The sequence below is a fragment of the Leucoraja erinacea genome, chromosome 6, assembly GCF_028641065.1.
Source record: "Leucoraja erinacea ecotype New England chromosome 6, Leri_hhj_1, whole genome shotgun sequence".
Taxonomy (NCBI): Eukaryota; Metazoa; Chordata; class Chondrichthyes; order Rajiformes; family Rajidae; genus Leucoraja; species Leucoraja erinaceus.
In genome coordinates, this window is record NC_073382.1 from 57,819,566 (window position 1) to 57,963,744 (window position 144,179).

General features: G+C 42.3%; 3 protein-coding genes across 3 annotated transcripts in view; 1 reads left to right on the forward strand and 2 right to left on the reverse strand.

The window, feature by feature from the left end:
• mfsd9 (major facilitator superfamily domain containing 9) overlaps positions 1-15,639 on the forward strand; it is a 23,753-nt gene extending 8,114 nt beyond the window's left edge. The window contains exons 4-6 of the mRNA XM_055637140.1: positions 8,058-8,187; positions 11,363-11,572; positions 13,184-15,639. Of these exons, the coding sequence (XP_055493115.1) occupies positions 8,058-8,187; positions 11,363-11,572; positions 13,184-13,983 (1,140 nt within the window). The 3' untranslated portion in view covers positions 13,984-15,639. The remainder of the gene's footprint in view (positions 1-8,057; positions 8,188-11,362; positions 11,573-13,183) is intronic.
• Positions 15,640-21,100: 5,461 nt separating this feature from the next.
• Positions 21,101-91,173, reverse strand: slc9a2 (solute carrier family 9 member 2). The gene is made up of 12 exons (XM_055637139.1): positions 90,603-91,173; positions 75,266-75,729; positions 65,306-65,556; positions 50,420-50,637; positions 46,989-47,191; positions 39,459-39,548; positions 37,181-37,251; positions 29,945-30,106; positions 28,950-29,046; positions 27,424-27,546; positions 24,318-24,405; positions 21,101-21,564 (listed from the first exon to the last, which is right to left on the reverse strand). Exons 1-12 carry the CDS (start codon positions 90,916-90,918, stop codon positions 21,230-21,232), a joined length of 2,418 nt encoding a protein of 805 aa, XP_055493114.1. The 5' UTR covers positions 90,919-91,173; the 3' UTR covers positions 21,101-21,229.
• A 10,135-nt stretch (positions 91,174-101,308) lies between these two features.
• On the reverse strand, positions 101,309-132,343 carry LOC129698187 (interleukin-18 receptor accessory protein-like). The gene is made up of 6 exons (XM_055637141.1): positions 130,592-132,343; positions 123,463-123,586; positions 116,952-117,097; positions 114,197-114,346; positions 111,471-111,653; positions 101,309-103,828 (listed from the first exon to the last, which is right to left on the reverse strand). Exons 2-6 carry the CDS (start codon positions 123,567-123,569, stop codon positions 103,443-103,445), a joined length of 972 nt encoding a protein of 323 aa, XP_055493116.1. The 5' UTR covers positions 123,570-123,586; positions 130,592-132,343; the 3' UTR covers positions 101,309-103,442.
• Positions 132,344-144,179: the final 11,836 nt, after the last annotated feature.

Genomic DNA, 144,179 nt, shown 5'->3' on the forward strand with positions numbered 1-144,179 from the left:
TATTCCTTTGGCATCTAAAAAGTTTCAGAAGTGATAAATCTGGCTGTATTTTTATTTTATTTTTTAATTTTTATTAAATCGCCCATGGTTCTCAAGTAGGTTTTTACGTACAAAATGAAAACGCATCTGAAGAAAAATTTACAGCCAGATTTATCACTTCTGAGAATTTTTAGATACCAAAGGAATCAAGAAAAAACACGAATAATGCCTTACTGTTGATGAAATGCAGTGAGCAAACACGATAATTCCAATATTTTCAATTACGATATCTGCACAGCCAATGTTTACCAAGCACTTTAGCTGCTGTTGTCCCTTCAATTCTCGCTTCTCTTTACCTACATTTCATTTCACGTTTGGAATTCTAATGTTGGGTACATGTCTCTCACACTTACCCCAACTTCCACAATTTCTTTCAGAGCACAAATTCAACATTTTGGCGGTTTTTAACAGATAGGAAAGTACGCGTTTCTTGCATTAATAACATATACTGGAAGTGACGGATGTCTTCCAGATGGATTGAGCGGCTCCGTGCGTCAAGTCCTATGACCTTGTGACCTTACGTGCAACCCCCTATTCGCACACATACATATATATATATATTCACACACATTCATATATATTCACACATATATATTCACACACACACATATATATTCACACATACACATATATATTCACACATATATATCCACACATACACACACACACATATTCACACACACATATATATTCACACATACACACACACATATTCACACACACACACACACACACACAAACACACACATTCACACACACACACACACATTCACACACACACTAAAATACACTGTGCAAAACGAATATTCAAATCCTGCTGTAGAGTCTTTTGCTGAAACAAAATGCTGCTTTTAAATAACGTCCAACAAACACAGACTTACCATAGAGAAAGCAGCCGAATATTTGAACGAATCTTCAAATCCTGTTGTAGTCTGTGGATGAAAGGCAATGCAGCTTTGGCTGCAACACAATTGCAGCTTTTGCTGAAACACAATTGCTGCTGTGGCTGCAACAAACAAACACTTACCAGTTCTGTAGAATTATTCAACACCTCCTGCACTCTGTGGGCAGCCGCCATCTTGCCTCCGACCGGAAATGACGTCATCGCCGCCGGCTTGCCGATCGCCGGAAATGACGTCATTGCCGCCATCTTGCAACCACGAAAATCACAAAATGAGCGCCAATTTTAAATTTAAACACAGTAGAAACAAATTTGCAAATGCTTTATAACAATAACAAATGTTTTTTATTTTCAATTCACATTTCAAATACAATGTAGATAGACAAATATACAAATGATTTTTATTTTCAATTCACATTTCAAATACAATGTAGATAGACAAATTTGCAAATGGTTTTTATTTTCAATTCACATTTCAAATACAATGTAGATAGACAAATTTGCAAATGGTTTTTATTTTCAATTCACATTTCAAAAGACAATATAGATAGACAAATTTGCAAATGCTTTTTATTTTCAATGCACAGATCAAACACAATATAGATAGATAAATTTGCAAATGGTTTTTATTTTCAATTCACAGTTCAAACACGATATAGATAGACAAATTTGCAAATGGTTTTTATTTTCGATACACATTTCAAAAGACAATATAGATAGACAAATTTGCAAATGCATTTCATGTTCGATACACATTTCAAAAGACAATATAGGTAGACAAATATACAAACTCTTTCCAACAAAATGCCAAGAAACTTCAGACCATGGTGAATGGTGAACAACATACATATCAATTGGCTGAAAAAGCACATGCAGGGGACTCACCTCGGAGCAGAGCTGCAGCTCAGAGAGCCGTGACCCTTCACTTCGTGGTCCGGAAGAAAGTGATTGAAGCGGGACGCTTCCGGGTTTTATAGTCCCTCCCTCCCCTGCCGCCAGCGGGGGCAGCAGAGAGAATGGGGAATGATGTAAAAACATTAATATCTCGGTCATATTTCATCGACGGGACAAATACTCGGCACACATGCGGCAGACGGGGGCTCTGAGGGAGGTGGCCAAAAATGACGGCCGTAGGTGTTGGCGTTCTCTCGGAAATCGCAGCACAGATCGGGAAAAGCGGTCAAGAACAGAGTTTTAGTAATATAGATATCCAATTTAAAACCAATGTTTTCTTTTAATATCTAAAAGTGATTGAAAGTTGCTTTCAGGTCCAGCATTCACATAGCTTCAAATCATACTATGACCTCATACCTTTCAGAAGTCTATGATGCTTTTGACATTAATTTTGAGTATTGTGGGATTGTGTATGAGGGATTGTGGAAGCAGAGATTGGTTTAACGGCATCATGTTCAGCATGGATATTGTCGGCCAAAGGGCCTGTTCCTGTGCTGAACTGTTCTATGTAAAATAATAATAACGTAGAAGGGTAGTGAAGTAATTTTCACTTGTCAATATTGAAGCACGACGGTTCTTACTGTTCTGGTAATTAGGAAACATTTCCAGCGTAATTAAACTATAAGCACGACCCAAACTCGTAGAGAGTTGGATTGACTGAAATAATTTGGCAGTTCACAATTCCATCCCCCCCCCCCCCCGTCCCCCCCCCCCCCCCCCCCCCGTTTCTTTGCTGGTCCCCTCTCCTTTCACCAACACTCCTCCAAGCAGGGCAGACGACTAAGGAACATTCATCTCACACATGGCAACAATAGCTGTTAAATCATCTGAAAAAACTTGGTATCTACGCTATAACAGACCTTTTCTTTGCTCTTCCACCACTTCACCTCTCTACAACTTAGAATGTTTCCTTTCTTATTTTACCAGTTCTAAAAAAAGATCAGTGACCTCAAAATGTTGATTCAGTGTTTTTTTTCCCATGGATGCTGCCCGACCTGCTAAGTATCTCCAGTATTTTCTGGTTTTATTTCTAATTTCCAGCATCTGTAATTTTCTGTCTTTCAAAAGAGAAAGAGCGATCCTGTTTTGGTTACAACACAAATATTATCAATCATCATATTTTAATCCAATTCCCAACACAGGTACATTCTTCACTAGGGCTCTCAAAACCTCCATTATCGTTACTAAAGCAAAGATATTCTTTGAATTATTTCCAAAGAAAATGTTTATAATGAGCATAATAATTAAGTTGGAACTTATTGCACCTCATGTTATCTTTCTCTGCTGTGTTAGGGAACAACTGTTTAAAACAATGGTTGAAATTTGTCACGTTGAAATGAATCATTTGACAATCTTTAAATAGAACAGAATAGGTTTGCAGTCTAAAATGGGCATTAAACTGATGCTGTGCATACAACTAAAGTATGTCCAAATAGGTTTGAACCTTTAAAGCATTTTATTTTAAAAAACGGTAGGCACCTAATGAAACTTTCTGTTGCTCCATAAAGCAAGGCACAGTAGACATTCCTGGAGTGGGAGAGTTAAAGACTAGAGGGCACAGCTTCAGAATAAAAGGGCAGATGGAATGGAGATGAGGAGGAATTTCAGTTAAACGGTGGTGAATCTGTGGAATTCCTTGTCACAGATGTGGTGGAGGCTAAGTCATTGGGTGGTTTTGAAACATAGGTTGATAGATTCTTGATTAGTGAGGGCCTCAAAGGTTATGGGGAAAAGGCAGGAGAATAGGGTTGAGAGGGACAAAATATATCAACCATTATTGTGTTTTAGAAGGAACTGCAGATGCTGGAAAATCGAAGGTAGACAGAAATGCTGGAGAAACTCAGCGGGTGCGGCAGCATCTATGGAGCGAAGGAAATAGGCAACGTTTCGGTCTGAAGAAGGGTTTTGGAACGAAACGTTGCCTATTTCCTTCGCTCCATAGATGCTGCCGCACCCGCTGAGTTTCTCCAGCATTTTTGTCTACCTTCAACCATGATTGAATGGCTGAGCAGACTTGATGGACTGAATAGACTAATTCTGCTTCTGAGGCTTATGGTCTTGTAGCATTTGGCCAGTATTTTTAACCTGATTGCTATACTGATTGAGATCTACCAATGAGTAAGTCGATTTGGCTGCAAGAGGTGGTACAGCATCCCATGTCTTAGATCCTGGTGATGAGCTTGGAGGGGATGATTGTATTGAACGCCAAGCTATAGTTGATGAACAGCAGCCTGACTTGTGTGCTCCTTTTATCCAGATGGTCCAGAGCAAAGTGGAGAGTCAGTGAGACGGCATCTGCTTTTGACCTATTGTGCCAACAGGCAAATTAAAGTGGATCCATGCCATTTCTGATGCTGTAGTTGATTTGTGCCACAAGGTACCTGTTGAGGAGGTTCATTGTGATTGATGTGCTATCAGACAGCAGTCATTGAGGCAGGTCACCAATGCTCTCCTTGGGCACCAGTGTGTGATGTCCATTTGAAGCATTTGGGAACCTCAGACTGTAGAAGCACGAGGTCAAAGATGTCCTTGGATACTCCAGCCATGTGTCTTTAGTACTCAGTTTGGTATGCTGCTTGGGGTGGATGCTTTGTGTGGACTCAACTTCTTGGAGAATGACATTGACCGTAAGAGACTAAGATCACAAGGTCATCAGTGGCTGTGAGGGCTTGTATATGTGTGCCATTGCTCTTCCTTTCAAAATGTGGCTGGGAGTGATGTGTCATTGCCACATGTGCAACTCGGTTTCGCCTTGATGGCATGCAAGCCCTGCCATAACTGTTGAGCATCTGTCTGTCACTTCAGCTTAGCTCAGATTTGTCTCTTGGAAGCCATCAGGGTGTCATGCTTAGACTTCTTGTATAATACTGGATCGCCAGCCTTAAATAAATGCCACAGAGGATAGACACAAAATGCTGGAATAACTCAGCGGGACAGGCAGCATCTCTGGAGAGAAGGAATGGGTCGAGACTCTTCTTCAGACTGTGTCTGAAGCTCAGTCTGAAGAAAGGTCTCCAACAGTTCCTACACACTTAAACACCCCAGATATAGCCCTCAGCACTTGACAAGCACTTGATGGCTTATTCATGGCCTCGGGTTGGGGAAGACTGGGAATATTTTGTAAGTACACACACTGGTCCACACATTTCTCTATGAGATGGCCACGGTGGCGCAGCGGTAGAGTTGTTGACTTACGGCGCTTGAAGCAGCGACTATGCCGTTTGTACGCTCCCCCCGTGACCTGCGTGGGTTTTCTCCGAAATCTTCGGTTTTCTCCCACACTCCAAAGACGTACAGGTTTGTAGATTAATAGGCTGGTATAAATGTAAATAGTCGATAGCATGTTCCCGATGGTGGTACAGTGATTGTCGAGTGTGTTGGGTCCTCTGGTGTTGATGGAAGATCAGCAGATACTTCTTCAAGATAGCATGATTGAAGTGGGCAGCAATCTTGTGGAAAGCATTGGGATACCTCATTTTGTGCCTGTTAATCACGATGCTCAATTCCTCAAGGGCTTTTTTGAAGTCTGCCTGAGGAGGGATGTTGACTGCAGTCAGGATGAGAAAAGAGGTAGAATGGTTGGCATTTGACTGCTGGATGTTCCAGCTCGGGGGACCATAAATGCAACGAACATCATGCCCGAGCATCATAAAGTTTTATAATGAAGCAGACGCCACCACCACTTCATTTCTCTCTTCTTCTTGTGTATGGCGTGCACAGCCTAAAGTTGTAGGACAACCTGTTCTATTTGATCTTATTCGATTGTGCATGCCAGGTTGATTGCATTCGTTGAAACAGGGCGGACCACGTGAAGGTGGCAATCTCCCACCCCACTTCATTTCCCTGATGCCACCATCACCATGGGGTGGATGGAAAAATAACCCTTGGGTTGAAACTCTGTGTCTGAAGAATTGGGGGTGAGCTATGTCTTTGTGAAGTCCACAGCAGTCCCTCATGTTCCTCTCATACAACAGTCTTGCTCCTAAATTTTCTATCTTGTTGATCCCATCTGCAGCAATTGACGGCATGATGGCACAGCTGGTAGAGTTGCTGCCACGGAGCGCCAGAGACCCGGGTTCGATCCTGACCTTGGGCGCTGCTGTCTCTGTGGAGTTTGCAGGTTCTACCTGCGACTGCGAGTGCTCTGGTTTCCTCCCACATCTCAAGATGTGTGCGTTTGAAGGTCAATTGGGCTCTTAAGTTGCCCCTACTGTGCAGGGAGTGGATGCGAAAGTGGCATAACTTAGTCCTCATGTGAATGGGTGATCGACGGTCGGCATGGACTCAGTGGGCTGAAGGGCCTGGTTCCATGCTTGTATCTCTAAACTACATTGGCCAGAAGGATTTCAGGGAGGATGGAGGTTACATGCACCAATATGTCAATCTTACTGAGAGACCTCGTTGACATCCATTGTTTCTAGCACCATAGCGGCCTCTACTTTGTTTCCGAATGCTGTACCTGTGTGCTGTACTGTGTCTGCTGTGTCCATGGGTGAACTTGAGATTATTAATGCATTTAAATGTTAAAAGGCTTATTGCTGTAGTTGTGGCTGCAGATTTCAGTTTTTAAAGATGTCTATCCTTCCAGGTTTGAACTTGTGTTGTGGAGAATGGGTCCACTGAGTCCATTGTTAGTGCATTCGAATGACTTAAATCGTCCTAGTTACTGCTCCTAATCAATCCGGTTTCCCCGTTCTTTTCCTTGGGAAAGAATAATCTTGCACGTTATTCAGAAGTGCCTTTCTAGCTTGTGTCGGAAGGAACTGCTGAAGCTGGTTTTCACCGAAGGTAAGACACAAAATGCTGGAGTAACTCAGTGGGTCCAGCAGCATCTCTGGCAGCATCTCCTTCTCTCCAGCGATGCTGCCAGATCCGCTGAGTTATGCCAGCATTTTGTGTCGGCCTTTCTAAGTTATTGTTCCCACCATCCCAACAGGCAGTGAATCACAAAATGCTAATTTTCTGAAGTAAAAGGAAACTTTTTCCTCACATACCCTTTGTTTCTATTGCCTAAAACATTTATTCTATGTGTTTATCTGTTTGCTCAATTTAACCAGTACATAAACTCTGTAAAATGTCCTCTTCCCATATTTCCAATAACAACCGCCCCACTTTTCCAGTGTAACTTTATTGCTAAAATCCTTCATTTATGGGAACATTCCATTAAATCTTTTCTGAACAAGATTTTTGCTTGCTCCCTAAAGTGTGTTAATCAAAATTGGACTTAGTTCGGACACAACAAAAGTACTGATATTTGTACAGTTTAAATCTAACTTCCAGACATTTGTAATCTATACCTTTGTTTGTGAATCTAATATTTTTTATTATTACCTGCAGTTCTGACCTCTTTCTCAGAGGTGTTATGTTTTAATGTGCTACACTTGGAGATTGCAAGATTGCAGCTGGCCAGCAGAGGGACATTATCAGATTTTGTGAGCCACTGTCTACTTTTATCAGGAAACCAAGTTTGTGCGTATAGTGAGTAAATGAAACCAGATCAGTAAAAACATTATTCAAGCACAGTAGGCGGAGGGGTGATCTGATAGAGCTGTAGAAAATCGTGAGGGGAATAGATAGGATAAATGTACAACATATTTTACCCATGGTAGAGGAATCAAGAACCAGAGTTTAAGGTGAGTAGGGCAAGATTTAATAGGAACCTGAGGGGCAATCTTTTCCCTCAGAAGAGCTGGGTATATGGAACAACCTGCCAGAGAAGACAGATGAGGCAGGTACTAGAACAGCATTGAAAATACTCTTGGACAGGTACATGGATAGGAAAGGTTTAGAGGAATGTGTGCCAAACTCAAGCAAATGGGACTAGTCTTGTCCGGCATGGAGAAGTTTGGCCAAAAGATTTGTGCCTGTGCTCTGTAACTCGATGTTTAATGATAAACATTAGCAGCAGGAAATATTTTATTTAAAGTGATTTTTTTTCTCCTTAATTCTCCAAATGTGGAGCTGCAGTGGTAAAATACTGGGCAGTAAACGAATATTGCCACCATCAGTTCATACATTGCTTTTTGATAGCAGTCACCAATCAGTAGTAACAAACCTCACAGGAGTTTGTATTTCTGAGAACGAATTGTCGTGTTCTTGATGAATATATTATCACCAATTTCAAATTATAAGCAGTTATATTTCCATTTTTCCTTTTGATTAGGGTTCCTGGAGTGATGTGGTAGGAAGACAAAGCATATTATTGGTCACCCTGATACTCAGTGGATGTAGTTATGGGCTGCTGGGCATCTCAACAAGCATCTTTTTGGTTATACTGGCCAGGATTCCCACAGGTGAGCTTGTAATTTAAACATAAAACATCTTTGCAAACTCTTTCACTATGTGGATTAAAAGGATTTGATGACTTGCCAGATGGATATTTTATTTTTATACTGTGTGTTTCTTTAATAAGCATAGTTGTTTGAAGTTAAATATGCTGCATACCCTGGCTAGACTAGGAGGTCAATGGAATTTTGTTTCACTAGGGTGAAATCTTAATTTTGTACATCAGACAAAACCTCACGTGTCTTGTGTATTTTCATGTGACATTAATTTCATGGACAATGTGCCAATTACAATGAGGTATTCTGTTTTTTGATCTCAAAGTGATAGCTTCTACAAACTGTATTGTACTTTGAATCTGGATCTTCTATTCATGTGTTCGAAATGGTATTTAAATTCATATCCTGACCCAGATACAAGTTTTGACCTCTTTGGAAGAGAAAAGGAAGTTTGACAATGTACCTATTGCAATTTTTCCAGTTTGCACGATTTTCTGATTAGATTGTTTATAACATCAATATTCAGAAGATTAATGAATAAAGTTTTTGTTTAAAGATAATGTTTTTATTGGAAAATTATAGGAATAAAGATGATCGAATATCAATATTTTTATAATTTTGGCAACATTTTCTCTATGCAAAGATTGCAATTTCATTTAAAGTGTTTAGCATGGGTTTTTGATTAAACATGGGAAACAACTTTTAAGTTCCGAAAGAAAAATACATATAGACAGGCATTATACTCTGCCTGCATAATTGATTCTGGCACATTTAGGAATTAACTCAAGTGGGTGATTATAAGACAATTAGCCTGGAATTCACTGCCAGGGGTGTTGGTGCAGGTAGATACAATGCTGGAGGAACTCAGTGGGACAGGCAGCATCTCTGGATAGAAGGAATGGGTGACGTTTCGGGTCGAGACCCTTCTTCTGGCAATAGTAACGTTTAAGTGGCATTTAGATGGATGTGCAGGGGATGGAGGGATATAGACCATGTTCAAGTAGATGAGATTAGTTTAGCACAGACATAATGGGAATGCAATACCATTCTAAGTTTGTTTTTAGTTTTGATATTCTCATATGAACAATCAGGAATGTAGAAACAGTTGTAAAAGCATTTAACCTCTTAAGTCTGTACGATCGGTAAGCGAGACCATGACTAGATTGTATGTTAACTCCAAGCATTCTCTAGCTGTCATGAAGAAATGTCACAACCCAATCACCTATCCATGTTCTCCAGAGATGCTGCCTGACCCGCTGAGTTACTCCAGCACGTTGTGTCCTCTCCTGTCATGTGTTTGCCAGCTGTCTGAAAGGCAACGAATGCTGACTTTGCTATCGATGCCCATAATCCACACACAATTCATTTTTTATTTTCCCTGACTACTGCATTCCGCTGAGCTGTATAGGCAGACACGAGCATAATTCTGCCTTTCCAAATAAATATAAATATCCATGCTTTTGTACAAAATTAATAATTTCATTTACAGTTGTAAACATTGTATCACATGTTGTTGAATTTTGATTCTTATTGTGTTCTGTAATTTGTTAATAATTATGCTGACAGTTAAAGCTCCAATACCTTGTGGGATAACATTAATTACTTCAATTTCTAGTTCCCACTCATTATTCCAGTTTTCGGTTTCAGTTGCCTGACGGGGATCTTTAAGTTGACTTTAATTTCCTGTGCTTAATCACTGCTCTGTTGTTATATTCTACCTTTTTGAGGCATTGTTAATATAAACTACATTAGTAGACATTCCTCTGTCCACTACTTTAGATAGTCTCAAAAATAACTCATTGTTAGTATTATCTACATTTTAGACAGTTTACAGCCAATAAATTCATTTTTTCTCACTTACCCTTTCCTTAAATTGTTTTTTTTTTAAAAACAGTTATTGAACAAACAATTTATTTCTTAAGTAGGACTTTGCTATATGGTGCCTTAATATGAATAATTCTCAAAACAAAGTATTCAGACAACGCAATTTCCTCCTTCGGGTCCCTCAAGAGAAGTCCTTCATGGCATAAAGATTTTAAACATAAAGAAGAGATAAAAATTGCCTCAAATTACTCTGCCATTCGATCATGGCTAATCTATCTCTCCCTCCTACCCCCATTTTCCTGCCTGTTCCCCATAACCCGATACCCGTGGCTCCACGGCCTTCTGTGGCGAAGAATTCCACAGATTCACCACCAAAGGTGAAAAGTACTGAGCTGTTTTGAAAGATAAAGTACACAATCTGTTTCCTTCTCATTTGTCTTGGTTCTTTGGGATTTGTTTTCAAAATCCTTGAAAGGTAGGCCTGATGAAGCCGATTAGTCAGTATCTTGTCTTCTGCACATTATCTTTATGCTGTTTTGAGTTTTCCCTGTTACTATGTCAGTCACAATCCAGTTGCGATTGATTAGAGTGAGTGGCCTGTTTCCAGGCACTTGGCAATTGTGCTCTGAGTTAAGGAAAATGCCTCACCTGCCTAATGGGTGACCCAAAATATGTGCCTTCCCAGCAGCAGGAATCTTAATATTGTTGACATGTCCAGTTCTTTTCATCTTAATGCCAAGGAATGGTTGCCAAGGACACAGTGCTGCCAATAAAGAAACTGCATCTTTGGCAGGAAACATAATTTGAAGACAGGCAAATGCAGCAGCTATGGTGAAGGGTACCTCCAAATAACACTTACTGTTTGGCTGACTAGTCTAGACTCCACTCGGTGCTCATCTTTGATAAACATCCTACTGTGGCAGTACCAAGGGCGGCACAGTAACGTAGAGGTAGAGCTGCTGCCTTACAGCACCAAATACCCAGGTTCAATCCTGACTACGGGTGCCGTCTGTACGGAGTTTGTACATTCTCCGTGTGATAACTTAGAGAATGACATCTAAATCATTCAGGGGTTCAGACGTGTGATAATATGGGTTATGGTTTCCTCCCAAATTCCAAAAAATGTGCAGGTTTGTAGGTTAATTGGCTTCTGAATTGTCCCCAGTGTGAAGGATAGAACTGGTGATCGTTGGTCGGTATGGACTCAGTGGGCTGACAGGCCTGTTTCCTTGCTGCATCAACAAACTAAAACTACTGAACCTGTAGATTTATTCCATCCTACATGTAGTCATATATGAAGTTTTCAAACACAATAGCCTTCTTGGATTGTAAACTACCTTGCTGTGTATTCTGTGCTTCCCAGGTATCTTCAAGCATACACAGACCATCTTAAAAGCTCTTCTATCAGACCTGGTTCCTGACCATGAGCGCCCCCATGTGATGGGAAGGTTCTGTGCAGCTTCCAGTGTCGGATTCATCCTGGGCCCAGTTATCAGCGGGTACCTTGTCGAGTTGGATGGAGGTTTCTACTCAACATGCTTCATTTGCTGTTTAATTTTCTTTGTTAATGCAGGTAGGTATCCCCTGTGTGCAACATGGGTACATTAATTATGTATATTCACAAATACCATCACTTTTATTTACCCTTTATCCTACAGTTGTTGGTTCCAGTAATTCCACTGAGCCATGTTCTCAAAATATCTACATTCATTTATATGAACCTCCATAAGAAGGGTAATGACTAAGAATAGTGGTATTTATATTGGATCTGCCAAACGCTTTTGATAGGGTTGAGGGCATTCCTTAGCTTGTGCTGATTCAACGGCAGATCCTTGTAACATTGTCCTCTCTCGTCAGATGAACTTCGTCTGAACCCCTTGAATGATTTGGATGTCATCCTCTAATAATGATTAAACTAAACATAGTGGGATTTGTTCCTTATTGGTCTCCATTCACAGCGCAAAGCAAATTCAGATAATATAATTAACTTTATAATCTTATTTAGCAACATTCACATTCTGTAATAATTATTTACATATAAATAGTTAAACTGACGTCAGTTTGATAGTCGTCATTTGGTGACTACGTACCACGTACAGGTTTAAACTGGCAGTCTGTGGCCCGGCACCAACTTCTTCTGAATTTGTGGTACAGATCCATACTAATTAACTAATTAGAACTAAGATATAAAATATCTGTACTGGTCTGCAACTAATTAACCTAACAGTGAAATTTCTGCAATCTCAGCTGAGAGTGCTTCTAAATTGCAGAATCTTCAGATTACAGACAGATCACAGAACTCTTGTGATCTATGGAGAATCTAGACTTAAAAAGAACAGGTCTGCTCCTCAGAGAAAAATGATCGGCGACAATTTATTTTCTCTGGATAAACTATAGCAGTCAGGTCCCATGGTATGCTGAAAAGCTTTGTTTTACATGCGTTCCAAACACATCAGATAATACCATGCACAGGTACAATTGTTTCAAACGGGTACAATAGATAGAGCAAAGGGGAAGATAGAGCTCAAAATATATTTCTCAACATTGTAGTGCATCCGTTCCATAGACAAAGCCCCTAATTATGTCCCACAATGGGGTAGAGGTGAATTGAATAGCACCCTAGCTTATGGAAGAACCATTCAGAAGCCTGATGGAGGGCAAGAAGCTGTTCATGAGTCTGGTGGAAGGAGCTTTCAAGCTTCTATAGCTTCTGCCAGAGGGGAGCAGGAGGGAGGAATGACCAGGATGGGACAAGCTTTGATTACGATGGCTGCTTTTCTAAAACAGCATGGAGTGTCGATGGAATCAATGTTGAAGAATTTTGTGTTTGGAGGGAACTAGCACAGAAGAGTTGAGGACAAAATGGAACATACATGAACATATTGAATGGCAGTGCAGTAAGAGTGGAGCAGAAGGACCTAGGAATCTAAAATTGTGATGATGCACGAAACTGCAGATGCTGAAATCTTGAAACAAAACACAAGGTGCTGGAGGGTTTATGAAACAATCTCAATTTGTGAGTCTGCTGTTCTACCAATTGCAGCACTGCCTTCACTTGCTCAAGGTCCAGCATCTTACAACGTGACATCTCCCTGCATTTGAGAGCTACTGTAAATATATTAAATGTTTTATTTAGATGTCGGTGGTGTAGATTTTCTTTCTAATTATGTTTTACTATTTATAGGTGTGGTCTGGCAGTTGCCTTACAAAGAATGGCTCTATATTCCAACAAAGGAATTACACTCAATGACAGAAAACAATTGTGAAAACATGTACACTACTTTGTGTAACGAAAACAGGAAATCTTTTGACACAGCAAGTAATGGAGAGATGAGACTCCAAACATCAGATCCTCTCTGGAATCAGTGCATGTCTGTGTGTCAAAAGATAAAAGGACTAGTTTGTTCTAATCTGTGGGACATCTTTCTGGTAAGGTTTCTGATGGCTCTGGCTAACCTCTTATACTTCAGCAATTTTGGTCTGGCCATTGAAGAAAGATTCAATGTGCCACCAAGACTAATAGGATATCTCATCAGTTATGGCGGAATAATTGGATCTCTGTCGGGTTACATAGCAGGCTCGGTGGCCAGACTGTACAACAATAAAACCTTCTTGCTGCTGTTACATTCCAGCATCCTCACATGCTGCACCATGGTGGTGTACTCCTTTGCAACATCTATCAAGGTCATTGTGCTGTGCACAACTGTTTTCGGGTTTTCAACCACTATCGGCCGCATGTGCATCACTGATGTGGAGCTGGGCAGGATTGGGAAGCAGGCCAGGGGCACGTTGATGGGAGCGGGACAGTCCGTGACTGCTGTTGCTCGGATACTCGCCCCAGTGCTTTCAGGACTTGTCCAGGAAGTGAGTGTATGTGGACCCCCAAGGCTTGGAGCAGGCCTGGCTTTACTGGCCATCTTACACATGATTTCTATTCATTCAAAACAATCCAAAACCACAGAGGCCAAAGTCAAGTTGCAGTAAAGAATCGTCAGATAAACTAACGTTAATTTGAAAGAATACATGGGACAAAGTATTGTGACTATTTTACATGTAACTAATTTTCTGGTCTGTGTTTGCCTTCATTACTAATTTTTGGCTTATTTGTGAGTGACTGCACAAGTGAAGAATAAAGGCATCAAAGTTTGTAAACAGCAAATCTGCTTTTAGGCCCATTTAAATTTGGATGATATTTATTTATTTATGACCCAATGCTGTTTTGAACTTTGACATAGGTGAACTCTGCCTGTGTAAGTAAAAAGGTCAAATGCCACTATTGTCATCATAACCAAATTAATTATATGCTTATCATGGGATATATACTTACGGTACTGCCTCTCCAAACTAAACAATCCTGTATTTTTGTGCAGTCCCAAAGCACATTTTAAACCACTGGTACGTATTTGTGAAGTGTATTCACTGTTATTTTGATAAACAACCTGCCCCTTTGATACTGTTCTCTGCAGCATCACTTACTTTACTCCATACCATTCCCCATGCCTATTATTGCAACATTTAATCTTCACACCTCACCCCATCTATCTGTGTCATAGTCTAGACATCCAAGAACCCACCCAGTCCCTATTCTGGCTCCAATATTGCATCCTCCCAAGCACAAATATTTATCTTGGGCCAATATCACTGTCCCTTGGTTTCATCTCCCAACCCTAAGATAACAACATTCCACCCCAACCTACTTTACTTAACAACTTCAAATTGTACCATTTGTCAGCCTTGTTCAACTTTTTTTTTTAAATACTTCCATGCCATTTCATCCACCTATCTTTCCACTGGTACCAAACCATCCTGTATTCCTTGATAATCCATTAATCTCACATAGCCAAATCCTACTCAGTGGCCCCAAACGATCTAATTCCCAGCTCTTTATCAATGACTCCCTCTCTGCCGACCTCTGCCTATTTGCAACATGTATCCCAAAGACCAATTTAAAAGTTTATTGATTAACCTTATTATTTTTAACCTTTGGCCACCTAACTTTCAGAAATTATTTTAATTTATTTTCTCTTTTAACATTTCCCTTTTAAACTTTTATTTAATTAAGGATTTGATCGTCGTTTCCAATCCCTCGCTTGTTGCACTCTCTCTCCTGTTGCCTGTGGAGTACTTGAGGATATTTTCCTGCATTAACTTGTGGGATGTTTCATTCCTTTAGAGCTGTTATATACCAGTAAATGTAATTTATTAAAACTATTTTTGTTATAATGAATAGAGAAGACAGCTTTTGCTTCCATGCAAGTAAAAGTGACCCTCATGTAGGTTTTGCATTTATTTTCTTTTAGTTTAAGCAAGTTATTTAACGCATCTAAAAATGTTTTAATTTGCACTGTGGTAAATGTGAAACTGATGTATGAAGTTTAAAAATAGCTGGCTAACATTACATTAACAAGTTGCAAATGACTACATTGTTTAAACATCTCCATGGAGTAATCATAAATCAGTGATGGAATGTGCACAAACAGTGGTTAAGGCCAATCATTTTATAATTCTTGTTTTGAATGCTGAACCTGCTGACAGGAACCAACCAAGACTTACTGCTGTGATCATGCCTATTCCAAAAATTAAAAGTTGGCAAATAAAACACTTAAAGATGCAACAACACCTTTAGAAGTAACAGCAAACAAGAAGCAACTTTCTGACTTTCTGATCAGTCAGAATCTTGGCAATTGTGAGGCTCATCCTATTGGAAGACCAGTCAAACAGCATAGCAGACGAATCAGCCAAGATGGAATCAGGCAGATAAAGATCAGCTGGTCTGACTTGTTTAAGAAGGAACTGCAGATGCTGGAAAAATCAAAAGTAGATAAAAATGCAGGAGAAACTCAGCGGGTAAGGCAGAATCTATGGAGCGAAGGAATAGGTGATGTTTTAGGTCGAGACCCTTCTTCAGACCCGAAGCGTCACCTATTCCTTCACTCCATAGATGCTGCCTCACCAACTGAGTTTCTCCAGCATTTTTATCTAGCTGGTCTGACATGGTATGTGGTGGTGAATGACTCACTTTCTAATGCCCAATGAGTACAATGGAAATCTTTGTGTGGCTCTCTAGGTTTAACCACAGAGTGAAGCGTTTCAATATTTTCCAGGACAAACTCCACCGTTGGAAGGAGACAAGCAGAAATTACATGGTAATAGGTCACTTCCGCATTCTCTTTTGCATCCAGACCATACTAACTTGCCATACTTGGCCTTCAGTCAAAATGCTGCAACCACCATGCTATGCTAAGTGAAGTTAAAAAAGGGTTGGTCCAAGCAGTCTACACTGCTGTTAATTATCCTCAAAAATTGTCTCATGATAAATATCCCCTTTCCTCTAATTCCTTCTGGCATATACTTGGTCAATTCTCGATCAGATTCATGCTTTATCGATAATTGTGAATGATTGCCATGCCTTCATACTCCTTTGAGTAAATAACAATGCCTCACTACCCTCAATCTTTTTGTATCCAACTGCTAGACATCATTACCTCAAAGTTACCTGAACGAACATGCACACAGTTCAGTGTCATACAATACAATACAATACAAATTTATTGTCATTTGAGCCCCAGTGAGACTCAAACGAAATGTTGTTTCCACAGCCATACAAACAAAGACAATGTCCTACAGACATACACACAATTAAATTCACACAAACATCCATCACAGTGAACCCAGTGTGATGGAAGGCAAAGTCTTTTCTCTCCCCTGCTCTCAATTTCTCTCCCGATGTCCAAGCCCCCAGGCGGGTGATGATAAGTCCCACGGCCATTTTAGGCCGCGCGGGGCGATTTATGGCCCCGCTCCCGGTCTGAAAGTACAAGGTTGGAACCCCCACGGGCGATGGTGAGTCCCACGGCCATGAAGCCGCGCCAGGTGATGTACGGTCCCGGTCCGGGTCGTTCCAACCCCGCGACACGGGCTGGAGAAGTCGCGTTGCGGGAGCTCCGGGAAGCGGTCTCTCCCCCCGGACCCGCGAGCTCCCGATGTCCCAGTTCACCGGACCTGCGGCTGCGTTGCTGGAGCCTCCGAGCCCCAGGAGTCGAGTCGCAGCAGCGAGTCACTACCGCTCCCCATGCTCCGAGGCCGGCCAGCCCCACGATGGTGAGTAGTCCGCAGCTCCGCAGTCTCCCGAGCCCCCGGGTCGTTCAGGTTGGAGGCCGCTCCACGGTGCTAGGCCCCAACGACAACCGAGACCCGACAGGGAAAAGGTCGGGTCTCCCGGACAGGGAAGAGATTTAAACAGTTTCCCCCTCCCCCCCCCGCCCCCCACATGTACACATTTAAAAACACTATTAAAAAACACCAAACACTACATTTAACTAGACAAAAAATAAAAAAAAAAGACAGACAGGCTGTAGGGGCCGCTGCAACGGGTGAGTCGCGCCGCCAAAAGCAGCTCAGCATGCTCTTTTGGTGAAACCATTATGATGTGTGTACTTCTGCTGCAGGGTGTCAATGCACGGAACATGTTTTGTTGTAGATTGCACTGCTTACTGTGCTACTAATGATTGGTTCTCGGTCCTAGTCTTTCAGTACCACCATTCTGCAACAAAATTTGTGCATTGCACAACTAGTGATTATTTTCCCAGACAGTGATGGCAACACTCAGACATACCATTACTGTCACATCAACCATGAATGGAAAGCTGGAACTCAAGACATGTTTTGTAATTTAATTCTGTAAAGACAATCCATGTAATTCCAGGTTGCTATTCTTAGTTGATCAACCATTATAGTTTACGACACCCTCCTCCCTCTTTCCCCAACATCCTTGGAACATGTGGACACAAGAAATTGCTGATGCTTGTTTGTAAAAAAAGACAAACTGCTGGAGTAACTCAGTGGGTCAGGAGAATACAGATAGGTGACATTTCAGGTTGGGACCCTTCAGATTGATAGTGGTGGGGGTGAAAGGGCAAAGCTGGAAGTGGGAGGGTGGGGGTGGAGAAGAAAGCAGGGGCAGGACAAAGCTTGGCAAGCAATAGGTAGATACAGGCGAGGGTTTTTTGTGATATGTAGATGTATCATTTGCATCTATTTACTATACACAAATACAATAATGCTAAACTCAACTACAATGGGCAGAATACTGTTCTCAGCGTTATAGTGTATCAGTTCTAGAGACAAAGTCCCTATGGCACAATGAGGTGGAGGCAAGTAGGCTGTATTCTAAGCCTGAAAGAGGAAGAAGCTGTTCCAGTCTGGTAGTGTGCACTTTAAAGCTTCTGGATCTTCTGCCTGATGGACATGACTGAGGTGGGACAAATCTTACATTGGCTGCTTTTCCGAGTCAGCGTGAAGTGTAGATGGTGTCAATGGTAGGAAGTCTGGTCTGTGTGATGGACTGGGTTACATCAACACTGCAATTTCTTGTTTTGGGCAGAGCAATTCCCAAACCAAGCAGTGATGCAAACCAACAGTATGCTTTCCATGGTGCACCTGTAGAAGATTGTAAGAGCCATGGGAAACATGCAAAATTTCCTCAGTCTCCTAAGGAAGTAGAAGCATTAGGTGTGCCATCTTGGCTGTTGCTTCAAGGTGTCGGGGATAATCTCAGAAAGCATCCTCTTCACATTGCTCAAGGAACAGGACTTGTTTGGTACACAAGGAACGGGACTTGTTTTGCAAGACCTGTCTGACGAAGGATCTTGTTTCGAAACGACATTCATTACTTCTCTCCAGAGATGCTGCCTGTCCCACTGAGTTATTCCAGCTTTGTGTCTATCTTGTTTTGTAAGAATTTTCATTCTTCAAGATGACATGTCACTATAGGACTCTTTAATCATTTCATCATTGCAAGGAATTCAGGTTATCATTTTTCTAATTATTTCTACTTAAACCTGCTGTCATGCAAACTCAGTTGGAATATTATATCACTGATGATTTAAAAACTAAACATGCAGCTGAAGTCTAAATGTTCCAAAATATGAGGTGTTGCATTTTGGGCACTCTAACAAAGGCATGACCAAAGATCATAGAGCGGAGCAAGATGCGCCACTCAGCGAAAAAAAGCGTAGTATGACATGTGTGATTGTCAACGCCATTTCACCGGGCTGCCCCCACACTGTTTGGCGCCACATCTACAGCTCACTGTTCAGTATAAATTGCTCTAATCACCGATGTACACGACTCAACCTGGTTTTCTTCAGGTTCCCCAACAACAAATAAAGGTGAGGAAATATTATTGTTTTCTGTCGATATTATTCCGTCCTGAAAATGTTATTTTCTGTTCCCATATCAACACTCATTGGGAAACTAGGTTTGTCGGTACTAGATTTTTAAAAAATAGATCTATACTTACCACAATAATAAAGTCATCAATTTTTGTTCTTCTGTACATTTTTGTTTTTGTTCTTGTAAGGCAAGAGTCTCCAAAATATGCTCTGCTCTATGATCTTTGGGCAGGACTATCACAGCAAATGGCAGAGCCCTGGGGAGGGTAGTAAGGCAGAGGGATCTAGAAATGCAGGTACGTAGTTCGTCACACGTAGACAAGGTGGTCAAGGTGGCTTTCAGCCTTCATCAGTCACGGTTGAGTATAGAAGTTGGGATGTTATGCTACAGCTGTACAAAACACTGGTGCAGTCACAGTTGGAGTATTGTGTTCACTTTTGGTCCCCCTGTTACAGGAAAGATGTTGTTACGCTGTAATGATTGCAGTGAAGATTTAGGAGGATGGGTTTTTTTCCCCACACAGAGGATGATGGGTACATGGAAAGACCTGCCAGAGGATGCAGAAACTAATAACATTTTAAAATTTGGACAGGTACATGAATAGGAAAGGTTTAGAGGGAAATGGGAAATGCAGGCAGGTGGGACTAGTGTAGATGGGGCACCTTGGTTGGCATGGGCAAGCTGGGTAGAAGGACTCCTTGCCATGCTGTACAACTATGACTCCAATTGGGACCAAGCAATTGGAGAGATGCAGTAATTGGAGTGTGGAGTGTGGCCTTAGCTATACTAATATTCAAAGATGATACCATATTAACTGTACACTGAACTGAGTAATTATTTCAATACAAGGCAGTTTAATTAAGGTTTAAAATCTAATTGCATATATTCCAATTAGAACCAATACAGCTGATAAAGTAGATATTCCTATAAATAGCAGTGACATTTTCTGTGAACATATTTGCACCAGCAATTTCACAGCAGTTTCAACATGAAGCAGATAAGGATCTTTTTAATTTCTGCCATTACACATTTCCTCACGGATGTTGCAATTATAGAATTTAAAAAATGTCATCCATTAGGAAATCTTGTGTTCTTCACTTGGACATTCATGCTAGGCAAGGCCACAGGTAATAACTGCATTAATCTGTTGGACCCAGCAACAGAAAGAACGAGGGAGAGGCGAGGATGAAAGGAGGAAAAGCAGGTGGGACGGGATGGCCAGAGGAATCATGGAAGAGAGGAGAGAATGGAGAGGGAAGAGAACTATGGAATGGCACAATTTTCCAAAACATAAGTATGTGGAGGGAGGTGGAAAGCACTGGGTCACGTGCAAAGTTAGCCAAAAGTAAAAATTAACCTCAACAATCAGAACAAATTAAAAACCAGCAATCAGCTTTTGAATTTACGAGATAAATAGCAAAGAATAGGCATTATGGAGTGTGCCTGATCTCCTCCCATCAGTTTTGATTGCCGTTTGAGAACTTCTTAAGATGTCAGGTAGACACAAAATGCAGGAGTTACTCAGCGGGACAGGCAGCATCTCTGGAGAAGGAATGGGTGCCGTTTCGGGTGGAGACCCTTCTTCCAACTGATGCCAGACAAGAACCAAGTCGTAGCTTGGCTCCATTGATTGAACATGAACAACAAAACTAGTTGGTTGAATAGAAACCATGGGAATTTTTTTTTCCCCCTCAGCGAAGCCTTAAAATAAAAATGACTTTTGTAATACTAATAGCCATGATACTGCCTGGGGAAATGCCAACGGAAGAGTAATCAATATCGGTAATTTATATGACATGTTACAAACTAGATATGCTCAGTTAAAAACAACATTTCAATTAAAAAAAACATTTCAATTAAAATCAACAGATCAGGCTGACATGGCAATCGTTAGGATTGTTAAGATCCATGAGCAGGGGAAAATGAATTTCTTATCAGAATTGGATTTGTTTTACTAATACAAAATTTTTGAAACATAACTTGTTCCTGCAAGTACTGTAATATCATGAATCAATCAAGCAGTAACTCAGCGGTGCGATCCAACTATTGGTTGGTATCACTTTGGTTTTCTTAGCAAGGGATCGTCGATTTCATGGTCTTCCTCGTGAGTATCTTCTTCTATCCAACTAGCTGGTGCGATTTCAACAAACCCTTGCCGGTTTCTTCCAGTTTCACAGTCTTGGGATTCGGGTTGACTAAATCGTACCCTTGGCATCAGTGCTTGACGTCTTCCACCTTCATCTCGACCAGAGTTAGACCCACTGTCCTCTGCTTTTACTTCATTTGTCCACTCCATTCGGTTTGGGCTCTGACGAGAACCCGAGCCAATTATGGACTGCGATAAGTTCCTTAGCTGCAGAGAATCTGTTTCCGAGCTAATGTCTTCACCCACTGCAAATTAAGAGCACAGTGTATACATTGTACAACATCAATTAAGCAACTTTATTCTTGCATAGATGAAGGAAAGTTGGAAGATCATTAACAAGCTAATTCTATTTTAACACTGCACATAATAAAGCAAAAGCATTAGGAAAAAAGGATGCTGCTGATCTCAGTCAAATACATCTTTCACAATACTCCCTGTGGGAAGTTACAGAAAGTGTGAGGGGATCCATGGCAAAGTGGAGCCACAAATAGCCCTAACCAAAAAGAGGGGTGGGCGAGGCAGGTAGAGGGGTATATAAACAAAAATTTACAGCAGAATCATGCCTTCCCCTTTAGCTGGAAATAAATTGTTCAAACATACCGAGTTGGTCAGGACATTCAAAAAAATGTCCAAGAACAATCCAAGAAGCAAATCAGAAATCCTTACTTAAACCTTGAGGTTTTAAACAATTAAAAAAAATTGTAAAGACTTAGGCTGTTTGTGACCAAAATCACATAGTTAATATCAAACACTAAAGAGTATAGCTTTAAAGTGAAAAGGATAAAGTTTAAAAGAGGAGCAACTTTTTTTTTAATATATAGAGGGTGATGGGTGCTGGGAATGGGCTACCAGGGGTGGTGGTGGAGGCAGATACAATAGAGGTTTTTAAAGAGCGTTTGGATAGGCACATGGATACACAGGGAATGGAGGGACATGGAACCTGTGCAGGCAGATAAGAGTTTGTCTTGGCAACATGTTCGGCACAGACATTGTGGGCCAAAGGGACTGTTGTACTATGATATTCTATGTTCTAGTTGAGATTAGGTTTCACCAAAACCCAGATCATTTCTAGCGATTTCCTTGCACTGTATTCGAGGCCTTTTACAATAGATATCAATATATCGCTAGTCTTCATGGTAACATGCTTATAGCTACCTACAACATTTATGTTACATCGACAAGAGATTCAGGTCCTTCTGAATCAGAGCATTTGCACAATTTCTCAATCAATATTCTTAGAAGGCTTAATTCTGATGTGTGGTGTAACTGCAGCGTAGTCAGTATAAATAAATTTCAGAACAAGAACTCAATGCCTGCAAATTGCTACATCACCCATTTAGCATTTTCCTCGTAACTAATTCTCTGCACAAGTTAATGTTATCCTTAACCCCTTGAGGATTTTTGTAGCGCATTAACAATAGCTTGGAAATTTCAGTTATACCACATTCACTTCTTATATCCTAAAAATGCCTTTAGATTTGTTAACTCGACTTCCCTTTCATAACATCAGTGTCTCCACTTTTTCACACAACTTTCAATTGGCAGTTCCATAGTAACGATTTTCCAAACAACTAGATTGTGGTTCTTGATTTTTTTTAAATCCTCTCTGGATTAGTGTTACATTCATCTGCTTCCAATCCACTGGGGATATTTGCAAGATCATTTCAAATGTAAACAATATCTTGAAAGCCACCTCTTAAAGATCAGGAATGCAGGTCATCGTTTCCATGTGACCTTTTTGGCGTTTAACCGTCTTTACTTTGAGATCCTTGCTCTCACCAGCATGTACTTGTGATGTATTGTTTGCAGGTATAATTTTAATTTCCATCCTCGAGTTGATCCTTGATTTTCTTCAACATAAAGTTGAAGCTCTTTCTTCAACATAAAAAGTAAAAAACTCCTTTGATGGTATAATGACTTGCTAATGTTATCTAGTCTAGCCTATCTATAAATCAGCATAATTTCTAAATGATCACATTTCTGCACCTATTTTATCATCCCACCTCTGTTTCTAGACAAACTTGTTACTCCCAGAATGATCGGTTCTCAACAGAGGTCTGACTTTTGTAATGCTACGCTTACACCTCAATCAGTTCTGGACCCGCCACGGTGTAGAGTGCATCTTCTGTCCCCTCCACCTTTGGACCTTTTTCTATGGGGAAAGAGTCCTCACCTCCCAGTGACGACCCCTTCTCCCATCTACAACATTCCCCCCTCCTCTTGGACACCCCTGCCTCTTCTACCCTCTCTGGAGCTTTTAATTGTCAACTGCTGACACATCAACCACCTTGACTTTTCTATTCCCTTTACCCACACCAATCTCACCCCTTCTGAAGAATGAAGAAAGGTCCAGATCTGAAATATCGCCTATCCGTGTTCTGCAGAGATGATGCCTGACCCGGTGAGTTACTCCAGCACTTTGTGTCCTTGTATTCTCTCTCTCTCTCTCTTTCTGTTCTGATGTAGGATCTCAGACCTGAACCTTTAACTGAATTTCCTTTCACAGAGGCTGCTTGAACTACTGAGTGTTTTCTGTTGTTTATTTAAGAGCTCCAACTTCTACAGGGTTCACCCCCCCCAATTAATTTCTCTACCACCGCATTATATTCCTCCACTGCCTCAGTGGTATTAAAGATTTCTCTATTTGATCGTTTTCTGACGAGATTGTTATAGTACAGCTCGATGGCAGCACAGTGGCACAGCAGTAGAGTTGCTGCGTTACAGCACCAGAGATCAGTTTGATCCTGATTATAGGTGCAGTTTATACGTTTTCCCCGTGATGGCATGGGTTTTTTCCCAGTGCTCAGATTTTCTCCCACACTCCAGAGGCGGACAGGTTTGTAGGTTAGGTAGCTTTGGTGAAAATTGTAAATTGGCCCTAGTGTGTAGGATGGTGCAAATGTACAGGGGTGATTGCTGGTCGGCATGGACTAGGAGGGCCAAAGGGCCCGTTTCCATGCTGTATCTCTAAAGACTAAAGAAAAGTCTAAAGTCTTACCTGTGAAAGCTGTGTTCCTCTTTGGGGCTCTGGAAGAAATTCTGGTACTTTGAGGCTGCGAAAATGGACGGCTCTTTACTGCACCAGACTGAAAAAAAAGGCAAAAACCAGCAAGGGTATGTAACTACAATCCGACAGCTTGGTGGAATCCTTTGACATTTGCAGCAGCAATTAGTTTGAAAACATCCATGGTGTGGAAATTATCCATCATACCTTTTCAATAGGGAAGGAGGGGAGATCAGTACATTGTGGAGAACAATTGTTTGAGGGAAGCAAATGGCAATTACCATGTGATGTGCGCATATGGAAAATCAACATATTTTTTCATTTATGGACTCTAACCACAGCTTAAGTCATGTAAAAGTAAAATATCTGTTCCAATGATGGAGGATTGTGCTTTTCATCAATTACATATAATCATGGCACAAATTATCCTACAAGTAACAAACTTAGTGTAGAATGCACCAACTAAATTCACCGCAATTGGCAAACATCACCACCCTTATATGCATGATGTATTGAGAATAAATGTATTAAAGCTAGTACTACCATCAATTTTAGCAAATGTCCTTTTTAAAAAAAATTAAAGCGCTACACTATAGGTCAAGGATCAAACAAGAGATATTGCAATTCAAATTTGATGTACTGCGGGAAAAGAGGGAGAGAGCATTAGGACATATACCTTCACCGTTTACTCATTTTTAACATGTTGGCAAAGGTTAGATGGACTATTTTATATTCTACTAGACCAAGTGCAGACCCGTTGGGTCTGTTTCCCCAACGGCGTTTGCGGGGGGGGGGGGGGGGGGGGGGCTGCGGCATCACTCACACTAACCACCCCTCAAACACACAGGCGGGGGAGGGGGGGGTGAAAAGAGGGAGACGGGTGTGGGAGAGGGGAGGGTGAGAAGAGGGGAGGGAAGGGAGAGGTGGAGGAGGAGGATACGGGAGAGATTTGGGAGGGAAAGGAGAGAGGGGTAGGGGGGGAGAGAGAGGGGGATGGGGAGAGGGTGTGGGTGAGGGGGGGGGGATGGGGAGGAGGGAGGGAGGGGGAGAGGGGGAAAGTGGGGAGGGAGAGTGGAGGGGGAGGGACGGAGAAGTGGAGAGGGAGGGGTAGGGGTGGGGTAAGGGGAGGGATTGAAGAGGGACAGAGGTGTAGGAGGAAGGTGGCGGAGGAGGAAAAAGAGGGAAGGGGCGGGGAAGAGGGAAGGGGGTGGGGGGAGAAGGGTGAGGAGGGAGATGGGGAGGGGGAGAGAAGTATGGGGGTAGGGGAGAAGAGAAAGAGTGTGGAGGGAGGGGGGAGAGTGGGGAGGAGGGAGAGGAGAGAGGGGTGGGGGAGGGGGAGGGGGGGGAGGGAAGGGGAGTGGGAGAGAGAGGGATGGGGAGGGGGGAGGAGAGGGAGAGGGGTGAAGAGATGGAGAGGGGGAGAAGAGAGGGATGGGGAGGGGAGAGAGGTGTGGGGGAGGGGGGGATGGGGTAGGGGAGGGAGGGGGAAGAATGTGGAGGGAGGGGGATGGGGGTGGGGAGAGAGGGGAATGAGTGGGGAGGGAGATGGGGGGGGGGGGGAGAGAAGTGGAAGAGGGAGGGGGAGGGAGGGAGGGAGAGAGAGGTAGGGGGAGTGGTGGAAGAGGGATAGGGGAAGGAGTGGGTGGAGAGAGAGGGGGGAAGGGAGGGGGAGAAGTGGAAGAGCGGGGAGGGAGGGGTAGGGGGAGTGGTGGAAGAGGGACAGAGGGGGAACGGGGGGGGGGGAGGGAGGGGGAAGAGGGGGGGGGGGGGGGGGGGGGAGGGAAGGGAAACATAGAAATTAGGTGCAGGAGTAGGACAGACATTCGGCCCTGAGCCTGCACCGCCATTCAATATGATCATGGCTGATCATCCAACTCAGTATCCTGTACCTGCCTTCTCTCCATACCCCCCCCCCCCCCCCCCCCCCCAAAAAGAGGGATGGGGGATGGGGGGAGGGGGGGGGAGGAGAGGGGGGGAGGAGAGGGATGGGGTAGGGGGTAGAGGGGAATAGTGCGGATGGAGCACTCCCGGGTTAGATTCCAATCTCGGGTGCTGCCTGTGTCAAGATATACAACTCACTTGCGCACTCCCCCATCCCTCTCTCCCCTCCCCATCCCTCTCTCCCCCCCCCTCCCCCCCCCCCCCTTCTACTGCTCCATCTCCCTCTCTCCCCTCTACCTCTCCTCCCCCTCCCCACTCTTCCACCTCCATCCCCATGAAATATAAGATTAAGGGTTTGGACACGCTAGAGGCAGGAAACATGTTCCCAATGTTGGGGGATTCCAGAACCAGGGGCCACAGTTTAAGAATATGGGATAAGCCATTTAGCATGGAGACGAGGAAACACTTTTTCTCACAGATAGTGGTGAGTCGGTGGAATTCTCTGCTTCAGAGGGCAGTGGAGGCCAGTTCTCTGGATACTTTCAAGAGAGAGCTAGATAGGGCCTTTAAAGGTAGTGGAGTCAAGGGATATGGGGAGAAGGCAGGAACGGGGTACTGATTGGGGATGATCAGCCATGATCACATTGAATGGCGGTGCTGGCTCGAAGGGCCGAATGGCCTACTACTGCACCTATTGTCTATACCTGAAGTACAAAATATACCCAAATTCATACAATTAACCTTTTTTAAAACTTGATATTCAGATTTCCAGTTACTTGGATTCATAATCATACCAACACTAAACAGGAAAATAATTTTACCGTACCAAATAATTTCCAAAATAGTTTTAAAGTAGTTTCAAAATAATTTACAACTTTTGGACATTAGAAAGGGGCCTTTGGCCTACCGAGTCCGTGCTGACCACCGATCACCCCGTGTATTAACACTATCCTACACACTTGGGACAATTTACAAGTTTACGAAAGCCAATTAACCTACAGACCTCCACGTCTTCGTAGTGTCAGGAAACCGGAGCACCCAGGAAAAGCCCACATGGTCACAGGGAGAACGTATAAACTCTGCACAGACAGCTCCCACACGCAGGATCAAACCTGGGTCTCTGGTGCTGTAAGGCAGCAACTCTACTGCTGCGCCACCGTGCTGCCCTGAGTTTCACCACTTTTCAGGGTTCAGATGAATAGCATTTTCAAGGATTCACCTTCCTGGCTCTGGTAGTACTGCGCATACTATCCCGAAGACTCCCGTGTCGCCGGATTAGGATTTCTTTGACCTGATTCTCAGCGGTCTCTCTTGGCAGACTGTGCCTGTTGTATGATGGTGCCTGTAATTTAAAAAAATATATAATGGTCAGAGCAGAAATCTTGGATTTTTTATTGTTATAAATATTGGAGCGCAAGTTGAATGCCAAGTAATTTGCTCAGTACAGACTTCATGTTCTTAGTAGTACTCCTTCCAGATATATATTCAGAAAATGTTAGCATGCCCATGTTTGAAATGAATGGCGGAATGGTGCAGTTGGTAGAGCTGCTACCTCACAGCGCCAGGGTCCCGGGTTAGATTCCAATCTCGGGTGCTGCCTGTGTCAAGATATACAACTCACTTGCGCATTTAATTGGAATGGTGAAAGGGTGTTACTCTTCCTTGATTATGCTGCTGGCCAGCATCAGGAGGAAAAGAAAGGGGAAAATAATATGGGGAGGATTGTCATTGATTAGGAAAGTGGGATCAAAGAGCTGAATGGCCTATTCCTATTTTCTATGCATAGGCGCAGGTTTGAAATACATAGACAATAAAGGCACCAATACCAGCATTGCCTTCAACTGGTGAGCATCAGCAAGTGGTGCAGTGGATGGCATGGAGTGAATTTATAAACTAATGAACATATGGGCCAAACGCAGGCAAATGGGACAAGCCCAGGATGCCAACTTGGTTGACATAGACAAGGTGGCCAAAGAGCCCGTTTCCATGCTGTATAACTATGACTCCACGGCTATGAAACCACATGGAGGCAGGGCTCAGAAACTGCCCAAGGAGCACGATTCACTCATGAGAAGCACTTTTAGACAAGTGAAATGAATAACAGTTATAACACTAATTTTAACTCAAAGTCCATAAGAGATAGGAGCAGAATTAGGGCCATTTAGTCCATCAAGTCTGCTCTGCCATTCAATCATGGCTGATCCATTTCCCCACTCAACCCCATTCTCTGCCTTCTCCCCATTACTCGGCTGTTATCAGGCAACTAAACAGTCCTCTCATCACCTAGAGTTTGGTCCTAACCTGCCATCTACCTCATTGTAGACCTTTGAACTTTATTTAATGAACTTTATTGGACTTCAATGTTATATCATTGTGCTGAATGTTGTATCTTTTATCCATTATCTTTGCACTGTGGACTGCTAGATGGTGCTTGTGTATGGTATTTTTGTTTTGATTGAATAGCTTGGTACACATGACAATAATAAACTAAACTAACATTTGACACTATGAACTCTCACATTTGAAAGGAAAATGTTACAAGGAAATGTTACAAGGAAATATGTAGCAAGTTCAGCAAGACTGACCCAAAACCTTGACCATTCTTTTCACCTACAGATGCTGCTCGACTCCCTGAGCTCCTCCAGCAGATTATTTATTGCAAAGACTGGAATTGGAGCAGTCCCTCGTGTCTGACATACCAGTTTGACCCTGTGTTCAGCAGCCATTGTAGATGGTTAAACTTACTCTCTGTCTGATCCGGTACAGACTCTTAGCCAAGATTTCTTTCATATTCTTCAATTCTTCTGAGGAAAGACTTTGAACCTCTTTGGGTATTTTACCCCTGGAAATTCAGATAAAAATAGAACAAAATTAACTAGAGTTGTACAACATGGAAGGCCTTTCGGCCCAACTTTTGTCCATGCTGGTCAAGATGTCCCATCGATACTAGTCCCACCCGCCCATGTTTGATCCATATCCATCTAAACCTTTCTTATCCATGTACCTGCCCAAATGTCTTTGTGTTAATGTACCCACTTCAACTACCTCCTCTGACAGACAGTTACATATACCCACTGTGTGAACTGGGTTGTGATTCAATTAAAATTAAGTGCAAAAATAATACAGCTGTCAAAGCAAAATACAAACAAATTGGAGACAAAAGAAACTACAGATAGTCAAATTGTTCTGCAAGATACAAAGTACTTGAGGAACTCAGCAGGTCCAGCAGCATCTGGAGAGCTAATGATGTTTCAAGTCGGGCCCATCTCCAATCTTTGAGTATGAAGGAGGGTCTGGACCTGAAATTCTATCCGTCCATTCCATTCCTTCCCTAGATGCTACCTGACCCGTAGAGTTCCTCCAGTACTTTGTATCCAGCAGAGTTTGAAGACACCAAATGTTGGTAATGGAAAAAAGGAGGATCTGGACAGTCAAGAAGTGACATTAGTCTGGACTTCTTTGCTCAGAGCTGCTCAGTTTGAACGCAGAGAGAGGAATTATTCCCTTTTCATTTATTTTCCTTCCAAATAAAAGCATGCTCCAAACAAAAGGGTGTTCATGAAAGCTAAATGAAGCTTAACAGAATAGCAATTTATTCACAAAATATGAAAGAAACCCCAGCTTTATAAGATTGGGAACACTCGGGACCAATTTGCCAAAACATATTTGATTTGGATTCTTAATTGTTTAATTACAACATCTGACATTTTAAAATAATGTAAATGAAGTATTTTACTTACAGCAGAGATGCAGATGATGACACTTTGCTGAGTTCACCCGATTCAGCCATTTGAATGGCATGTTTTAATTCCAGCTTCTTATAAAGAGCAACAATACTATTCTTCGGTTCATTACCCCGAATCAAGAGCTTGGCCAAATAACTGCGATCAAACTTCCTGGCTCTAAAGGTAAAGCCCAAAATCAAATGTGTTACTGGCTGCATGAAATACAACAAGTTACATCATTTACAATCATAAAAGGAGCCGATGTATTTTATAGCAGATGGTGTACAGGGCATCTCATATTCCTTTTAGTGATATTGTGTCCTCTGCCATCTTATCTAAAGGGACCCTTTGGCAGAGAGAGTAATAGTATCGTTTTCTGAGCAGAATGATTCATAGACAAAAGTATTCCAACTACTATAACCCTTTCAAAATAATCCATATAACACTGATGTTTAAGAAAGAAATGCAGATGGAAAAATCTAGACAAAAATGCTGGAGAAACTCAGCGGGTGAGGCAGCATCTATGAAGCGAAGGAATAAGTGAGAGCGGAGCTACGGGATATAGAGGAGACCCTGGTGAGAGCCTCATCTATAGTTGAAGAGGAGAACCCCCGTTCCCTAACAAATTAGGACATCTCCGATGCCCTGGTTTGGAACACCTCATCCTGGGTGCAGATGCGGCGTAGACGGAGGAATTGGGAGTAGGGGATAAGAGTCCTTACAGGAAGCAGGGTGGGAAGAAGTTGTCCAGATACCCATGGGAGTCAGTGGGTTTGTGCAGATGTCAGTCAGTAGTCTGTTACCTGCGATGGAGATAGTGAGGTCTAGAAACGGTAGGGAGATGTCGGAAATGATCCAGGTGTATTTGAGTGCCGGATGGAAGTTAGTGGTGAAATGGATGAAGTCAGTAAGTTCTGCATGGGTGAAGGAGGTAGCACCAAGGCAGTCGTCGATGTAGCAGAGGTAGAGTTTTGTTTGATGTACCTTACAAAGAGGCAGGCATAGCTGGGGCCCATGCGCTTGCACATAGCTATGCCTTGGATTTGGAGGAAATGGGAGGAGTCAAAGGAAAAGTTGTTGAGGGTAAAGACAAGCTCCACTAGGTGGAGGGGAGTACCAGTAGACAGGGATTGGTTGGTTCTGCGGTCGAGGAAGAAACGCAAGGCTTCAACACCCTCCTGGTGTGGGATGGAATGACTGGACATCCATGGTGAAGATGAGGGAATGGTGGCCTGGAAAACAGAAGTCATGGAGGAGACGAAGAGCGTGTGAGGTGTCTTGGACATAAGTCAGGAGGGATTTGACGAGGGAGAATAGGATGGAGTTGAGGTATGTGGAAATAAGTTCGGTGGGACATGAACAAGCAGAAACAATGGGTCTGCCAGGACAGTCAGGTTTGTGTATATTGGGGAGAAGGTAAAATCGGGCCGTGCGGGGCTGGGGAATGATGAGGTGGGAGGCATGGGAGGGCAGGGAGCCAGAAGTGATGAAGCCAGTGATAGCCTTAGAGATAATGGCTTGGTGCTCGTCTGTGGGATCATGGTCAAAGGATAAGTAGGAGGAGGTGTCTGAGAGTTGGCACCTGGCCTCAGACTGGTAGAGATCTGCGCACCAGACTACCACGGCACCTCCCTTGTCGGCAGGTTTGATCACCCAGTCTGGATTGTCGCAGTGAATGGAGGGCTGTATGTACCGGGGGGGGGGGGGGGGGGGGAGAGAAGGGAGAAAGAGTTAGAGTGAGAAATGGGGTGGAGTAAGTTGAGGCGGTTGATGTCCCGCTGGCAGTTTAAAATATACACTGATAGTCACACAGTATAGTCACACGCAGAGTGATCCACACAAACCAACTGAAGAGATGCAAAATCTGTTTGGTTCCTTTTAGGTTTTCAGACTACACACATATGTAGAACAGCACACACATGAACTGCAGCATACCATCATGTCATTCTGAATTGTGTATACAACACAGCTTCTCCTTTAAGGTCAAAGAATGAAAGTTACAATCTTTTTTTTTCTTTTTTTTTTTAATTTCAAAACCGTTTAGCCAATTATCTGGACCATGTATACGAGCTTTATTCAAGCTGAAATGACGTGGTCCCATGAACTTTATTGAGTTTGTCATTCATTCTTCAGAAATGTAATCTTAGAACCAGACGTCACAGTAGTTGTCCTCATGTCCAGCTCTTCACCAGTCTTAAGAAGGGTCACAACCTGAAACGTCACCCACCCATTCATGCCTGACCTGCTGAATTACTCCAACACTTTGTGTTTATCTTTGGTATAAAATAGCATCTGCAGTTCTGTGCTTCTACATTTCATCTGCAGTTCTGTGTTTCTAAACTAGATTTTGATGAATGTTCGGCGGCTACGGACTCACCCGTCTCTACAAAGACTTTATCAGTAACAAGGCATAATTAGAAATTGTTGTGGCATAATCTCCATTTGTGTGAATGAGTGCAACTCCACCAACTTTCACAAGGGTTGACATTGTGAGGAAAAGCAGGTTACTTCTATTTGCATCCCATCCACCATCTTGTTGTTGACCTCTCCGCGGTGAGCCCTGTCAACTGACCTCAGTCAGGTGAACGACAACAAAGAGGCAGCGGCAGCGCCACGGCTTGGCGCCAACCCGGAGAATGCACCCTTTTTAGTGCGGGCACCTACGGATGTCAAACCGGATGGCATCACCCTGCTGTAGACTTCTGCTGCCATCACCAGCACACCACGCATACATCGTCCACAAGATCCATTAGAGCAACTTGCCAAAGCTTCTTCATCAGTACCTCCCAAACCCATGCCACTGACCACCTAGAAAGACAAGGGCAGCAGGTGCATGGGAAAAACCATCATTTCTAAGTTACACCATTCAAACTTGGCAAACCCGACTGTAGAAACACAGAATGCAGATGCTGGTTTACCAAAGAAAGACACAAAATGCCGGAGTAACCGAGTGGGTCAGGTGACATTCCTGGAGAATGTGGATAAGTGACGTTTCAGGACTGAAGAAGGGTCCCGACCAGAAATGTCACCTATCCATGTTCTCCAGAGAAGCTGACAAACCTGACTGGGTAGATTACTTGAAATAGTAAATATTATTAATTAAGAATATTTTTGCTTCATCCCAAGAGCCAAAGTCCTCCTTCAAAGTTCACCTTCATGTGATAATTTCTTGAAACAAAAATTGCAATGCATAATCATTAGCAATTATTTTTCTTTTAGTGTCCCACATTAAACAAAGAACAAAATGTAACACAGTAGCAATAAAAATAGAATCATTAGTTCTACAGATAGTGTTGGTTTATAGTTCTTGCCCTTCAACTTCAGGAAACCCATTCTTCACAATATCACCAGTTATTATAAGGGCTTGCTGGAACTAATATTCAATGATAAAATGGCAAGTCAAAAGAGATGAAAATAAAAAACTGTAGAAGCGGCAATGTAAAATAAAAAATAGAAAATGGTAGAAATTCTCAGGAGAACATGCCACACCTGTGGGAAGAGAAACGAGCAAGTTAACATTTCAGGTTCAAAACCATTTGAGCAGAAATGTTAACTGTTTCACATCGTTTTTTGGTGCTGGGACCGTAACTATTTACAATACACATTGATGATTTAGATAAAGGGATCAAAAGTAACATTAGCAAATTTGTAGAGGACACAAAGCTGGATGGCAGTGTGAACTGTGAGGAGGATGCTATGAGGATGCAGGATCACTTGGACAGGTTGGATGAGTGGGCAGTTGCAGTTTAATGTGTATAACTGTGAGGTTATCCACTTTGGTGGCAAAAAAAAGAAGGCAGAATATTATCTGAATGGTGTCAAGTTGGGAAAAGGCGAAGTACAACGAGATCTGGGGTCCTTGTTCACCAGTCACTGAAAGTAAGCATGCAGGTACAGCGGGCAGTGAAGAAAGCAAATGGCATGCTGGCCTTCATAACAAGAGGATTTGACTATAGGAGCAAAGAGGTCCTTCTGCAGTTGTACAGGGCCCTAGTGAGACCACACCTGGAGTATTGTGTGGAGTTTTGGGTCTCCAAATTTGAGGAAGAACATTTTTGCTATTGAGGGAGTGCAGCGTAGATTCACAAGGTTAATTCCCAGGATGGCTGGACTGTCATATGTTGAAAGAATGGAGCAACTGGGCTTGGATACACTGGAATTTAGAAAGATGAGAGGGGATTTTATTGAAACATAAAGATTATTAAGAGATTGGACACGCTAGAGGCAGGAAACGTGTTCCCGATGTTGGGGGAGGCCAGAACCAGGGGCCAGAGTTCAGGAATAAGGGGTAGGTCATTTAAAAGGAAGACGAGGAAAAATTTTCACCTAGAGTTGTGAATCTGTGAAATTCTCTGCCTCAGAAGGCAGTGGAGGCCGATTCTCTGGATGCTTTCAAGAGAGAATTAGTTAGAGCTCTGAAAGATAGCAGAGTCAAGGGATATGGGGAGAAGGCAGGAACGGGGTACTGATTGTGGATGATCAGCCATGATCAGAGTGAATGGCGATGCTGGCTCAAAGGGTTGAATGGTCTACACCTGCACCCATTGTCTATTATTTTAGCTTCAAGGTAATTATCCTTAACAAGACATGATATTTTACATCAGCTAGAACAGAAGGAAATATTGGTGTCACACCTGTCATTTTGCTAAATGCTCTAAAGGTCTACAAACATTTAGTGCACTTTAGAACTATGATAGCTGTGACTGAGTATATACCTGTAATATTGTCAAAACACACGTTTTATTCCATTCAATATTGGTTTCTTAATTCAAAAGGCAACTTCATTCTTTATAAAGTAAACATTTTCAATGCCTTTGAATATTGACAGAAAACTCTGTGTTCAATTGCCCATCAATACCAATGTGATGATTTCATCAGTCATTTATATTGCTCTTCACTCCATTTGCTTTATTCCAGTAGAGGGAAGCATTACAATACCTTAAAGCACCAGATGCACTGTACTTCTAAACTGTTATTCATTGACTAATATAGTTGAGTAAAAGTAATATGAAAGGAACAAAGCTCTTTAAAAAACAAAAATGCATTTTCATATTGCATGACCTTAAGGACTAGAATACAAGTGGTTAAATAAATTAAACACTTTAAAATAAAAACAATTACGTTGACTCAATCCTAGCGAAATATACTGTATAAAGGGCATTGCAATACTGGCAATTGGTGTATTTTGTTTTAAAAATTAACAGTTCTTTTAATATATACATTACTAGAGCTCCTAAAACAAACATCCAAGGTAGCAGGCATGCTGTGTGTGCATCTGAATGCATGGACATACAATGCTTGAAAAAACGTTGAATGGTATCAGTATTCATTCTAGAGCAGAAGCTTGGAGCTTCAAACATAGATTAAGTGTTCCACCATGCATATAAATCATGACCTCATTGAGATCTAGATCTAGATCTAGATCGAGAGCTAGATAGATATATAGTGACTTATTTGTAACATTAAAAATAGTAATTGAAATGGCATATCAGCTAGTTTCTCACCAGGATGGTCAAAAGATATTGATGACAGTATTTAACAGATTTTAAATCTGGTCATAACAAAATATATATTTTAAAACAGGAATCAAGAGTGTTCTAGTGTCATACATCCCAAAACAGAATGGTGCTTTCTTTCTCTTATCCCTCTCCAATATGATGAGTTCGCCCAAATGGGGCATAGGAACTAACAGAAGCCAAAAGATGCTGGAATCATGAACAAAACAAGAAGTGCTGGAAGATCTCAACATGTCAGACAACATCTGCGGAGGGAATGGACAAACATGTTTTTTTCTAAAAATTTAGCCCTTGTGCTTTCTGTCAGAGTGACTCTGTTAACTGGACAGAGTCATCAGATGGATGTCAATATCTTTGATGACTCTCAGTCTATCCTTGATCGGACTTTGCTGGCTTTACCTTGCACTAAACATTATTCCCTTATTACATATCTATACACTGTAAATGGATCGATTGTAATCATGTATTTTCTTTCTATTGACTGTTTAGCAAGCAACAAAAACTTTTCACTGTACCTTGGTACACGTGACAATAAACTAAACTGAAAATAACTGAACTGAAACATCTTTCATTCAACTCTGGGAGCAAATTTCTCAGCGGGGCCCAAGTTATAAGATCATAAGGAATAGAATTAGGCCATTCCGTCCATCAAGTCTACGCTGCCATTCAATCATGGCTGATCTATCTCTCCCTCCTAACCCCATTCTCCTAGCCTTCTCCCCATAACCTCTGACACCTGTATTAATCCAGAATCTAACTATCTGTCTTAAAAATATCCATCGACTTGGCCTCTACAGCCTTCTGTGGCAAATAATTTCACAAATTCACCACCCTCTGATGAAAGAAATGTCTCCACATTTCCTTCCTAAAAGACCGTCCTTTAATTCTGAGGTTATGATCTCTAGTTCTAGACTCTCCCACTAATGGAAACATCCTCCCCACATCCACTCTATCCAAGCATTTCACTACTGAATGTTTCAATGAGGTCCACCCTCATTCTTCTGAACTCCAGCGAGTACAGGCCTAGTGCTAACAAAAGCTCATTATAGTGTAACCTACTCATTCCTGGGATCATTCTTGTAAACCTCCTCTGGACACCGTCTAGAGCCAGCACACGGTTCCTCAAATATGGTGCCCAAAATTGCTCACAATTTTCCAAATACATATTCCAACTTCTGATTTATGACAGCAACTAGAAGCATAAATGTGTCATACAAATGCAAATGGTTCCAAGGTTAGCATTCAGTTAATGATTCATTTTACAAAAACGTTGTATATATTAAATAAAATAGCTGAATTTATTTGGTATTTATAAAAAATAACAAATGCTGAGTAACAACGAGAGAGGCAGCATCTCTGGAGAACATGGATAGATGAAGCTTCAGATCAGGATCTTTCTTCAGACCGATTGTGGTGGGGAGGAAGAAAACAAAGAGAGGAGAGGAAGGACAAAGCCTGGCACCTGGCAGGTATTAGGTTGATCCAGGTAAGTGGGGGATGATGGTCAAAAGCCAGAGATGAAATAACAGAAGGGGCAAGACTAAAAGATTGAAAAATTCCAAATTGTAAAGCTGGAAGAAGGAATGTAGGTGGAAGTGGAGGGGGTGAAGATTTGGCATTTAGTTTCCTTGAAAGATAATTGGACAAAAACAATCCGTGCAAAACAAGAATGTTTTAAACATGAATTAGAGGCATTTACTTTATCACAACATGGATATGAAGCAATCATTCATACTTGTCTCTTAGGTTGTGGTGACTCCATTGTCCACAGACGTCCACAACTCCAGCCAACACATGGTCAAATAACTAGACATGGAAATGAAATTTTGGATTAAACACTTAATATTTTTCCTGCAAGTTTTTTTCTAAACAACCAGATGAGTTCTCATGCTGGAATAAGCAGGAGTGCTTCAGTTTGTGTCTGGACTGTGATGATCATACTTCAAGGGATGGGGAACCCTAAACATCATTTGACATTCCCTTCCATGCACATCCATTACTTCCAGTGGCAGAAGCAGAGATGTCCAAAGGCTGACTTAACATTGTGTTTTCAGCTTGCACTTTAAGACACAGAAAATTAAATAGACTTCCCTTTTGGTTTGGCTAGTCTTTGACTAGAGAGCGGTACCGAGCTACTACTTATCTCATTGGAAACCCTCATACTACCTTTAATCAGACTTTACAAGTTCACAAGTTATGGGAGTAGAATTAGGCCATTCGCCCATCGAGTCTACTCCGCCATTCAATCATGGATGATCTCTGCCTCCTAATCCCATTTTCCTGCCTTCTCCCCATAACACTTGACACCCATTCTAATCAAGAAGTTGTCTATCTCTGCTTTAAAAATATCCACTAACTCAGCCTTCACCCCTCTGTTGCAATGAGTTCCACAGATTAACTACCCCCTGACTAAAGAAGTTCCTCCTCACCTCCTTTCTGAAAGAGCGCTCTTTAATTCTTAGGCCATAACCTCTGGTTTTAGACACTCCCACCAGTGGAAGTATCCTTTCCACATCCACTCTATCTGTGCCTTTCATTATGCTGTAAGTTTCAATGAGGTCCTCTCTCAACCTTCTAAACTCCAGTGAGAAGAGGCCTAGGGCTCTCAAGTGCTCATCATATGCTAACCCACTCATTCCTGGAATTATTCATAAACCTTCTCTGGACCCTTTCCCAAACATCCTCAGATCTGGTGCAAGGTAGTCTTGCTCAAATTTTCTCTATTTGGGCAAGACTACCTTGCACTAAACATTATTCCCTTTATCTTGCATCTGTATACTTTGGAAGGCTCAATTGTAATAATGTATTGTCTTTCCACTGACCGGTTAGCGGCAATAAAAGCTTTTCAATGCTCCTCGGTACATGTGGTAAACAAAATGCAACACCTCACACTTATCTGTATTAAATTTCAAGAACCATTTCTCAGCTCACCTGCCCAACTTAAAGATCCTGCGAGAAATGAAGTTAGAGGAGACTTCAGTGATATGAAAATTTGAGGCCATAGTGGTTTTGAAACATAGGTAATGTAGAACTTGCAGCACTGCACATTTGGAAGATAATGCGAATCTCAAATGAACCACCCAGGAATAAACAAGTAGGCAGATAAGAGTTGTACAAAGGTATTTGGTATGCTTGCCTTCATGGGCCAAGGAGCAGAGAATAACAGTTGGAATGTCATGCTATAGCAACAGAAATCATTAGGTTAGGGCACATTTGTAATGTTGCATACAGTTTTGCTCACCATAACCTGGGGAAGAAATGGTAGCATTAGAAAGAGTGTAGAAGACATTCGTCAGGATGTTATCTGGATTGGAGGGCAGTGGATAAAAAGAGTTTGGATTGTAGAAAAAGTGAACTACAGATGATAATTTATACCAAAAAAAGGCAGTGCTGGAGTAACTCAGCAGCTCAGGCAGCATCTCTGGAGAAATAGGATAGGTAATATTTTTGGGGTCTCTGGATTGAGTTCAGCGAGGGGGTACAAGGACAGGTGTTGCATCTCCTGCAGTTGCGGAGAAAGTACATCGGGTGGTGGTGGTTTGGGTGGGAATGGACAGGTGAAATAAAAAATTGGAGTGGGCAGTCCCTGTGGAAGGCGGAAATGGGTGGAGATGAAAAGATGCGAGCCCTTAGGTGGTGACGGAAATGTCGGAAGTGTCAGATGTGGAGGCTGGTAGGGTTAAAGGTGAGAACTAGGTGAACTCCAGCTATGATGCAATTGGGGGAGGGGGGAGGTGGAGGGAAGGAGTGCGAGAGCAAAACCACGGGTCAGAGGAGACACATCTGAGGGACTTGTCGTGATTTATTCTCATTGGAACATTGGAGGCCAAGGGGTGAACTTAGAGGCTTATACAATTATGAGGGGCATAGATAGGGCAGAGAGTTAAAAACCTTTTCTATGGATGGAGAGTCGAAAACCAGAGGGCATACATTTAAAGTGAGGGGGGGATTTAATGGAGATTTGAGGGGCGTCTTTCACATGGACACCAATAACCGATACGCAGACTACTTACTCGAATGTGAATCTCTTCACCCACTGTTGGCGGCTGCTTATTTGATTTTTTAACTTCCAAAAATGCAACCAATGGGCGGATAGTCATTCCCTAAGGGGGGAGAGAAAAAGTAATCAACATTCAGAGACATACTTCCAACAAATACAGACACATGTTGATTTGAGAAGCACAAATCATTAAATTTTAAGCAGCAGAAATTCATCCTTCATCTTAATGGCACACAGACTAATCAAAATCCACGGAACTGAATTTCAGAAATGAAGATCAATGCATGTCAGTACATCAAGTGTTAAACATATACAAGAGGGACAGTTCTATCCCAAACGTTCTTATGGCAGAAGTTAAACATTATTTTAAAATCTACTGATGCATCCAATCCTTCAATCTTATGGGTATGGCAGCAACTTACTGGCCTGGTATCCAAAGGACTGGACCGTTGATCCATGAACACAAGCTCAAATTGCAACACTGTTGTGAAATTTAATTTTGAAATAATTTAAAATCAGGAATCGCACAAGTAAGTGCACTGTTGCATCTTTCCCTATTCTGGCTTTTAGGTGGTTCGGGACCCACCAAAGAAATTGCCCTATAACTGCCTTGGGAACAATGAAGAATGAACAAAAATATGTGGCCTTGCCACTGCCGCAGCTGATGAATAAACAAATTAAAAACACAGACTTATGCAACAGAATAGCAGTTGAGTGACAGTAAAACATTACATTGATAATCCTTACATTTTTCTGTGACCTACCACTAAATAGTCATGATTAACATTGATATAATTTCATACTATTTGCATCACTTTGTTGAAAGACACACATTACATAAGAACTGCAAGAATTTAACCAAACCAAATTCAATTAGACCAACAAATTACTTTGCACCTTAACTCCATTTCCACCTTGGTCAGATGACACCTTAAACCTCGTGACCTGGTGTCCAGACAACAACCTTTTTCTCAAAGACAAGACAAATAAGATAGTGATCAACTTCAGGATGCAAACCTGTACACATACAGCTGGTTTGTATTGATGGCATCAAAGTACAGAGGGTCGAAAGCTATAAATTCCTAAAAGTAAATATCACCAGCAACTTGTTCTGGACCTCCCATATCAAAGCAATGGCCAAGAAGCCACACCTGTGCCTCTATTTCCTTAGAAGGCTTAGGAAGTTCAGCATGTCTCCAACAACTCCCAGATGCACCATAGAAAGCATTTTATCAAGATGCATCACAGCATGGTTTGGGAACAGCTCCATCCAAAAGTTGTGAATGCAGCCCAGACTATCACACAAACTAACCTCCCTTCATTTACACATCATGCTGCCTTGGCAAGACTACCAGCGTAATCGAGGGCGAGTCGCACCCTCTTCTCACTCCCTCTTCTCCTCTCCCATCAGGCAAGAGGTACAGAACTGTGAAAACGCATACCACCAGATTCAGGGACAGTTTCTGCCCAGCTGTTATCAGGTTACTGAACCATCCTATCAACTAGAAAGTAGCCCTTAGATACTATCCAACTCATTGGAGACCCTTGGACTATCTTTAATTGGACTTTGCCTTGCACCAAGTGTTATTACCTTTATGATGTATCTGCATGCTATGGATGGTTCAATTGTAATCATGTACAGTCTTTCCACTGACTGGTTAGCACACAACAAAAGTTCATTGTACTTCAGTACATGTCACAATAAACTAAACAATTCATTAGTTGTTCAGACTTGCATAGAACATACACAGGCCCTTTGGCCCACATCAACATACCCAACATGATTCCAAGTGAATCCAATTTCCTTTGCTTGCATGTGATCTGTATCCCTCCATTCCCTGTAAATCCTTGTGCTGATCCAAAAGCCTCTTAACTGTCACTATTGTATCTGCCTCTGTCACTTTCCCAGGCAAATGCATTCCAGCCATCCCCTCTACCCTCAGTGTAAAATAATTTGGAGCTCCAGATTACTGCTACCATTTGAAGGAAATGCTCTTTCCAGCATCACCCTGAAGTTCAAAGTTGCATCATTCCATCCTCTTCTCTTCACTTTTGTCCAAGACCAATAAAACGTCTAGGATGCAGTTTCCAAAGTGAATGAGGTTCTCCACATGGGAATCAAACGGATCTCTGTACAGGATTTACACTACAAGCTCACCTTTATATTCCAACCCTCTTTGTGACAAATGCCAACATGCCATTCACTTTTCTAATTACTTCTGTATTGCTTGTATTTAATGAGACACCAGAAGCTGGAATCTTCCACAAAACACAAAGTGCTGGAGGAACTCAACGCGTCAGACAGTATCTGTGTAAGGAATGGACAGATTATGCAATCATATTCTTGATCTAGCTCGAAGATGGGGGAAATCATTTGGGTATTCAGAGTTATTCACTCCAGGGTACCCAGTCACGAGCAACAAACACTATGCTGTGCAAACTCAGCAGGTTGAGCATCACCTGACGTCTCAAGTCCAAACCTTACACCAGGACTATTTCTATCACAGATGTAACGACCCATTAAGTTCCAGCATCTACACACCTGTTCTCCATGTTCAGCGTCTAGCCAGTTCTTGCAACCAGTACATACATTTTACTTCATCTTTCATGTTTTTGCTATTAGCTAGCTAAGAAATGCTCTTAAGCAAAACCAAAAGTGCTGGAGTAACTTAGTGGGTCTGGCAGCATCTGTGGAGGGAATGAATAGATGTTTTGGATCGGGAACCTTCTCTAAGAAATGCCCGCTACTCCTTCACCCTTTCATTTGTAAATACAGTTGGCCACAGCCCGACACAGATCACTCACATTCCACCCATTACGAGTACATACCTTCTCTGTTTTGTATCTCCTAATCAATTCCCTTCCCAAGTGAGCAGATAATTATTTCAAGAGGACTAGAATACAAAAACAGGGATGTAATGCTGAGGCTCTACGAGTCACTGGTCGGTCCACATTTGGAGTATTGCGAGCAATTCTGGGCCCCATATCCAAGAAAGGATGTGCTGGCACTGGAGAGGGTCCAGAGGTGGTTTATGAGAATGATCTCAGGAATGAGTGGGATAACATATGATGAGCATTTGATGGCACTGGGCCTCTACTCACTGGAGCTTAGAAGGATGAAGGGGATCTCATTGAAACTTACCAAATAGTGAAAGGCCTGGATAGATTGGACGTGGAGAGGATGTTTCCAATAGTGGGAGAGTCTAGGGCCAGAGGTCATAGCCGCAGAAGGGCGTTCTTTTAGGAAGACGAGGAGGAACTTATTTAGTCAGAGTGGTGAATCTGTGGAATTCATTGCCACAGAAGCCTGTGGAAGCAAATTCAATGGATATTTTTAAGGTAGAGATAGATAGATTCTTGCCTGGTCCAGATGTCAGGAGTTATGGGGAGAAAGCAGGAGAATGGGGTTTGGAGGGAGTGTTAGATCAGCCATGGTGGAATGGTGGAGTAGACTTGATGGGCTGAATGGCCAAATTCTGCTCATATCACTTATGAACTTATGATCTCCAAGCACATGAACTGTTGTTTGGTAAAACATTTTACATATCAGGAGTGGAGGTGAAAACTGAACCATGGTGGCATTTAAGAGGCTCTTAGATGGACTCATGTATTCAGGGGATGTTGGGATATGGATCACACGGAGGCAGAAGATATCATCCAAGTTGGCACCATGTTTAGCACATACATTCTGGATGAAAGTTTAATGTTTAATCAATAATGTTTAATTGTTAAAGATTAATGTTTTATGTGTCATTCCTAACTGTCACGGTATGTCATGTTGTCACTTGTGGGCGGAGCACCAAGGCAAATTCCTCGTAATGTGAATGCTTGGCCAATAAACTTATTCATTCATTCATGAAAGGGACTGCTCCTGTGCTGTACAGTTCTAAGTTCTATGGTCAGATTTAAACCATTTCAAATTTACTAATTATCTAGACAACTCTTGCATTATATTCCCCCAAAAGGGGAGAAATATTTAACGGCTGCATAATGCATAAATTCTCCCTCCTCAGAACAGAGACATTGATTAAAGATCGACTTGTATAGTTTTATTGATTATTACCTTGTGCAATATTAACTTGCATTAAAAGAATTAAAGGATAGCTAAAAAAGCCGCTGTCCTTTTGACAGTATCAATTACTGATAATGGCACATATGCCTGCTTCAATAATGTATGCAAATCCCTTCTTCAACCATTTTTGAGTCAAAATAAACACTAAGCAGGACAGAGGCAAGTAAGGAGTAACAGCGAGAGTGGGGAAAATGAATCGTTTCACTTTATCCCTTAGTTTAAGTGATGAATTGTCAACCAGTTCCTAGAGCTTTGCAGTTGAGCTTCACATTGAAACATAGAAAATGGGTGCAGGAATAGCACATTCGGCACTTCGAGCCAGCACTGCCATTCAATTTGATCATGGCTGATCACCCAGAATTAGTTGCCTGGGTTTCAACAACTAAGTTACAGAGATAGGTTGAATAAGTTAGGTCTTTATTCTCTGGAGCGCAGAAGGTTAAGGGGGGACCTGATAGAGGTCTTTAAAATGATGAGAGGGATAGACAGAGTTGATGTGGACAAGCTTTTCCCTTTGAGAATAGGGAAGATTCAAACAAGGGGACATGACTTCAGAATTAAGGGACAGAAGTTTAGGGGTAATATGAGGGGGAACTTCTTTACACAGAGAGTGGTGGTGGTGTGGAATGAGCTCCCAGTGGAAGTGGTGGAGGCAGGTTCATTGGTATCATTTAAAAATAAATTGGATAGGCATATGGATGAGAAGGGAATGGAGGGTTATGGTACGAGTGCAGGCAGGTGGGACTAAGGGGAAAATAAATTTGTTCGGCATGGACTTGTAGGGCCGAGATGGCCTGTTTCCGTGCTGTAATTGTTATATGGTTATATAGTACCCTGTTCAAGTTTTCCCCCCATATCCCTCGCTTCCATTAGCCCCAAGAGCTATATCTAATTCTCTCTTGAAAACATCCAGTGAATTGGCCTCCACTGCCTTCTGTGCAAGTATTGCTTCAGTATTCTCATGATTAAAAAAAGTACCTTCCTTGCCTAATCACCTATCTAATTTGTTGCAGACTATAATTTTCCCGAGATATCCCAATTTGTGAACATGGATTACTCCTGTATTGGTAGCCTTGCCCTGAACCCATTAAACTCCGTACATTACTTTCCTCCTCTAAAAAAGTTTAAAATCGTACATTTTCCAAGACCACAACACTGTAGTTACTAGAAACTTAAAATAAAAAAAACAGAAAATGTTGGGGAAAACTTGGCACATTAAGCTTAATTCATCTGGGTGGGCGGCACGACTCGCGTCGCAGCGGCCTCTGCAGTCCGTCTGTCGTTTTTTGTTTGTTTTTTTTGTTGCGTTTGAATGTTTGAATGTAGTTTAAAGTGCTTTTTTTTAAAAACTGGGTTTGTGTGTGGGGGCGGTGGATGGGGGAAAATTTAAAATCATTCCCCTGCACGGAGAACCCGACCTTTTCCCTGTCGGGTCTCTGTTGACGTTGGGGTCTAGCACCGTGGAGCGGCCTCCAACCGGAACGACCTGGGGCTCCAGTCGCGGAGCCTGTGGACTTACCCACCATTGCGGAGCTGGCCGGCTTCGGAGCGGGAGGAGCTGTGGTGGCGCGCTGCTGCGGCCTGACCCTGGAGATTCAGAGGTTCCAGCCGCAGGTCTGGTGGACAATAATACCGGGAGCCCGCGGGTCCCTGCTGGGAGACCGCTTTTCGAGGCTTCCGCAACGGCGACTTCTCCCGCCCGAGTTGCGGGGTTGAAAATTACCTGGAGCGGGTAATTTTTATGGCCGCGGGACTTGTTGGCGCATGCCGGGGGCTCAAACACCAAGACCCGGAGCAATGCCTTGCATCGCCCGGCGTGGCTTTAATGGCCGCGGGACACTTACCATCCCCCGCCGGGGGCTTTGACTCGGACATCGGGAGGAGAATGAGGATTGTAGGGGAGAGATAAGACTTTGCCTTCCATCGCAGTGAGGAGGAGATTCACTGTGATGGATGTTTGTGTAAATTGTGTTGTGTGTGTATGACTGCAGAAACCAAATTTCGTTTGAACCTCAATGGGGTTCAAATGACAACAAATAAATTGTATTGTATTGTAAGAAAGGTCGTCAAATATGAAACCGTCTCCCTTCACACATGTGGCCACTGAGCATTTTTCTATATTTAATATTCAGTTCTCTTTCTGCAATTTTCCAAAACAGTTGAAATTAATTCAAAGCAAAAGGTTCAAACTGTAGCTGACGATGAAGCTTGCAGACATAATTGAGAATTTGAGGAATTTGAAATATTTGGCCTACTATGTCTTTGTGTATAAACCACACAGACCATTAGGGAGGCTCCATTACATTTTCCTCTGGATGGCATATAACACAATCAAACCCTGTGTTGTAATGATATAGCAATTGCCATAATGCAAAGATATTTGGAAAAAAGTTGTTATTTAGTGAGCACCACCCTGGCCACACACTCATTTCACTCCAGCCATTGGGAAGGTAGTGGGAGAGAAACTAACATATAGGTTCAGGATCAGCTTCTTCCCTCCAACCATTAGGCTATTAAACACTACAATCACTAAATAAGTTCCGAAAAAAATTACCCACCCCTACATAAACTTGAGGACATCGCTTGTCTTCACACTATTGTTTTTTTTTTTTTTAATGTACACACGTATACCTGAATTTTTTTATTATGTTTACAAAGTTCTATGATAACTTATCTGGTGTTGCTACAAACAACAATTTCATTGCTCCGTTTTAGACCACATGACAATGAAATACTCTTGACTATTAATAGAATGTTTAGGACTTTATGCAGAGAGTTGTGGACATCGCCCAGACCAGACCATCATGCAACCAACCTCCCTTCCATGGACTCCATCTGCACTTCACATTACCTTGACCAGGCCGCCAGCATAATCAAGGACCAGTCTCACCCTTGGCATTCCCTCTCCTCCCCCCTCCCATCGGGAAAGAGGTAAAGAAGTTTGAAAATGCACACCTCCAGATTCAGGAACAGTTTCTTCCCAGCTGTTATTAGACAACTGGAATGGTCCTCTCACCAACTAGCGTGCTTTCACCGGCCATATAACCTCATTGAAGACCTTTAAACTACCTTTAATCGTACTTTATCTTGCACTATATATTGTATCCTTGATCCTTATGCCCCTGTCCCACTTAGGAAACCCGAACGGAAACCTCTGGAGACTTTGCGCCCCACCCAAGGTTTCCATGCGGTTCCCAGAGGTTGCAGGTAGTGGAAGCAGGTAGGGAGACTGACAAAAACCTCCGGGAACCGCACGGAAACCTTGGGTGGGGCGCAAAGTCTCCAGAGGTTTCCGTTCAGGTTTCATAAGTGGGACAGGGGCATTAATCTGTACACTGTGGACAGCTTGATTGTAACCGTATGTTCTTTCCTTTGACTAGATAACACTTAACAATAGCATTTCACTGTATCGCTGCACACGTGACAATAATAAACTAAACCACCAAAAAGTATTGGGATTATATCTCTCACCTGAATAAAAACGGTGAAGAATATAATCACAATGGTTGCCGTGATGAACAAATTCTTCCGAGGAAAGACATGAGACGGGAGTAGAAAAACGAGGGAAAAGCAAATGGCTCCACGCAGCCCTCCATAGGCAATGATGAATTGATCCTTGCGGGTGACTAATAGTTTACGGAATTTGTTAATAATCCAAGTCAGTACAAGTACACCTGGGAGGAGAAAAAAAAAAAGTTAAAAACTAGGAACATCCCTACAAGAGATCATATCACCGATTATAGGAGGTATTTTTCATCTTTGAAAATGGATATTAATTCACTGGTATATTCATGCTGATATCAGGCTGATATTTGGATATAGAAAAGACAAAGTGTTTGAATAAGTCAGGTAGATCAAATGTCTTAAATGTTATTGTACTAGCTTCAAATACCTCCTCTGGCAGTTCATTCCATATACCTACCTTCTTCTGTGCGAAAATAGTGCCCCTCTGATTCCTATTAAATCTTCCCTCTCTCACCTTAAACACATGTCCTCTGGTTCATGATTCCCCTACTCTGGGTTAAACAAAAAAAAACTTAGCCTATTCAGCCTATCTTTTCCCCCTCATGATCTTATACACCTCAATAGGATCATCCCTCATCCTCATGCGCTCCAAGGAATAATGTCCTAGCCTGCCCAACCTCTCAATCAATCAATCAATCAATCAATCAATCAACCTTTATTGTCATCTTGCAAGCAACAAGTACAGTGCAAAATGAAAAGACGTTTCCCAGTGAATAGCGGAGCCTCGCACATGAAATTTAAAACACTTCTCACATAATAACACTAAAAAAAAAACAATCCAGTCCCTGATGGAACAGAATAAATAGTTAAAATCAGGTAAAAAAACACAATGTTAAAAACAGTAAACCAATCATAAAAAAATGTCCGGGGCCGCTGATTTGAGTGGCCAGTGCCAGTTATTAAAGTGTCCGTGCCAGCCGCAGAGTCAAGTCAAGTGACTGTGAGTGCAGAGTGACTGTTTAGCAGCCTCACAGCCTGTGGTAGGAAGCTGTTTAGCAGCCTCGTAGTCCGGGCTTTGATGCTTCGATATCTCTTGCCTGATGGCAAGAGATCCAGGTGTGTGTGGAGGGGGTGCAGTTTGTCCTTGGCAATTCTCTGTGCTTTCTTCAGACAGCGGCTCTGGAACAGTTCTTGTACCGAGGGTAGGGAGACGCCAATAATCCTCTCTGCTCCCCTCACTACCCTCTGCAGAGCCTTCCTGTCCGAGCAGTTGCAGGTGCAGTACCACGTATTGATGCAGTACGTGAGTACAGACTCCACCGTGCCCCTGTAGAAAGTCCTGAGGATGTTGGTGGGGAGTGAGGCCTGTTTTAGTTTCCTCAGGAAGTGCAGTCGCTGATGGGCCCGTTTGACGGTCCCAGTGGTGTTCCTGGACCAGGTGAGGTTGTCCGTTATCTGCACACCGAGGAACTTTATGCTCTCCACTCTCTCCACTGCAGTGCCACTAATGTTGAGCGGTGTATGCTCTGGCTGCGCCCTCCTGAAGTCGACAACCATCTCCTTAGTTTTTTCGACATTCAATTCCAGGTTATTTTTGCCGCACCAGTCGTTCTACTTCCTCCCTGTACCTTGTTTCGTCATCTCCACTGATGAGTCCCACCACTGTAGTGTCGTCCGCGAACTTTATGATTTTATTGTCCCTGAATCTGGCAGCACAGTCATGTGTGAGCAGTGTGAACAACAGCGGGCTGAGCACACAGCCTTGAGGGGAGCCGGTGCTCAGCGTGATCGAGCCCGAAGTGTTCTTGCCAACACGGACTGACTGCGGTCTCTCTGTGAGAAAGTCCAAGATCCAGTGACACAGGGTGGTGTTGAGGCCCAGCAGGGTTAGTTTCTCCACAAGTCTCTGTGGGATGATGGTATTAAACGCTGAGCTAAAGTCAATGTACAGGATTCTGGCGTATGTGTTCTTGTGTTCCAGATGCGCGATTACTGTGTGCAGCGTGGTGGAGATGGCATCCTCTGTAGAGCGGTTGGGGCGATCGGCAAACTGTAGGGGGTCTAACGATGAGGGGAGGCTGGCAGTAATGTGGGGTTTCACCAGGCGTTCAAAACACTTCATTATTATTGGGGTCCTGGCAACATCCCCGTAAATCTTCTCTGCACTCTTTCCAGCTTAACAACATCCCCCCTATAGCAGGGTGGCCAAAACCAAATACAATACTCCAAATGCAGCCTCAACATAATATTAAAGAGACATTTGGACAGCTGCATGAATAAGATAAGTTTAGAGGGTTATGGGCCAAATGAGACTAATGGGGCATGTTGGTCAGCATGGGCAATGTAGGCCAAAGGGTTCAATTCCATGCTGTATGACTCAATAACAACATCTTATGCAACAGTAACATAACATTCCAACTACTTTACTCAATACCCTGACTGAGGAAGGCTGATTAGTCAAAAGCCTTCTTGACCACCCTATCTGTGTTGCGATTTTCAAGGAACTATGTTCTTGCACTCCAAGAGCCCACTGCTCTACAACACTCGCCAAAATCTTGTCAAGGACCTGCCCTGGTTTGACTTCCCAAAATTCAACTCGATCCAACATTCTGTTATGGAAAAGTTGTCAAAGCCCCTTCTGATACATAAAACAATTGTTGCCTCGTCAGTTACTGCAAAAATGTCTCCATTAACTTTTTGGGACACTTAATCATTCAGCTGCAATTTGGTATGAACTAGAAGATTTGAAAGAGAACAATACAAATTTGCTGAACACCAGTGAAAATAATTTTACACACTTTCTTTTACAAGTTTATGGATTGATGAAGGTCATTCCCTTTTCTCCCCTCTCCCATCAGGCAAGAGGTACGGAAGAGTGAAAACGCACACCTCCAGATTCTGGGACAGTTTAGTCCCAGCTGTTATCAGGCAACTAAACAATTTTCTCATTAGCTAGAGTGCAATCCTGACCTCCCATCTACCTCACTGATGACCATTGAACTCTTTAATCAGACTTTGCCTTGCACTAAATGTTGTATCCTTTATTTGTGCACCGTGGACGGCTTGATTGTATCCATGCATAGTCTTTTCATGGATGGGATAGCACACAAATAAAAGCTTCTCACTGTACCGAGGTAAACATGACAATAATATACTGAAGTAAACGTAAAACTAAGTGTGTTGAGTCTGCACCCAGATGCAATGTTTTGTGGGGACAACCTATCATATCTTGGAAAGTGGGACATGTTGGATAGCCCACTTAAATTAAATAATCTGGCTTTCCTTCTGTTACTGTAATTTAAATCTGAAAATTCACTTCAGATTGACCCAAATCTCATTAAAAAAAATAAAAAAAAATTCAGCAATTTTTTTGTACTCGCTTATCAGAGCCAGGAAGAACATTACATACTCACTCTATAGTGATAGCGAATATTTACCTAGCGCACGCCACAATAAGCAGAATAATAAAGTGAAGCAAACAAACGCCCAGTTCCATTCATGCTTTTCCGTGATTGTCGATACCCCAAGGAAAATGAAAATGAGAGTCTCACTGACACTGCTCCACATCTTCAAGAAATACTTAATAGTGGTGCTGGACTTCATCGAAATGTTTTCTTCTACGTAGCGCTTCATGCTCATAGAACAGGCTATCAATCTGAAAGAGAAAAGATATATTGGTTCAGTTTTGAACACGAGGGATACACAAGCATCCTAAGTGAAATAAAAGTATGTTGCTTTCCCCCTTTAGCTTAGCTCAGTTTAGAGACAGCGCAAAACTAGGCCCATCGGCTCAGAGTCCATGCCAACCAGCGATCCCTGTACACTCGCACTATCCTACACGCTAGGGACAATTTAACCACGCCAATTAACCTACAAACTGTACGTCTTGGAGTGTGTTAGGAAACCGGAGCACCCAGAGAAAGCCCATGCAGGTAACGGGGAGAACGCACAAACTCAATACCGAGAGCTCCTGTAGCCAGGACCGAACCCGGGTTCGTGGCGCTGTAAGGCCGCAACTCTACTGCAGCGCCACTGTGCTACCTGGCATTGAACAAAATATTTCAGGCCCATTAATTGAATAGTTTAAAAGCACCATTTGGCATTATAGCAATTTATACACCAATGTCATTTTTGCAACCTTGGAAACATCCTTGGTTAAACAGCAACAGTCAAGTATAACCCGAGTAGGTGAATACAAAACATTTCATACCATCAGCAGTGTTTTCCTCCTGCATGCCCACATTTCCTCACCCATCAAATGCTCCATTTTCTGCCCATTCACTAAATCCAAGAGTGTGGGATAGAACGAAGACTACATAAAATATAGAACAGTACATCACAGGAACAGGCCTTTCAGCCTTTTATGTCTGTGCTCACCATATCAAAATAAACAGCACATCTGTCTGTACTTAATCTACAAGTCCCCTTCTTCGACATGCGTCTATCTAAATGTTTCTTAAATGTTACAATCGTATCTATTTCCATCACATTCCTTATGGACCTGTCCCACTTTTTCGGCAACTTTAGGCGGCTGCAGGAGACTATGCAGTCGCTATATGTTCGCGGGTGGTTGCCGGGGAATGTGGCGAGTAGTTCCCACTTTCTCGGAACTAGTCGCGGCTTAATTCTGGGTCGCCGCTAATTTTTCAACATGTTGAAAAACTAGCGGTGACCTGAATTTTGATACCGTGGAGAGTAGCGAGAATTCTAGTACCGTAGGTACAGTGGTAGTGGGTTGCCAGGAGGTTGTAGGTTGCCGTAGTTCTCATAGGTTGTTGCCGGTGCTGGCCGGTGAATTTCATTGGCTCATTGGGACAAAAAAACGTAAAGTCGTTTTCAGAACGAAGGATAACCGACCGGTAATGTTAATGTCTGCCGAGCTTCACAGCAGTGTATCTCTGGCTTCTTAAAAGTTGTCTCCACTCCTCCCCCCCCCCCCCCCCTCTTTTAAAGGACTTAAGTGACCCTTCCTGCACACTGTGCTTTCACCATCTTAATTACAGCGCCAACCTTCCTGTTAATCATGTCCGTTTCACATTGGCTTTGCACCGTGGTGTGCAATAAGATGGACAAGTGGAAATTGCTCTTGAAATATATATTAAAAATTTTCCTTGTTGTTAATTTGCTTGAGGGCTGGAGTAAAGAAGTTGGGATGTAATGTTAAAATTGTACAAGGCATTGGTGAGGCCAATTCTGGAGTATGGTGTAAAATTTTGGTCGCCAAATTATAAGATGTCAACAAAATAGAGAGAGTACAGAGGAGATTTACTAGAATGTTGCCTGGGTTTCAATGACTAAGTTACAGAGAAAGGTTGAACAAGTTAGGTCTTTATTCTTTGGAGCACAGAAGGTTAAGCGGGGGACTTGAAGAGGTCTTTAAAATGATGAGAGGGATAGACAGAGTTGATGTGGATAAGCTTTTCCCATTGAGGGTAGGGAAGATTCAAACAAGAGGACATGACTTGAGAATTAAGGGACAGAAGTTTAGGGGTAACATTCGGGGGAACTTCTTTACTCAGAGAGTGGTAGTTGTGTGGAATGAGCTTCCAGTGGAAGTGGTGGAGGCAGATTCGATTTTATTATTTAAAAATAAATTGGATAGGTATATGGACAGGAAAGGAATGGAGGGTTATGGTCTGAGTGCAGGTATATGGGACTAGGTGAGAGTAAGTGTTTGGCACGGACTAGAAGGGCCAAGATGGCCTGTTTCCGTACTGTAATTGTTGATATGGGGGTGTAAACAAGAAAGAGTTGGAGGGTGAAAATGGCAAAAGGCTGGAGAAAGAGTGCAAGACAAAGTGAGAGAATGTGTGAGGTTAGGGGAAACAAATTGTTTTGATGATAATTGAGTGAAGTATTTTAATGATGAGCTGTATTTCCAAAATTCCCTGACCACCTTGTACAATTTAGAATAAGAACTCCCTTTCTTGTGGAAGGAAAGGAGTGGTCTTTTAAAAAAAAAGTCTTCTGCTCGATTAACTTTAGTCAGTTTTATGATGTTCCAGAGGCCGAGGAGTAATTGGTGACAGGAGGAAATCTTTGTATGGAAGGCTATGAGTAACCTCCGTTAATCTACAGTGATCAGCATTGCCCAACATCATTACAGGAAGGGCACACGCCCGTGGTTAACCACAACCTTTCAGTGGAAAGAGGCTCGAGATGATACATCGCTGTTTGCATTAGGGGCTTGATCATTCATCAATTAAAAGGAACATGTTATGGTGGCGAGGCTTCAAGTGGTACAAAATATTATCAAAAATGTGACATGGCCTTTTAAGGTAGGAGCAACTCACTAGCCATTAAGATAGTTTTCCTCAAAAGCTATCAGACATGCACCATTTCACTTCCCTTTTTTTTTTTTAAAGTGAAACAGAACAATACGACAATGTAAAATTATTGGTTTATGTACACTGGTTAGCTACAAGTCAACTGTAACATGCTTAATTATATCTAATATTTTATCTACTTGCATGTCAAACATGTACATACACTCTCAGACATAATGCAGCTCTGTAGCAATGTTACAAATTTTTTTGATTTAAAAAATCAAGTCTGCAATTTATCCCATCAGATAAAGCATAAAAAGAAGTTTAATGTGACACCCAATTCAGTTTCATATCTTCAGTATTAAAAATGTTATGGCCATTTTCATACTGAAATTAGCATTGTTCCTTATTGCTTTTCCATCGACTTAATTAAAAAGATGTGATCAAGGACAGTCAAAAGCCCATATATTTCTTATAAATTAAGAGAACTGAATGACATTTTCAGTTATAATAGATTGAAGCATTCTGAAACAGATATGAAACAATCTTACTTGGATGACCTGAAATTAAAGCATATAATTAGTTAAGGGCCTGTCCCACGAGCATGCGACTGCAAGCGGCAAGCTCGACCAAACCGGAAGCCGCGCGGAGGTCGAGTGATCCCCGTACAGGGCCTGTCCCACCAGCATGCGACAGCATGCGGCAAGCGCGACCAAACCGGAAACGGGGGCCGCGCGGAGGTAACATAGAAAATAGAAATTAGGTGCAGGAGTAGGTCATTCGGCCCTTCGAGCCTGCACCGCCATTCAATATGATCATGGCTGATCATCCAACTCAGTATCCCGTTCCTGCCTTCTCTCCATACCCCCTGATCCCTTTAGCCACAAGGGCCACATCTAACTCCCTCTTAAATATAGCCAATGAACTGGTCTCAACTACCTTCTGCGGCAGAGAATTCCAGAGATTCACCACTCTCTGTGTGAAAAAGGTTTTCCTCATCTCAGTCCTAAAGGATTTCCCCCTTATTCTTAAACTGTGACCCCTTGTCCTGGACTTCCCCAACATCGGGAACAATCTTCCTGCATCAAGCCTGTCCAACCCCTTAAGAATTTTGGAGTTTCTATAAGATCCCCACTCAATCTTCTAAATTCAAGCGAGTCTATCCAGCCTTTCTTCATATGTTGTCCTGAGTCCTAAGTCCTGACATCCCAGGAATCAGTCTGGTGAACCTTCTCTGTACTCCCTCTATGGCAAGAATGTCTTTCCTCAGATTAGGAGACCAAAACTGTACGCAATACTCCAGGTATGGTCTCACCAAGACCCTGTACAGGTAGAGTGATGCCGTACGAGTTGATGTGAAGTTCGAGCGAAGTCCGCGGGAAGTTTGCGCTAGGCGTACGCCGTCAAGATGCTGCGCACACCCGTCGAGGTGGTGGCTACGGCCTCAATGCGGCTGTGGGCCGGCAGCCCGTTGCTGATTGGAATTTTTGGACAGTGTCAGTTTTTCGGAGCCCCACGCGATGTCGGGACCAGTTCTGCACAACTCCATATGGCTCCGGCGATCGAAGTGGGACCGGCCCCACGAGGCCGTACGGCTCAAGCGACCACGTTAGGTCGCGCTTGCCGCATGCAGTTGCATGCTCGTGGGACAGGCCCCTTTTTTTAAAAAATATTTTTATTATTTTATACAATTTAACAAAACAGAACAAAACAAAAAAAGAGAAAGAAAATAAAGCAAAAAAAAAGCCGCCAGACATAACAGTATTTGTGCAATCCACATGGTGCTACACAGTCAGGCATTGCAAGAGCAGAAGTAAAGGTCACAGGACTACATCACTGCAGATAATATGAAATTATGAAATTATTGGTCTTTGAGATGGTTGATAAATGCTCCCCAAACACTTAAAAAGTTGTTTGGTACCTTGGAGTTGTACAAGCATATCCTTTCCATCTGTATGATTATTATCATTTCTTTGAGCCATTTTTCGAAGCAAGGGGGTGTGGATGATTTCCAGTCTGTTAGGATCATTTTCTTGGCTGCCACCATACCAAGCATCAGTGCTTGTTGTTCTTCAGACATGAAGTACAAAGCAGTCTCTGAGCATCTGGATCAGGGAGAATATCTTTTCCATAGACCCCAGAAAACCACTTAAATATTTCAGACCAGTATCTTTGTATACGAGGACAGAGCCAGAAAATGTGTGTTAAAGAACCATCTGCACCTTTGCATCCGTCACATAATGGAGAAATAGCTGGGTAGATTCGATATAATTTGGTCTTTGAGTAATGGAGTCTATGGATGACTTTAAACTGGATTAGTTTATACCTGACATTGATTGAACAAGTTTGGATTCTGGTCAGACCTTCATTCCAAATGTCGTCAGACACCTCGAAATTCAGCTCAGTAGACCAGGCTTCTTTCAGATGGGTAGTGGATACAGAGGTGGTGAATAGACGCACAAAGCTAGATATTAGATGTTTGGAGTCCGGAGGAAGCTGCAGGAGCTCATAGAGTGGGCAACTGTAGGGCATGGTTTGAAAATTTGGATTTTCATTTTTAACATAGTGCTGTGGCGGCTCCTAAGGGTCGTGCCATTATACTGCCGAACCCCTCGGCACAGGAGTGGCGCAGTCCGGAGGCGGTCCTTAGCCAGAGGGTATAAAAGGCAGGGTTTGGGTGCCATCTTTTCCTGGTTTCGTCTTCCCCTGAACCGGGAGGAATTAAAGTAAAGTGCTTCTCAAACTTCAGACTACTTGCCTCATTTTGAGACCCACGCACTACAGTGCCTAATTTGGAGATAGCGAAAAAAAATGAGTTGGAAAGGTTAAATTTTGATTTCAGCTCATTAAACAAAGCAAACTTTTTGTCAATATATAGATCTCTGAGGGTCGCAAGGCCCTTAAGTTACCTAATTGTAGCTAATTACAAAATTTAATTACTAGATCTAAACATCTATCCATTTTTTAAGAAAAGATTAACATTTTTATATAGCCTGAAGGGCCTGTCCAACCAGCATGAGATTGCATGCGTCTAGCGCGACCAAACGTGGTCCCTTGAGGCGTACGGCCGTGTGGGGACGTACGCCTTGAGTGTCCAAATAACATTCACACAAGAATTCACAATAACATGATTTTTAAATCTCATTGTCATGAATTTATAGGCCAAATGGATGGAATTTTATGTTTAATTCCCGTAAATTAATGGGCATTTTAATCATCTTGCGAGTGGGTTTTTGTGGAACGTGATTGATTGGAACGTTGCGGTTACAGTGAATTTGAACCCCATATCGGCAGGAAAAACATTGCTGGTTGGTATGTGGCCAAAATCACATTATCGCCAAGGAAATTTTGATTAGTCATCCTAAGAAGCAAGTTTATATGTAAAATAAACGACTTACATTTTGTTTTGTCCCCTATGTGAGATCCGTCCCGTTGTAGGCGTTGACGACGTTAGAAATAGCTTTTTTATTTTACTCCAGGGATTAAATTGGCTCACGATTTTTTTTTTAAACTTCCGAGAACGGAAGTCAGAACAATTTTTCTGCATCAGCTAGCAGCTCAAGAAAATCTCGGACAGGCAGGAGAAAACAACATTTTAATCCCGTTTCTCCCCCCCACCCCCTCAAAGGTGCCAAATTCAGGCACACGGCCGGTGGCAGAACTGCAGAGTCACTGAAGGTAGATATTGTAACATTGCTAACAACTTCACTCATCTCTCTATCCTGCAAATCCACTTTGGATTTTCCATTGAATCGTCTCCCAAAACATGTGAGTCTTATCTCTGAGGCAGTCTCCTTTGCTGAGAGAAGGACATAACCATTTCAGTCTTTGGATTCTTTATGACTCCTGGGCCTTATTTCTATGTCCTTGTTATTCCAAAGTATATTGGTATTCTTAATAATTTGATTTTGTGCTACTCTTCTCTGCGACTTTAATTTGGGATGCCTCATCTTGCAGACCCCATCTATACTTTCCTTTCTTTTGTCCCGTCTTTGTCAAAATACCTCAAGGCTGGTCTGTCAAGCTTGGGCAACAGCACATTGAGCAGATAACATCAGTGATCAGCATTAGTCTTGTTGGATACAATACAATACTATTGCTACAATACCATGCATTTTTCTCTTATTTTATCCGGGTTCATATGGAGATGGTTGGAGAAGGTTCATTAAATTTTTAATTAAATTAATTAAAATTTGCAAAGAGTTGAAGACAGACATTATGATAAGGACTCTACAAGCTTCATTACATACATCTCGCAGAATCAGAGCACGAGCAAGACGACGGATCTGCTGTTGGTCTTGCCTTCCATACCTGTACGAGATCTTGGCTGCATTTCAACTTTACTTTCAGACTTTAGAGATACAACGTGGAAACAGGCCATCCTCAGCAAACACCCAGCACTATCCTAAACACACACTGGAAAATTTACAATTCACAGAAACCAGTTAACCTACAAACCAGTACTTTTCTGGAGTGTGGAGGAAACCAGTGCACCTGGAGAAAACCCACCTGGTCACTGGGAGAGCGTACAATCTACATACTGACAGCACCTGTAGTCAGGATTGAACCTGGGTATCTGCCACTGCATGGCAGCAACTCTACTGCTGTGCTGCCCCCAAGACCCTGTTTGTTAAGAGCCTGTGTGGCCGGTCATCTTTGAAAGTCTCTCCACACTTAATGAATATGAAATGTTCTGGCATTAAAGACAACAGCTTTCATTTCTCTAATTACAGCCAGATAACTGCTTACTTCACATTTCCAGTCCCCAATGCCCCTGCTTCTGAAATGCTTTGAAATCTGTCACGTCAGAAGTTTAGAAGTCATAGGAGCAGAATTAGGCCATTCGGCCCATCGAGTCTTATCAATCATGGGTGATCTATCTTTCCCTCTTAACCCCATTCATCCATACCTTTTGATACTCTTACCAATCAAGAACCTATCAATTTCTATTTCACAAATACCCAATGATTTGGCCTCCACAGCCGTCTGTCTATGACAACAAATTCAACAGATTCACAACCCTCTGTCTAAAAAAAAAAAATTCCTCTTCATCTCCTTTCTACAGGTGTGTCCTTTTATTCTGAGCTGCACCTTCTGGTCCTAGACTCTCCCACTAGTGGAAGCATCCTCTCCACATCGACTCTATCAAGGCCTTTCACTTTTTGGTAGTTCAATGAGATTCCACCCCCATCTAGAAGGATGCCAATGAGTATAGGCCCAGAGCCATCAAGCACTCATCAGACATTTACCCAATCATCCTCGTCAATAGAATGATAGGGCAATGAAACAAGCCTTTTGGCCCAATGAGCCCACTCTGACCTTCAACCACCTATTTTACACTAATCATACAATAAATCAATTTCTTAAACTAATTTCCAAGTTCTCTTTCAACTCAACAACATACAGTGGGCCAATTTATGATGGCAAAATGACCTCCCAACTCATGTCTTTGTGATGAAGAGGAAACTTGGCTGAAACCCGTGTGGTTATCGGGGAACGCACTAACACCACACAGACCGAGCCAGAGGTCATAACTGGGCCTGGGTCTCCAGTGTTAAGGGACAAGACCACTATCAGCTGGACCCACTGTCACACTCCCAGGCTGTGGCTTCAATTATCCTGCAACTCCCATTGTTTAATTTTCATTAACTTTGGTGCTCATTCCAACTCCCTTTAGCCAACCTAGTTCATGCCGCCAAGTGATCACACGTACACTAGTTCTAGCTTACACAGCAGAGACAATTTACAGAAGCCAATAAACCTATACATCTTTTGGATGTGGGATCAATCAATCAATCAAGCACTTTATTCATCCCCGAGGGGCAATTTAAAAGGGCGCATTACAGTAGCTTTTTTAAAATGAATCCAGAGTACCTGGTGAAAATCCACGAGGTCATGGGAGAACCTACAAACTCGGTACAGTTTGTGCAATGTCAATATTTTAAATACGGCAAAATGATATTATTCATTTCGATTTAAGGCACAATATAAATCCACTGGGGTCTCGCAAGGCTTACAAATGGATTATTAATTGCTCAGAATAAAAAAATGTTGGGTAAAATACACAATCAAATAAATTTATATTGTCTGCGGTTCTCATTGCATTTTTGCCTTTCAAATGCATTTAAGAAAATATCGTCACTGGAAATACACAAATGGCTATTAAGCAAATGTATCTCTCAGAAGTTAATGATAAATAACAAGCAGGCTCTCAGTTAGAAACATAGAAACATAGAAATTAGGTGCAGGAGTAGGCCATTCGGCCCTTCGAGCCTGCACCGCCATTCAATATGATCATGGCTGATCATCCAACTCAGTATCCCGTACCTGCCTTCTCTCCATACCCCCTAATCCCCTTAGCCACAAGGGCCACATCCAACTCCCTCTTAAATATAGCCAATGAACTGGCCTCAACTACCCTCTGTGGCAGAGAGTTGCAGAGATTCACCACTCTGTGTGAAAAAAGTTCTTCTCATCTCGGTTTTAAAGGATTTCCCCTTATCCTTCAGTTCCTCCACAAATATAGAAGCTTCTATCGTAAACACCTTTGGCCTCAAAACAATTCAAGTCAGAGTTGGTATCAATAGTTTACATCGATATAGACAAAGAGCTGGAGTAATTCAGCGGTTCAGGCAGCATCTCTGGAGAAAAAGGATGGGTGATGTTCCAGGTTGGGACCCTTCTGCAGAACCAACCCGAAATGTGACCCATCCTTCGTCTCCGGAGATGATGCCTGGCCCATTGAGTTACTCCAGCATTTTGTGTCTATCTTCGATATATACCAGCATCTGCAGCGCCTTCCTACACATAAATAGTTTACATGTTAGAAATTAAAATGTTGACATATTTCCTTTACCTATATTAAGCACCCCCCCCGCCCCCCCAAAACATGTTTCATTCCGTTTATTTTTGTAGAAATTGGATTATGAAATAGGCTGTGTGATTCACTCCAGCTGATTCCCTTAACTCTTCCTCATGCCATGGAAACAAATCTTAGTTTAAAAATTGTCAGATCCAATATGCCGTTCCAATATTGAACATTAATGGAGACAAGGGATTGTATGGGATGACTTCCAGCAAGCATTAACTTTGAAAGTCCTCTAGCTGTTTTGACTGTGCATTCTACCGCATTCCAGGGTAATTGTATGGCATGAGGCAGTATTATTGTAGTGACTGATCATATTCAGCATTTGGATCAAAATACTACTCCCGCACGACTATCAAATGATCAACCAAGCATGCAAAATCTGAAAGTTTGCATTCATCCCAAACAACAGAATTATAATAAGTACATAAGAACAACAAAATAGAATTAGGAGCAGCATTAAAGCCCTGTCCCACCGTACAAGTTCATTCCAAGAGATCTCCCGAGTTTAAAAAAAAAAATCAAACTTGTGGTAAACACAGCGAATGAACGTAGCGGGTACGTCAGAGCTCGGGGACATCTCTTAGCGCTAATGGTAGGTAAGCTCGGGAAGACTCGTTTTTTCAACATGATGAAAAATGTCCATGAGAGCCCCGATTACCGACGAGTGGCCATTACCGCAAATCTCCGAGTTTGAATCAGGGCAAACTCAGGAGAACTCTTGGAATGAATTTGTACCTTAGGACAGGGCTTTTATACTTATTTAACAAGAATGCAGCTAATCTGACCCTGGGTAGACAAATGCTGGAGTAACTCAGTGGGTCAGGCAGCATCTCTGGAGAAAGGGAATAGGTGACATTTCAGGTTGAGACTCTTCTTCAGACTTAGAGTCAGAGGAAAGGGAACCAAGAGATATAAACGGTACATAGGACAAATGAAATAAAGATATGCAAAAAGCAACAATGTTCAAGAAAAGGTGTGGGCCACTAATAGTGTAACGCAACAGGATGACAGTGAAACTAGTATGAAGACTGGTGGGGGAGGGAAAAAAAAGAAAGAAAAAAAAGAGAGCGAGAGAGCGAGAGAGAACGAGGGGATGCAAGGGTTACTGGAAGTAAGATAAACCAATATTCACACTGCTGGGTTTAAGCTGCCCAAGCTAAATACGAGGTGCTGTTCCTCCAGTTTGCATTTGGCCTCATTGACAATGGAGGCGGTGCAGGACAGAAAGGTCAGTATGGGAATGGGAAGGGGGGGTTAAAGTGTTTGGTAACTGGGAGAACACACAAGCGAAGTCTGATTTAGTGAAGATGTTCAGCAAAATGTCTGTGCTTGGTCGTACCTTCTGAATTTTGTAATTGGCAGGGCAGTACTCTGCATATCGCCAATTTGGACAATTTAACATGTTATCAAGCCAATTAACCTACAAACCTGTACGTTTTTGGAGTGTGGGAGGAAACCGAAGTTCTCTGAGAAAACCCACGCAGATCACGGGGAGAACATACAAACTCCATACAGGCAGCACCCGTAGTCGGAATCAAACCCAGGTCTCTGGTGCTAACTTTTGCTGCAAGGCAGCAACTCTACCGCTGTGCCACCATGACTGCCACCGTATATCACCGATATACAGGAGTTCCCACCTGGAACAGCGGATGGAGTAGATTAGGTTGGAGGAGCTGTAAGTGAAGCTTGGGGGCGGAGTCCCTACACGGAGTCAAGGGAGGAGGTATAGGGACAGGTGTTACATCTCCTGCACTTGCAGGGGAAGGTACCTGGGAAGAAATGGTTTGGGTGGGGTGGCACGAGTTAATCAGGGAGTACTTGGTCAAGACTCGAGACTGCTTATTTGTCATTTGGAGCAAAAACAGATCAATAATTCTTTTACTTGCAGCAACACAATAGGCCGAGAAAACAGTACTCGTGGATAACATAACAAACATCTTAAATCAGGATCTTATACATCTCTGTGATTACCCCTTATGCTGTTGCACAGCAGTAGAGTTGTGGCCTTACATTGCCAATGACCTGTGTTTGATAACAGGTACTCTCTGTATGGAGTTTGTACGTTCTCTCTGTGGCCTCATGGGTTTCTCCAGGTGCTCGGTTTCTTCCCACATTCAAAAGACATAGGTTTGTAGGTTTATTGGCTTCTGTAAATTGCCCCTTGTGTGTAGGATGTGAAGCTGGGATAACATAGAACTGGTGTACGAGTGATTGTTAATTGGTGCAGACTCAATGGGATGAAAGGCCCACTTCCCTGCTGTATCTGTATCTAAACTCAAAGTCCTAGCCCACTCACCTTCTCCCTAGAGCTTATGCATTAGCTCTAGGGAGAAGGTTTAAACATTAAAAGACATTGCATCTGCCCTCAGTGTGTTACTTTTCTTGGTTATTGCTTATTCTCTGGCTTCATGCTGTTCGAGTCCATTGTCAGCTGATGCTTGGAAAAGCAGGAAACCAGCGAGGTGCTCTACATACACACACACACACTTGCAATGGAAAGGGCAGCTACTGGAAAATATTTAGCAATTCTCCAACCCTATCAAAACTAATACTCACAGGAAACATTCTGATGAATCAGAAGCTCAGATTAGTTCCGATGTGTTCTGGATTAGTTTGCCTTAGGCCACTTTTTAATTATAGTAAACCCAGTACAAGGTCAAACAAGCAGCAAAAGTGATAAGTGGCTAGATAACCCGTTTTAATTACACCAGTTGAATTGTTTCTCAGTGCTCAAGGATTGAAACAAAATGCGGCAGGGCAGGAGATTCCAGTTCCCAAGACTAGATGCGTAGGAAGGAACTGAAGATGCTGGTTTATACAGAAAATAGACACAAAATACTGAAGTCAGCGGGTCACGCAATATCTCTGAAGAAAAGGAATAGGTGATTTTTGGGACGAGTCCCTTCTGCAGACTGAAGAATAGACCCACTGCATGCAACCTGTTCTGATAAATTCAGACTTTCAAATGCTGTAAGTTACTGAAACTGCAGCCTATTCAATTTTCTAAAAAGGGGAAACCATATTTTCATTAGACACCCCTGCCAAACTGCCTAAAACACCAAGTGTGCCCAAAAGAAAAGCGAACAGTTTTACATTTTCACTGCTTAGAGGCATGCCGTATATGTGGAAATTCAGATTCACTGCTTGGACTGAAAGAGAATTATGCACTGATTTTAATTACCATGAGCTCACACGCAGATTAAATTGAGTATTGTAGATCAACTGGTCATATGCAAACAAAAAGCTTTCTTGCTACGGTTGATGAAATGCATGTAAACTTAACCACCTGGTGAGATTAGTGCAGGAACAGTGCCAACTAATTTTCCATTCTATGGTGTAGGACATTGTCAGGCTTATGGGCAACACAAATAGATTTATAACGCAAAAACATAACAAAAACCCATATCTTTCCATAACTGCCAAGTGTCCGTTTTTAAACTTCATTGTATGACCATGTTACTTAAGGTTGGGCAGTGTGGAATAAAAATAAAGTATACACCAAGAACAAGCGCTGCAACAGAATCATTATATTTGAACACAGAATAGATTGTTAGAATTATACAACAAGAAAACAGGTCCTTTGCCCAACTCATCCACGCTGATCAAAATGCCTCTGTATTTCATTCCATCTGTTTATGCCTGGTCCATTTGTTTAAGGTCCATATCCTTCATAACCTTTCCTATCTATGTACCTGTCCAAATGTCTTTTACATCTTGTAATGGTACCTGCCTCTACCACTGTCTGTTTAGATATACAGCATGGACAGAGGCCCTTCAGCTCATCAAGTCCACGCTGACCAGCCATCACCCACACAGTAGTACTACTCTATTCACTAGGTACAATTAACCTACAAACCTGCATGTGTTTGGCATATAGAAGGAAACCAGACTACCCAGAGAAACCTCATGTGGTCACAGGGAGAATGGACGGACAAACTCCATACAGGCAGCACCCATAGTCAGGATCAAACCCGAGTCTCTGGTGCTGCAAGGCAGCAACTCTACCGCTGAGCCACCGTGTCTGCCAACTCATTCCATATATGCACCACAGTCTGTGTGAATAACCATCCCTCAAATCCTGTTTAAATATTTCCCCTCTCACCTGTAGCCTTTAGCTTCTGCCTCCCCTGCCCTGGAGAAAAACAGACCACGTGCCCTATCTATTTAATTTTATAAATCTCTCCAAATTCACCCCTGTGTACTTTACTCCAAATCCATCAAAGCCCTTCTCATATCTTAATTCCTCCAGTCCAGGCAACATTCCCATTAATCTTTTCTACCTTAAATTCATTGCCCATGCCTGGTTTAAATAATTCAATTTGCACTTGTCCAAGCTAAATTCCATCAGCCACTCCCTAACCCAATTTCAATGTTGATCCAAACCATGGGTTAGGTAGTTCTGGCACATTACCTACCATCTCACCTGAAACCAACTTTCACAATCAGATAACATGCACAAAGGCCCCTTAACAATAATAATTTTCTCATTCTGCATTATTTAGAAATACAATTCAGCCTTGTTAAAATGTATTGTGGTATGTTACACAATGGGTTATAAACAGGATTATGGGCACAGCAGCGGAGAGATACATAACTCCGTCCAACACATAGTCCAGCACCTTGGCATAGCTACAATCTGATCAATTTCTGCAGCCATGGGTGACAGTGACGCAGCGGTAGAATTGCTACCTTACAGCGCTGGAGACACATGTTAGATCCTGACTACAGATGCTGTCTGCACAGAGTTTTCACATTCTCCTTGTGACCACCTGGGTTTTCTCTGGGTACTCCGGTTTCCTCCCACGCTCCAAAAAAAGTACGGCTTGTAGGTTAATTGGCTTGTGCAAATTGGTCGTAGGGTGTAAAATAGTGCGAGTGTATGGTGTGATCGCTGGCTGGCGTGAGCTTGATGGAGTGAAGGGCCCATTTTCACGCTGTATCTCTGAAGTTGAAGTAAAGGTGACGTTTCGGATTGAAGAAGAGTTCTGACCCGAAATGTCACCCGTTTCTTTTTTCCAGAGATGCTGCAGGACCTGCTGAATTACTCCTGCATTTTGTATATCTTCAGTATAAACCAGCACCTGCAGTTCCTTCCTAACAACTCATTTGCTATCCAAGCTGCATTGAGAGAAAATGACCAGTAAAACTGATCTTCAATTAACTCAGTAACAAATCATGAGGATACTTACGCCATGATACCAGACATGCGGAACATTTCGGCTGTCAGGTAGGAAAGGTAACTGAACAGGAAGACGAACAGCGGCTCAATTATGCGAACATTCTGAGTGAAGCGGGTGGTGAAAGCTGCAACAAATCCATAGATAATTCCAACCACTATGCCGCCAATGCTCACCACAAAGAATTGGGCAATTGCAGCAAAGATGTCCACAGTTATAATAGTGCGCATCTGGCAGAGCTGCTTGAATGAGTGATACAGAGCCTGAAAAGAAAAACAAAAACACATCACCCAATAGTACACATTCTAGCTAGTGGGCATTCCATCGCCACAGTCAAATCAAAGCAATAGAACACGTGAAAAAATACTTCTCAATGCTTGCACCTTGGGGGCGGCATGGTAGTGTAGCGGTAGAGTTGCTGCCTTACAGCGCCAGAGACCCGGGTTCCATCCTGACTATGGGTGCTGTCTGTATAGAGTTTGTAAGTTCTCCCCGTGACTGCGTGGGTTTTCCCCAGTTTCCTCACACACGTGCAGTTTTGCAGGTTAATTGGCATCGGTAAAGATTGTTAATTGTCCCCAGTGTGTGTTTAGGATAGTGCTAGTGTACCGGGATCACTGGTCGGCGTGGACTCGGTGGGCCAATTGTGCCTGTTTCCGCCCTGTACCACTGAACTAAACCAAACAAAAGCTTCATTTTGCTTTAAATAACTTAATTAATTTTAGGACGAATCAAGTTTGGAATCAAAGGTGGACAAGTTGAGCCTTGTGGAGCCTCTTCCCACCAATCACCTTACCGGCTCTCTTTTCTCCATTAGCATTGCTTCTCCACACTGCCTTGGCGAGGCCACCAGCATAATACAGGACAAGTCTCACACTGATCACCTTCCTCTCCCCTCTACGAAGAGGTACAGAAGTCTGAAAAGTCATACCTCCCGATTCGGGGACCATTTCTTCCCAGCTGTTATCAGCTGCCAGCTAGAATGCAGTTCCTACTTCCCATCTACCTCATTGGAGATCTTTAAAGAATCTTCAAACAGACTTTAGCTTGCACTAAATGGTATACCCTTTATCTGTACACGGTGGACAGCTTGATTGGGAACATGTTTAGTCTTTTCTTTGACTGGATAGCATGCAACAAAAAGCTTTTGTACTACTTCTCGGTACACATGACAAATATAAACTAAACAAAACAAGCTGGAGCCCAAAAGCAAGATGGCATCAGAAACACACACAAGAAAGCCAATGTATACACTCTCAAACACCGTGAAAGATAGCTCCTACCAGATAGTACCTCGAGGTGACATGATGGGACGCAACCAACAGGAGCCATACAATGTCTACAGCATGTAGGCTACCCAGAGATAGATTGTAATTGGCACCCGTCAAGAGACTTTGGCTTCTCCGACAGAAAACACCAGGACTGGTTTGGATAGAGTGGCCATGAAAGCCAGAATTAATTAAATGCAATAGTTTGCCATTGGATTAAAACTGCCAGCATTTGCCACAAAGAGAGATTGGACAGACTTAGATTGTTTTCCTGCAATATCAGAGTTTATGGGGAGACCAGAGAGATTAGTACGAGTGGCATCGATAGGGTAGACAGTCAGAACCTTATTCAAGGTGGAAATGTCCTGGACTAGTGCACATAGTTTTAAGGTCCAAGAGACAAATTTAAGAGAGATGTGGCAGGGCAATATATTAAAAAATATATAATCTCCTCTTCCTGCACACGATCCATATCCTTCCATTCCAGGTACCCACTGCCCTATCTATCTATCTATCTATCTATCTATCTATCTATCTATATATCTATCTATCCACACACACACACACAGTGACTTGCAAAAGTTTTCATACCCCTTGAACTTTTCCACATTTTGTCACGTTACAACCACAAACGTAAATGTATTTTATTGGGATTTTATGTGATAGACCAACACAAAGTGGCACATAATTGTGGTGGAAGGAAAATGATACATGGTTTTCAAATTTTTTTACACATAAAAAACGGAAAAGTGTGGCGTGCAAAAGTATTCAGCCCCCTTTACTCTGATACCCCTAAATAAAATCCAGTGCAACCAATTGCCTTCAGAAGTCACCTAATTAGTAAATAGAGTCCACTTGTGTGTAATCTAATCTCAGTATAAATACAGCTGTTCTGTGAAGGTCTCAGAGGTTTGTTAGAGAACATTAGTGAACAAACAGCATCATGAAGCCCAAGGAACACACCAGACAGGTCAGGGATAAAGTTGTGGAGAAGTTTAAAGTAGGATTAGGTTATAAAAAAATATCCCAAGCTTTGAACATCTCACGGAGCATTGTTCAATCCATCATCCGAAAATGGAAAGAGTATGGCACAACTGCAAACCTACCAAGACATGGCCGTCCACCTAAACTGACAGGCCGGGCAAGGAGAGCATTGATCAGAGAAGCAGCCATGGTAACTCTGGAGGAGCTGCAGAGATCCACAGCTCAGGTGGGAGAATCTGTCCACAGGACAACTATTAGTCGTACACTCCACAAATCGGGCCTTTATGGAAGAGTGGCAAGAAGAAAGCCATTGTTGAAAAAAAGCCATAAGAAGTCCCGTTTGCAGTTTGCCACAAGCCATGTGGGGGACACAGCAAACATGTGTGGAGGAAGGTGCTCTGGTCAGATGAGACCAAAATTGAAGTTTTTGGCCTAAATGCAAAACGCTATGTGTGGCGGAAAACTAACACTGCACATCACCCTGAACACACCATCCCCACTGTGAAACATGGTGGTGGCAGCATCATGCTGTGGGGATGCTTTTCTTCAGCAGGGACAGGGAAGCTAGTCAGAGTTGATGGGAAGATGGATGGAGCCAAATACAGGGCAATCTTGGAAGAAAACCTGTTAGAGTCTGCAAAAGACTTGAGACTGGGGCGGAGGTTCACCTTCCAGCAGGACAACGACCCTAAACACACAGCCAGAGCTACAATGGAATGGTTTAGATCAAAGCATATTCATGTGTTAGAATGGCCCAGTCAAAGTCCAGACTTAAATCCAATTGAGAATCTCTGGCAAGACTTGAAAATTGCTGTTCACAGACGCTCTCCATCCAATCTGACTGAGCTCGAGCTATTTTGCAAAGATGAATGGGAAAAAATTTCAGTCTCTAGATGTGCAAAGCTGGTAGAGACATACCCCAAAAGACTTGCAGCTGTAACTGCAGCAAAAGGTGGTTCTACAAAGCATTGACTCAGGGGGGCTGAAAACTTTTGCACGCCATACTTTTCAGTTTTTTATTTGTAAAAAAATTTGAAAACCATGTATCATTTTCCTTCCACTTCACAATTATGCACCACTTTGTGTTGGTCTATCACATTTACGTTTGTGGTTGTAATGTGACAAAATGTAGAAAAGTTCAAGGGGTATGAAAACTTTTGCAAGCCTCTGTATATATAGGGCAGCGGGTACCTGGAATGCCCTGCCAGGCGTGGTGGCTGATAGCGGTGCTCAAGTGATTTTTAGATGGGCACATGGATAAGCAGGAATGGAAGGATATGGATCATGTGCAGGAAGAGGAGATTAGCTTAAACAGGCATCATATTTGGCAAATACATGGTGGGCTGAACCAAAGATACTAGAGGAGCTCCTCAAGTATCTTTGGGCTGAACAGCCTGTTCCTGCACTATACTTTTCTATGTTTGTTATCTTAAAACTACCACCACGCATCAAGGGAGGAGAAACAGTTCTACTAACACCTGAAGGTGGAAATGCAATACAAAATGCATCACTAGAACAGATGGCGAATGAAAGAACGTAGGTGGATAGAAGCCTATTTATTAATGACTTGGATGAGCCTGTAGATGGCATGATTGGCAAGTTGCAAATGATAACAATATTGGTGGTATGGTTCACAGTGAAGGTGGTTGGCTAAGGTTAGAGAATAATTGGGGGAAAAGGGGAAAGAGTGGTAGATAAAATGTCACTCGGGCAAACCAGGACAGAACAAACACCAGATGTTGAACGAAGGAGACGTTGGAGTACCAGCACATAATTCCCCTAAAGTTGCAACACAGGTAGACTGGGATGTGAAAGTGGTGTATAATATGCTTGCTTTCATTGAATGAAGCATTGAGCACAAGATTTGGGATGTCATTTCAGCTGTTATCAGGCAACTGAATCATCCTACCACAACCAGAGAGCAGTCCTGAACTACTATCTACCTCTTCAGGGACCCTTGGACTATCCTTGATTTGACTTTGCTGGCTTTACCTTGTACTAAATGTTATTCCATTATCATGTATCTTTACACTGTAAATAGATCAATTATAGTCATGTAGTGTCTTTCTGCCGACTGGTTAGCATCCAACAAAAGCTTTTCACTGCACCTCAGTACACGTGACAATAAAACTAGACTGAACATGACATCGGTAGACTGTACTAGTGCAACATAAAGTCCAGTAAAGTCCGATTAAAGATAGTCCAAGAATCTCCAATGAGGTGGTAGTAGCAGCTCAGGATGTTTGAGCTCAGTTCAAAATGATAAATTGGGCTTTATACTCAACACAAGCTAAACAATCATTCTCTATCAACCGGTCCCAAATAATACAAGGGCCTCCATGGATGACAGCCAAGACCCAAGAGTTTAATTAAGGAAAGGTAGCCAATTAGTGCTTATTAGAAATGCCACATGGAACCCCTCAGCTACTACCACCCCACATAACAATAAAAGGTCTAGGGCAAGACCCAAACAAACATATTTCACCTCTGTTACAGTAGATATCAATGATAAAATTAAGTCTCATCTCTTGTGTGCCAATTCGGCCTTCTGCAAACCGAGGAAGAGGAGTGCAAGGATCAAAAACTCAAACCAAACACAAAGTTCATAGCGATGATACAAACAAAGTGTTGGAGCAACTCAGCAAGTCAGGCAGCATCTCTGGAGAAAATGAATGGATAACATTTCGGGTCATAACCCTTCTACAGACTGAAACTAGAGGGGGGAGGGTAAACTGGACATAGGAAAAGGCTAAAACAAATCAAGGCCGGTGGCATTTGTCCAGAGATGGTGCCGGACTGGCTGAGTTACTCCAGCACCGTGTCCATATTCGATATAAACAAACATCTGCGGTTCCTTCCTACATAATGTTCATACCCTCAGGAGCAGCTGTGATCCATGACCTTATCAACATTGCTAAGTATGGACAACCTACAGAAGGCTTTGCAATGCAATGGATAGACACCATCTAAGCCATCTCTACAAATTCTGCCAAACCCACTGGCAGGCTAAGCGAGCCAAATGACATCTAGTCCGAGGGTAATATTTCATGCATCAACGATGTAATAATATTCATTGGTCTCCAAGGGGCATTGGTTGTATTCCTGATGCTGGTCTTCAAAAATAGACCAATTAATCTGAAGGACGAGATTGCCAAGAGGACACAGGAATCAAGTTGGATTTAAAGTCATTATATGCTTATCATTAAATACTTGGAGTCTTTCATGATGCTGACTTTGGGAGAAAGTGCCCTTCTGGTATTCAGCAGTTAAAAGAGGAATCATAAAACTCCAAAACTGAAAATACTCTAATCAATGGGACCCAATAGCTCCACATACATCTGGCAGATGTTAGTTAAACCTTTACCAGGATGAATTTCTACAATTCACTGCATATGCTGGAAAGTTTATGATCTCCAACGACACCTAGAGTGCCAAACAAACAATGGTCTTAAGGTAGTCACAAGATGGTGGAGTAACTCAGCAGATCAGAGAATGGAGCAGCTGGGCTTGTACACTCTGGAGTTCAGAAGGATGAGAGGGTATCTCATTGAAACATACAAGATTGTTATGAGTTTGGACACCATAGAGGCAGGAAACATGTTCCGATGTTGGGGGAGTCCAGAACCAGGGGCCAGTTTAAGAATAAGGAGTAAGCCATTTAGAACGGAGACAAGGAAATACTTTTTCTCACAGAGAGTGGTGAGTGTGGAATTCTCTGCCTCAGAGGGTGGTGGAGGCAGGTTCTCTGTACGCTTTCAAGAGAGAACTAGATAGGGCTCTTAAAAATAGTAGTCAGGGGATATGGGGAGAAGGCAGGAACGGGGTACTGATTGTGGATGATCAGCCATGATCACATTGAATGGCGGTGCTGGCACGAAGGGCTGAATGGCCTACTCCTGCACCTATTGTCCCTTATCATGCAGCACCTCTGGAGAAAATGGATAGGTGACACTTTTGGTCAGGATACTTCCCGACCTGAAACATCACCTATAAATTTTCTCCAGAGACTCACTGAGTTACTCCAGCAGTGTTTCTATTGGGTATAAATCAGCACCTGCAGTTCCTTTTTATTATATTATAAATGGTGTCGAGGTAACAGGTACATGGAAAGGAGGGCTTTGGGCGAGACCTGTATAGTTGGAGCATCTTGGTCAGCATGGGCAAGTTGGGAGGAGGGCCCGTTTCTGTGCTGTATGACCCTCTACAAGAGGTCACAAAGCCCAAGGTTATAAACTAAGGTTCACGTCTGAAGAAGTGAAAATGTAAAATTTCAATTTTTGTAAATAAATTCTTGGTTTAGTTTAAATTAAATTTGCGCTAAAAGCAGTAGACGGGAATATTAATGAGTGGTGTGTTGTAAAAGCATGGAATCACCCTTCAATACAATTGCTGAAGATCTAGTTCATTGTGAATAGTCACCCAGCAACAACACTTGTGTTCACATGCAGCCTCCAAGGCTCACCTTGCCGGACCGACTGAAACAAAACTAAACTATTTTAGTTACAGAGATAGGTTGAATAAGTTAGGTCTTTATTCTCTGGAGCGCAGAAGGTTAAGGGGGGACCTGATAGAGGTCTTTAAAATGATGAGAGGGATAGACAGAGTTGATGTGGACAAGCTTTTCCCTTTGAGAATAGGGAAGATTCAAACAAGAGGACATGACTTCAGAATTAAGGGACAGAAGTTTAGGGGTAATATGAGGGGGAACTTCTTTACGCAGAGAGTGGTGGCGGTGTGGAATGAGCTCCCAGTGGAAGTGGTGGAGGCAGGTTCATTGGTATCATTTAAAAATAAATTGGATAGGCATATGGATGAGAAGGGAATGGAGGGTTATGGTATGAGTGCAGGCAGGTGGGACTAAGGGGAAAAAAAAAAATTTGTTCGGCATGGACTTGTAGGGCCGAGATGGCCTGTTTCCATGCTGTAATTGTTATATGGTTATATGGTTATTTTCTACAGAAAAAGGAAGAATGGAACGAGTTAGTGGTTTCAGATAAATACTGTAAGCATCCCAACAACTGACACTGCTGGCTCTCTCTTAATAACGTTCCTATACTGAGAATCTTCTGCTTTCTGCTCATCAGTGAGAAAAAAAGTTTAGCAATATTTCACCACATCTTACCATTCAACCAAATCTATTCATTCAGTTGGTAACAAATCATTCGAAGCATTTGTGTATAAAGGAATAAACAGAGGTGCACATCACTATTGCATAAACACAATTCAAAGAAAACAACAACAACAAAAATTAGCCGTGCCCTGTACAAAACCTCTTCACAATTCCATTTTTTTCATTGTATTAAAATATGTTGAGACAACAATTACATAAGCTATTAAAATAGTCCTTTTAATTTAAAATTTGTCAGATATTAAATGCATTGCAATAATTAGAAGAAAGGTTTTAGGTTCACATGCATATTAATGCAAACATGATTTGCAGCTTTTAATTTTGAGGGGGGGTTTGTAGGGGTGAAGAAAGCGGTTTGAAAGGAAATGAGGCATAGTTTAAATCTCACCATATAGTCGTGGGTAAAGAACCAGTCATGTGACTTAAGCCCGTTTCATACATTCAAATCATGGCGGTGGGTATGTGGAATGAGCTGCCAGAGGAGGTAGATGAAAGTACTATAATAACATTTGGGCAGGTGGGCCAAAGTGGGCAGGTAAGACCAGTGTAGATGGGGCATCTTGGCCAGCATGGACAAGTTGGGCTGAAGGGCCCATTTCCATGCTGTACAACAACTACTATGTTTTAATTGGTGCTTAAACTTATTTCATCCACATATTCTTGATATTTCCAGCTATCCAAATCTATCAGTTTTAAAAACAAACTGATTCAACTGATCTATACCTTTTGGGATAGCAATTCCCAGATTTCAATTACTCCACCTAACAAAGCTTCCCAAAATCTCTCTCAAATAGTTTACTGTAACTAATTTTAAAATGATGGGCACGTTTTGGATTTCCCCACCAGGAAACAAAAAAGAACATCTACCTGATAAAAAAAAAACTATCAGCATTCACCATAACAAGATTAAATCTGGACTCTAAATAAAATTACACAATTAGTTTCCTGCCTTAAAGCAAATTATCATCCGAATCATGCCACTAGCATGCGTAGCAAAGAGTGCGGTCATATGCTTTGTCAGTAGGAATAAAGGCATAGACCTTTCTAAATGGGGAGAGGATTCAGAAATTGGAGGTGCAAAGGAATTTGGGAGTGCTGGTGCAGGATACCCAAAAGATTAATTTGTAGGCTGAATTAGTAGTAAAGATGGCAAATGCAATGTTAGATATACACAAAATGCTGGAATAATTTAGCAGGTCAGGCAGCATCTCTGGAGAAAATGGATAGGTGACCTAGGAAAAGGTCAGGACTCTTGTCAGCATTTATTTCGAGGGGGCTAGAACATAAAATCAGGGATGTAATGCTGAGGCTTTATAAGGCACTGGTCAGACCTCATTTGGAGTATTGAGAGCAGTTTCAGGCCCTCATATTTGAGGGGGGGAGGGCACCCATAGGAGATTTACAAGTATGATCGCAGTGAGGATTGAGTTAACTCATGGTGAGTGTTTGACAACCCTGGGCCTGTTCTCACTGGAGTTTAGAAGGATGAGAGGGAATCTTACTGAAACTTTGGGCCGGATAAAGTGTATGTGGAGAACACATTTCCACTAGTAGAAGAGCCTGGGACCACAGCCTCATAATACATTTATACAGGAGATGAGAAATAAATTTCTTTAGCCAGAGGGTGATGAATCCGGAATTCATTGAAACAGATGGCTGTGGAAACAGTCTTGGGGTATTTTTAAAGCAGAGGTTGACAGGTTCTTGATGAGTAAGGACATCAAAGTTTACAAGGAGAAGGCAAGAGAATCGGGTTGATGGAACAATTGATCAGCCTTGATTGAATGGTGAAGTAGATTTGATGGGCCAAATGGCTTAATTCTGCTCCTATGACATGAACTCTACATTCCTAATTTCAATATCTCCAGAAGAGGTCAGGATTAGCAAAATAATCTACAAACCTCCAGAGATAACAAGTTTCTCTACCAATAAACAAGCTTTTATCATGATTTATATATATGGAGACTCCAATCCTTCACTGTTCCCCATTTTCTTACATCACGATTTATCATTTGTATCGTCACAACTCTCTACACTGAACTCCATCTACAGCAGGCTTGCTGACCTGTCATATGTGTGGATGCTAACAAATTTCTGCTCCAATCTATAACAATGACAATGCAAACTTAATGTATTAACATATCGATGGAAGAAGGCACATGTTTAACACCTTTAAAAGACAAATGGAGCAAAAGATGACAATGACGACTAAAAAAGTAACAAAGATCAGTCATTTTAATCATTGTGCAAGAAGCCTCTTATGTGAGGACCTCACAAGATAAACCAAGTCTTGGATGGTCCTCAAATAAAAATGAATGTGGATAAATTAGATCTTGGAAGGAAAGAGTTTGCGATAGATTACTTAGTTACAAAGCACAGGACGGGGAGGGAGCGGTGTTAATGGATAGGACAGGTTTAGAAGGACATGGATCAAACGCAGGCAGGTGGGACTAGTGTAGATGGGATATGTTGGTTAGTGTGCGCTAGTTGGGGCAAAGGGCCTGTTTCTACACAGTATGACTATGATCCTCACAGATTGCCATAATATTAAACACATATAAATTAAATTATAGCAGTGACTGAGTTACTTACCACAGTGACAGCATCATTAAGCAGTGACTCTCCAAATACCAAGATATGAAGCTGTTCATTTACATGAATTTCTTCAAAGACAGCCAAAACTGCAACTGGATCTACAGCCGAGATCAAACTTCCAAACACTAAGATTTGCAGGAGTGTAATGTCACTTAATTGAAAAACTTGAATCTGACATATCCCATATAATGACAGGCTGATGCCAGCTATGTTCCATATGGTGCCAATCACAGCATACCATAAGATGGTCCCAATGTTTTCAAAGAAGAGCCTGCCAGGCATAAAGTAACCAGCATCCAAGATAATGGGAGGCAGCAAGTACAGGAAAAAGACATCTGTGCTCATAACAGGAGGAGATCGCTCTTCAGCTCCAAAGATGATTCCTCCCACTAATAGCCCGATAATGATCAGCAAACAGCTCTCTGGCACGTAAGTTGAGAGTTTATGAAAAAGGTGAAATCCTGCAAGAAAGACAGAATACAAAATGTCAGCTCATTAAAAACAGACTAATTAAGGAACAGGACATGCAACCAAACAATATTTAAGCAAGAAAAAAAAATAAAATTTAGATATTTATATTTTCCCCTTTTGGTAAATATATAATGGTGAATATAGTACATGTAGTCATTTAAGCTACCTTAAGCTTGATGGGTGGCTACTAACTTAAGATAATGAGTCAGGCGGTTCCCTATTGTAAAATTTATATACCATGCTTGCAGTTTTTGTATGACAAAAGATTGCAGCAAAAATAAAATTCTCAACCTCTTTCAAAATAAATGGTCAGCACATTATCAGGATTCCCAAGCATGCCCAGTAATGAACCGAGGCACCAAAAGGCACAAACTTAGAAAAGCACCAGAAGTAAAAAGCACATACTCCAAAGAACTATTTTTTAACACCAGTTATTGAAGTGTACTGTGGTCCTAAGTGAGAATAAAGCTACACTATCAATAATTGTGACAGACTACACCCAGAAACCCAAAGAGCTGAACAGACAGGATTAAAATGCTTGGAGCCGTCACACACCGGGGGAGGTTCAGGATTCAGTGGAACAGGACAAAGAACAGTGAACAGACAGGCCTTTCTCTATATATTCAGCTGCTTTGTCATTTTACTGACAGTGAAAAGGGGAAAAGAAAGACAGCCAGCTAGTCGAGTCAGGGTACAAGTGGAGATGGTGCCTGGGTGGGTCAACTTCTATAGGTGCACAGTAGAGAGCATGCTGACTGGTTGCATCGTGGCTTGGTTCGGCAACTTGAGCATCCAGGAGCGGAAAAGATTGCAGAAAGTTGTGACCACTACCCAGTCCATCATCAGCTCTGACCTCCCCACCATCGAAGGGATCTATTGCAGCTGCAGCTTCAAAAAGGCTGCCACCATCATCAAGGACCCATACTCTCTAGAATTTAGGAGATTGAGAGGGGATCTTATAGAAACTTACAAAATTCTTAAGGGGTTGGACAGGCTAGATGCAGGAAGATTGTTCCCGATGTTGGGGAAGTCCAGGACAAGGAGTCACAGCTTAAGGATAAGGGGGATATCCTTTAAAACCGAGATGAGGAGAACCTTTTTCACACAGAGAGTGGTGAATCTCTGGAACTCTCTGCCACAGAGGGTAGTTGAGGCCAGTTCATTGGCTATATTTAAGAGGGAGTTAGATGTGGCCCTTGTGGCCAAGGGGATCAGAGGGTATGGAGAGAAGGCAGGTACGGGATACTGAGTTGATGATCAGCCATGATCACATTGAATGGCGGTGCAGGCTCGAAGGGCCGAATGGCCTACTCCTGCACCTAATTTCTACGTTTCTATCCCGGCCACGCACTAATTTCTCCACTACCATTGGGCAGGAGGTACAGGAGCCTGAAATCTGGTACATCCAGGTTCAGGAACAACTTCTTCCCCACAGCCATCAGGCTATTAAACTCACCATCAAACAGACTCTGAACTATAACAGCCTATTGCACTTTTTCTGTTTACTTACGTTATTGAACTGAACTGTTCTGTATTTATGCTTACAATATTCTGTTGTGCTGCAGCAAGCAAGAATTTCATTGTCCTTTCTGGGACACATGACAATAAACTCTCGACTTGACCAACTGAGAGTCATCCCCATTGAAGAGCGTGGTATGTGGGGGAAATGAGCAGCAGCACAGATAGTTGTGGAACAAACCCCAGGGGCAGGCGATCGTCAAATGAGCATTGAACAAGCTGTCGCAAAAATCTTGGCAACAAAATAACTCAGATGTTTGGGGCAGTAAAGTGCACAGCTTTAAACACATTTAAGAGTTGGTAATGGCAGTTAAAGCAAGGTGGGCCCAAGATAAAGATTGAAGTGATTTTCCGCCCTTGTGAAGGATCTAGGTCACGGAAAGGATTGGGTTGAAATAATAACTAAAGTTGAAAAAATCTGTGCAGATTCCCCCCTCCGCACACAAATTCTCCAAGAACTCGGTGAGCCGCGGGACTGTTTATGCCATCGCCCGGTGAGGAATCGCCTCAGCGCAGAGGGAGAAGAGGAGGGAAGAGACAGTAACCCTAAGATTTTTGCCTCCACCACAGTGAGGAGGTGCTTGGAGTATACACTGTGGTGGATGTTAATTTGTGTTTATTGTTGTTTATTATTGTATGATTGTATGTATGACTGCAGGCATGAAATTTTGTGCAGACCGTAAGGTCTGAATGACAATAAAGGAATTCAATTCAACAAGTTTTATTCTGTATCTCACATTTTTTGGGTAATCATTTGTGAATTCTACAAGGGTGAATCTCCGTTATCCAAATGGCACATTGCCTGCACTGAAGTGTAATTATAATGGTAAGACTACAATTATTAAATAATTCAAGGTATATTAACAATCTAATTTGTGGGGCAATGTCAACAATGGCAAACAAAATCTATGTATGTCTCTTTGTTAACTGAGCTACATATTCCGTTATCTTAATAGTTCAAATAAAACAATTAGCTTTCTATAACAAATACAATAAGAGCAAATAGTACACACAAGAAGGGATGCGGAGTGGGGAGGTGGTGGAATTATTCGGGGAAACAGTTTTTATATCAAGCTTCACGAAATAATCAGAGGCATTCTTTGAGAAGGAACCTCAGGAACTTGAGACAATGATGTAGCTTAAAAATTGCTTTATTTTTACGTTTAAACTTGCAAAGCTATTACTGTGAGCATCTTCACAGCAGCAAATCAGCTTTACAAAAAAGGTTATGTGTCGGAAGGAACTGCAGATGCTGGCTTAAACAGAAGATAGACACAAAAAACTGGTGTAACTCAGCGTGTCAGACAGCATCTCTGGAGGAAATGAATAGGTAACGTTTCGGGTCGAGAAGGGGTCTGAAGAAGGGTCTCGACCTGAAAAGTCACCTATTCCTTTTCTCCAGAGATGCTGCCTGATCCACTGAGTTGCTCCAGCTTTGTGTCCAAAAAAAGGTTACCTTGTTTTATCTGGCAATATAAAAAGTTGTATCAATCGCAATCATGGAATGCTGTCAGACCTGATGAGTATGTGTATGACAAGAACCAGTTAACATTACAGGTCATAGAAACAGACATATAAACATAAAATATAGGTGCAGGAGTAGGCCATTTGGCACTTCAAGCCAGCACCTCCATTCAATATGTTCACGGCTGATCATCCAAAATCAGTATCCAGTTACTGCTATCTCCCCATATCGCCCAATTCAATTAGCTCCAAGAGCTAAATCTCTCTTGAAAACATCCGGTGAACTGGCCTCCACTGCCTTCTGCGAAAAGAGAATTCCACAGATTCACAACAAAGGTCAACGACCTTTCACCAGAACAGTAAAAGAGACGAGATGAAATCCTATCAGTGAGTGGGGCAGAGCTTCTTCAGGACAAGTGCTTCTGGAAAGCAAGAGGCAGAACAATCTCAAACTGGAAAGTTAAACAGATGCTTGAAGCCTGAAAGAAGGCAGAAAATGCTCCCCTCCCCTTTCTCCTCTACTCCCCCACTCCCTCCCCTGTGCCCCACCCAGACGCACACATGTTTCTCCCCTCCCCCGATAGTCCTTCTCTGGCTCCACAATTTACAACGTTTTAATCCTTTTATCTCACACTATTTATTTCATCTCTGGCCTTCATATACCATTTGCCTCCTCTCCTGTGTTCACTCATTACCTGCCAGTGTTTGAACTGCCCCTCCCCTCTTTCAGCTTTCTCCCTCCCCCATCTCCCCACCAAAATCAAAATGTCATCTATCCAGGTTCTCCTGGGATGACACCTGACCTGTCAAGTTACTCCAGCACATTGTATCTTTCTTTTGTAAGCCAGCATCTGCAGTTCCTAGTTTCTCACATGTGGAGATAAAAAGTTATCATTTCTGGTTTATGACCTTTAATAGAAAATCAGCTGAAAAAGTTTGGTAAAGTATTCACAGGTCACCCCTATCTACTTCCTCGTGAATGCTTAGAGTTATACATTTGGACATGGACTGGAGCCAATTAAATCACTGGTGAAATGTGACCTCGAGGAAATGTGATCTGTGCAGCCTTAAGATGACTCAACATCAGTTATGTGCTAAAGTCGTCCGACTTCTTGTTCCATGAAGCAATTCAATTTGTAATGCAGTACATGTCACCAACACAAGGTTTAGCTAATATTCAATTTGAAAAACTTGAAGTATTATTGTTATTTCAGAATACAAATGTCCTCAACTTACTGAGAGTGGCACGGTGGTGCAGCAGTAGAGTTGCTGCCTCAGTGCCAGAGACCCGGGTTCAATCCCAACTACCAGTGTTGCCTGTACGGAGTTTATATGTTCTCCCCATGACTGCATGTGTTTTCCCTGGATAATAATGTAATAATGTTCCGGATTCCTCCCACACTCCAGAGACACAAAGGTTTGTTGGTTAATTGGCTTTGGTTAAAAAAATGTAAAATTATCCCTAGTGTGTAGGATAGTGCAAGGGGATCGCTGGTCAGTGTAGGTTCGGTGGGCCGAAGGGCCTGTTTCCATGCTCTATCTCTAAACCAAACTAAAAGTATAGGTTATGTCCTTCGGACCCTTGCACGTCAGATGTCACGCAAGTTGGAAATGGAAGTGCTACTGCGCAAGTGTAATTTTATTATTCGACGTGGATACCACTTAGGGCTCCCACGCGGAGACTGCATTGAATGTTAAATTTACGCATGGAGACCATGTGGCAGCATCTGTGAGAACAGATTACAAACTACCGCATGTGCACTGTTATCGAGACGTGCAACTCTGAAATAAATTAGTGGGTTTAAAGAATTCCCCACGCAAGTGTGTGTTTACGCAAGTCGCATATCGTGCAAGTTGGGAGTTCCTGTAGTCTCAAACATACTTACTTCAAATAAGATTACAAACATCAGCCATAATATTTCTTCCCAAATTGACTTCTCTTTACCGATTTGCATCCACATTAAAGCACTGCAGTCACAACACATTATACACAAAATATGAGTCACCAAGTCGATGAAGATTTAATGAACTGCCATTAACCATCAGCTCAAAGATCCAATGAAACAATTATTTCAAAACAACTCCCTTAGAGCCATAGAGCCTAATAAATCTTTTTCCTCTCACTATTTATTTTTTATTTTTTATTTGTTTTGGATGGGATTTATATAGCGCCTTTCTAGATACTCAAGGCGCTTTACATCGCATTATTAATTCACTCCTCAGTCACACTCGGTGGTGGTGAGCTACTTCTGTAGCCACAGCTGCCCTGGGGCAGACTGACAGAAGCGTGGCTACTAATCTGCACCTACAGCCCCTCTGACCACCACCAATCCCTCACACACATTCACACGCAGGCAAAGGTGGGTGAAGTGTCTTGCCCAAGGACACAACGACAGTATGCACTCCAAGCGGGATTCGAACCGGCTACCTTCCGGTCGCCAGCCGAACACTTAGCCCATTGCGCCATCTGTCGCCCATATAAACCCTAGTTCTCAATTCCACAATCATGGGGGGGGAAAGTGCCTGCATTCAGGCTTTATTTATACCCCTCATGATTTTAAACATCTCTGTAAAGTCACCAATCTCCTATACTGCAAGGAACAATGTCCAAGCCTGACCAACCTCTCCCACGCCGTGGCAACATTATCGTAAATCTTATAACCTTAACGATTTCCAGCTTAAGGGCATATTATTTATAGCAGGGTGACCAAAACTGAACACAATGAACCAAGTGCAGCTTCACCATTGTCTTGAGCAACTGAAACATAACATCCCTGCTACTACATTCCATGTCCGTGACCTGCAGGTATTTTCTCTGGGTGCTCCAGTTTCCTCCTACACTCCAAAGACAGAGGTTTGTAGGTTAATTAGATTGGTTGGTTAATTGGCTTTGGTAAAAAAAAACTTTAAAAAACACCTGGTGTGCAGGATAGGGTTAGCTGATTGGCGCTGACTCCGTGGGCTGAAGGGCCCGTTTCCACCTTATATCTCTAAACTGAACTAATTCCAAACTTTTCAAAAGTTGGAAATGGAAAAAAGTGTGGGAGAGGATCATAAAAACCAGTGACAGGAGAGTGATCAGTGTCAGGAAGAGTGAGGAGGTGAAAATCTATTTCTCTCCTCCCTCACTTGCAGCATGTGGTTGATTCTTGAGGGCACTGCCTGCAGACATGGTGGAGGCAGATTCCATTGTGGTCTCGACGAGAGGACTTGGTAATAATTATATGGTAGGAATAATTTTGCAAGGCTAGTGAGAAAGAGCCAGTGGGTGGAAGTACAGAATTGTTGTGGTAGAAACCAAGTTTGCCATGAAGCAGATGGTGGGCTGAATGGCCTCTCCCCTGGTGGATGACTGGACAGGGAGGAGATGCAAGTTGATAGCAGGATCAGGAACAAATTGCAGGAATAACTATAATTACTGATGATCAGCAGTTGCAACTTAACTCTAGTAAATAACTGCAGTGGGGTAGCGAGTAGTTGTCATACTAGCAACTCTCAAACCAAAAAACCCCTGAGAAATCTCCGAAACTATGAATTAACAACATTGCGAAACCCCGAGGAGGCAGTTTAAGTTTCTTTTTTGAACGCATCAAGGAGGAACACCCTTTGTTCAGTGTGATGGATTGATGCCAAGTGAAACATAGATAAAGCCTGATCAAGGACATAGTACAGATATATGATGTGAATCCTGTCATAAACATGAGGCTTGGTGGCCCTGGTTTAATCCTCACTTCTTTGTTATCAAAAGATAATGAGTCACTGTTTGAGTAAATTGTAACATGCCCACGCGCACCAGGTCATATCACATTCCATTTCAGGTACAAGCGGTAAGGTTGCTGTCTTACAGTGCCAGTGACCTGGGTTCAATCTTGACTACGGATGCAGTCAGTACATTCTCCCTGTGACCGCATGGGTTTTCTCAGGGAGTTCCGGTTTCCTCCCACATTCCAAAGATAAACAGGTCCGTAGGTTAATTGGCTTCAGTAAAATTGTACGTTGTCCCTAGTGTGCAGGATAATGTTAATGCTGGTTGACGCAGATTTGGAGGGCCATAGAGCCCGTTTCCACACTGCATCTCCAAGTCTCAGCTGAGATGTACAAGTTATGTTCTCCCTCCTTGGCTTCCACATCTCAGGAGGGGAACGGTATCGTTTATCACAAGGGATTAAAACATCACTAGCACACTTGGCCTACATAAAGAAAGAGAAAAAGTGATGGAGTATCTCAGCTGATCAGTCAACATCTGTGAGGATATGAACAAGCCATGTTTCAGGTTGGAATCCCTCTCATGAAGGATTGCCAGAGGCAGAAGAAAGTTGAAAGAGACAGGGCAGGACAAAAGCCAGGCATGTCATAATTGAGACAGGTGAGGGGGTGGGGTGTCAGGTGTCAGGGGTTATGGGGAGAAGGCAATAGATTGGGGTTGAGACGGAATGATAGATCAGCCATGATTGAATGCAGATAGACTTCTTGCTCCAAATAGTCAAATTCTGCTCCTACAACTTGTGCACTTATGAACCAGTGACAGCAAATCATTGACAGAGGGCACCCCTATGCCCAGGAAAGTAATGGCATCTTATTTGACCATACTGTCAACCAAGAGAGAAGTGATGAAGGCCACTTCTCCAGCCTTAAGCTTATCCCATCCCAAGAAAAAAAGAACATCCGAATCAACCGTGAATGACCTTTACAGCAGTACAGCAGTACGTAAACTCTATGCGCACCAGACAGCCAATTGTGGTCAAGTACGTGAATTTAACTCATGAAGAGGCCCACTGCGATATCCTACCCTGGAGAGATACAGCACAGAAACCCTTCATCCCCTCTGTATAATTCTCGGCAGGGATATAAATTGTACCTGTGGTTGGGGGGAGGGGGGGGGAATTAATGCCTTCAAAATGCAGTAACCAAAGTCCCACACCAACGTGCTTTTGCAGATTATGTCTACAATTCAGCATGGTGGCACAGCGTTAGAGTTGCTGACTTACAGCACCAGAGACCCAGGTTTGATCTTGATTAATAGTGCTGTCTGTATGGAGTTTGTACGTTCTCCCTGTGACTGCGTGGGTTTTTTCCTCCCCCGGGAGCTCCAGTTTCCTCCCACACTCCAAAGATGTACAGGTTTGTAGGTTAATTAGCTTCTGTACAGTTCATTATCATGTGTACCGAGGTACAGCAAAAAGCTTTTGTTGCAGTCAGCAGATAGACAATACACAATTACAATTGAGCCATTTACAGTGTAAAGATACATAAGAGAAGAACATTTAGTGCAAAGTAAAACTAGTAAAGTCCGATCAAATATAGTCCAAGCATCATCAATGTATAGAGAAGTGCAGGACTGCACTCTAGTAGGACTGCACTGTAGGATGATTCAGTTGCCTGATAACAGCTGGGAAGAAACTGTCCCCAAATCTAGAAGTATGTGTTTTTCAAACTCCTGTATCTTTTGCCCAATGAGAGAAGGGAGAAGAGAGAATGACCAGGGTATGACTATGGTAAGTTGTAAAATTGTCCCAAGTGTCTAGGATACTATTAGTGATCACTGGTCAGAAGGGCCTGTTTCAGCGCTGTATCTCCAAAGGTCAATGTGCTCAAATCCTCAGTGGAACGTCCAGGTTTTTCTGATCCACAAACAAACGTAAACTGAACTACAGCTGACTCTAGGATACAAGGACAAATTCTGCAGTGCCAACATGATTGTTCTAGTACAGACAAACTATTTAAGCACAAATGGGGAAAAAAGTAACCAAAGTATTAACAGAAAATCTTGACTCACATGAGTTTGTATCTGCGCACCAATTTTAATACAACATTTATCTGGGTTTCTAAGAATAAATGGAATGAAGTATTGCAAAAGTGGAAAATCTCAAATTACAATATCACATGGTTGAAGCTGTGAGAAATAAAAGGTTAATCCTTTGGAGTAGCTATAACTCATGGCGAGGAGATGGGCACATAGCTTAATAAAGAGCTGATAATTGTGAAAGTTATACTACTGAGGAAACAGAAAAATAATTGCAGCATGTGGAATGGCAAGGGAGAACAGGGTTAGAGGGAAATATTGATCAGACATGCTTGAATGACGGAGTGGACTTGATGGGCCAAACAGCCTAACTCTGCTCCTATGACTTATCAATTTACAAGACACATAACAAAGAATACATGAGGAAATAAAGCAGAGCAGCAAATTAAAATGGAACAGAAAACACCAGACCAATAGTGCATGTGCATTAGCAGCCAACAATAAAACCAGGTCGATATCCTGGCCAACTGCTTCCTGACAAAATAGCCAGTCTCCCAAAAATAGACATGCAACATCTCAAAGGTTAATACATTAGAAGGTTGCAAAATGCCCAAGTGAAATTATATATCCTCCTTTGGAAGCATGTACTTGGCCAGATAGTAACATCATGGCAAGGGGTGGATCGCAAGCTGGGTTCTGGAAAAGAAAATGTAAACTCAAACAACAGGCTGATTCTGTTTAAAAGTGGGCAGCAATGCACTTACTCATTGAGTTCTTGCACCAACCATCAGTCTAGCGCACTTCTTCTTAAACTGGTGAATGATTCACACAAGGGTGAATGAAATTATTTTGGGGTGAATTAGTTAATTTATGTTTTTTGCTCATGTGCCAAAAAAATGATATATAAAATTTACACAAAGGAGAATAAGATGAAAACTACCAAAAAAAACAAGAACATTTAGGTGAATGAAATTTTGTTATAAAGACTCATGGGTGAATGACACTGAAATAGTTTAAGCACTGGTCTAGTGCATCACACAAGGTGATCGCGGCCCTAAATACATGGGAATTGCATCCTCTACAATTGAATATAAACGCAAACAAATAAAAAACAAACAAAAACAGCTGAAACCATTGTACTGCAGAAATGAAGCATCAGACTTTCTCTTCATTGAGTGCAGATGAAGGAATGGATCACAATGCCTGGTTCTCACATTATGTTGTAGGTAGGGCAAGTGGTTGAAAATAAATGGCAAACGGAGAGGGTACCATCATGGAAGGTGAAATAGAGGAGATCATATCACTGTTGCGATACGATTCATAACAGTGACCAAACTTTATCTTGCACTAAACGTTTCCCTTTATCATGCATCTGTACACTGGACGGCACAAAGATAGACACAAAATGCTGGAGTAACTCAGTGGATCAGGCAGCATCTCTGGGGAAAAAGGAAAAGGCAATATTTCAGGTCAAACCCTCTTTCAGACAGAGTCAGAGGGGAGGAAAACTAGAGGTATGAAAGGGTTCAGAACAAATCATGAGCCAGCACCAATGACCAAGGAAAAGTAGATTGTAATCATGTATAGTCTTTCCACTGACTGGTTAGCATGCAACAAAAGCTTTTCACTGTACCTCAGTACATGTGACAATAAACTAAATAAACTCAAAGATGCAAGTTAATTTTGCAAATGCCATGAGAACAATGTAACAGAGAAATGGAGAGTCCAGAGAGATAAGTATTGTCCATGCAACAGCATTTGGGGATGGGTAGCAGAGGGAAAGAGAAAGAAAGAAAATGAGGAAAAAAAGAAAAAAAACACTAAGGGTGGAATGTGTGATCGTAGGGACAGAAGAAAATTGGCTGTATAAACAAACTACATTTTGAAGATCAAATCAGTGATAGAATAGAACCCTCTCAAAAGCAAAAGTGAGACCTTGAGAAATAGCTACACAAATGTTGCTAAAATACCAGCACAAAGAGTAAATCTCTGATATTATCGCATTATTATTCAGAAATCCTTCTACTTCTACACAAAGCTCCTTCACTAAATTGGTATGTGATTTGGGTATCTGTAGTGTGGTCAGGGCCAGGGTATACAGATCATATAGCTGACGTTGCGTGAACAAAGCTGGAGTTTGGGGTCCAGAAGGTGGTTAGGTTTGCGGACAAACCTAGGGTCTGAAGGCCTTGTATATTCCCTACTCCCTTTTAATCCTATGGAACATTTCTCTCACTACTGTGTAACCTACACAAGAAGCTAAACAAATGTGTGGTTTGTTATTGATAGGAGTAACATAGAAACATAGAAAATAGGTGCACGAGTAGGCCATTCGGCACTTCGAGCCTGCACCGCCATTCAATATGATCATGGCTGATCATCCAACTCAGTATCCTGTACCTGCCTTCTCTCCATACCCCCTGATCCATTTAGCCACAAGGGCCACATCTAACTCCCTCTTAAATATAGCCAATGAACTGGCCTCAACTACCTTCGGCGGCAGAGAATTCTAGAGATTCACCACTGTGTGTGAAAAATGTTTTCCTCATCTCGGTCCTAAAAGATTTCCCCCTTATCCTTAAACTATGACCCCTTGTCTGGAATCCTTAAACTATGACCCCTTGTTCTGGAATCCTTAAACTATGACCCCTTGTTCTGGACAACCAATAGTCTGGAAAATCTAGAAACAAGGAACAGCAGATGGTTTACAAAAAAAAAAATACACAAAGTGCTGGAGTAACTCAGTAGGTCAGGCATTGGTGGAGAACATGGGTAGGTCATGTTTCGGGTTGGGAAGGAGAGAAAGATTAGGAAGGGGAGGGGATAGGAAGGACAGGTCTAGGTAGAATAAGAGGTGAATTAGCAAATGGGTAATGGGACGATGAAAGCAGGGGGAGAGGATGTTAAAGCTTGGTAGTGGGGGAGTCAGTAAATGTGCAGAAAGGGAGAGTGAACACTGGTGGACTGGTAGGAATGGGAAAGGAACATGAAGGTGTGGGCCATCTGAAATAGGAAAATACAAAATTCATACTATTGAGTTGAAGGATACTCAAAATCAAATACGAGGGTCTGTTCCTTTATTTGCATTTGGCCTCATCATGGCAAAGGTAGAAGACTGACAGATCAGTGTGGGAATGGAAGGGGGTGGGGAGTTAGAAATACAAGCAACCATATGATCAAGGTGACCGTTGCAATCAGAGCACATGTGCTCCACATAACAATTGCCTACATTTATAGTCATTGAGAAAAACAGCATGGAAACAGGCTCTTCAGCCCAACTTGACCATGCCAACCAACTTGCCCCATCTGCACTAGTCCCACCTGCCTGCATTTGGCACATATCCGTCTAAACCTATCCTATCCATATGCCTGCCCAAATGTCTCTTAAACGTTACGTGCCTCAACTACCTCCCCCAGCAGCTCGTTCCATACACCTACCACCCTTTGTGTAAATAAAGTTGCCCCTTAGGTTCCTATTAAATCTTTCCCCCCCCCTCGCCTCACCATCTTAAACTTGGTGCTGCCGATATAAAGGGGGCCACATCAAGAACATTGAATGCAGTAGATGAAGATGGTGGTGCTCTTCAATCCGTCTCACCTGGAAAGGTTATTTTGGTCCTGAATGGAGGTGAGGAAGGAGGTGTGATGATAGGTATTGCACCTCCTACAGTTGCAGGAGAAGTGCCATGGGATAGGGAGCAGTGGATGGGGATGGATCAGGGAATCACTAAGAGAATGGTCCCTGTGGAAAGCAGGAGGGGTGGGGTAAGAGGGGAAGTAGTGACTGGTGGTGGGATTCCATTGCAGCTGGTGAAAATGGCGAAGGATGATATCTTTGTTCTGTCTAGAGTTGGGGATGGGAGATGGAATGAATGAGACCATGCATCAGGAGAAAGAGGAAATGCAAGTGAGGCTCCATCAGCTATGGTACAGATTAAAATGTGTGGCGTGCCAACTTAAATACAGGTGAATTAATGTGTGGAGGAGTTCATTTCTACAGAGAAATTGAAATGGCTGAGGGCTAGAGAACTCTGTAACCGAAGCACGAGCTGGCGGGTCCAGACCCAAAATGTTGTCCATCCATTCCCTCCACAGATACTGCCAGACCCGTCATAGAAACATAGAATTTAGGTGCAGGAGTAGGCCATTCGGCTCTTTGAGCCTGCACCGCCATTCAATATGATCATGGCTGATCATCCAACTCAGTAGCCCGTACCTGCCTTCTCTCCATACCCTCTGATCCCCTTAGCCACAAGGGCCACATATAACTCCCTCTTAAATATAGCCAATGAAATATAGCCAACGTCGAGTTCCTCCAGTACTGTGTTTGGCTTGGGATATAATAGTTTTTGCCTAATAAATGTATTGTCTATTTTCTTGCAATATGACACAAGCAGACATTACCTCCTCTTTCATTTGCCCCAACTTGCCATCATGTCACATCCACACAAGCTCCACCAGCCTGTGTTTGGTCCATATCCCTCTAAACCCATCATACCCATGTACCTGTCTAAATGTTTCACTGTTAGGAATACAGCGCAGAAACAGGCCTTTCTGCCCACTGAGTCTGCACCGACCAGCTAATAAAAATAATTAGAAATTTAAAATAAAAACAAAGTGCAGAAAATACTCAGCATGTCAGGGAGCACCCAAGGAGAGAGAAATGGAAATACCATTACAGGAAAACAGAATTTTTTAGTTTTGCTGCTTATGGAAATGTTGTTTTATCCGTTACAATAATAGACAGAAATAGTCACATTGTGGCTGGCATTCATATGATCAAAATAATACTCTCATTTCTTCCATCAGATGCCTATACCAAAGGAGTCGGCTTCAAGCAAACTATTTTTCCATTAATAGATATAAAAATGCTGGAGCAACTCAGGCATCATCTTTCGAGAGAAAGGATAGGTGACATTCGTGTCGGGACCTCTCTTGCAAAGGTGCTATTCCTCCAAATTCTCTCAATTCCTTCATCTCCACCCATCTGCTCCCAAGATGAGTTTTTCCACCCTCGGACACGAGGTATCCTCATTCTCCATGTAATGTGGGTTCCCCCTTCTATCATAGATCAAGCCCTCAGGTGCATCTCCTCTGTGTCCCATTGTTCTGCTCTCACCCTCTATCCTCCTAAAGAAGGATCCTGACCAAAAACGTCACTTATCCTTTCTCTCCAGGGTTGCTGACTGACCCACTGAATTACTCTAGCACTTTGTGTCTACCTTTGGTATAAACTAGCATCTGCAATTTATTGTTTCTATATTTTTCCATTAATATATGTTTTCACCAAATACTGGTTTTTTGGTAAGGCACACTACACAATCACATATTGAATTCTACATTATGCCCCAACCACATCTCTTAGTTATCTACCATTTGTTCACTGCAGAAGCACTGCAGTTTCTTTACACAACATGTTAACTTTGTATTGTGTCCTTTAACATGCCATAATATCCCTCTCCTCTTTGGCCACTAACAAATCAGATCAATGTTGAATGGGTGAAGAAGGGTCTCAACCTAAAACATCGCCCATTCATTCACTCCAGAGATGCTGCCTGTCCCGTTGAGTTACTCCAGCTTTTTGTGTCAATCTTCGGTTTAAACCAGCATCTGCAGTCCCTTCCTACACAAATCAATGTTGTTTGCCAATATCAACAAATTTTATCTGTTGTTCAGAATTTAAACATCCACATGTTTGCTCCCAAGACCCACACTTTAAAAAAAATGCAAAAGGCCTTATGATATCCATCAATTAGGACGATGTAGTTATTTACAATAAAAAAGGCATTTTAATATAAAAAAAAGGCAAACATTGTTGAAAATGTTTTCCCCGAGACAAGGTGGTAAACGATTGGAAAATAAAATTAGTCTTCATTTCTGCGGCAGGTATTTTTTTTAGATTGTATATTTACCGAAATGGAGAGCCCTTTCCCACTCAATGGAGGGGCTTATCTTTGAAGGGAAAGATACAGAGAGACAAAGCAAACATCCGTGGGTCCCATAACAGCTGATCAATGAAATCTGAATTAAACCGTATTATTTGCATTCCCCAATACGTGTCAATATAATTAAACCAAAATGTAAATCACATAAAACAGTTTTCTACTTTTTTTCCGCATCAGATCATCCCAAGCTTACCAACTTTCGCCAGAGAGGCCAGCACTATCCACAAGGTGATCTCGAAGGGAACCTGTACATGGTAGTAATTCAGAGAGAACACACTGAGTCTCTCATCCTGGCTTGTAGAGGTCGTGGAGCTGTAATAGCGGTTGGAGTCTTGATGCTGTCCACTGCTCACTGTCTCCGGATTACTGAAAGTCGTACTGTTTCCAGTGGCCGCCGCGGCCGCCGGCATAAACACATTTGGAAAACAAGCAAGCAAAATGAAATAAACACGGAGCGATGTACGGCAAGGTTTGCCAGTAATCCTGGGTGATCCTCCGCCCATAGTCATAGGCACTGAAATGAAATCACCTCTTTGCTCTGCCAAGTTAATTACAGAGTGTTATTCAGCATGAGAGCCAGTGTATGGTCTCCACAAATCCTGGCCTAACACAGGCTGTTTGGATAAGTCAGCTCCAGCCTCCTAAACAAGTTGAACAGGTGCAACAAGTTCCGCCCTCCAATCAACGTGATCATTGCTTACTTTTTACAGCTCAGTGTTACCTGACTTCCCTTTTCTGTTTATCGGATCAATCAAGCATTGCAACTGAAACAATCATCCCAGGAATGCAAGGCGACTGCTCTCTGGCTGATGACACAATCTGCAGCAACTTTCACGACTCGGTGGGGGTTATACATCTTTCCCTTCGTTTCCCTGCACCGCATTCCGTTTACAGTTCAGATGAAACGTTGCCCAAACAACCCGTGGCTGCAGCAAGTCCACTGGCTTGGTGCCTACACCCACCGAATACAAGGGAGCATAGCGAGCCCTAGCAAATGTTTCTCGGGCAACAGTAATATCAGGTGACATGTTCAGTCCTGGCGCACGTAAATCTACTGAAAGCAATGAGGGGAAGGCGATTTTCACCGTGGGTTATTAGGATGGGGAAACCGATGGTCAGATTTACATGCAGACAAGGATACATAAAGAATACATAAACGACGCAAAGTGCTGGAGTAACTCCATGGATCAGACAATTTTCCTTTCCCACCCCCTATAACAAGTCTGAAGAAGGGTCCCGACCCGAAACATCACCGATCCATGTTCTCCTGCCCAATATTGTTGGATTACTTTAATGATTTTTGTATGTTGTGATTTACATTTGTCTCTCCAGAGATTCTCCCGATCCATGTTCTCCATGCTGCCTGGCCCGCTGATTTACTTCAGCACTTGGTGTTTTCTGATACGTGTGCTCGATTAATACATTGTGAAAGATGCGTGCGCGTTTGTTTGGAAAGTTGTGTGGCAGTGAATCTTGCATTTCTGCCCCAAAAAAAATGTGAATGGAAATCTGTGAGACGGGAATTTGAATGGTAAATGTTCTGTGGTTCTTTATTATCACATCTACAGACGTACAGTGAAATTGTGTATTTACATACAGTTCATTAAAGTATTTATTGCCAAACCTAAGCGCAATCCCCGATTCATACAAAGTGCATAGAAATAGGCCACTGAGATGGCATGCAAGAGTCACCATGGGCCGGAGGCATTTTCAAAATCGAGTGCGGTCCATGCGCTCCGTTTTCTGGAGCGGCGCCTGATCCTGACGAGCTCCAGGACGTTGCATGGCCTCCACCCATTGCCCCTGTCCGGATCGTCCAGCGAGCCGTCATCCTTATAGAAACTTACAAAATTCTTAAGGGGTTGGACAGGCTAGATGCAGGAAGATGTTCCCGATGTTAGGGAAGTCCAGGACAAGGGGTCACAGCTTAAGGATAAAGGGGAAATCCTTTAAAACCGAGGTGAGAAGAACTTTTTTCACACAGAGAGTGTGGTGAATCTCTGGAACTCTCTGCCACAGAGGGTAGTTGAGGCCAGTTCATTGGCTATCCGGATCGTGGCTAAGGGGATCAGGGGGTATGGAGAGAAGGCAGGTACGGGATACTGAGTTGGATGATCAGCCGATCATATTGAATGGCGGTGCAGGCTCGAAGGGCCGAATGGCCTCCTCGCCCGGCCACTTTCAACCTATGTGACCAGGCGCACCTCCCTCAACGTTACAGCTGACCTGAAGGGGATAGTTCACTCTATTACCGACCCCTACGCTTGCGTCCCCTGTCCTCCCCTCAGTTATGGTCAAAGATCCTATAGCTGCTATAAGATCTTTGGTTCTGGTCATCGGGGAATGAGCAGAGGCCAACCCGCCGTTCCTGCCTTCCAGCCAGCGGTCCATCGCTTAGAAGGGGTATATACAGTAGCACTGGAAAATATACTGTTATCAAATGCACAATTACTGAAAATTAAATAGTTCACGAGAGGTCTTGTCCCCACAGGCATTAATTCGAGTTTAGAATTTAGAAACCGACCATCAACCACCTATAGGGTGATTTCACGAAAGGTCACTGGAGCATAGATCCGCACCCACGTGACCGAAAATCTCAAGTGGAGGACATGCTATACATCCAGTACATGTTAGTGAATGGGGAAACACGCACTTTCACACCCGTTAAAAACATGGAAAACGGCCGATTTTTGAGCTGAAATTTTCTGTGCTAGTCGGGGTGACCGTGAAACACAGCGATCTAAATTTTCAGGCAAAAAAAAATAAAGAAAGTAAGGTAATTACAAGAGGGAACTGAAGGTGCCAATCCAGCGGAAGTGCTTCGCAGACATTTGCCGTGGAGATTTAAAGGTCCAAAATATCGGGAATTATCGCGTTTGCTCGCTGAATTTCATCAAAAGTAAGGCATATTAACGGGTGTGAAAGTGCGTGTTTCCCCATTCACTAACATGTACCGAAGTGACATATGTCCTCCAGTTAAATTTTTCGGTCACATGAGGGGGGATCTACGCTCATTTGACCTTTGGTGAAATCACCCTATACAGTAGCACTGGAAAATATACTGTTATCAAATGCACAATTACTGAAAATTAAATAGTTCACGAGAGGCCTTGTTCCCACATGCATTAATTCGAGTCTAGAATTTAGAAACCGACCATCAACCACCTATTCATGGCTCTTTAAACAAATTATATCTTTAAGGACGGCAGACTGCCTCAGCTGGCAGAGCTGCTGCCACTCAGTGCCAGAGTCCCGTGTTCAATCCTGACCTTGCGTGTTGTCCGTGTGAAGTTTACACATTCTCCCTGTGACCACATGGGTTACCTCCGCCATTCCAAAAGACACTTAGGTTTGTTATTGGCACTTGTACCGAGATACAGTGAATAGGCTGTGTTTGCATGCATGGAAACAGTGCTACCCTTAAAGATGTGACTTGTTTAAAGAGTAAAGATTAGGTGGTTGACGGTTGAAATCAGATAATACTATACATGAGAACAATCAAGCCAGACACAAGTACAAAGAGGCACTCATTTACCCTAGTTCTACTAAAATCCATTTTTTCTTATTCTCCTATATTTTCTTCAACCTCCTCCAGATTCTACAACTCGCCTGTACACAAGACCAACTTTTTGGAATGGGAAAGGAAACTGGAGCACCAGGAGGCAACTCACCACTCACAGGGAGAACGTGCAACCTCCACACAGGCAACATTTGAGATCAGGATTGAACCCGGGTCTCTGATGTTATGCATCAGCAGCTCTACTAACTGGCTACAGTCCTGCCCAATATTGTTGGATTATTTTAAAGATTTTTGTATGTTGTGCTTTACATTTGTCTCTCCTGATTCTCATTTTTTTGTCTCAATCCTTCAACTTGATTGAGAAAGGAGAGATATAATTACTGGTCCTGTTCATTCCAAAACACCTGGCTCCTATCATAGTGGTTTTATCCCAATATGTTCCACAATGTACAACAAAAATAATTTTAAAATCTAAATTGCAAGATCTGACAAGGTTTGAAATGACAATCCAGAGTCCTGAGTTCAAATACCACCAGGGCAACTTAGTTTAGTTTAGAAATACAGCATGTAAACAGGCCCTTTGGCCTACTGGACCCATGCCGTCCATTGATCACTAGCTCTATGTTATCACACTTTCACATCCTATACTCTCAGGTCAATTTACAGAAGCCAATTAACCCCCAAACCTGCACGTCTTTGGAGGAAACCTGAGCACCTGGAGAAAACTCAAGCGGTCACAGAGAGAGAGGGTGCAAACTCCACACAGACAGCACACATTGTCAAGATCAAACCAGGGTCTATGACGCTGTGAGGTCGCAGCGCTACCAGCTGCCACATTCTATGGAGCTATGGAGTTTCAATTCAGTTAACAATTTAGGATTTGCAATAACTACTAGTCCTGGCAAAGATGTCGCTAAATACCCACCTGGTTCAATACTGTCAAATACCCACCTGACAGTGGAGCATCAGGTAGTGCAGCTGCTTCACAGATACAGTAATCTTTGACAGCTGTGGAGGCCAAGGCATTGGGTATTTTTAAGGTGGAGATTGCTATGTTCTTGATTAGTACAGGTGTCAAGGGTAGTGGAGAGAAAATGGCAGCTAGGGCATTGGTACACTCCTCTTGCAGGATGTTGGACGTCAGAGAGACTCCCGGTTCTAATGTTCAATGCACGTTTTTTGATCATTCAGCTCAGTATCTTTAAGGACTCCAGACTCCACAGGATTTAGTAGTTCAAAAAGTGTTCTGCAATTCCCAAGGCACTTCCTCTGGATCCCTATTTTACTCATTTTAACCTTGTTACCACCACTTTTACCTTGCACCCTCATCTCTTTTATTAATTAACCTCTTCCGTCATGAATTTTCCTCCCCTTGTGCCCTTTATTCTCCTTTCTACTTTCTCTGCACTTTAAAAATTGCCTTTATTTTAAGCATTGGCCATTTTGGTTAATCACACGGCCATTTGAAACATTCACCCTCATTTGCCTGAACTCATACGAGTCCGATAACATGTAAACAAGCCCTTTGGCCCAACTTGCCCACACCGACCAAAATGTCCCATCTACGTTAGTCCCATCTACCTGCATTTGTCCCATATCCCTCTAAACCTATCCTATCCATGTATATGATAGATTCGCTGTGATGGCATTTCAGTCTCAGTCACAGAGGCCGACGTCAGGAAATCCTTCAGAGGGGTGACCCCCGAAAAGCACCTGGGCCTGATGGTATACCCGGTCGTGTTCTAAAATTGAATTGAATTGAATTTCCTTTATTGTCATTCAGACCTTACGGTCTGAACGAAATTTCGTGCCTGCAGTCATACATACAATGATACAATAATAACAACAATAAACACAAATTAACTTCCACCACAGTGAGTCCTCCAAACACCTCCTCACTGTGGTGGAGGCAAAAATCTTAGGGTTGCAGTCTCTCCCTCTGCTCCCTCTGCGCTGAGGCGATTCCCCACCGGGCGATGGTATAAACAGTCCCGCAGCTCACCGAACCCCGAGAACGGGCCGGTTCAAACACTGCGGCCCGGGGTGGTCGAAGCCGCCGCACCTCCAGTCCAGCACACGCAGCCGCCGGCCCGCGGCTGAACCCAGGACTCTGGACACCGCCACCAGAACGTCGTCCCAGCCACCGGAGCACCGTCCCAGCCCCCGGACTGGATCGCCCTCACGTGAGTACCGTTCCACCCTCGGGCTGGGCCACTCCGACGGGAGTGCCATTCCTCCCTCGGGCTGGGCCACTCCGACGGGAGTGCCGTTCCTCCCTCGGGCTGGGCCACTCCGACGGGAGTGCCGTTCCTCCCTCGGGCTGGGCCACTCCAGCGGGAGTGCCGTTCCTCCCTCGGGCTGGCCACTCCGACGGGAGTGCCGTTCCTCCCTCGGGCTGGGCCACTCCAGCCCCTCACAATGCCGCTCTCACGGGAGCACCGTTCCATCCCGGGCTGGGCCGGGAGCGAGCCCAGGACGAGTCCTGTCAGCTGCCTCCAGAGTCCCGAGGTCGCCGGCTCCGCTAGGCCTCAGCGTAGACGGAGGCAAAGAAGGGGGATACGACAAAAAGGTTGTATCCTGTGCGGACCAACTGGCGGGAGTTTTTACGGACATTTTCAACCTCTCACTTCTGAGGTCTGAGGTCCCTACCTGCTTTAAAAGGGCATCAATTATACCGGTGCCCAAGAAGAGTAAGGTGACGTGCCTCAATGACTATCGACCAGTGGCACTAACGCCGGTGGTGATGAAGTGCTTTGAGAGGCTGATGATGGAGCAAATCAACTCCTACCTCGACAAAAACCTGGACCCACTGCAGTTCCCTTACCGCCACAACAGATCAACGGTGGATGCGATCTCGCTGGCCCTCCACTCCGCACTGGACCACTTGGACAACAAAAACTCATATGTCAGGCTGTTATTCATCGATTACAGCTCGGCATTCAACACAATCATCCCCTCCAAACTGGTTACCAAACTCGCAGAACTGGGTCTCTGCGCATCCCTCTGCAACTGGATCCTTGACTTCCTCATCCACAGACCACAGTCTGTTCGTATTGGTGGAAATGTGTCAGCCTCGATAACAATCAGCACGGGAGCACCTCAAGGCTGCGTGCTCAGCCCCCTGCTGTACTCACTCTATACCCATGACTGCGTAGCCAACCACAGTGCGAACTCCATCATCAAGTTCGCTGACGACACCACTATTGTGGGGCGTATCACTGATGGGGATGAGTCAGAATATAGAAGGGAGATCGAGCAACTGTCCATATGGTGCCAGCGCAATATCCTGGCCCTCAACAGCAGCAAAACCAAGGAACTGATTGTGGACTTTGGAAGGAGTAGGATGGGGACCCACAGCCCCATTTATATCAACGGGTCGATGGTTGAAAGGGTCAAGAACTTCAAATTCCTGGGCGTGCACATCTCTGAAGATCTTTCCTGGTCCGAGAACACTAACGCAATTATCAAAAAAGCTCATCAGCGCCTCTACTTGCTGAGAAGATTACGGAGAGTCTGTTTGTCAAGCAAGACTCTCTCTAACTTCTACAGGTGCACAGTAGAGAGCATGCTGACCGGTTGCATCGTGGCTTGGTTCTGCAATTTGAGCGCCCTGGAGAGGAAAAGACTACAAAAAGTAGTAAACACTGCCCAGTCCATCATCGGCTCTGACCTTCCTTCCATCGAGGGGATTTATCGCAGTCGCTGCCTCAAAAAGGCTGGCAGTATCATCAAAGACCCACACCATCCTGGCCACACACTCATCTCCTTGCTACCTTCAGGCAGAAGGTACAGGAGCCTGAAGACTGCAACAACCAGGTTCAGGAATAGCTACTTCCCCACAGCCATCAGGCTATTAAACCTGGCTCGGACAAAACTCTGATTATTAATAACCACTTTCTGTTATTTGCACTTTATCAGTTTATTTATTCATGTGTGTATATATTTATATCATGGTATATGGACACATTTATCTGTTTTGTAGTAAATGCCTACTATTTTCTGTGTGCTTAAGCAAAGCAAGAATTTCATTGTCCTATACAGGGACACATGACAATAAACTCACTTGAACTTAAACTTGAACTATATGTCTAAATGTTTCTTAAACTTTGCGATAGTACCTGCCTCAACTACCTCATCCAGAAGGTCATTCCATGTACCCACAACCCTTTGTGTAAAACTGAATTGCTGAGTATTTCCTGTTTCTTCTGCTTTATCAGATTTCCAGCTTCTGCAATATTGTTTTTGTATTGGTGGGTTAGTTAACACATATTATCATTACTAATATTAATATAAGAACTAGACTAAGTGGGGCCCGTTGGGTCCCAGCTTCACACAGGAGGGCTGGTCCCCCACCTCTCCACCAATTCCGATATTGCTGGCCAGTGGGTGGGTGGTGGGGCTTTCTGGAATGCTAGCACGGGTGTTGTGGGCCAAAGGGACTGGTGTCCAGAGGGCTAGTGTGGACATTGTGGGCCAAATGTAATCTTGGGCTTGCAGCTCAGTCACTGAGGCCGGGCAGCTCAGTAACTCAGGACTGGCGGGCTGGCAGCTCAGAAGCCGCCAGAAAATATGCCTAAAACAGGTGACAGACTCTGTGAGAGAGAGAAGGGGGATCGGGACGAGAATCAATTTTAGAAATTTTCATCATTTTTTACAGATCACAGCAATGAAGGAGGAAAGTCTATCCTTGCGTGGATCTCTGGAGCACCAGTATGGGTGTTGTGGGCTGAAGGGACTCGTTTTCAGAGGGCTAGTATGGACATTGTGGACTGAATGGATTCTTGGATTCGCAGTTCAGTGAGTCATGGCTGGTGGGCTGGCAGTTCACTGTCACGGCTGGTGGGCTGGCAGTTCACTTACTCATGGCTGGTGGGCTGGTATTCCAGTCACTCATGGCTGATGTGGTGGCAGTTCACTCAGTCACCCCTTCTCCCTTCACCTCCCCCCTCTCTGCTCCTTGCCATTCCCCTCCCCCACTCATTCAGTCCATCTCCCCCCCCCCCCCCCCCCCCCCACCCCCCACCCATGCATTATTAGTGGCTCTCCAGCACAGCCATTCCTGCCTATTAGGTTCTCATTGTGATGAAGAACACGCAGCCATGGCAAGTGGAAAAAGGATTTATTAATGTTTAAAATGTGAATGACTCCTAAAATATAACAACAATTTGAATGTTAAAGATGAGAATCATTAAGTTCAGTTCATTCATGGTGTGTTCTGTTGCTTACTGCCTCTTGATGCCTCTTTGCTGTTGATAAAAAAACAATTTAAATATAGAGATTGAGCGGTGAAACTTTGACAAAGAAAATCTGAGAATTTACCTCAAAAGTCATAATTCAGTGCAGGCCAAGCAGCAAATCCAATCTCACAGCACTTCAAGCAGAGTGCAGGGCAGGCAGCCAATCCAATCTCACAGCGCTTCAAGCGGAGTGCAGGGCAGGCAGCCAATCCAATCTCACAGCGCTTCAAGCAGAGTGCAGGCCAGGCAGCAAATCCAATCTCACAGCACTTCAAGCAGAGTGCAGGCCAGCAAATCCAATTTCACAGCATTTCAAGCAGAGTGCAGGCCAGCAAATTCACACAGACACACTCACATACACACCCACCACCACACAAACACACACTGACTGACACACCATATATATGACAGTAAACCTTCTTGAATCTACTCAAACGGCTGAGCGCGGCCTCTCCATTGTGGGGCTTCCGCAGTCAGTGGCACTTCTGCAATCAGCATGACCTCTGCCCTTACTGGAAATTACGCAATCAGCATGACCTGTCCACTAAGCGAAAGGCACAAAATGAGCGGGACCTTGTTAGACCTAATAAAGCATTTATTCCTTCCAAGCACATTCGGACCTAACAAAGTATTTATTCCTTCCAAACACAGTTGGACCTAATAAAGCATTTATTCTTTCCAAACACAGCCGGACCTAATAAAGTATTTATTCGTTCCAAACACATTCGGACTTAATAAAGCATTTATTCGTTCCAAGCACAGTCGGACATAATAAAGCATTTATTCCTTCCAATCACAGTCGGACTTAATAATGCATTTATTCAGTCCAAGCACAGTCAGACCAAATAAAGCATTATAGTTTCAAGCACAGGCAGGGCAGCAGGCCAAACAACTCATGGCATTGTCATGAAGGGCTAACAAATCATTTATTACAAGCACATAAAGGGTTAACAAAGCATCATTCATTGTAAACACATTCCTGGCTAACAAATCATTTATTGCAACCACATTAATGGTTAACAAATCATCATTCATTACAAGCACATTATTGGCTAACAAATCATTTATTGCAAGACATAAAGGGCTAACCACATAAAGCACATAACCACATAAAGCACATAACCACATAAACCACATAACCACATAAAGGGCAGACTCACAGTTCAGTAGACTCACAGTTCTGTAGACTCACAGCAGAATGAGAGTTGTGGCCTCTCCCTCGCGATTTTGCAAAGTGACTGACTCACGTCCAGGCATCCGGGGTTTTATGGTCCTGCCCCCCCCCCCCCCCCCCCCCCCCCCCCCCCCCCCAAAGAGGCGTTACCTTCATTGTGGTGATTGACAGGCAAGAGGATCTCAAGGTTTTTTTTAAACACTCATAATTTTTTATCGATGGGAAAAATACTCGGGGCCTGCTCTGCAGAGGAGGACTGCGAGTAAGATGGCCAAAAATCACAGGGATACACAGTAGCTTTTTTTCTAAAATCAATATACAGCGCAGACAGGAAGTGGTCAAGATGAGACTTTTAATTATATAGATGTAATGGCAATGTGCTTTTGTAAGTTGGGTGCTTGTGCTTCTGTATGTTTGAAACTGCAGCTTTTTGTGTCTATCTTTGGTATAAACCAGCATCTGCAGTCCTTCATATACAACTTGTCTATGTTTAGTTTAGCTTAGAGATACGGTGTAGAAACAGGCCCTTTGGCCCACCAAGTCCATGCCGACCAGCGATCCCCACCGACTAACACTATCCTACACACATTAGGGGCACATTTACAATTTACTAAAAGGTAAATCCAGCTGTTGGAATTTTGAGCAAAACAAAAGTGCTGGAGTCAATTTGTCAGGCAGCATCTGTGGAGGGTGTAGAGAGACGACACCTGTTCGGGACCTGTCTTCAGTCTGATGGAGCAGAGGGAGAAAGCTGGAAAAGAGAGGTGGGAATGGGATAAAGCCTGGCAAGTGAAAGGTGGATATGGGTGAGGTGATGGGGGTGATTGGTAGATGAGTGGAATAAGTGACAAAGGTTAGTGATGAAAAGGGGACAAAAGAATGTCAGATGAGGATAGAAGAGAAGGGGTGAAATTTACAGCATAGGCCAGGATTATGGATGGAAATGGGGAGAGGGGAGATCAAAAGAAAAAATGGGATTTGGAGATAGGAGATGACCATACAGCGGATCACCTCCATCATGATGCCACCACCAGTCACATCTTCCTATCCCTATTCCTTTAAGCATTTCGTAGAGACCATTTTCTCCGCAATGCCTTGGTTCACTGTAATGCTAAACCAACAATTGTCTCCAACAATTTGTGGGCGGACCACCAAGGCAAATTCCTTGTATGTGAATACTTGGCAAATAAACTTATACATTCATTCATTCATTCATTCGATTACTTGTCTTTCTAAGCTGGAAATTTACTTTATTTAACAACACAGTGCCAAAGTTCTTATAATGAAGAAAGTTCACTCAAAATATTAACAGCAAATCCAAATGTTTTCATAAACTAAAGAATCTGCATCTGTATAGCTTATAAAATTAAATGATACAATCACAGTTTGTGATTTCTATGTACTTTAATCAGTTTTTGAGTCTGAAGAAGGGTCTCGACCCAAAACGTCACCCATTCCTCCGGAGATGCTGCCTGTCCCGCTGAGTTACTACAGCTTTTTGTGTCTCTCTTATTTGAAACAATATGTAATGTATAACTGAATTAAATGGACAAATAACAAACATGATAGTAACAAATAAATCAAAGTTTAGATTAAATTAAAGGTCCGGATAGGATCGACAGGCAAGAGAGGAGATTGCAAGAGCCTTGAACAAGGGAAGTGCCAGTGAGGGCCGCAATGGTGCAGAAGGGAAGCTCTCGACGAGTACTGTGGAGCTGTGCAAGAGCGGACCCAGCGGCCTGTGCGGTGCTGAATAAGAGGGACCCAGCAGGCGTCCGAGAGTAACGATGGACTTTGCTGCCGATGAGAACAAAGACCCACTGGATCACCTGCGGCCACATGCTGCGGCACGCCTAGTTCACCGCTGCGAAGAAGGGCCTGGCGGGCCATTGCCTGCAGTGGGATGGGGGGAAGCTCGGAAGATCCCAAGATGGGAGAGTCGAGAAGGGAGTCGCTGGCAATGACAGACACGAGGAGTGGGCCTGGAGTAGAGGGTATTGCCTGCAGTGCCTTCAAGCTCGGCTGCAGGAAGCTCCCCCTAGGACAGAGGAGGACAAATGGCAGATTGAGTTTAATCTGAGCAAGTGTGGAGTGTTGCACTTTCGGAGGTCTAATGTAAAGCAAAAATATAAAATGAATGGCATGATCCTTAATGGCATTGATGTACCAAGGAATCTTGGTGTCCAAGCCCATAACTCTCTGAAAGTGGCAACACAAGTAGACAGAGAGGTAAAGGAGAAATATGGTATGCTTGCTTTCATAGGTTGAGGAATTGAGTACAATAGTCAAGAAGGCATGTCGCAGCTTTATGGGAATTGGTTAGGTCACATTCAGAGTATTGTATGGAGTTCTAGTGGCCCATTATAGGTAGTATGTTGAGGCTTTGGAAAAGGTGCAGAGGGGGTTTACCAGAATTATGTTTGGATAAGGGGTATGAAGTTTGGTTTTAGTTTAGAGATTCAGCATGGAAACAGGCCCTTCGGTCCGCCGAGTCCATGCGCACCATTGATCACCCATTCGCACTAGTTATCCCACTACACTACAGAGGCCAATTAACCTACAAACCCACACATCTTTGGGATGTGGGAGGAAAACGGAGCACCCAGAGGAAAATCACGTGGTCACAGGGAAATCGTGCAAACTCCACACAGACTGCACCCAAAGTCAGGATCGAACTGGGGTCTCTGGTGCTGTGAGGTGGCAGCTCTAATGCTGTACCACTGTGCCTAAGAACATGGAGAGACTTGGATTGTTTTCTCTGGAATGCCTTAGGTTGCGGGACCTGATAGAAATATATAAAATTTTGAGAAACGTATATAGGGTTTTCACAGAACATTTTTCCCACGATGTAAACGTCAAACACTAGAGGGCATAGATTTAAAGTGAGAGAGGCTAAGTTTAGAGGGGCTGTGCGGGGCAAGATTTTTTACAGAATGGGTGGTGAGTGCCTGGAATGCACTGCTGAGGTTGGCGGTTGAGGCAGATATGATAGTGGTATTTAAGAGTCTTTTGGATTGGCATATGAACATGGAGGAGCTGGAAGAATATGGATTATATGCAGGCAGATGAGAGTTGCTCTTAGCATCTTTTTTGGCACAAACATTATGGGCCAAAGGAGCTCTTCTTGTGCTGTACTGTTGTAGGTTCGATGTTTTGACGGGTCTTGCATAATTCATTCTTTTTCACTGGCATATAGTACCTGAGCATCTTCCAGAATTTTGAGGATGGAGGAGAAGACTTGTTTCCTTTCCATGTTATCCCTGGCAATACTGCAATGGCCCGTTTGACATTGTCCGGAAGGTGCGATACATCGGGTAGGACATGGAAGTTAATCAAAATCACCTTGGTTCTGAAATTATCGAGCATGCTGTTGACTCCTGTCTGCAGTTCAAACAGCCTCGATCCAGCTGAAGCAAAGTAACTTGGGCTTAGGACAATTATTACTCTTCTGCTTCTCTTTATGCTTGAAATGACATCTTCTGTATAAACTGGAGAAAATAAATAGACATGCTTTAGTAGTAGAAACAAGGAGTTGCAGATGCCCATTAAAAAAACCATGTGCTGGAGTAACTCAGTGGGTCTGGCAGCATCAATGGGGAACATGGATGGATGTCCTATCAAATTGGGACCAATCCACGTTCTCCAGGGATGCTGCCATGTTCTCCATGAGTTACTCCAACACTTTGTGTCTAGTTTTAGTTTAGTTTAGTTTAGAAATACAGCATGGAAACAGGCGTGTCGGCCCATCGAGTCCACTCCGACCACGATCACCCATACACTAGTTCTATTCTGCACTAGGGGACAATTTACAGAAACCAATTAACCTACAAACCTGCACGTCTTTGCAATGTGGGAGGAAACCGGAGCACCTGGAGAAACCCATGCGGTCACAGGGCGAACGTACAAACTCTGTACAGACACCATCCGTAGTCAGGATCAACAGTCTCTGTTGGTGTAAGGTAGCAACTCTACCTCTGCACAACTGTACCATTATATGTGTCTTTAACTCTGTCATCAAATGTTTTAGTGGATAGTTTGTAGAGTTTTGCACTCTGAAGGCATGCATTGCATTTATTTGTCATGTAGGGCATGCAATTAAATTCTGGGGAGTGTCTACTAAACTGAGATAACTCCGTTTATAATGTGCAATATTTACAATTATTCCACTTTGTTATCTTTATGCATATCCAAAATACAACTGATCAAAGTAAATTCTATCACCAAATTCCATTGAGCAACCCGAGAAAAATGTGCAACGCAGATTGTTTCCCACGGTTGTTTTATCCAGTTTCTACAAGTAAATCTATGAATCTTCTGTTACATAATTATCAGTTTAAGGTATAAAAAGATGCAAATGCCTTGGGGCTAATAATTATCCCTTTGCATCATAAGTTAATGACATGCCACATTGCACAATTGGTCTCTAATAAACATGAGATTACTATTAAATTAAACCTACAATGCAAATTAATTGCAAAGTTAGACAAAAAGTGCTGAAGTAACTCATCAAGTCAGACAGCAACTCTGGAAAACATGTATAGGTGATGTTTCAAGTCGGAACTCTTCTTCAGATTCAATGTTAAATATTTTCAGAACAGCGGCATGGTGATGCAACGGTAGAGTTGCTTCTTTATGGCGCCAGAGACCCGGTTTCTCTGGGTGCTCCCACATTCCAAAGACATAGAGGTTTGTAGGTTAAATGACTTTGGTAAAATTGTTAAAATGTCCCCAGTGTGTAGGATAATGCTAGTGTACGGGATAGATGGTTGACACGGACATGGTGGGCTGAAGGGCCTGTTTCCACGCTGTATCTCTAACTAAATAAAACACCAACAGGGACTTTCAAAAGTAATTATGAGAAAAGATCGAAGCCCTGTCAGACACATGCATATATTGAAATATAGAACGTTGGCTCACCTCAAAGACTGTGTTAATGTTTTCCTGATTAGTTCATTCTTTGGAACATACATTCCATTGGGGCCATTAATATGCAGCAGCAGAACAGAGATCAAAATTCAAATTCACACATGCACTGACTACACCGCCCAACATGGACTTCCATCTGTATATATGTATATATGAATTAGCAGAATTTGTGCACCTATTCCCCCCCCCCCCCCCCCCCCTCCCCTTCTGTTTTTTTTGTTTTCTGTCTCTTAATTGTGCTAAATTGTATGTATGCACTGAGTACGAGCAGCTTTCAGTTTCACTGTACATGTATAGTGACAATAAATGGCATATCTATATCTATATCTATCTATATCTATCTATCTATATCTATCTATCTATCTATCTATATCTATATCTATATCTAATGCCCGCAAGTCTTTAGGAGCCACAAGTGACTGGTGGAATCCAGAGCTCAGCCGGGCCCTGACCCAAAACCATGACCACCCTTTTCCATCTACAAATGTTACTCGACCTACAGATGTTCCTCCAGCAAATTCTTTGCTGATTTTAGTCATTAATTGCCCAAAATGTCCATGATCCCAGATATATTTTAATTGAAAAAAATTGAGATATAAACAGAAATTATATATGTTAAGTGTTTTCTCATAAAAGGACACAAAGTGCTGGAGTAACTCAGTAGGTCAGGCAGCATCTCTGGAGAACATGGATAGATGACATTTCGGGTCAGGACCTTTCCGAGTGATTTCTCACAATTGTGTACCTGCAGCTCTGGGTCTGTCTGTTCTACAACGCCCCAAGGCCCTCCATTTACTGTGTGAGTACGGCCTTGTCTTTTGCCTTACAAAGATGCCACTCCTCACATTTATCTTAAACCCCATTTAACATTCCTCAGCACTTTGGCCGAGCTTATCAAAGTCCTGTTCAACGGCGCTTTTATTGTCACAGGTGTGAAGTGCACATGTACAATGAAATGATTTTCTTACAAACAGTCCAGCAGAGTATTAGCAACAGTAGAAGCACTATGTTAACTCACAACCAAACTGGAGACTAAGATGAGCACGTTAGGTACACTGGGTATGAAGGGGTATAGATCACATGCATGCAGATAAGATTAATTTGTTCTTGCATTATGTTCAGTATAGACATCATGGGCTTATTTCTGTGCTGTACTTTTCTATGTCCTATGTTTCCAGTTTTAAATGTGTAGAGCTTCACAGATTTTGATACTACAGTTAATCTGTTTGAGGTATTTTTTTAGTCAAGCTTTTATTCAATGAAATGAGTGCTGACAACAACCTGGCTGCTCAACACCCGGCTTGAGATCTAACTATTCCTTTGGTTTATGTTTCATTCGCAAGAAGAAGAAGAGTGCTGGCATCTCTTCAGTATCTATTCAGCATCATTATATTAATTAACCATACCTGGAGTATTGTGTGCAGTTTTGGTCCCATAATTTGAGGAAGGACATTGAGGGAGTGCAGCGTAGGTTTACAAGGTTAATTCCCGGGATGGCGGGACTGTCATATGCTGAGAGAATGGAGCAGCTGGGCTTGTACACTCTGGAGTTTAGAACGATGAGAGGGGATCTCATTGAAACATATAAGATTGTTAAGGGCTTGGACATGCTAGAGGCAGAAAACATGTTCCCGATGTTGGGAGAGTCCAGAACCAGGGGCCACAGTTTAAGAATAAGGAGTAAGCCATTTAGAACGGAGATGAGGAAACACTTTTATCACAGAGAGTGGTGAGTGTGGAATTCTCTGCCTCAGAGGGCGGTGGAGGCAGGTTCTCTGGATGCTTTCAAGAGAGAGCTAGATACGACTCTTAAAGATAGTGGAGTCAGGAGATATGGGGAGAAGGCAGGAACGGGGTACTGATTCGGGATGATCAGCCACGATCACATTGAATGGCGGTGCTGGCTCGAAGGGCCAAATGGCCTACTCCTGCACCTATTGTCTATTGTCTATTGTTTATTGTCTAATTTAAGATTCAAACTCTAAATTTCCTTGACCTTCAAAGAGGATGTGGTGTCCACAATGCAATGAGAATCTCCAGGTCTTCAGCAACTCAAGCTAAGGTTCTTAAAGGTGGTCATTGTAGGAAATTCCAAGTAGTCCTCAAAATGTCCAATCTTTCTTTGTGGAACCTGAGGGGTTGGGAATGCCGCTTCTGGAAGTGTAAAATAAATCCCTATTTTGTGTTCCACTTGAAATTTTGAGGCTACTCAGCATAGAACACTTCTTAGGCACTAGATTTGCTTTTGCTAGGGTGTAACGTGGAAATATGTGTAAGTTTGAATATTCCTTCCACAAGGTTATGTGTAGGAAAGAACTGCAGATGCTGGTTTAAACTGAAGCTAGACACACAAAGCTGGAGTAACTCAGCGGGGCAGGCAGCATCTCTGGAGAGAAGGAATGGGTGACATGTTGGGTTGAGACCCTTCTTCAGAACCACAAGGTTATGGCAGGAATGCTTGGATATATTACAAGCACATAGATGGACAGATGTCTTCTCAACTCTAAACACATGCCAGGCACTCTTATTTGAGAAGGGCGTCATAACAGACTCGCCCCACACCTCAACCTTAGTACCGCCCCAATTATTTTCTCATACCTCCTCCTCAATTTTTTTTTTCTTATCCCAGTTCCTGGCACCTCTCCTAATTATATTTCAGTCCTTACAACTCCTTTTTTTTTGTTACATGCCCCAAAGATGAGACATCCTTATAGTGTGTGAAGAAAGAAAACCTCTCCCTCATTTCTCATCCATTCTACATCCTCTACCCTCCAATTCTCATCTTTCTGCACTGGCTTTCTGCACTCCAACCCTCCCTCTCCTCCCCAACTATCCCAATCTTCCTTAACTTCCCGGCCACCCACCTGCCACTTGGTCTCGTCTAGAGTGAGGCCAATAACCCGATCACCACCATTTGCTTGTTTCCTACAGGCTGGTCGCCTCCTCCTAGTCCCAGCAGCCACACTGCCCGAGGGAAAGCAATCAAAGTCCTACTGTAGCGACGACAGCCTGAATTGTAACTGCAAATGCCTATATCGATGTATTACCTCTGGAGTTGAGGGAATGGGAAAGTCAGTCTTTAGGTGGGGAGGCATATACTTGATTTAACAATGGAGCTTGTGTGTTTTGGATTCTGCAAGAGGGACAGAATTGTTAAAGTCCAATAAAGATCTGAGCTACGATTCTGCAACTGAGATAAGGAATCAGGATCATTGTTATAAAAACAAGAGGAGTTGATCTTGAATATTGGACTTATAGACTCTGAACCAAACAGGCAAAGATAGAAACAGGAAACTGCAAATGCTAGCTGATACAAAAAGACTCAAAGTGCTGGAGTAACTCAGCAGGTCAGGCAGTATCTCTGGAAAACTTGGACAAATTATGTTTTGGGGTCCCGGACATTTTCTCCAGGGGTGCTGCCTGATCTGCAAAGTTACCCCTGCACCAACATGTTCAAATATCTTTCTTTTACATGCCTTAGGATTAGGCCCTCTCCTCTTTCCACATCCTGTTAATATGTAGGGCGGTAAATGATTGGCACGGTTCTCCACCATAATATTATTTATTATGGCACTTGTCACAACATGGAAATTATTAGCGACAATTTAACCATATAACAAACCATATAACAATTACACCACGGAAACAGGCCATCTCGGCACTACAAGTCCGTGCCGAACAAATTTTTTTTTTCCCTTAGTCCCACCTGCCTGCACTCATACCATAACCCTCCATTCCCTTCTCATCCATATGCCTATCCAATTTATTTTTAAATGATACCAATGAACCTGCCTCCACCACTTCCACTGGAAGCTCATTCCACACCGCTACCACTCTCTGAGTAAAGAAGTTCCCCCTCATATTACCCTTAAACCTTCTGTCCCTTAATTCTGAAATCATGTCCTCTTGTTTGAATCTTCCCTATTCTCAAAGGGAAAAGCTTGTCCACATCAACTCTGTCTATCCCTCTCATCATTTTAAAGACCTCTATCAAGTCCCCCCTTAACCTTCTGTGCTCCAGAGAATAAAGACCTAACTTATTCAACCTATCTCTGTAACTTAGTTGTTGAAACCCAGGCAACATTCTAGTAAATCTCCTCTGTACTCTCTCTATTTTGTTGACATCCTTCCTATAATTGGGCGACCAAAATTGTACACCATACTCCAGATTTGGTCTCACCAATGCCTTGTACAATTTTAACATTACATCCCAGCTTCTATACTCAATGCTCTGATTTATAAAGGCTAGCATACCAAAAGCTTGCTTTACCACCCTATCTATATGAGATTCCACCTTCAAGGAATTATGCACGGTTATACCCAGATCCCTCTGTTCACCTGTATTCTTCAATTCCCTACCATTTACCATGTACGTCCTATTTTGATTTGTCCTGCCAAGGTGTAGCACCTCACATTTATCAGCATTAAACTCCATCTGCCATCTTTCAGCCCATTTTTCCAAATGGCCTAAATCACTCTGTAGACTTTGGAAAACCTCTTCATTATCCACAACACCCCCTATCTTAGTATCATCTGCATACTTACTAATCCAATTTACCACACCTTCATCCAGATCATTGATGTACATGACAAACAACAGAGGACCCAACACAGATCCCTGAGGCACCCCACTAGTCACCTGCCTCCAACCCGATAAACAGCCATCCACCATTACCCTCTGGCTTCTCCCATTCAGCCACTGTTGAATCCATCTTGCTATTCCTGCATTTATACCCAGGTTAAGAACTTTCTTAACCAACCTTCCATGAGGAACCTTGTCAAAGGCCTTACTAAAGTCCATATAGACAACATCCACTGCTTTACCCTCGTCAATTTCCCTAGTAACCTCTTCAAAAAATTCAAGAAGATTAGTCAAACATGACCTTCCAGGCATAAATCCATGTTGACTGTTCCCAATCAGACCCTGTTTATCTAGATGCTTATATATATTATCTCTAAGTATCTTTTCCATTAATTTGCCCACCACTGAAGTCAAACTAACAGGTCTATAATTGCTAGGTTTACTCTTAGAACCCTTTTTAAACAATGGAACAACATGCGCAGTACGCCATGCCTGGAATTTAACATGGTATTTTTAAGTTGTGTTTCACTGAAGCTTTGTACAACTACATGAAAAGTGCAGCCTGTTAAACAGTGAATTCCAGGCATGTCATCAATGGTCCCGTTTTTAAACAATAACACATATCTTTATCTTAATAAACTACTTTTATTTCAGCCAGACATACGGTAATTCACCCAGACCCGAGTCAAAAAACATCCTATGATCATAGCCATTGAGACTCTCAGTAAAAAGCCTAATGATATAAAACGTTTCCTTTTGGAAATGTTCCATATATTTTTTATTCTTCAACACACAGTGTGGTGATAAATCCTGGATGGGGAGAAATAATTTTTCTTTGAGATTTCAGAAGTTGCTATACCTGAAACACATGAATTGCAGCTATTTAAGCTGTGGGATTTGAAGAAATCTTAAATTAAAGGGATGGCAATGATTTGTTATTTTGTGGAGGAGGATAAGTAATGTTAAAAGTGAGGAAAGCAGGAGGCAAGGATGAACCATTTGTCTACTAAGGTTTACCTGGTAAGGGGGCATTGCTGAAGCAATCTTCAAATGCAGTGCTAAGTAGATATAGTTACAGTAATTAAATAAACATTGTAGCTCAAAAGGCCTATTCCTGCACTGTACTATGTTTTGTGAGCTTCAGTGGAAATAGTTTCTTATGGCCACTGCCACGACCATTTCAGGCTGGTGTTAGGATCCTGACTAGAATAGGGGCAGCATATTGGCGCAGCGGTAGATTTACTGCCTTATAGTGCCAGACACCCGGATTCAATCCTGACCACAGGTGCTGTCAGTACAGTTTGTACATGCTGTCTGTACACTCCCTGTGACTGCATGGATTTTGCTATGGTTTCCTTCCACATTCCAAAGACGTATAGGTTTGTTAGTTCATTGACTTACAAATGAAAATTGTAAATTGTCAAAATGAGGTTAAAATGACACCAAACAAATTGTATCATTGTATGTGTAGGATAGTGCTAGTATACAGGGTGATCACTGGTCAGTGTGGATTCGGTGGGCCGAAGGGCCTGTTTCCATGAGGTATCTCTAAACTAATCTAAAAGTGGAATTTCTTGACCATGTTGCATTAAAACTACTCAAAAATGACCAAGAGCACTTACCTCCTCCAGGCAGGATATCTCGCTCAAACAGACACAGCTTGTAACCATGCTGCTTCTCTAACATGCTAGGAAGCAGTTCCAGGGCAAACCTCTCTTCTGTAATAAAATAGCCATCACTCTTAACATCATCTCCTGATGAACACGAACTCGCATACGAAACAAAGGCATCAAATTCTTTCCCATCTTGTCAAAGGAAATGAGTGATGGAGGCAAGAGAAAAATGCTAAATTAGTTTCGGACCATTTTGAACGGCAGATTACAAACAGGAAAAAATATATTGTACATTCCTTCATAAAGACACAGGGTAATTCAACGGCTCAGCATTTCTGGAGAATATGGATAGGTGATGTTTTGGGTCAGGGCCCTTCTTTATAATATATATAAGCATCTGGATAAACAGGGTCTGATTAGGAACAGTCAACATGGATTTGTGCCTGGAAGGTCATGTTTGACTAATCTTCTTGAATTTTTTGAAGATGTTACTCGGGAAATTGATGAGGGTAAAGCAGTGGATGTTGTGTATATGGACTTCAGTAAGGCCTTTGACAAGGTTCCTCATGGAAGGTTGGTTAAGAACGTTCAATGGTTGGGTATTAATGGTGGAGTAGCAAGATGGATTCAACAGTGGCTGAATGCGAGATGCCAGAGAGTAATGGTGGATGGTTGTTTGTCAGGTTGGAGGCCAGTGACTAGTGGGGTGCCACAGGGATCTGTGTTGGGTCCACTGTTGTTTGTCATATACATCAATGATCTGGATGATGGTGTGGTAAATTGGATTAGTAAGTATGCAGATGATACTAAGATAGGTGGGGTTGTGGATAATGGATAAAGTAGATTTTCAAAGTCTACAGAGAGATTTATGCCAGTTGGAAGAGTGGGCTGAAAGATGGCAGATGGCGTTTAATGCTGATAAGTGTGAGGTGCTACATCTTGGCAGGACAAATCAAAATAGGACGTACATGGTAAATGGTAGGGAATTGAAGAATGCAGGTGAACAGAGGGATCTGGGAATAACTGTGCACAGTTCCCTGAAAGTGGAATCTCATGTAGATAGGGTGGTAAAGAAAGCTTTTGGTGTGCTGGCCTTTATAAATCAGAGCATTGAATATAGAAGTTGGGATGTAATGTTAAAAATTGTACAAGGCATTGGTGAGGCCAATTCTGGAGTATGGTGTACAATTTTGGTCGCCTAATTATAGGAAAGATGTCAACAAAATAGAGAGAGTACAGAGGAGATTTACTAGAATCTTGCCTGGGTTTCAGCAACTAAGTTACAGAGAAAGGTTGAACAAGTTAGGGCTTTATTCTTTGAAGTGCAGAAGGTTAAGGGGGGACTTGGTAGAGGTCTTTAATATGATGAGAGGGATAGACAGAGTTGACGTAGATAAGCTTTTCCCACTGAGAGTAGGGAAGATTCAAACAAAGGGACATGACTTGAGAATTAAGGGACAGAAGTTTAGGGGTAACATGAGGGGGAACTTCTTTACTCAGAGAGTGGTAGCTGTGTGGAATGAGCTTCCAGTGAAGGTGGTGGAGGCAGGTTCGTTTTTATCATTTAAAAATAAATTGGATAGTTATATGGACGGGAAAGGAAATGGAGGGTTATGGTCTGAGCGCAGGTATATGGGACTAGGGGAGAATACGTATTCAGCACGGATTAGAAGGGTCGAGATGGCCTGTTTCCGTGCTGTAATTGTTATATGGTTATATGGTTATATGGTTTATATGGTTTAGTCTGACCCTAAACATCACCTATCCTTATTCTCTAGAGATGCTGAGAAGGGTCCCATCGCAAAACATCATCTATCCATGCTCTCTACAGATGCAGCCTGGTCTGCTGCGTTACTCCAGCACCATGTGTCTTTTTTTTGTCAACCAGAATTCCTTGTTTCAACTTTATACATTTCTATAAAATTCATGTAAAGGTTATACCTTTAAATTTACACATACTATGAATGAAATTACATATGGAAAGTAATGCAAATCCGATGGTAACACATCACATCTATCAAATTCTCAGTTCACCACACAACCACTGTGTATTGTGTTTACAGGCATATTATGCTGCTACAAGTAAGAATTTCATTATTTCATTGTTGGTACGTATGGCAATTAAACACTCTTGACTTAACTTTCTTGACTCAACTCCTCCCCAGATTCCACCACCAGGAACAATTTACAGTGGCAAATTCACTTACAAATCTGCACGTCTTTGGTATGCAGGTGGAAACCAGTATCACTGGGGAAACAATCATGGAGAGAACCTGCAAACTCCACATAAAACTCCAACACCAGAGCTGCTGGAACTGTGAAGTATCAGCTCCACCGAGTTAAGTCAAGGTATGCCAAGTCAAGTTTATTGTCATATGCAGAAGTTACAGGAGGTACAGGTACAATGAAAATCTTGCTGCACAACTGTGCCATATTCCATGTATATGGCATAAGTTTAAATAAAACATAACAGTGCTGGAATTTGAAAATACTTTTAAATTATAATCAGGATCTTTGAAAATATAGAGACACAAGAGGCTGCTATTGGAAAATTGAGCAAAAAGCAAAGAGGAATATAATGGGTCAGGCAGCACCCTTCTTCAGACATGAAATAGACTTAAAATACCGATATAAAAATATAATATGTTTTACAATTTAAGCCCATAAATGTAAACATGATAACGCCCAAATGGAGTTGAATTCCATCATACTTAAGAACCTGGAATTGATCTCACCTCCAATAGTTTCATCCTTTGAGTAATAATGTCGGTAAAGGAGAACAATTTCAATCCAAAATTTATATATTCCAACGCATCCAGAAACAATCGACATGAATATTAATGATGTAGATATAGTTATCACTTTTATTTGAAAGATGGTAGACACTGAAATTGTAAAATCAGATTGCAGGAATGTCAATATTTTATTGCATGCAAGGATTGAGTTTCCTTAATTTTTTTTTTTAAACATTATTTCATATGAAGGTCACATCATTGTTTTCAAGGAGACACAAGGAACTGCAGATGCTGGAATCTTGAGCAAACCAGAAAGTTACTCTGGAGTAACTGAACGGGTCAGGCAGCTTCTGTGGAGGAAATGGATAGGTGACATTTCAGTTTGGGATCCTTCTTCAACCTGACCTGAAACGTTGCCTATCCAATTCCTCCATCATTGTTTCCCACCTCTCTGAAACAGAAATTATGGAATGTTCTTCACCATGAGAAATTTAATAATGACAATAGTTCAAAAACTACCCAAAAGCTCCAAATCCCTAGCACAGCTTACATTTTACTCCTCTTTGAATTAGTTCTGTTCTGTTCTGTTCTTAGTTCAGTTTAGTTTAGTTCAGATTAGTTCAGTTCAGTTTACTGTCACGTGGACCAAGGTGCAGTGAAAAGCTGTTTTGCTGTGAGCTATCAAGTCAGAGGAAAGATTATACATGATTACAATCAAGCGGTCCACAGTGTACAGATTCAGGATAAAGAGAATAACATTTAGTGCAAGATAAAGTCCAGTAAAGTCCGATTAAAAATAGTTCGATGGTCTCCAATAAGGTAGATGGTATGTCAGGAATACTCTCACTAGGCACTATTGCATTGAGATTCTACATCCAAATCTCGGTCTGCTGCTGTCTCACATCATTTTCCAGAAACTGCGTGAGATTAAGGTTAAAATCCTACAGGCCTTGACCTTCCGCAGCCGACTCTTACTTCCCCTTTCTCAATTAGTATTTAATCCAAGAGTCTTGAAGTGCAGAAATATGCATTTAACTCCCATGAATTCAGCCAATACTTTAGTCTCAGGGCAAGATAAATAATGTGTAAACAAGTGTTAGGGGATGTTAGACAAGGGACATGTGGATAGCAGCCCTTAATACTTACGTGATCCAGTTTTCAAGAGAAAACCTGTTAATAAGATAATATCCGTTGACACTTTACGGACTTTCAAACCAACCATTGAGTGGGATTTCTGATTTTGCACTCCTGTTTGCCAGTTCAAAACATCATTAAGCTCAAGTGGTAGAGATGCATCATTGCAAGAGATCTCCTCTGACTTTGGTTTGTCGCCCATAATGGTATTCAGGCCCTGCCACAATTGCTTGGCATCCACTAGAATAAACTGGAATCTAGTTTGTTTTGGAAATCTCTCTTGGCATTCCTGATAGCCCGGTTGGGATCACACTTCATAAGTTCATAAGTTATATGAGCAGAATTGGGCCATTCAGCCCATCAAGTTTACTCTACCATTCTATCATGGCTGATGTATCTTTCTTTCTCAACCCCATTCTCCTGCCTTCTCCCCATAATCCATGAAACACTTACCAATCAAGAATCTCTCAATCTCTAACTTGAAACTATCTATTGACTTGGCCTCTCTAGCCGTCCTTGACAATGAATTCCACAGATTCACCATCCTCTGACTAAAGAAAGTCCCCCTCATCTCCTTTCTAAAGATCCGTCCTTTTATTCTGAGACTACGGTCTTGATTCCTAAACTCTCCCACTAGTGGAAACACACAGTCTTCTTGTATAGTGTGTGATTATCAATACATATGATATTAGACTATTTATGTTATATCTTAGATGCCCCTTTAATCATGCATATGTTACACTTTATTTAAGGCTTCTTATAATCTTTGAAAAGTTCAAAGAAGAAAACAAAAGGGCTCCCTATCTCTGAAGATTCTTTCATGTGATAGGTATCTTAGCCGACCTTGAATGCTTCAGTTTCCTCATCCTCTTTGAGCAGTCGTCTGCAACAATGGCACCGAAAGAATGGCAAGATTCTGCCTCAAAGATCACTAGATAATCAAGGGAATATTTTCTCCAGATCAAAATCACATGTACATAATGTGTACATGAGTACTAAATACAGTGTACTAAATCATGAGAGGAATAGGTTGGGTAAACGCTCAAAGTCTTGCCCAGACTAGTAAAGCCGAGAACCAGAGGACAAGGTTTGAGGTGGGGGAGGGGGGTGGGGAGATTTAATAGGAACTGGAGGGGTAATAGTTTCACACAGATGGTGGTGGGTATATGGAACGAGCTGCCGGAGGGGGTAGTTGAGGCAGGTAGTATCGCAATGTTTAAGGAACATTTGGGCAGGTACATGGGTAGGACAGGTTTAGAAGGATATGGGCCAAACGCAGGCAGGTGAAACTAGTGTAGATGGGACATGTTGGCTGGTGTAGGTAAGATCGGTCAAAGGGCCTGTTTCCACGCTGTTTGACTATATTTCTATCAGCAAGAGATGGAATCATTTTGCAGTTGGCCATAACTATAGGACCATTGTAAAAACAAGGAATGTCTGAAAAAGGGTCCTAATGCAAAAGGTTGCCTATCCATCGGTCTGAAGAAGGGTCCAAACCCAAAATGTCGCTTATTCATGTTCTCCAGGAATGCTGCCTGACCCATTGTTACTCCAGCACTTTGGGCCTTTTTTTTAAACTGTTGGATCATTGTGGAGCATTCTCTAGCTATTGGCCACTTACCTTTCTCTTTGAGCCTAATCACACCAGATGAATTTCCCTGGGAATTCTGTGAGAAGCAGGTGAAGTTGGTGTTAAAGTCTTCTTTGGTAACTTTTTTTAGGTTTGCTTCCCGAATGAATGTAAATCCTTCAGCTGTCTTTGTTAAGCTAAACAAGATACATACAAATTAGTTTAATTTAGTGAAACATTATGAGTAGCGCCAGGATGATTAGGCGCTAAAAATCTCTGAATTAGGCAGGCAAAAAGGCACAATAAAATTACCAAAAGGCATAAAAAGGCATTTATTTCCACCACTAAAATATGGTTAAAAATGATAATTATAAAGGTATACTACATTAAATGACCAAAGCTGCCTGGTTGCACATAACTACCAGCATTTTTTCAAATTATCCGGTGTTAAACTATGCCGTCTGTCAGACAGAATATGCTACATTTGTGAAAAACGTCTTTCTACCCCAGCTGAGGTCACTGGTGCAAAGACTTGACCCTTTTCCACGCACCCTTCTCCAGTCACCACTTAACACCCACTTACAGCCGGGTTTCGCCCCGGGGGCGTAAATTTTCTTGTAAATTACGTTAAAACAGCAAAAAAGGCTGATTCACTCAATCGTGAAAAAGGCAGTATCTTCCTGAAATCATCAAAAAAAGGCATGAAAAGGCACATGGCATTTATGGCAAAAATCCTGGCTGGTTATGAGCAATGATATTCATAAAATAACAAAGACAATAAGATAACAAATAACAAAGCCAATGCTCAGAAACGTTTTTGAAGTTGATTTTATTGCACTGACATATCAGTTTCACAAAACATAGTTTCATCATGATAAATCATCTCCTTGCCATTTTACTACATTGACAATCAGTCAGTGTAATAAAATGGCAAGGAGATGATATATAATGTTGAAACTGTACTTTGTGAAACTGATACAATGTTAGCTTAATAATTATCTTAACCGACCCATTATTTTAAGGAACTAACGTCCTTGCTAAAACTCCAGGCACAAGAACTCCATATGATTGATTGTATGAGAATACTCATTCCTAATACGAGTCAGCATAATTAAATTTAGGCGCAAAGCAAGGAAGCTGAAGTAACTGAATGGGCCAGGCAGCATCTCTGTTAGGCAGATGGTTGGACAAAGGCAGAGGTGAAAAGACAGAAGGTGTGAGGGGATAAAAGGATTGAAGTGTTGCTAATTGTGAAGCTAGAGGAAGGAATGTAGGTGGAATGAGAAGGAGAGGGGAGGAAAGACGAGTGGGTTTGGTCATTACCTAAAAAAGAGGGAAAAGAAGGGGATGGGTGGTAGTTACTCCAGTACTTTATTTGTCAACCTGCATCTGCACTTTCTTGTTTCTACAATTACATTTAGTTTAGCTCAGTTTAGTTTAGTTTAGTTTAGAGCTAAAGCAAGGAAACAGGTTCTTCAGCCCACCAGGTCCTTGCTGATCATCGATCACCCATTCACACTAGTTCTATGTTATCCCACCATCTCATCCGCTCCCTGCTCATTGGAGTTAATTACCTACAGAGGATAATTAACCTACAAACCTACACGGCTTTCATATGTTGAAGAGAACCGGAGCACTGGAGGAGTCCATTGGGGTCACAGGGAGAACATCCAAACACCACATAGAAAGTACCCGAGGTCAGGATCAAACCCAGGTCTTTGGCGCTGTGAGGATGCAGCTCTACCAGCTGCATCACTGAAATTACCGATGAACTTTAAATAGATATTCTATTCTCAGTGAGTAAGGAGTTGCAAAGACCATTGATCCCCAGAATGCATGGGAACAGAATGATCACCAGGACAGGTTATATTCAAAATCACCTGGAGTTAACGTGTACTGTAGATGAGTTTTATGTTAAAATTGATGGGCAGCTTGCAAGGGAACTGTGGACATTGAGTCTGAAGAAGGGTCTTGAACCTAAAATGTCACCATTCCTTCTCTCCAGAGATGCTGTCTGTCCCGCTGAGTTACTCCTGCATTTTGGTCTCCTGGACAAATGCAAATGGTTTTGGCACATTGCACTCCGAATCAAAATTGGGACAAATTATATTCAAGTTGAATGTACATTTACACATGGATTAAAAGGCAGCACAGTAGCACATCTGGTAAAGTTGCTGCCTCACAGCGCCTGAGATCCAGGTTTGATCCTGACCTCGGGTACTGCATGTGTGGAGTTTGCATGTCTCCCTGTGAAGGTGTGGGTTTTCTTCAGGTGTTCTGGTTTTCTCCCACATCCCAAAGATCTGCAGGTTTGTAGCTTAATTGGCCTCTGTGAATTACCCCCAGTGTGTAGGGGGAGTGCAGAACTAGTGTGCGAATGGGTGATCAATGGTCGGCGTGGACTCGGTGTGCTGATGAGCCTGTCTCCATGCTGTGAAGTCATGGTATTGCATGATATTTGATATTTTATTTTGGAAACCCCTTGATAATATCTTAAAACATTGTATATTGTATTATTTGAGAAGTTTGTACTTATTCTATTCTAACATGTGTTCAGTATTTAGTAAAGAGGATTGAGCTGCTCAGTGAAACTTGACTAACTTAAACTCACTGTACAGGTTAAAGCTGAACCCAGAGAATACCGTATGTATAAACGACACCTACCTACGTCATGGAAACAGTGCAAAGAACTTAATGAGAAATAGTAACAATAAATTTGGTCATGATTGGAAAATCTTACAGATAAACATGACAGAAATAGCATAGCAGAAACTGTTGCAGAAGATTTTTATGACCTTTAGATTGTACAAACAACTTTGTAGATATTTAAATGTCAATGAATTTTAATTTTAAAACACAGAAATATATTTTCAGAGTACTAATTCAAAATTGACGATCTCTATTTTCTTTAGATAGATAGAGCTCTAGGGGCTAGTGGAATCAAGGGATATAGGGGAGAAGGCAGGCACGGGTTATTGATTGGGGACGACCAGCCATGATCACATTGAATGGCAGTGCTGGCTCGAAGGGCCGAGTGGCCTCCTCCTGCACCTATTTTCTATGTTTCTATGTTTCTATGTTAACATCTTTATCACCAGAAATGTACCAGATCTTGTGTGACCCTGCAATGACTTAATTATCCGATTCACCTTGGCCAGTTTCACTTTAACAATATCAGTGTTCTCTGGTTGCTATATTTTAGGAGCTCACCTTTTGGCATGGGCTTGGGATTGGGGGAAATGGTAGTCTAGCTGAGAGAAATATTAGAATTTTTCATGAAAACTGCAGACGCTGGAACTCTAACATAGAAATAGAGAAAATGGTGGAAATACTCAGCAGGCCAGGAAAGAGAAGCAGAGTTAACATTTCTGGTCAGAAGAACCATATTCGACAACGATACATTGACCTTGTTTCATTTCTCACGGCCAGACCAGCTGAGTATTTTGATTTTTTTTGTTTTCATTTTCGAGAAATACTTATCTTTGCAACAACTTTAAAGCACTTGCAGCAGGTGTAGGGGACACAGTAATTATTTTGTCTCTAACAAGAATTTGGTTTACCACGAGGACCAGTCCACACCTCTTGCTGCCTCGGCAAGGCCAACAGCATAATCTTGGATGACTTGCAGCCCGGCCACTCCCTCTTCTTCTGCCTTCTCCCATCGGGCAAAAGGTATAGAAGTGTAAAAACGCACAGGTCCAGATTCAGGGACAGTTTCTTCACTGCTGTTATCGGGCAACTGAATCATCTTACCCGCAACTAGAAAACAGTCCTGAGCTACTATCTACCTCATTGGAGACCCTCAGACCATCTTTGATCAGACTTTACTGGTGTTTACCTTGTACTAAGCGATATTCATGTTATTCTCTTTATCATGTATCTGTACACTGTGCATGGCTCTATTGTAATCCTGCATTGTGTTTCCGCTGACTGGTTAGCACACAACAAACGCTTTTCACTGTACCTCGGTACACGTGACAATAAACTAAACTCAACTCAACCTCTACTTATTTATACTAAGCTTCAGATTAAAAGACTCTTTAAATAATTGATATTAATGATTATCTTGTCAAGGAGAATGTAGTTTTTGCCTTGCAGAAGACTGCTAAGGCCTGACAATGTGCCCCAGAAATCACTGGAATATGAACTTCCCCGGTGAAAGTACTATTATGTCATCCACTTTAAAACTAAAGGGTTTAAAAATTTCCCCCACCATCAGCAACAAAGTAAAAGTATTTAGCAAGCTTCAAGCAGGAAAAGACCTCAAAACGAATATCACTTTTATTCCCGCGCTTGCAAAGTGACAGGGAGCACAGTTACCATAAGGACACAAGGAAAACGACTTTAGGATTTGACAACAAGCAATGTCCTTTGACATCGCCGCATTACAGATGCAGATGGGGGATAGGAAAAAATAGAACATAGACCAGTACACCCCAGGAAACGGCCCTTTGACCCACAAGGTTTGTGCCGAAAATGTTGCCAAGTTGAACCAATCTCATCTGCCTGTGCATGATCCTTATTCCTCTATACTGTGCACTTCTACGTGCCTTTCTAAAAAGCTTCTTAAATGCCACTATTGTATCTGCCTCCACCACCACCCCTGGCAATGCGTCCCAGGCCCCCATCACTCTCTGTGTAAAAAAGTGCCCAACACATCACCATTAAACATTTCCTCCTCAATTCATAGCTATGCCCTCTAGTGTTGGACATTGTCACTACTAGTTTACCAATTCCCTTATAAACGAAAAATGATGTATTTTATCATTTAATAAGTATTCTGATTCTTAAAATCAAATGCAATCAAGGCCATTTCTGGGATGGACATTGCTATTCCAGAAGTTCAAAAAGTGATCTTTCCTCACAAATCACTCCTGGATGTCTGCTGTGAATTTGATGTCAGATATGCCCCCAAATTATCTGTTACTCCGTGCAACATCTATCGGATCATTGCTAATTAAATTAATCCATATTTTTCCAAGGAATCTCTGCCTTTGGACTCTTCCAGGTTAACCAAGTTTTAATGATACTTATGAATGGCTGGTATCCTACTCTGAGGATAGGTCTGGACCTAAAACTCCCCCTGTCCATTCCCAGTACAGATGCTGCCAGATATGCTGAGATTCTCAGGCACTTTATTTTCCATCCAGGATGTTTACCAGAATGCTGCCTGGAGTAGAGAGGTTCAGCTTTAGGAAGAGGTTGGATAAATCTGGATTACTTTCTCTGCAACGCCAGAGGTTGCTGGGAGACATAGAAACATAGAAACATAGAAAATAGGTGCAGGAGTAGGCCATTCGGCCCTTCGAGCCTGCACTGCCATTCAATATGATCATGGCTGATCATCCAACTCAGTATCCTGTAACTGCCTTCTCTCCATACCCTCTGATCCCTTTAGCCAGAAGGGCCACATCTAACTCCCTCTTAAATATATCCAAAGAACTGGCCTCAACTACCTTCTGTGGCAGAGAATTCTACAGATTCACTACTCTCTGTGTAAAAAATGATTTTCTCATCTCGGTCCTAAAAGACTTCCCCTTTATCCTTAAACTGTAACCCCTTGTTCTGGACTTCCCCAAACATCGGGAATAATCTTCCTGCATCTAGCCTGTCCAACCCCTTGAGAATTTTGTAAGTTTCTATAAGATTCCCCCTCAATCTTCTAAATTCTAGCGAGTACAAGCCGAGTCTATCCAGTCTTTCTTCATATGAAAGTCCTGCCATCCCAGGAATCAGTCTGGTGAACCTTCTCTGTACTCCCTCTATAGCAAGAATGTCTTTCCTCAGATTAGGAGACAAAAACTGTACGCAATACTCCAGGTGTTGTCTCACCAAGACCCTGTACAACTGCAGTAGAACCTCCCTGCTCTTATACTCAAATCCTTTTGCTATGAATGCTAACATACCATTTGCTTTCTTCTCTGCCTGCTGCACCTGCATGCCTACTTTCAATGACTGGTGTACTATGACACCCAGGTCTCGTTGCATCTCCCCTTTTCCTAATCGGCCTTGACTTGATAGGAGTACACTAAAGTATGAGAGGCATAGATAGAATAGACAGTCAGTACCTTTTTCCCAGGGTGGAAATGTCCAACACTAGAGGACATAGCTATAAGGTGAGAGAGGGAATGTTTAAAAGAGATGTGCGGGGCAGGTTTTTTACACAGAGAGTGGTGGGGGCCTGGAACGCATTGCCAGGGTGGTGGTGGTGGAGGCAGATCAGAAAGTGCTTGTTAATCTTTTGGAGAGGCACATGGAAATGCAAGGAATAGAGGGATATAGATCATGTGCAGGCAGATGAGTTTAACGGCGCAAACATTCGACATAGACCTGTGATGTCCTGTTCTATGTTCCTCAAACTCCTGAACGGACCTTAGTTGTATTTGAGACAGCTTATTCTAGACTTTTTGTTTTGACAATTTGTTTGTGTACAAGTTTATCCTTCCAAGATACTGCAAAGAACAGTCATCCTTCCCATTGAGAATCAAGTCTAAATGGAGAAAGCAATGAACATTTTTGTAATCTAATAAATTAAAATAAGTTCCAGAGATTTAAAACTTACAGAACATTTTCTTTCTGGATTCCCATATTTTCCATCTCGCCATCATTTATTAACCATTTTATAACAGGTGAAAAATTCCTTTCATAACCAAAATAAACTTGGCACATTAATTGCACAGGACTACCTGGAATAAAACATATAAATTATTAGAAATGGTATAGGTTGTCATCTCTCAGAAGCCTTTAGAATAATGGCTTTAAAATAATGTAATTGTCCAATATGTCCCGTACAGGTGGCTTAGGGAGTTGGACATATCAACTCACATCCCTCAACCGATTTAAATAGTCCACAGTGGCAGGGAAAGCACATTGGGCAAGCTTGGTCTCCAGATCTCTTTGCTGGGAGACCAGACTTCCCACCATTGATTCCATCTACATTTCGTGCTGCCTTGGAAAAACAGCCAACATAATGAAAGACTTGTCCTATCCCAGTCATTTCTGCCTTTCACTGCTCCCGTCTGGCAGAAGAAAAAAAAGCTTGACAGCACACACCACCAGATATTTTGGTTGCCATATCTGAGAAATCAGACATAACCAGAACTATCCTTAAAGGGCAACATAGTGGTGCAGCAGTAGTGTTGCTGCCCTCCAATGCTGGAGACCAAGCTTTGAACCTGTACTCTGGGTGCTGTCTGTACTGAATTTGTACGTTCTCCCGGTGACCACATGAGTTTTCTCCGGGTGCTTTGGTTTCCTCCCATACAACAAAAACGTGCTGGTTTGTAGGTTAATTGGCTTCTTTAAAAATTGAACATTGTCCCTTGTGAGTAGTATAGTGCTAGTGTATGGGATGGTTGCTGGTCAACATGGATTTGGTGGGCGGAAGGGCCTGTTTCCATGCTGTATCTCTTCGCAACATTCTTTTAAAAAGGGAAATGCATTGATAGAGCATAACACTAAAATAAGAACATCACAATGCCATTTCAAGCATTGCTTATTCCTGATGTTGTTTAACATATTGTTCAGGTCTGGGAGATGGGCAGAAATTTTGTCCTGGCCTCTGCAATTAAAAACTTTCTCAAGAGGACAAATAACTGTGACTCTCGTAGGAACTCTTCTTCCAAAGTTTATCTTATATCTATAGGTGTAAAGGGAAATGTGAATTGGCACACTTCCTGCATAGAAACCATGGATACGTATATAAAATGCTAACATGGAAATCATCTGCAAATATGCATACAAGGAATTGCAGATGCTGTTTTACAAAAAAGACACAAAGTGCTGGAGTAACTCTGGAGAATGTGTTGAAGAAGTGTCCTGTGATGAAACATCACCTATCCATGTTCTCCATGCCTTGCATCCTTTCCCCTCATCTCTATCTCCATCCCTCCCCCACATGTAGTCATCGTACTAATTTTACTGTCACCCTGTTGAGTTCCACTGTCTGTATTAACCTGTTATCACCTATTCCACAGCCAACAATGGACCACTGTGGGCTCCACATTTCCTTGATTAGTGGTGCTTTCTGCATATCTTGCATTCTTTTGTCCTAAGTACCATTTATACCTCTCGTTCCCCTCTTCCCTGACTCACAGTCTGAAGAAGGGTCTCGCCCCGAAACGTCACCTATTCCTTTTCTTCCAAGATGCTGCCTGTCCCATTGAGTTGCTCCAGCAAAGCAAAGGTGAGATTTTTGATTAAAAAGTGTACTGTGAATTGTCATTCTCTCTTTTTAGCTCCTTGTTTCAAACATAAAGTTCCCAGCTATTTTCTAACTACTTGCCTGTTTTGTATGCAGAATTTTAAGCAAAACTCCTTTAATTCTCTGCAATAAGAAGTTATGAGAAGTTATGCCAAAATGCTATACGTTTCTGCACCAATGGCCATCTGAAATATTTCCTTATGAAATGATTTAGCCTCTAATTATATCACATTCTCTTTCAAGTTCCACGATTTTGTTCACTTTAAAGAATGTGTCTATTTTATGTTTATGCTAAATAATTCTCAAGTTTTTTTGAATGCACCAAGTTTTCCAATATAAATATAGATCTCTGGGCTCACACTGTTATTTCACTTGTGACCAACACGGACACGATGGAACTCGATGCTTGCGACAACGAGTGAAAAGTCATCTCTATTATCCCGACTCTCAAGTTTCCACTGATGTATTTGTGGTCTCACCAGTACATATCGAGGGCTTAGACAAACAAGAATCCACGTAATGGCAGGGGTTGCAGGGAAACCTCAGTTGTTACCAGTGGGACAGCTCTGGGTTGGAGAGAGGCGGTAGCAAAAGAGAGGGGGAGACCCTCCATCACATCCAACAGGAGAAAATAATGAAGACCATTGGATTCAGGTGGTTTATCAACACATGGAGAAGGGTCCTCAGCCAAAATGTTGCCTATCTTTATCCTCCAGGATTGCTGCCTGACCCACTGGCTTAGTCCAGCACTCGATGTTCTATGCAAGATTCCAACGTCTGCAGTTCCTTGTGTCTGTCAGCACATGGAACAGGTTGTGCTGTCAGCGATGGCCCACACTCACCGTACCAGCCAGCGTTCACTTCTGATCACCACATTTCAGTGTTGCACCACTTCTCCCACCCCACCCGTACTAGTCTTCACATGACACTGAGCCACGGGCAACAGTTACATGACTTTAGAGTTACAGCGCGGAAACAGGCCCTTCGGCCCACAAGTCCATGCCGACTAGCAACCCCGTACACAAGCACGATCCTACGCACTAGGGACAATTTACAATTTTTACCAAAGCCAATTAACCTACAAACCTTTGGAATGTGGGTGGAAACCGCAGCATCCAGAGAAAACTCATGAAGTCACAAGGAGAACGTAGAAACTCCATGCAGACAAGCACCCGTAGTCAGGATCGAACCCAGATCTCTGGGGCTGTAAGGTAGACAACTCTACTGCTGCACCACTGTGCTGACATACATTTGAGTTCGGGATGGAGGTGTGAATCGTTCCAAGATAGTGTAAACTGAAGATAGACACAAAAAGCTGGAGATAGATACAAAACTGAATGCCTGTGATATTGCTATAATGTTATATATATCAAGAACACTGTGACCTTCCTGTCCACGAGCGACACAGTGATTTAACACACACAGGAGCAAAGATCCTAGAGGAGCAAGATAGACCACTCCTTCGAAATCCAATGGACTGGCGTGTACTACGTGACGGAACGTCACGGCCGCCATTTTTCAATTCGACACACGACTTCCGGTATGCCACCCCCTGTGATCCAAAGCAAAGATTATAGAGCTCCGCTATAATCTTTGATCCAAAGAAAAGATCCTCGAGTATCTTGTAGCGGGAACAGCCCCCTCCTTTGCGTCGTTTCCCTTGCATTGTATTGCTTTAACACACACTGCACAAAATTAAATTTAACGTATACATATTATATATATTTATATGAATGTGTGTCTGTGTGTGAGAGGCAAGTTAGAGATAGTTAAGTTTATTATTATATACACATATGTTAAGTTTATTCTCATGGATCAGAAGCAACTTTGATTTAAATAATCACTATTAATTTATTTGTCTTGTAAGATGATATACATAAACCATAAAGGCAATTATATATATAATTATATAGTAATAATATATATATGCATATATATATTTATACACACATATATATACACATACATATATACACACATACATATATACACATACGTATATACGTATACACATACATATGCACACATACAAATACACACATACATATGGATACATTTATATGCATACATACACACATATAAACATATATATACATACATATATACACACATATACATATACATGCATATGTACACATACATGCATATATATACACATACATATATATTTATACATTTGATTAACATGTAGAGGAACCAACGAGAGAGCAGGCTATTTTAGACTGGGTATTGAGTAACGAGGAAGGGTTAGTTAGCAATCTTGTTGTACGTGCCCCCTTGGGCAAGAGTGACCATAATATGGTTGAGTTCTTCATTAGGCAGGCAGTGACTAGTGGGGTACCGCAAGGCTCAGTGCTGGGACCCCAGCTATTTACAATATATATTAATGATCTGGATGAGGGAATTGAAGGCAATATCTCCAAGTTTGCGGATGACACTAAGCTGGGGGGCAGTGTTAGCTGTGAGGAGGATGCTAGGAGACTGCAAGGTGACTTGGATAGGCTGGGTGAGTGGGCAAATGTTTGGCAGATGCAGTTTAATGCGGATAAATGTGAGGTTATCCATTTTGGTGGCAAAAACGGGAAAGCAGACTATTATCTAAATGGTGGCCGATTGGGAAAGGGGGAGATGCAGCGAGACCTGGGTGTCATGGTACACCAGTCATTGAAGGTAGGCATGCAGGTGCAGCAGGCAGTGAAGAAAGCCAATGGTATGTTAGCTTTCATTGCAAAAGGATTTGAGTCTAGGAGCAGGGAGGTTCTACTGCAGTTGTACAGGGTCTTGGTGAGACCACACCTGGAGTATTGCGTACAGTTTTGGTCTCCAAATCTGAGGAAGGACATTCTTGCCATAGAGGGAGTGCAGAGACGGTTCACCAGACTGATTCCTGGGATGTCAGGACTGTCTTATGAAGAAAGACTGGATAGACTTGGTTTATACTCTCTAGAATTTAGAAGATTGAGGGGGGATCTTATAGAAACTTACAAAATTCTTAAGGGGTTGGACAGGCTAGATGCAGGAAGATTATTCCCGATGTTGGGGAAGTCCAAGACAAGGGGTCACAGCTTAAGGATAAGGGGGAAATCCTTTAAAACCGAGATGAGAAGAACTTTTTTCACACAGAGAGTGTTGAATCTGTGGAACTCTCTGCCACAGAGAGTAGTTGAGGCCACATTTCATTGGCTATATTTAAGAGGGAGTTAGATGTGGCCCTTGTGGCTAAAGGGATCAGGGGGTATGGAGAGAAGGAAGGTACGGGATACTGAGTTGGATGATCAGCCATGATCATATTGAATGGCGGTGCAAGCTCGAAGGGCCGAATGGCCTACTCCTGCACCTAATTTCTATGTTTCTATGTTTCTATTATTTTCCAACGATCAATAGATTTACGATCAGTTCCTGTGGATTGGAGGATAGCTAATGCTATCCCACTTTTCAAGAAAGGAGCGAGAGAGAAAACGGGGAATTACAGACCAGTTAGCCTGACTTTGGTGGTGTGAAAGATGCTGGAGTCAATTATTAAAGATGTAATAATGGAGCATTTGGATAGCAGTAAAAGGATTAGTCCAAGTCAACATGGATTTATGATTTTACAATGCATTTAAGCCTCTCCCATTTTTATGAGATGAATTCCTGGAATATGTAGGAAGTTTATTGTAACCTAGTGCTACTTGCCTGAACAATGGATCATATATCACTTAAATGCAATTGTTTTCAGTTGTGTGGAGAGACCTGTATATTGAAAATGCGTTTTGCCTCTAATATGTCAATTTACCTTAAATGTAGAAGAGCTTATTAAAATCTTCTTACAAAGACCATTATTTTCTATCTATCCTCTTTTGGACCCAAGGCATAGCAGAGCTGCCAACTCTCACGAAGAGGTAAGGGAGGGAGAGATGGAAGGGAGGGAGAGAGGGAAGGGAGGGAGATCGCGAAGAGAGGGGGAGAGAGAGAGAGAGAGAGATCGAGAGAAGAGAGGGGAGCGAGAGATCGAGAGGAGGGGAGAGAGAGAGCGAGAGAAGTGAGGGAGAGAAGGGGGAGAGGGAGAAGGGGGAGAGGGAGAGGGGGGGAGAGAGAAGGGGATAGGGGGGGACAGGGAGAGAAGGGGGGAGGGAGAAGGGGGACAGGGACCCAAGGGGAGAGGGAGAAGGGGGAGAGGGGGAGAGTGGAACGATAGCACATTATAACGCGCAGCCGTCCCATTCCGACCAAAGATTATAGAGCAGAGCTCCACTAGTATCTTTGATTGCGGCCGCCGCCACCGAACCCCCCGACCCACCATTGCACCCAAAGATGATAGAGCAGAGTTATATAATATTTGATTGCACCCTTCTTCACGGCGGGCTTGTGATCTTTGCTTGTGATGTCTTGTATGTATGTGAGTGTTGTTTGCTATGTCCCTATGTTCGAGGAATATAATGGGTAACAGCCGCCCATTCTCGGACTTGAATCTGAGCTCGAAAAATCTCCTGGTCACTGGACCTAATGTGTCCGCGGGCCATATTGTGGAGACTAATCCCTTACAAAACAAAACCAAAAACGTACAGAAGTGTTAAAATTGTCTTTATTATTGTGGTGAGTAAAGAACTATTAAAAATAAGTCTACTAACTTTCTAATGTACCGACAAACCCAGTTTCCCAATGGCCGTTGATGGGAGAACAGAAAATAGCATTTTCACGACAGAATATCGACTGAAAATAATAAAAATATTTTCTCACCTTTCTTTTTTATTGGGGAACCTAAAGAATGACAGGTCGGGTCGTTTAGATTCACGATTAGAATACTTGATAGCAGAGCAGTGAGATTAAATTTAGATAAGGGCGCCCTGACAGTGTGGGGGAAGCCCAATAAAATGCCTCGAAAAATGGCGTCGACGATCACACACGTCATACTACGCGTTTTTCGAGGAGTGGTCTATCTTGCTCCTCTAGGATCTTTGCACAGGAGGTTCATGTTTAAAGATAAACTACAAGGGGCAATGAAGACCTTGGTCCTTCTTGGTGTGAAGACATGTAATACAAAAGGTAAATCTGATCCCACAAAGGAACTACATTCTTCCCAAGAATCCCAAATCTTCTCAAGGTATGTTTGCTTAGAAGTTCTCATCCTCTCTCCGATGAGAGTTCCACATATCTTGGGGGGGATCCAGCATCTGCAGTTCCTTCCTACATATTTTGTCTGTTCCACTGCAAAATCTCCTCAAGGTACGTCTACTTTGAAGAAGTTCTCCTCCTCTCCCTGACGAGAATTCTGCAGTCTGAAGAAGGGTCTTGCCCTGAAACATCACCCTTTCCTTTTCTCCAGAGATACTGCCTGACCCGTTGAGTTACTCCAGCATTTTGCATCTATCAACATTCTTCCCAAACTCTTTCCAGGAAGATCACTAATTCCTCCAGATGTCTGCTGCTCCCATTGGCAGTGTTTGGTTATGGAGTCTAAAGTGTTATCCACTTTACTTTTGAAACATATAAATTTTTGCTGACTTACCAAGCACGACTTCGATTATTTTTACTCCATGCGGGTCAAGGGTAATTGGAGGTTTGTTTGTGTCAGCAACTGAAAGGAATATGAGTATGTTTAGTTTAGTTTAGTTTGCATTAGTTTAGTTTAAAGAAACAGTGCGGAAACAGGCCCTTCGCCCCCTAGAGTCCGCACCGATCTGCGATCTCCGCACATTAACAGCACTCTACACACACCTACACACACTAGGGACAATTTACAATTATACCAAGCCAACTAACCTACAAACCTGTAAGTCTTTGGCGTATGGGAGAATCCCAGAGAAAACCCACATAGGTCACAGGGAGAACGTATAAACTCCGTACAGTCAAGCACTCATTGCCATGATCAAACCCAGATTTCATGCGCTGTAAGGCAGAAACTCTACCGCTGCGCCACCATACCGCCCTTGACAATAATGTTGTAAAATAATCAATTGCAATGCTCTGATGCTATGACATACAGCATGGAAATAGGCCCATTGGCCCATCAATCCACACCAACCATCCATCACCCGTTCACACTAGTTCAATGTGATCTCATTTTGTCATCCACTCCCCACACACTCAGGGTAATTTACAGAGGCCAATTAAAGTACAAGCTCGCATGTCTTTGGGATGTGGGAGGAAAAGGAGCACTCAGGGGAAATCCACACAGTCACAGGGAGAAATTGCATACTCTACACAGATAGCGCCCACTCGAACCTGGGTTTCTGGTGCTGTGAGTTTAGTTTAATTTAGTCTAGTCTAGTCTATTGTCACGTGTACCGAGGTTCAGTGAAAAGCTTTTTATTGCATGTTATCCAATCTTCAGAAAGACTGTACATGTTTACAATTGAGTCGACCACAGCGATAGATACAGGATAATGGGAATAACTTTTAGTGCAAGATAAGAGTCCAGGAAAGTCTGGTTAAAGATAGTCCAAGGGTCTCCAACGTGGTAGATGGTAGATCAGGACTGCTTTCTCATTGTAGATAGGATGGTTCAGTTGCCTGATAACAGCTGGGAAGAAACAGGAGCAGCAGCTTCACCAACTGCTCCACTGTGCTGCCCTTGGACTCTTTTATTGGATGAACGGAATAATGATTGACCTAGGACCAGTTCATTGGGAGGTCTTAAAATGTTTTACCTGCTTGGAAAAGGTGCAGCACAAAGGTCTTGGTATTTTTTTTCTCCTCTCCTATCTTCATGATTCCTACTCAAATAATGAATAAGAGTCTATTATTCTGCACATAAGGCAATCTAAGGAAAGGCTATTTTTTTTTTAAAAAACATGCGCTATAAAACGGTGGTGCCCTAAAGTTTAAAAAAATCTTTAAGTTTACAAAGAAAGTCCTTAACAAAGCAATTCAAGATGATCAGTGCATTTTTCCACTTACCTATAACATTCACAGGAAATGTCCTTTTCACAAGCCATGGGATTTTATTTTCATAGAATTTAAATTGACACGTATAATTGCCAGAATCTTCTTTATATACAGAATTTAAATAAATTTGGTCACTTCTTATCTCGAGCGAAAATCGTTCACGATATTCTTCAACTAATTTCCCGTTCTGAAAAAAATGAAAGCCAATGGTTAAGTTGCCAAAGCCATGGTGTCAGAGCTCAATATAACATTATGTCAGTGATCAGAGTTGGGGGAAGTGCTTGGAGTGCATCTTCCTGACATAACCTAAAATATTTCACTGACTAAATACCATCAGTGTCTCGTAATATTGCTCTTCTACAATTTACATCTCAAATAGCTATTTTTATGTTTTATATTGTTTTATATCGACCCGAAACATCACCCATTCCTTCTCTCTAGAGATGTTGCCTGTCCCGCTGAGTTACTCCAGCTTTTTGCGTCTATCTTTGGTTTAAACCAGCAAACGCAGTTCCTTTTTTTACTGTCAGTCATATTGTGGCCTGGTATTACGTCAGGCTATTTGGGTTTGTAACATGCAGTAGAAGTTTGTTTTATGTTTCCAAGTACATTTTTCAAACCCCCCTTATAAATTAAGACAAGTGGCTTTCCACCACACAGTTGGCATTTTAAAATAAAACTTCAATTGCCTGTTGCGTTAATTCTTAGCAAGAGCACAGCAAACTGCACTTGGAAAAATTAATAATGGCATGAAGCATTTAGTTTTGCTTAGTTTCATTTAGAGATAAAATTATCCCTTTGGCTCGCCAAGTCCGTGCTGACCTGTGAATTCCGCACATTAACACTATCCCGCACACAGTAGGGCCAATTTACAATTTTACCAAGGCAATTAACCTACAAATCTGTACGTCTTTGGAGTGTGGGCGGAAACCGGAGCTCACAAAGAAAACCCACACAGGTCATAGGAAGGACGTACAAACTCTTTTAAATGCTGTTTTATTTAGTCATAGCGTCTTACAACATGGATACAGGCCCTTCGGCCCACCGCGTCCACACTGACCGGTGATCATCCTGTATACTAGCACTATCCTACACATTAGGGATAATTTACAATTTTTTTTCACCAAAGCCAATTAACCTACAAACCTGTACATCTTTGGAGTGTGGGAGGAAACTGGAGCACCCAGGAAAACCCACACAGTCAAGGGAGAACACACAAATTCCATAATGACAACACCCGTAGTCAGGATCGAACCCGGGTCTCTGGCACTGTAAAGGAGCAACTCTAATGCTGTGCCACTGTGCGCCCGTTGATGCTGAAAGGCAGATTAATTAACTCCACTAACATTTCATACCTAATCAAACTAATCCCATTTTGAATTACCAGCAACATTTGCATCACTAAGTGAATGGACATCCATCTTATGTTCTCAGCTGTACTTTTCAATTTGACTCTATTTGGCTTCCATTTTAATTTCTCTCATACTTGCCCCTACAATCCCCAAATGTTACACGTAATCATCGATAATTGATCTCGTAATTCCACTATTTCAGATGCAAAACTCTTAGAATCATAGATCCATACAGCATGGAAACAGGCCCTTCGGCCCAACTTGCCCATGCCGACCAAGAAATCCCATCTACGATTGTCTCACTAGCTGGGGTGGACGATTGCAACCTTCACATGGTCCGCCCTGTTTAGACTAATGCAATCAACTCGACGTGCACAAGCGGAAGATCAAATAGAACAAGTTGTCCTACAACTTTAGGCAGTGCACGCCACACGAAAAAAGAACAAGGCAGTAAAGAAAGCGAATGGTATGTTGGCTTTCATAGCAAAAGGATTTGAGCATAGGAGCAGGGAGGTTCTACTGCAGTTGTACAGGGTCTTGGTGAGACCACACCTGGAGTATTGCGTACAGTTTTGGTCTCCAAATCTGAGGAAGGACATTATTGCCATAGAGGCAGTGCAGAGAAGGTTCACCAGACTGATTCCTGGGATGTCAGGACTGTCTTATGAAGAAAGACTGGATAGACTTGGTTTATACTCTCTAGAATTTAGGAGATTGAGAGGGGATCTTAAAGAAACTTACAAAATTCTTAAGGGGTTGGACAGGCTAGATGCCGGAAGATTGCTCCCGATGTTGGGGAAGTCCAGGACAAGGGGTCACAGCTTAAAGATAAGGGGAAAATCCTTTAAAACCGAGATGAGAAGAACTTTTTTCACACAGAGAGTGGTGAATCTCTGGAACTCTCTGCCACAGAGGGTAGTTGAGGCCAGTTCATTGGCTATATTTAAGAGGGAGTTAGATGTGGCCCTTGTGGCTAAGGGGATCAGAGGGTATGGAGAGAAGGCAGGTGCGGGATACTGAGTTGGATGATCAGCCATGATCATATTGAATGGCGGTGCAGGCTCGAAGGGCCGAATGGCCTACTCCTGCACCTAATTTCTATGTTTCTATGTTTCTATGTCTCACTAGCCCATGTTTGGCCCATATCCCTCTAAACCTTTTCTATCCATGTACCTATCCAAATGTCTTTAAATGTTGCTATAGTACCTGCATCAACTACTTCTGTTAGCAGCTTGTTCCACATACCTAGCACCCTCTGTGTGAAAAGTAGCCCCTTGGATGTTAAATCTTTGCTCTCACCTTAAACTTATGTCCTCAAGTTCTTGCTTCCTCTACTCTGCATAAAAGACTCAATCACGCTATCTATTCACCTCATGATCTTATACACTTACCTGGTACCACTCTACAGGAGACCTTTCTAAAGTATTGAAGTGTTGAATTCCTGGACACGATATCTTATTTGCTGCTTGCTGAATTAGAAAAATCTCACAACTTTGAGTGTCTTCACACTCTGTTTGGTTCAGCTTTTCGACACGCAGCACAGCCACCTTAAGACAAAGTCCACCATATCTGTTTATCATCTTGTCGAACATATATCTGTCAGAACAAATTGTAATGTTGACATTTTCCATTTTGTCACTAAATTAACTGCAAAACCTTAAAGATTCTTCAGTGCCTGGAGAGGTGCACTGTTCATAAATATTAAATCTGTTTCCCTCAGCTACTGTCTCCAGTATTTCCAGCATCTTCTGGTCTTATTTGTTACTTGAGTGTTTGTGGAAATCTGCATTTTCAGAGAACATAACTCGATAAAGGATTTCCCCCCATAAAACACCGATTTCATGTTTATAGGGTTTATTAATATTGGAAAACACAATTGTACCTCTACCTTCACATGAAAAAAACAGGTCGCAAAATTCTTTCTCCTGCATTGCTACTCCAAACATTTAAAGTCATAGGGTCAGAGTCATACAGTGTGGAAAGGCCCTTCGGCCCAACTTGCCCACGCCAACCAACATGCCCCATCTACACTAGTCCCACCAGCCTGCTTTTGGCCCATATCCCTCTAAACATTTTCTATTCCTGTGCCTATCCAAATTTCTTTAATACTAAATTAAACTTAGTATTTATCTCCCGCAGTATATAATCATACCTCATGCTCAGAAAATCGAAGTAATAGATAAACAAACAATAAGTGAATGGTTGAGCGTTAGACAGTGTAGTATTCAAATTTATTCATCTACCTGAGGAAACAGAGGTAAGTGCCAGAATCAGATGTGCGGATTGATGAAGATGAAAAACTTTTTCCTCTCGGACTAAGAACTTCATTCCAGCCCTTAATTTGTTGAGCACAACTTTCATTGCCTTGTCTGTACCATAACAATAGATCATTTGAATAGTTTATGGAATTGTTATCAGTGAGATTATTTAGCTCACATGTCATTTCAAACGGATCTCCAGCAAATGCATAGTAGTACTCCCATGGTGCCCCATTGAAACAATCTAGAGAGAAATAAAGAATTGAAAACAAATGATAATAGTGTCGCCATTCGGTATGATTATGTACAATGATGAAGGATTAATAAAAGCTCTCAATGACGTATTTTAGACATATTAGATTCATTCCTACTTGCTGTACAAGACAGTCAGCCCTATGACTTCCATATAACAAAAAACAAAGTACTGGGGGAACTCAGCAGGTCAGGCAGCAGCTGAAGAGGGAATGGTCAGTTAACATTTAAGGTTGGAACAACCCTTCTTCAGACCTCTTGTGTCTGAAGATAGGTCGTGAACTGCCTATCTATTGTCATCTGTCTATTCCCTCCACAGATGCTGCCTGACCTGTTGAGTTCCTCTGGTAGTTAGTATTTTGCTAATGATTTCAGCATTTGCATTTTTACATCTTCAGAATATTGAACGCCTTTTTAAAAACAGCAGAAAGCAGAATCCATTATACTTCCAATGTTTACAAAAAACATTTGAAATACTATCACTTGAAGGCAATAATTTAAATTTGAGGACATACCTTACAGAATATTTTTGTGAAATATTCCAGCATCCGCAGCTCATTGTATCTCTGATGACTTTTATATACAGTATTACTTGAAGCAAGCATTCCAACCAGTTTATTCAGTATCATGTGTAAGATGCACAACATTTTAGGGAAAGTCACTCTAATTATCTCTTGTGTACTCAACCCAAGTTACTTCACTGAAGTTAGTTACCCACCACATGAAGAAAATGCAATGATGATTTGAACTGTCAACATTGTTTCCTTTCCACACAAGAAGATGCCATTTTAAAAATTATATTCAGATGTCATTACTCATATTCTCCGCTTAAGTAGAAACACCTTTTTATCTGATCCCAGAGAAACTGAGATTTCTAAATTATTTCTTAAAATTTCCAATGATCTAATCTAGTCCCAGGAAGCCAACTGATCCATGAAGTCACCCAGGACAGATGGAGAAGAAACTTCTTCTTTGAGGCTAAGTCTAATTTTTCCCTTGGATTAGTTTAGTTTAGTTTAGAGATACAGCATGGAAGCAGGCCCTTCGACCCACCGTGCCTGCACAGCCAAGCGATTCCAGCATATTAACACTATCCTACACACACTAGGGGCAAGTTACAGTTATACCAAGCCAATTAACCTACAAACCTGTATGTGTTTGATGTATGGGACGAAACTGAATATCTTGGAGAAAACCCACATGGTCACGGGGAAAACATACAAACTCCACACAAACAGTACCCGTAGTCGAGATCCAACCCAGGTCTCTGGCGCTGCAACGCTGTAAGGCAGCATCTTTACCACTGCGCCACCGTGCTGGGCCTGTGGTGGATACATTTTACTGACGATCACCGTTTGAAACCATCAAACATGAAAAAGAAGAAGGACATTGACAAATTTTTGAGGCCACTCAGGATTAGGAAAGATCCACGTAATCCTTTGTTCTCAGAGAGGTTTTGGCCAGCAGAAAGTGGTTCCAGGAGGAACTGAAGAAAATAGATCTCGGCCAGAAGAGTCCTTGAAGTCTATCTACAGCATCAAGACTTATCTGAAGACATATCACAGGATTTGTGAGCACAAATCGATGTATTTCTTTGTATTTGTAGCAGCAAGCTTTAATTTTAAATGGCAAATGTAACAAAGATTCAGAAAGTGTTTTTTTCAATTTGTCTGGAGATCCTAGTCAGAACGACCTTGGATTGTTTTGAATTGTTTGATAAGCGCATTCCAATTGAATTAGCATCATCTTTATGCACCTGGGATGTGAGATGTTCTCTACATTAGCAGTATGTTATGGTTCTGAAATGTTGACAAAACAAAGCCGAAGCTACTAGCAGAGACTTTGGTTCGATTAATTTAAAGACTTGGCAATCTGCCAAGACCTCTTTAAAATCATGCATCCAGAAGAGGAAGAAAGTGCCACACCTGAGGGACCACGAGGTGGTGTTGAAAGATCAGTCAGACAACTTAAAGAAACACAAAAAAAGGAAAACTCAATATGGGAACAAGTTAACAAATCCATTGATAGCTACAGAGACCTTGTGTATCGAGAAGAAACAGATAATACACTAACTGCCTGCTTGAGAGAAACCGAGGAGGAGAGAAACGAATAATGGAACCAGGTTAACAGATTAATTGAGAAACAGAAGAAACTATTGGAATCAGAACAGAACGTGATCAAGGTGAAACCTAATATGAGCCAACTATGGAACCTATACCAGGAGGTTGGCAAGAAACAAGCCATACTGCTGTGTTCACAGCTGTCTTGGGAAGAACGCAGAAGGCATGCTCAGTGGGATGAAGACAAGAAGAAGATATTCAATAGTTTCATGAAAAAGGCAGAGAAGTGGTTATCTGAAATGATGTCACAACTTACGAGCTTAGTAGCTAGAAGTGCGATGCAACAAGGTACCAGAATGGAAGATTAAATTACACAAGATAATATGTCCAATATATCTTCACGAGGATCAAGACATAAATCTGGTTCTTCAGCCAGTTCGGTTTCGAGGGCTTCTGCTCAATTGGGAGTTAAAGCTGAGTTAGCTGCACTCTCAATAGAAGTGGATGCCATGAAGAAAAAACATGAGATAGAGCGGGATCAAGAAGTCATGAGATGACATAGAAAAGAAGAGATGACGTGACAACAAGATGAGATGATGTTGATGAAGCCGAGTTTTAGTTAAAAATATAAGAAGATATTAAATTGGTTTCTGGGCTAGCTTACAGCTTATATTTAGTGTCAAATTAGGCTTGCCTTAGGTTGTGGGTGTGTGTGAGACCATGACTAATGTCTGTGGAATGTGATAAGGGGACAAGAAAACCCTATTTAAGGCAATGTAATTATATTGTTAAGGGAAGGTGGCTGAGCACAGTCAAGTGTCTGTGTTGGTCACTTGACTGGAATTCTCGCTCCCTTCCATCGGCCGATGTTAAGTAAAGTTTTGAACTGGTCTACCAAACAGTTTGTGTGGTGTCTGTTTATTAAGAAGTGAACCTGGTTTAGTAGTTAAGATAAGTAGCTTTTTCAATGTGACAGCTAGATGAGATGAGGCGATGTAAGGAAAAACTGGAATTAGATATAAAGATGTCGGTGGCCAAAGCAAAGAAGGACATACTGGAAAGTGAGGTGTCAAGATGCAGCTCAAGATCGTCGAAGACGATGAGCTCTAGACCAAGAGGAAAAACTGCTCAGAGTGAATTGGCAGTTGAAGTGATTCCACAGTCAAGGTCCACCGGATACCTTGGCTTGGAAAACCTATTGGAACAGAGTAAGATGGGTAAAAGATCATCTCAGCAAATGAGTGCTAGATCGAAACCAACTACCATTGGAGCGTCTGTGGATGCTCGAGACAGACCGATAGTGGACCACACTTTTTCGAGGCCTGGTATACGGGCTCGAGCAACCACTTTGAATCACAAAGGCCTGTTTATCAACCAGTAGATCCAAGCCAAGGATATCAGGATGGGTTATTGGCATAGGTGAAAAATCAAACTGAATTTATAGCTCGACAAAATACCTCTCTCATTCTGCCACCTGCCGAAATTCCTACATATGGTGGAGATCCTTTGCAGTATTAAGCTTTCGTAAAGGCATTAAAAGAAATATTAGAAATGAAAGTTATAGATGAAAAAGAGCGCTTGCGATTTCTGGTGAAATATACGTGGAAGTGTGAAAGAACATGTAGAAAGTTGTCAGAAAGAGCAAGACAACCAAGGCTATAAAAAGTCAAGTCAAGTCACATTTATTTATATGGCACATTTAAAAAACAACTCTCGTTGACCAAAGTGCTTTACAATTTGTTATAAGAATAGTATACACAAGCAAGCTACATACATATATACAAATAGCCCTCGCTCAGAGGACGTCAGGAAAGGCTTGGGAGAACAGATAAGTTTTTAGTCTAGGCTTAAAGGAGTTGATGGAGGGGGCGAGAAGATTACGTAAACAACGTTTTGGTGATGAACAGCGAATTGCTAACACTTACATGGAAAAGGCTTATGCTTGGAAAGAAATTGAACAGGAAGATGCGGAGGCATTGAGTGATTATGCAATATTTCTGAGAAATTGTTGCAGCTCGCTGAAAAATCTCGGCCACATGGAAGCAATAAATCTTCCAAGTAATACTAGAATCATCTTTAACAAACTGCCCAGAAGACTGAGAGAAAAGTGGAGAGACGAAACAGGCAAATTCCTAATTTGAGGAAGGACATTCTTGCTATTGAGGGAGTGCAGCATAGGTTTACAAGGTTAATTCCTGGGATGGCGGGACTGTCATATGCTGAGACAATGGAGCAGCTTGGCTTGTACACTCTGAAGTTTAGAAGGATGAGAGAGGATCTCATTGAAACATATAAGATTGTTAAGGGCTTGGACACGTTTGAGGCAGGAAACATGCGCCCGATGTTGGGGTTGTCCAGAACCAGGGGCCACAGTTTAAGAATAAGGAGTAAGCCATTTAGAACGGAGACGAGGAACACTTTTTTTCACAGAGAGTGGTGAGTCTGTGGAATTCTCTGCCTTAGTGGAGGCAGGTTCTGCGGATGCTTTCAAGAGAGAGCTAGATAGGGCTCTTAAAAATAGCAGTCAGGGGATATGGGGAGAAGGCAGGAACGAGGTACTGATTGGGGATGATCAGCCATGATCACATTCAATGGCTGGCTCGAATGGCCGAATGGCCTACTCCTGCACCTATTGTCTATTTTCTTATCAGGCAGCACCTCTGGTGAAAATGGATAGTTGATGCTTTTGGTCAGGATACTTCCCGACCTGAAACATCACGTACCAATTTTCACCAGAGACTCACTGAGTTACTCCAGCAGTGTTTATATTGGGTATAAATCAGCACCTGCAGTTCCTTTGTATTATATTATAAATGGTGTTGAGGTAACAGGTACATGGAAAGGAGGGATATGGGCGAGACTTGTATAGTTGGAGCATCTTGGTCAGCACGGGCAAGTTGGGAGGAGGGCCCGTTTCTGTGCTGTATGACCCTCTACAAGGGGTCACAAAGCCCAAGGTTATAAACTAAGGTTTACGTCTGAAGAAGTGAAAATGTAAAATTTGAATTTTTGTAAATCAAATTATACATTTTTGGTTTAGTTTAAATTAAATTTGCGCTATAAGCAGTAAACAATATTATGTTTTGGGCTATATACTGGGTATCATGCTCGATTTTAAGGGTTTGGTATGCATGTTACGACTTTGAACTGAAACTACTGTTTTAATAAGATTAATAACCAAGTTATGCTTGCTTCTAGAAGGCGAAAGTGAAGATGGAAGAGTGAATGATGAATTCTGATTGCGGATTGAATGATGATTGAATTCTTTCCTCAGAGAGTTAGCGGATAATATTCCAGTGGATGCTGGAGGCAGGTTTTGGTCCCATTTAAAAATAAATTAGTATAGAAGGGAATGGATTAGGTATGAGTGCACCTGTCACGAGATTTGTTCGGCACGACTTGTAGGGCCGGATGGCCTTCAATTGTCCTGATGATAGTGCAGCTATTTTCTCCCGTTAGTTAGTGATTATTCCCCGCCTGTCACCCAGGGTCAATTGACGAGGAGCCACCAGGGTCCCTTTTTGTTTTTTTATATATGTTAAGCCTTTATGGCTACTTTTTTAATGTTTATTAGTAATTGCCTCGTAATATACTCGGAACAATTAGGGGCCGGTATGTAGTGGCCATTTGGCCTGTTTTGCATGTCATTGAGGATGGCATGTGCCTTTAAATTTTAGACTGTCCAATATATTGTGGGTGGGATTTATGATGTGTTTTTGGGCTTGTTTGGAGCTAAGATGCTTATGCAGAAGTTTAGTTTTTAGTGTAGTTTGGAGAGCGCAGGAAGAAGGCATACCAAACCCTTCGACCATGCGGGCCACATGCAAGCCATGCGAGATCATGCGAGTTTTAAAGGAGATCATACCAGTGTTACGGAGACACGAGGAGTTTTCTAATGTTTAAAGTAACAAGCTGGAGTTCGATGAAGATTGCAGTAACGTCGGAAGAAGTTTAGATGTATTTTACTGTTTTCTATCAACAATAAAGCATTTATTAATGAATGGACTGTGTTTTTGAAGACTTATCTGTGACAAAGCTCTGAAGGTCTCTGTGAGCCAGATCGCATGCGTATCAAAGATATTCCCCTTATCCCTGCTCATCCATTTAGCGGCGAGGGAGTTAGTTTCCCGAAAGATATGAAAATCTGCCGCCACAGGGAGGTCAGTCTGAAGAAGGGTCTTGACCCGAAACATCACCCATTCCTTCTCTCCAGGGATGCTGCCTGACCCGCTCAGTTACTCCAGCATTTTGTATCTATCTTCGGTATTAAACCAGCATCTGTCGGGAGAGTGTGAAACAGAAGCTGGCAAGTGATAGGTGGATCCGGCTGAGGTAGCAACAGGCGCTGGGAGGTGACAAGTGACTGTAGGAAAAGGACTGCACATTGTGGGATCCAAGTTTAAAAAGTGATGAATGCAACTCGGTGAGGGAGGGACGGCAGGCTGCTGAGAATACCAGGGAAAGGGAATAGGGGACCCAGTGGTTTGAGTGAGTTGGTGATGGGCAAATTAAACCAGGTGGGGGAGAGGAAAGAAGGGGTGTTTGAGAGGACCCTGGGTCAATCAGAGGAGAGAGAGAAAGGGATAGAGGAGGAGTGAGTTACCTGAAAGTAGAGAACTTAATGTTCATACTATTTAGTGAAACCTACCCTGGCAGAATATGAGGTGATATCGCTTCAGATGAGATGGTTGATCATGAACTTGGGAAATAGACCCCAAAGATTGTGACCTTCAGGCTGGAATTGCCATTATGTACTTCTGATGGACATAATTCCACTGCTGTAATTATTATTGTGTAATTTAAATGTGTTTGAGTAATGAAAAATAGTGACATTATCTAACCTGAGGCATCCAGAGATTGTAGAATTGTTCCTTCTCCTGATCGTGACGTTGTCAATGTAAAGTATATTATCCAAAAGTTGATTATCATCCTGTTTCAAATAAAAACAGACCACAGAGGAAAATAGAGGATTAAAACATTCTATACAGATTACCTTATCTCATTGATAATAAAATATTAATTCTGAATGGTCCTTCCATAAACCAGGGTACTGTTCGATTCACCTCTCCCCCATTGCGGAAATTGGATTGCATGGTGGCGCAGTGGTAGAGTTGCTGCCTTACAGCGCCAAAGACCCATGTTTGATTCTGACTACGAGTGCTGTCTGTACGGAGTTTGTACGTTCTCCCCGTGACCACGTGGGTTTTCTCTGAGTTTCCTCCCACACACCAAAGACTTACACGTTAGTAGGTTAATTGGCTTCGGTAAAAATAGCAAATTCTCCCTATTGCGTGTAGGATACTGGTAGTGTGCAGGAATCGCTGGACAGCGTGAACTCGGTGGGCTGAAGGGCCTGTTGCCATGCTGTATCTGTAAACTAAACTAAACTAAACTAAACTGATGCATTATAATGCGCTACAAAGTCTCTTCCCTTTTACACTCTCTATGGTCCTTTAGTGTCTACCGATTGTATCTATGTATGGTATATGATCTGTTTGAATAGCATGCAAAATAAAGCTTTTCAGTGTGACAATGATAAACCTAAACCTAAACCAAATTAACTTTTTTTTCCACCAAACTATTACTCATTGTTAATATTTGTTTTTTGTTTTGGCCACTTGCCCTGCTGACCACAAATAAACCTCTGATCACTTTTAAGAATTTTCAAACCAAGATACTGAGAAGAAAAATCACACCAACATTTTTGTTGATCTTCTATATTTAATGTATTCCTCTGCCTCCTCACCACCTCCCTTTCCCATCTCTACCACTGCCATTCCCACATCACTTGCAGGCCCCAATCATGCCAACCAGCCAATATGGTTTCTGCACTTAACACACTGCACAAAAATAGGCAGGCAGGGAATTTAGGCAAAGGAAATGTCCTTCTGAAAGCAGCTTAAGAGGTGCAGTCAATACAGCTGTGAGAGCTGGTGGATTTATAATGGGTATAGGTTATAATTCTCTTTCTGGGACAGAGATAGATATTTTACAAAAGGGACAACAAGTGGTAGGCATGGACCAGATGAAATTGGCAGCAATGGTAATGAAACCTTAAGGGCCTGTCCCACTTCGGCGATTTTTTCAGTGACTACAGGCGACTAGGCTGTCGCCACATGGTCACAGAGTGACGCCTGTATGGTTGTGTGTTGTCTCTTCAAGTTGCCTAAAGAGTCGTAACTTTTTTCTTGGCGCCGCTGGATTTTGAAATGTTCAAAACCTTTCGAGGACTGTGTGCTTGACGTAGCTTGTCTTCTCCTGTCGTAGGTGCTGTCGTAGGTTGTCGC

Bases quoted from the DNA above. Each gene is read 5' to 3' on its own strand.
- slc9a2 (XM_055637139.1), bottom strand. From the start codon at position 90,918: ATGACTATGGGCGGAGGATCACCCAGGATTACTGGCAAACCTTGCCGT. The intron at 39,549-46,988 runs GTGAGAGATATA...CTCCCCCCTTAG, and splicing joins TCTTCACCGTTTTTATTCAG to GGAATGACTATCCGCCCATT. The intron at 27,547-28,949 runs GTAAGTTTAACC...TTTAAATTACAG, and splicing joins TGTACCGGATCAGACAGAGA to GCACCATCATACAACAGGCA.
- LOC129698187 (XM_055637141.1), bottom strand. From the start codon at position 123,569: ATGTGCCAAGTTTATTTTGGTTATGAAAGGAATTTTTCACCTGTTATA. The intron at 117,098-123,462 runs GTAAGTTTTAAA...TATCTTGTTTAG, and splicing joins ATCCAGAAAGAAAATGTTCT to CTTAACAAAGACAGCTGAAG. The intron at 114,347-116,951 runs GTAAGTGGCCAA...TTACAATTTCAG, and splicing joins GATTAGGCTCAAAGAGAAAG to TGTCTACCATCTTTCAAATA.